The 144,179-nt window shown below is 40.0% G+C and overlaps 2 protein-coding genes and 1 long non-coding RNA gene across 5 annotated transcripts; 1 reads left to right on the top strand and 2 right to left on the bottom strand.

Moving 5' to 3' along the window:
- Positions 1-25,343: 25,343 nt before the first annotated feature.
- On the bottom strand, positions 25,344-112,128 carry DOCK8 (dedicator of cytokinesis 8). Its single transcript, XM_030466881.1, has 48 exons — positions 112,005-112,128; positions 94,476-94,578; positions 90,994-91,169; positions 87,780-87,851; positions 83,959-84,082; positions 83,524-83,736; positions 82,940-83,025; positions 82,308-82,374; positions 81,912-82,061; positions 81,293-81,373; positions 80,332-80,491; positions 78,885-79,024; positions 78,556-78,649; positions 77,287-77,449; positions 67,744-67,861; positions 66,628-66,698; positions 65,839-65,977; positions 64,456-64,557; positions 63,722-63,817; positions 62,416-62,650; positions 61,283-61,447; positions 59,339-59,514; positions 57,681-57,776; positions 56,327-56,422; positions 55,395-55,544; positions 52,898-53,011; positions 51,770-51,925; positions 49,765-49,904; positions 49,014-49,183; positions 48,112-48,257; positions 47,235-47,417; positions 46,522-46,657; positions 45,847-45,934; positions 43,864-43,960; positions 42,472-42,606; positions 40,497-40,649; positions 39,225-39,383; positions 38,384-38,484; positions 37,933-38,125; positions 32,936-33,079; positions 31,891-32,022; positions 30,979-31,113; positions 30,380-30,469; positions 29,729-29,965; positions 28,920-29,063; positions 27,245-27,351; positions 26,260-26,427; positions 25,344-25,606 (listed from the first exon to the last, which is right to left on the bottom strand). Exons 1-48 carry the CDS (start codon positions 112,055-112,057, stop codon positions 25,543-25,545), a joined length of 6,318 nt encoding a protein of 2,105 aa, XP_030322741.1. The 5' UTR covers positions 112,058-112,128; the 3' UTR covers positions 25,344-25,542.
- Positions 112,129-115,773: 3,645 nt separating this feature from the next.
- On the bottom strand, positions 115,774-120,790 carry LOC115599932. The gene is made up of 3 exons (XR_003988694.1): positions 120,748-120,790; positions 120,513-120,632; positions 115,774-116,382 (listed from the first exon to the last, which is right to left on the bottom strand). It is a non-coding gene; the product is annotated as an uncharacterized LOC115599932 (long non-coding RNA).
- Positions 120,791-120,931: 141 nt separating this feature from the next.
- Positions 120,932-142,497, top strand: LOC103537264 (COBW domain-containing protein 1). Of its 3 annotated transcripts, XM_030467095.1 has the most exons (16): positions 120,932-120,957; positions 121,160-121,314; positions 122,463-122,549; positions 122,950-123,046; positions 124,626-124,717; positions 128,047-128,106; positions 129,157-129,194; positions 132,308-132,354; positions 133,125-133,211; positions 134,017-134,061; positions 135,699-135,755; positions 136,915-136,966; positions 139,198-139,266; positions 139,365-139,430; positions 141,161-141,290; positions 141,964-142,497. In XM_030467095.1, exons 2-16 carry the CDS (start codon positions 121,203-121,205, stop codon positions 142,035-142,037), a joined length of 1,113 nt encoding a protein of 370 aa, XP_030322955.1. In that variant the 5' UTR covers positions 120,932-120,957; positions 121,160-121,202; the 3' UTR covers positions 142,038-142,497. The 3 variants fall into 3 exon arrangements, with proteins under 3 accessions (XP_030322955.1, XP_030322954.1, XP_030322956.1); XM_030467094.1 differs by lacking the exon at positions 120,932-120,957 and having other exon boundaries at positions 121,052-121,314; XM_030467096.1 differs by lacking the exons at positions 120,932-120,957; positions 141,964-142,497 and having other exon boundaries at positions 121,052-121,314; positions 141,145-141,245.
- The last annotated feature ends 1,682 nt before the right edge of the window (positions 142,498-144,179 follow it).

Raw genomic sequence — 144,179 nt, 5'->3', positions numbered from 1 at the left:
AACATCTTGTAATACTGCAGTAGCCTGAAAAGACAGAGTAGTTGACCACTATGGGTTTTATTATTTTTCCCCCCACTTGCAGTGAGTAGAAAATTAATTGTATGGCTGGCTCATCACTTCTGCTCCTGCAATAGCCCCTTGAGACAACACTCAAAACTAGCAGAAATATCTTGACAGGCTACAGATGCAAAGGGAAGGGCAATTTTCTCAAAAACAAACAAAAACCAACCAGACAAACAAAAAAACAAAAACAAAAAAACCCAAACCCCAAAACATTTTATTTGCCAGATTACCGAGGAGCACAAATTCTGTCATGGACAGCTTTTTCATGTCTCCATTTTATTTCTTGCATTTTCTTCATTATCCCTCTTTCTGTATTGTCTTAGAGACTCTGAATAAACAGAGCAAGCATTCAGGGGCAGGGAGGAGCAGGCACGACTTGACAGGCAGTGAACACAGCGTGTACTAGATAGAAAAGTTACAGGAAATAAAAGGAGTCCAGAGAGCTGAGACAGAGGAATAGCAAAAGCATGAGAACAGCGAGATGTACGATGCTTCACAGACGTGTCTGGGCAAATGTTCAAGGCCACGAGGTAAAAATAGCAGAAGCCAAGACTTCTTCTCACTGAAATAAAAATTACCCTGAACATCTCCCAGGAGGGACCCACTGGGCCAATGCCACAACTTCCACTCCAGCAGCTTCTTAAGAGCTGGGAGAAGCCAGCTGTGTTAGGCATTCAAGCCTTCCCTAATCCCTCTTAATCAACAGGTGTCTGGTAATCAATTTGGCTTAAGTGGTCAAGATGAGGCAATGGCACAGATGGGAAGATGAACTCCCAAGCTTAGCCAGGAGTTTGGTTGGCCAGCATGGACCAGTCAGAGTTGAGCATTGACCATGTTTAACCTCCAGCATCAAAATCAGGGGTATTTTAAGAAATCTCGTTATCTGCACAGTGCAGTCAGAAACTTCCTGACAACTAATTCAGAAGTATTTTCCTAATTCTCCAAACAAGCAGGAAAATTATTTCAGTTTTTATCAGGACACTGTTCTGAAACCCACATCTCCTTGGTATGGTTCAGCCATCCACTGTGGACAAATAACTCCTGCTAAGCAGTTGGGGAGGGGAAGTACCATTTCACCTGACTTTTGTTTAGCTCTGTATGCAAGTCAAAAGCATCTCAACTAAGGCAAATCTCCTTCTAGGAAAGCTAGGATAATATGTTGTAGTTAAATCCTTACCTGCAAGCCACCATTGCTTTTAATTAGATTCAGTACAATCCGAGTCTTTGCAGTCTAGACATGGTTTAGCAAGTGCTTTTATGTGAGCAATTCACTGCGAGAGAACACAATTCTTTAAGGAATTAGAAAGATAACTTATCATGTAAAGTTTTATTTGGAGCTTACCTCAGTTTTGGCAAACAAAACCTTGCTCGATTTTGACAGGGCAGACAGCCTAACCTAAGTATTGAAGCATCAGTCCAAGTGAAGATTTTACTTGGGGAAGCAAAGAAAATAAAATATTCCTCTTTGAATTTAACACTTTTCAAAAGTTTAGCCAGCCAAAAAAGTCTGTTGGAAGCAAGAAAATAAACATCACAATTTTGCAACACTGCACAATAACATGAATCTTGAGGCAATATGGAATACTTCCATTCCTTACTCTGGCCTCTTCAGTAGGCCTCAGTAGCCTCTTCTGTAGCCTTTATACCACCTTGGGTTGTAGGCAAAGGTACAAATATTTATATACAGGAGAGAGAAAAGGCATATCCAGAGTATGCAGTGCTTCTGACCTACAGCACAGAGGCTCTGGTCACAATTTCAAGGACCTCTCATCCTCACACACTTATTTACAGAAATTTCTGTCAGGCATACCAGACCAGATTTGTAGCTTGACAACTTCTGCATTGAAATCAAAATTATGAGATGTTCCAGCTCTGCCACAGTCATTCTGGCTAGGTTTTAATATGTGTATATATATATATATATATACATACAAAGTGGCTGTTACACAGCAGAAAATCAGAAGTGCTAGCAATCTGTGCTCCTAGCTATTAAAAAATACATTGTTTTATTGATATCTTTTATTTCCTCAGAGAATCTCTGGCATAGTGTAAGACATGAGCAACATCAGCTTAATGTTTCTGAAACTGGATATGGAGTCCAGTCTTACACACTCAGTTAGTTCTATAGGGCAACACCAGTTACAACCATAGGCCAGCCACTCCTCCTCCCAGTAATGAAACTCTCAGGTCTGATACAAGGATGGCTGTAACTGGATTAACCAGTGGTAGAGGCAACCCATAAATTGCCCCATTTTTACTCAAAGAGTTGAATTTATCTTATTTTCTGCAGCTTGCTAAGGAGAGAACCCCGGCTCACTTTTGTGATGCAAATGAGTTTCAACTCAAATTACAATGAAGCTTCCTCCTTACACAATCATCACAGAAACACCAGCACCCACTGAGCCTCCTCCAGGACTCCATGGCTCCTTCAGACCCTGCACAGTCTAACCTTGATTATCCATTCTCCTCACTGCTGCGTGCCTCTGACGCCTCACTCACCTGCAGTCACCCAAAAGACCTTGGACCACTCATCAGAACCAGCATCAGACGCGTTAAACTGCGCTTGAAATCGCGGGGGGGTGGAGGAGGAGGGTGCGTAAATCACTGCCCTTTCATGAAGATGTACGAGGAAACTCCTTTATCAAGCAGCAACTGCCTCCGAAGCAAAACACCTCCTAAATGAAATGTGGCTCAGGAATGTGAACTATGCAGGCAGGGGGGCTCCGATGGATACTGAGGGAAGAGAGGAGCAGGCAGGCTGCTGTAGCACCCGGCTGTGGTTCCCTAGCCAGAGGAGAGGACCAGCTCATCCCCACGCGTGTGCACACGCGGGCACGCCGGCACACGCAGAGCCCAGGAATGTGAGAGATGCAGGCTGGGGGCCCGAGGGGGCTTCACTGCCCGCCAGAGGAAACAACACAAGACCAAGAGGCAGGTGAGGTTGCTGCAGAGTTGCAGGACTCCCATTCAGGGTGTGGAGCGAGTCTGCGGAGGGGCCACGAAGCTCCAGGGCAGACCGCAAACCAGTGAAGGGCCCCTTCTTGTCCCACTTGTGGAAACAACACTTTACACACAACTTTGTAATAAACTTGTCTGTCATTAATTTCTACCAGCTGAAACTAGCCTCTGCTTTTTGGCTAGCTGCTGACATGAAAAACATACCAACATTAGGAGTAATAAATACGTGCACTTAACACTTCCTGAGCCAGAGATTTGATATTCAGCTGTACAAGCACAAGCCTCTTCTCCCTCAGGCTAATAGAAGATGGAATTGCTACAGATAAAACAGACCTGAAAACTTCTCAAGCCTACTTCAGCCAAAACCAACAATTCCTTACAGCGTGAAGAACATACTCAGTCACCTGCTATTTTTGAGGTTCTTGAAGAACTCCCATTTTATTTCTACCATGTTTCTTTGGTCCACAGCTCTCGGTCCATCCAGAGAGCCAGTAAATGAGAGCTGTCGGCCCAGCGTGCGCTGCAGGCAGCCCGGAGGGGCTCAGGGCAGCGGCCCGCAGGCACCTCCCACCGCCGGCTCCGGCCGCACCTCCTGAGCACGCCTGCCACAAAAACCCGTGACAATCACGATGTCTGCGGGGACACAAAGAAGGGTTTGTTTTCTTTAAATTTCCCCAGCTCAGGAGGCTCCTGGCAGCCACTGGTATTGTGTCTGAAGTGTCTGACCTCGCACGTGGGTTAAGAAGATGACGGCGGTCACAAGCAGCCCCCCCAGTGACGGGGTGAGAAACTGCGAGAGAAGACCGATGAAGACCGAGTGATCAATCACAGATGGGATCAGGACTGACACTAAGGGGGCACCCGGCACACATCAGAGCCCTTGTCTACATGACAAAAACATGAGTAAAACAGCTCGCATCTCTGCAAGAACAAAGTAAGATGCATGCATGAAGTTTGTAAGCCCTGTAAAACGATGCTGACAGGATACATAAACTGCAGCTAATCCTAGCTACATCCTTTGCAGCACCTCTTGGTTTCAGAGATTCAATCCCACGGTCTTCTTGCAGGTGATTTGATTTAATCTGGGAAGGTTACCATGTAGAAAAGGATCCAAGCAGACTGATGGTAAAGCACTCATGTACTTTTCTATGCTCACTGGTGCCAGAATATGACTAGTAGTCATCTGAGAAAAGAAAACTCTTTATTAAAGAGTTTACCGTTAAAAAGGAGACAAATTAAAAGTTTAAGAAACAATTTAACACCAAATGTCAGGAAGGAATGGAATTTACACTAAATACCTCCTCTTGCTGCTTTTTCTAAGTCTTAAAACTAGTCTGGGATAAAGACTTGCTTTAAAAGCATAGCTGTTTACTAAAAAAAAAAATGTGAAATGTGATTTTGAAAAAATAACATGAAGCAGCTTAATTCTAATCCCACTCATAAAAATCCTCAGTAAACACCTGAAGAGTTTTAATACCTAAAAAAAACCCCAAACAAACAAAAACCCAAAAGTGACGCTACTGCTCAAGAACCCTAACATTTTACAGTTTGTTGTGTTATTGTGTTATGCTTTTTCTGTTTGTTTGTTTGTTTTGCTAGGGGTTTTTTTTTGCTTTTGGATGGTTTTCTTGTTGTTGGTTTTTAGATACCAAAACTGAATTTTTTCAGCAAAACTGTCCAGGGAGAAATTAAAGTAACAATGGAAACTTGCTGCTCTTTGCTTTGTTTGTGGAAAAAACAGAGATTATTAATACAGTTTAAAGCAACTGTAAAACTTACATTCGTATTAACTTCACATTCTGAAGTGGTTTCAAAACTGAGTGATAACTGCTAGCAAGGCCATTTTTGGATGCCTGTCTCTAGGAGGCAAGGTGTTACTGCCAGATGGACAGAAAGCTGGAAAACACAGAACAGATTTAAGAGAACAAGTCCTGGAAAAGCACATGAGCTATAGAAATGCTACTTGATACAGTTGTGAAGTCCCACCTTGATGTATCTCCATAATGTCCAAATGCAGTTTTGACAACTGTCCTCCACTTCGTTATGAACTCTACAGCCACTCTTCATCCATCTTTTAGTTCTTCTCTCCTATGCACTTACACTGAACAAAACAAAAAAGCTCAGCCTACCCTGCCAAATTGCTTCTGCTTCCTGTCCCCATTTGCCCCAGAAACCCAATTACAAAGTTAACTCATGCTAATGAAGCCTGAAGTGATGTGCACTCACACTCGGCTAGCTACAAGACAGGTCACAGTGAATGATTCTCACCCTGGTTTGGTATCTGAAAGGTAAACAATGAACATTGGAGTTATCTGTTACAGAACTGCAAATACATCTCAGTCTATCTGCGGGTAATTGGAGCCAGATTCCAGTAGATGAATCATTGCCCATTAATGTATTCTGCTCCAAACCACACCAAACCAACCAACCAACAAACAAAAAATAACAGCAAAATCAAACAAACAAAAATAAAGAGCGCCAAACAAAACCGCAAATGACCAAAAAAACAAACCGCAGTAAGATTGACCCCAGGACCCCAGCATCAGTTTCTAGTCTGAAGAAAGAGTCAGCTAAACTAAACATCTTATCTCAGCACATATTTTGCTGTATCTGTTGAGGTATGCCTGCTCAGAACAAGATCCAAGTTCTGCTCTAGTGCAGCACTGCCAAAGCTGGACTGCAGGGGGAAGTGGATTAAGCCTTAATATATCAATCTATGAACCTCAAAGAAGGAGCTGAAACAGAACAATTTGTCTAATAGCAGCTGGGTTAATAACAAAGCACCAGTGAGAAAATACTGAAAGACTTAAGCTGCCTTTGCCAAGCTGCAAAACAGAGAAAATCTAGCAGCTCTTTTACTGCAGTTTCTTCTCTGTCAGAAGTCTGGGAATCAGAGACAAATGCTGCAATATTATTTCATTTCATAATTATGCATGGGTCATGTCCCTTTACTTTGGGCACATAATCAACATCTTGACTATCCTTCGTTAATTTTTATACCCTGTTTTTTTAACACTGAAGAGCCAGTAATTGAGACAAAGCCTCTCTAGTCTGAATCCAAAGATTTTTTTTTTCCCCCTTCATTTACTGTACATCTTGACAAACTCTCTGGAGAAATACTGAAAAGTCACATAAAACACTTTCATGTGTTTCTCTGTCCAAACCAGACTAGTTGGGAATAACTTTTACTAGATCTTTTGCATCAAGATCATCTCAGCATACGCTGAGACAGGGATGAAAAGAGTAACATTTACACGGAGTTCACTATTGTCCGAGATCCTTTAGGTTTTATGACACAGCTGTTCCAAAACAGCTCAGGAATGAGCCCCATCCTTTCCTCATTTAACAGCTCACGAAGTAAATGAAAACGCTGTGAGAGAAGCCCCACCATGCACAGCCATGTTTATGCACCTAAACAAACACATTCAACCTCTGACATTGTCTCTCCCCAGGGGAGACTCCCAACTAGGAAAACAATTGCAGTTAAAAAAGAGGGCGGGAGGGAGGGCAAAAGAGTCATAACTCAGGGAAAGTATTTTTTTAAACTACTTTGCTATCTTTTAAAAATAAGTTGCAGGCCGATGGCATGCATAAACATGAAATGCAAGGCAAGTAGCCCTCCCAGTCCCACCCACAGAGCAAGAGGCTTCTGATCATCATCAGCCAAGATGGTCCTAATGGACCAAATTTTAGAAACAGGCACTTTTGGTTTCAAAAGTTCACAGGCTCGAGGGGGAATCATAGTACCATGATTTCATGCCGATTAATTTCTAACACAACGCCTTGCTGCCACTGAGACTTCCCATCCTCTCCCACTACAGTGCGTGGGATGTTGAGCACACAGAGAATAGCCTGGGGGGGTATTTCAGCAGGTTTGTTTCCAGCCAGATCAGTGCTCCGATCTGTTCCATTCCACAGCCGCATAAATATTAGCATCATCACAAAGAAAAGCTGGCAGCTAAAGTGCAAGAGGAGAGCTGGCTGCCTTCAGCCAAGCACAGATTTACTGCCTACCTGCAGCCCGTGGAAGGCCCCTATGGCACAGGCAGCTGCTGTCAACAAGAAAGCCAGGAGATTGTGCTGAGATTCGTATGGATGCTGAGTGAAACAGAAACAGTTCACACACTAATTTAGGAACACATGGTGCAAAATCATCTGGGTCAATCTGGGCAGCGTCCTCCTGGATAATGACATTGCAGAACTGGGAAGGGATCAGAAGTATGTAGAAATCATAAGGCTTTGAAAAACACTTGTTTTAAACAAGCAAAGCTAATGGTATTTGGAATGGACTGGGGAATTAGGTAAAATAATTAAAGGTGCATAAAAGAAATGTTTCTCCTTATATCAAGAATGAGGGATTTGAAGTTGTATAATTACGGGGATGAATGTGCATGTGCACACACATTACAGAAGTCACTATCACTGCACAGCAGCCTTCAAGGCTACCTGCTCAGTGGGACCAAAAGAATTGTATGGATAACAGCCATACATGGAGCTATACTTGTATGTATACTAATTGAATTCTTCAGGAAAAAATTAATTAAATCCAGAAACTTAGCTCTTAAAAGTCAGCATCCAATAATTACATACCCATATATGACACAAGACAGATTAGCCCTCAGTCCTAGGAGTAGAGAATCCATGTATTTTTCAAAACATCTGCTCCGAAACTCAGCACAAAGCATCTTCACCAAGGCTGGCATCTCACCCAGTAACCAACTTCTTGACTGTTTTCACCTTCCTGGAAAACACAGCATTGGCAAAATCTACTCCTGACAGGGCTCTACTGCTTCATGTAGCTGCTCTTGTCACTCTCTGGACAAAGAAGATCTTATACCATTAAAAAAAAACCCAAGCCCCTGGGATGAAGCACAGGTACAAGAGAAGAACTCAAAAGTAACACTGGCACTACAGCTCTGTGGAATCAGCTGCAGTAGCTCCTTTTGAAACTCCTCAGTCTTCCTCACCAATAGCTCAAGGCACCTAAACCCAGGAAGGGCATCCTCTACTTCAGAACACTGGCACACAAGGAAGCAGGTTAAAGAGATCACCAAGCCAGAGAAAACCACTGATCCATCCTGGGAAGTGTGATGCTACAAACATTTGCCCATGGGACCCAAAGTGTCCCTAGTGCCCTCCTGGACTTTAACCACCATCAACCACCAATGAAGTCAGAGATGCCTGTAGCTCATCTGCATACACAGATGCAGAGAAAAGAGAGAAACAGCACACATTTTGCATATAAAAAAGTCTTCTCTCAATGCCATTTCTATCTCCTGAGCTCCGTGTGCCCTGTGGCAGTACCCCAGCTCTTCAGGACAGCTCAGACACCTCCCTCTTTAAAAGGAATGAAGGAAGGCATCCTGAGCCCAGGAACAGGCTGGGACCCACCCCCACATCCCACCATCAACCTCACCAGAAGATCTGCTAGAGACATCTTCTTTGAGGGAAATATGGTTTCAAAGTCCAGCTCATCAAAGCAGATATCCCAGTCTAGTTTTGGCTCCTGTGTACCCTTAACAGGTATGTGAACAGCAGCTTGACTTATAAAAGGGCAGACTGACTTTGACAGATTTGCTTACCCACAATTAAGTTCCAACTGTTCTTGTCCGACTTCTCTGTCTCCAGTCTACTAATCTCTAAAGAATTAAAGGGACACTCAAAACACACATTTCATGATTCATGTTTAATTGCCAGCTGTCCTTCACCAGTACTGCTCTAATTAGAAATCAGAAATACATTTTTGAGCAGAGAAACACATAAAAAAATTGCATTAACTGCCAAGGAAAGCCTGTGGGAGCATTTAAAGCCTAACTGGATGCCTTCTTCTAGGTTGTGCTTTGGCTAAACTAGTTATTGTGCTTAATACAGGGGTAAGAGTTGAGGGCCCATGACAGACTGAAACTGAGATCAGACACTTTTGACATCCGTCCTGGATGACAGAAATATTTTCCTTACTTTTTACTTTCAGTATTCACAACAGCAGCTTAAAAATAATTTGCTCTTTTCCTTACTAAGACAAGTACATCCTTACTGCTGAAGAAGTTACTGTCACAATATACATCTTTCTGCTATTTTGCAGTTTGCAAGGGAACCTTGAGCAAAGTAAAAAATCTAAATACAGACTAAACCAGTATGTAGATTTAACTACAAGTCTCAACACTGCTGTCATGATTACAGACAAAGTTTCCCAAAGTAAAATAAATGGACATCATTCAGAGCTAGAGAAAGACCTAGACAGTAGAGTTTCATTCACAGTACAACACTAATAGGAGTAATCTGCATAAGGTACATAAAATGCAAAAAAAAAAAAGTTATTCATGCTGGCTGTTCATTCTGGACATTCATTGCATATTAATTTCTTCAATACAAAGCATCTATAATGAGAGCAAAAGTAAATTGTGAAGTTTCAGAGTTGACAAACCCAAGTGGTTTCCCAAACTTCGCTGTGAAATGCCTAAATGCCTTTTTACAACACAGCCAATTATTTAACCATGTAAACAGATACTGTTAGGACAATTAAAATGAATCATTTCCCACTAGAACAAAACATGTTATAAGTTTGATCATAAATCTCAATGTCTAGTAATGACAAAGTTATTACTTACATATGGTTTATAAAAAAATATTGAACATTTTATGTACTTTTATATAGCTATGACAAAAAATTTTCAAGTAAATCCTGTAGAAAAATTACAGCTGGTATTTCAAGCCACCTGTAAACTACGTCTGCATCCTTAGGAAGCCAGGTGGAATCCAAGCTTCTCACAGGCTGTTCATTGCTACCTCATGTTGCAATTGTACATTAACTTCCCACCATCATCATTAGGACAGGATAACAGTTGTTACCTTAACACTTGTCATTTTGGCACAACCCACAAAAATTCATATTCGTCCATAAACACTTCCAAGTCACTTTGCAAGTTCTGACCCTCTCCCCTTTCTAAAGAACAAAGGCAAATTCAGATGGATCAGAAAGTACCATCAGTAATGCCTCAAATTTCTCCCATGGCCCATTAGTCAATTTCATTAGCTAAATGATTAGGAAAACGCCTTCTTCTCCTCTGACCCACCACTACAAGAGGTGCTGACAACACAAGAAAATCTGCAGCTGTCCTAATTAACAACTAATGCTTTAGTAACTAAAAGCACCATCAGCTGCCCGTTTCTGACAGCTCCTCACGTGCCTTTGCATCATTTGCAAAAGAAACTTCATTTAGAGGTTTTCATTTCACTTTCAACATCAATTATTTAGATACACAGAGCACTGCAGAAACTGAGACTACAAACTGCACCAGTGGCTTGCAATTGTGCCTGCTAAAACTGCCAGAGTGGGAACAGGCAAACAGTGATATAGGGAACAACTATACAGACTCATCTCTTGCAAAAGCCATTTGTGGTATGAGAAATACATCCATTGCCAGTTCTCCCAAGGAGCCAGAATTTTCAGAGACCCACTAAATCCTTACCTAAAACCAATCCACATTTAGTTTTCAATTTAAGAACCCAGTTTTATTCTCAGTTTCTCCAGTGTAATTTTAAAATAAACCTCCTCTCAAAAGAAAGCAAGTGTTTAAAAATGAAAAGCTAGAGACTCTAGGGATTCCTGTATAGGCCAGAGTGCTCCAGAAGTTGTCACTGAATTACCTAGAGTGCTCATCAGTTATTTATTTAATGGCAGTATCATGTTTGCCACTAGAGAATCCTCCACCTCAGCTGATGAACTTCCATCTAGTTGGTGCTCTGGCAATAAAAAGGTAAAGACCTTACCATGACATCAGATAAATGAAACAGAGTTCAGCATAACATCAAATCCCACCAAACACCTGGTCAGCCAAGACACCAGTTTTGAGGTGCACAAGAGCATGAATCCACCTTCACTTCTTCCCAAGCTGTGCTGTGGCAGCTGGAGTTGTGCTGCTGCCCCCAGCATTGGTGTCACCCACATTACCCCACACAGTACTCGGTGGGAAGTTCATACAACAAGCTCCCACACCCAAACCTCCACACAACTCGTAGACCAGAGCTGCAATCTCTCACCATGGATGCAGATGTCCCTGGCTTCCCTGCCATAGGGACCTTCTGTTGTGGAGACAGTTTTGGGGTCACATCTCATTTTTGCTAATCACCAATATGAAGCAGGTATTCCCAGCCAGGACATAGATAAAGTTTCAAAGATGCAGCTTGTGGGCAGCCCCACTGTGCCCAGCTGGTACCCACTCGATGTAGAAAACTGACTCTAGACATAACAATACAAGCAGCACTTGCAAGGGTTTGAAATCCTACCTGAGCGAAAGTGTTAAGGCTTTCTTAGCACACCTTAGGCAATTACTCCAGTAGCACAGCCTTTCTAAAACCCACATAAGCCCAGTCAGCCTCCTCTTACTTACCTTTTCACAACATGTACTCACATAACCTTGATCAGATCCAGTCACCCTGCCAGAAGGGAAGAAATAAAAGGGTAAGATACATCTGATATCTTTAATCAGCAAATTCTCATGGTCACCTTTCTCGGCTAGCCAAGATGTAAGGTTGTCAACTAAGCTACAGAACTGCCAGATAGGCTTTGCTGTTAATTAAATGTCTGAAAGCTTTGTTTTAACAAAAAGCACACTGTGTCTGACCTTAACATCAGGATAAGAAAGTTAAAATTCTTTGGTCTTACATGAAGTCCAGGGCCAAAGAAATTACAAGAAAGTCAGAGTCATTACTAAGTCTTGTGATTATGCCCAAATCAGCTTCTACATTTAACTGAATCGAGCTATCAGGCCTTATATTCTTCCTTTCAGAAAGAATAAGATGGTTTTCTGATACTTCAGAATGTCTGCAAGAGCTTTTCAAGATCCAGGAAGAGCAGCCAAAGGTAAGGCATATTCATAAGCTGACCATCAAAGGCCAAACCACCCTCTCTGTTCCCCCCGCCCCAGCTCTAACACATTCTCCAGCCCTAACACATTTCTCCCGGCAACACATTCTCTACTGTCCTTTTAAAGTTCCATATCAAGTTAGATTATATCCAGAACAGTCCAAAGTACCGATGAACATAACTTAGGCTACGGCTGTGAGCCATGCCCCCACACTGTGGTCCCCACTCTCCCTCCTCTACCCCGTACAGATGCTCCCCACTCCGCCTGGCCACATTGCCATCCCCAGGCCCGCAAGAAAGCGGCAGCCAGCGCTCAAGACCATGGGGAGCTGCCGAATCCTCACGGTGGCTACTCCGAGGAGCTCACCGGCCAGCGGACCACCGTATAAAGGGCAGGGCGCGGATGCACTTTTGCTGCTCCGAAGTAGCGACAGGATGCAGCGATGCACAGAGTACGACTGTCCCTGGCCCCGAGGCAAAATCACGCGTTTTCACTGAGGCCAGGGAGCTGGTACCGGCACCAACAACTTTCCAATATACCCTCGCACACAACTCCAGCGAGGCACGGCGCTAGCCGACCGCCCGCTCCCGGGGGACTCCGGGGTTTCCCCCGGAGCGGGCTGCTCCGCCCGGCGAGAGTGGGACAGCGCCACAGCCCCCCGAGAGCTCCTGCCCCATCACCAGCCTCATCCCCCGCACACCGCTCACCTCCGGACTTCGCGCCCCGGCGGGGTCTCCGCCGCGGCCGCCGGCCGAGGGTGGGCAGGTGTTGGTGGTGATGGAGGTGTGCTTGGGAGTCTCGCAAAATGCCAGCCCGCAAACTCCTCTCGCAGCCGCTTTGTACCCGCCGGCGGCCCGCACTGCGGCTGCGCGGTGCCCAAAATCAACAAGGCGCGCATCCAGCCCCCCGCAGGCACCCTCGGATCGCTCGTTCCCCCACCCCCAGCAGGGCCGTCTCTCCGCCCAGGGCCGTCCCTCCTCCACACACCCACCGCGCAGGTCCTCCACTACCACCCTAACCTCCTTCCACCCCTCCGTACAGCAAGTCCTCCGAGCCCCGACAGCGGAAACTCCGCAGCTCCTCACTCTTACCCCCCTTCCAACAGCGTAAACGCTCCCGCACCTCCGGCCCAGCCTCTCCGAAATGCAGTCCATCCGCACCTCAATGAGTTCCCCTATTCAGCCCCTTTGGTTTACGGGATGGGGGGATCCGGAGAAGAGGATGGTTTCGAGCCGGTTTCAGGGGCTCACGGTGTGGTGTGGCGTGGGAGGAGGCAGCTCGGAGATGCGCTGGACGGCGAGGGGCAGCGGTGCTGCCCAAAGTTTTCTCGCCTCCATCTGACAGCCTGGGTCAGCGGGTCACCGGGATGCTGCCAGCCAGGGAATGCAAGGCTGCCGTCGAGGCTGCGACTGAAAACACAGCATCCTCGGGGACACATTGTCTGCAGCTAACCTAGCTGAAGATTCCCCCGTGCTGGGACTGGAGGGACAGAATCAAAGCCTGCAGAAGGAGTGCTGGCACCGGCAGCTTTGGGTCAGTTACAGGCACCTGGTCGAGGCTGGAGCTGCCCCGTGCCAAAGGATGGCGATTCCCCACGGGGTGGTGTTATAGGAAATGTTTTGGTTTTTTGTTTTTTTTTTTTTTTTTTCCGGTGTGAGAGGCTGGCCAGAATGTGTCCACCCGATGCCAGCTATTCTGCTAGGGAGGGCTGGACGGGGTCCTTAGCAAAGGCTTACAAATGAGAGCAAAGTGCGCATTAGCTCCCTCTGCGTTGAATTGCAAATCTCGGTTTAGAAGCAATTTTTTAAAGCTTGAGCTTTACTGGCCAGAACAGGCTGTCGCTGAAGTTTTTTAAGCTGTGAAAGGACAAAACAGCCCATTTTTTGTTTTGGATACAGCAGTCCCTGTTTTGTAGGCCTTGAGTTTTTTGCTTAACAATTTGAATATTAGGTATGGATTGATGTATGGTTTCTTACACTCCCCCAACTCTTATCTCAGGTTCTATTCTGATTGCCCCGGGTCTCTCAGATCGCCAGGAGCAAATGCTTCAGAGGCTTTTCAGAGGTGATTCTAGGAAAGGTTTCACAGCCCCAAGTCAGCCCCTCCTAAACACAGAGTTCAGCAAGTGAGTCCACAGGGAGGAGTATGCAAGACACAGGAGACTCAGCAAAGTCAGGAGTGTGACAGCACTTGATCTTCTTCAGATCTGGACGTGGGGCTGTGCAACAGAATTATTGTGAATTGCTTCATAGCACAAAAGGATCCATCTCTGGCACATGTCTGCTTCTTATTGTTTTCCCTGTAAGGTGTTTGTCAAAAGGTGGCATCTCCTCCCTTTCTCATTTGCTTCTTTCTGTGTCATTCTTCTGCCTTTCCCTGGGGAATCCTCCTGAAGCTCTGCATATTTGCAGATGTGTCTTTTTGCAGACATAGTCCTGAATCTCATCAATGGAAACAAGCAAAGATTAGCTTAATGAATACTGATCCCAGAATAGAGCATGGAGGATATTAATGAAAATTGAAAATATCTCTGTTTTTCCCAGGGGACTGCACTCAAGTAATGGCAGTCAATAAATGCTATGATTTTCTCATTCCATTAAAAGCTAACAGACTCAGTGTTGTTTCCATTTAAAGAATTTCCAGTATTTCTTTTGAAATCTCTGAAACCATTAAAACATGTTAGAGATTCAATCACATAAAATATTTTTTTAAATAAAGCTGCTATTATGTTTATATAAACCACCCTCAAACCACTAAGCCTTTATTTTAAAAAAGAATCTTTTATACACTTTATTCAAGAGAATTAGAAATCCTTGCAGTCCAAATCCATGGCCAGGTCCTGCAGCTCTTTAGGACACTGATAATTATTAATCCTGAGAATTCTAGCTTTACATGTAAGGGCTAATTTTAAGGCTGAGTTACCTACACTAGAAAAAAACCTGGGGACTGATGAAAGAAATAGCTGAGGCAACAGTGAGCACCACTTACCATTATTTATGTTAACGATGCAAAAGAAAGTATACTCAGACCAGCAAACAATTCCTTAGCATCAGCTTATTCATCTGAATGGTTGGGTCAGGACCATGTTGTACCAGAAACTGTACAAACACAGAATGAAAGCACTCCAGACTACATCAATGAATACAGCAAGCAGATAGAGCTCTTTTGACTTCTCCCACTTAATCCTTTCTTTCAGGACTTGCCAGCTCTTGACAGTTTAAACAAATGAAATTAAATAAATAAGTCAATTGTTGTGTTACCTGCATGAGAGTGACAGGAAAAGACATTCAGAGTGGTCACGAAGTAGATGGGGCTTTTTTTCTTTGACGGTGCAATTAAGACCTCCAAGGTCTTGGTTCACTCTTCAGCTCTCTGAGGCTTGTTGTGTACTGGCAAAGAGTGTGAAAAGAGCACTGAGCAGGAGCCTGGGGATATGCCAAATGGGTCAGGGAGTGAATATAAGGGAGCATGAAGTGGGGATGGCTGGTAAGTACCTGCTGATCTGCTCCATCTGCCCTGGCTTCCAGGGCACATACACATGAAGGAGGCTCAGAGAGGGGACATATGTTCTCCATAGGTTCCCTGTAAAGCACCAAAGAGAGGAAGTGGCTTTAGTCTATACTAAACCTGGCAAAGCCTCAAGGAAAGAGGGGGATGGAAGATATCAGTGTATTCCTCCTCCTCCACAGGTGGCAGTGCTGATGAGCAGTGTGCTGCTCCTTAGCTGGACATGCCCTGGCTGAGGCACTGCTGCTGGTCGTGTCACCCTCAGAAATGCCTGCACAGGACCCACCATCCACCCAGGGCTGTGGGAGTGAATGGTTGCCCTTATTAAACCAAGCATCACTGAGAAGCACAGAGAAGGGAATACATGTTTTTGCAGGGCCTTTCCAGCTCCCTTTCATTTGGGATCTTCTCTGGCAGGTAGGAAGGCCAGTCACTGATTTAACATTTTTCTATAAAGCTCTCAGCACTCCCCAGAAAAATCCCAACTCACCCATTTCCTCCAAACAGGCCAGATGCCTCATGTTTGTGAGTAGGTAATCCCAAGTGGCATATCCAGAGGTAAGTAAAGGTAACACTTGAAGAGAGAACATACTGTATTTTTCCAGGACCTGGATCTGGTCGAGGTAAACACTGTGTATGCTTTGGCAAAGATTTCTGTGAGATTTTAGGCTGCACACAGTACAGAAAAAGCCTGTGCACATGTAGCATGTCTAAAACCAAGAGGGACTTTAGAGAAATCATCCTGCCCAATGTCATATTCAGTGCATTGAGCAGCAGCTCGGGCAGAATGAGTTCCTGTGGACTCTCAGCCCCCATCCTCTGGGCTTTAACACTTACAGTGTCTGAAATATGTTTTGTGTTGAGTGTTCTGCACAGCTTATTTGGGAGCCATGGGGCTGCCAGGCTGGAAGTGCACCACAGTGCAGTTAGTGTCAGGGCTAAACTTAAAGGAAGGTTGCAAAAATCTGAATCCCAGGTGTGACCCATGGCTTGTTTTGACATGTGGAAGGGAGAAGGAACAGACATTCCCTGTGCTGTTGTATTTGACAGCAATTTTTCACTTGGTTGCAGCCACACAGGAGGTTAGATAAGTTGCCTTAGGTCTTCCACTAACTGGGATGGGCATCTATGGCCCCACAGCAAGCAGCTCCTCAGCAGAACCGTGGGTGGAAAAGGTGGAAGCTTGCTTAATTTTTGCACAATGCACTCCACTCTTGCCTCCCCCAAGCACCCCCAAAATCTAAGATGCTGCCAGCCCCATGATGCTCACAGGTCCAGGGCAACCCTTGAAGCCACAACAAAATTCCCCTTGTTCATTAGTGCAGTAGAAACAGCACTGCCCTGTGAAAAAAACAATCCTAATAAAATTTTATAAACAGAGCAATTCTGCATTTGCCAAAATAAACCAAACCAAACCAAACCAAAACAGAAAAAGGTGGGAATGTTCTTTCCATGGCAAACGGCAATACTTTCATGTCCCTAAATTTATCCATTCTAGAAATAGCACTCACCTGAGGAAACCCCATGTTTTTATCAAAATGATGATCACAGCACCTGCCTAAGCCTGACCAGAGCACTGCAAACATTGTGCCTCCCTTCCCCTCAGTTCCTCCCTGCCTTTCTGGGGTCTTACACAGCCAGGGGCTGCAAGTGGCAGGGCTGAGCTGCTGGTAGTGTCTCTGCTCAGGGGCCTGGGCTGCACTTCTGCCTGGAAAGGGCACTTTGAAGTGCTGACCACTGCCAAGAAGCTGCTGTTGCCAAAGCTGAATATCAATGTAAGGAAATAACTAAAAACCCCATTGTAAAAGCGCTGGACCTGTGCTGCCCTGAATATTCTGCAAACTGTTGTGAAAAGCAGGGGCAAGACATTGAACTGGTGTGAATGACCCCTCACAGAGGGCACAGCCATTAAGAGGTGGATTAGTCCTCTCTGCTGCCAAGACTGTAAAAGTCCAGCTCTCTAGGCAACTTCTGTTCTGACCTGCTTTTAGGGAAGCTGTGGCTTCAGTAGGTGTGCACACTGTTGCTCACATAAATGGCAGCCTGGAATTAGCATGACTGCTTGCCTGGCAGTCCAAAGTGAGATGAGGTGATGCAGTGTGCAGCCCAGTTTCCATCCCCCGAGTTTTCAGTGGAGGAGGGTATGTGTTGCTGTTTGCCACATGTTGTCTTGGATCTCACCATTAGGTTTACTGATATTTGACGCACAGCAGTGGTCTTGATTTGTGCATGAATGCACAGGAATGTAACTCCAGAAATCATTTACTAGATGAATGTAGCACTTCCCCTTACCTTTAAAGGAGCAGTGTCAAAAAGCTATTCTCCTCAAAGTTTGACCAGCTCTGATAAGATAGGAGAAAAGTTTCCATGACTTTGCCTTCTAGATTTTATCTACCTTTCATCACTGAAATACTTTAAAGAATACTTGGTACTCCAGAGCTCCCAGACCTTTTTACTTATGAACTGGGTAAAGAGACGGCTGCAATTTAACTTGAACCAACAGCCTTATGTAATTGAATGATCAAGCTTAGTCTCCACAAAGAGCTTTATTTGGACTTGACAACTTTCTGACCTGTCTGAGTTATTAATATAATTGTTTTCTTAATGATTATGCACATACAGCAATTGGGGCCTGGAACTATACTGGGGAATTATGCTAAAACTCAAAATTGTCACCAAAGGTCCATTCAGACATCTTCACTGGAGGTGATGAGCAGGTTCACAAGGCAGCTCATGAGAGGGAGAGGTGACTTGGATGAGTTCACAGGATACTTGTCTTACATGCCAGGGCAGGCAGAAAACATTCCACAGCACCCTGATAGCAAACTTGAGACCCATAGTGAAAGACAAAAGCAGCAACTGTAGCATGAAAGGTGGAGATAAAAAGCTTTGGCAAATTCTTGCTGGCACAAGGAATTTGTTAAATGAACTCCCAAAGTTAGAATCTGTTGACATGATGGCAGAATCAGGAAATCAATGACCCCAGTTTTCATTTTCCTGTTATCCATCTCTCTGGAGGAGTTCCTCCCCCATCACAGATTTTGGCATCATAGCAGGAGATAGATAGGACCTGAGGTACATTTTGAAGAAATAGACTTTAAAAATAGAGGTCCATGTGATGGCTAAAAATCAAATGAGCTGAACAGCATGCCAGGTCCAACACCATTATATGTTTCAGCTCATGACTACCAGTGGAAGTCTTCAGCTTTCAAATGGACCTCCTGACAGCACAGCCCTGCGCAGACAGTAAGCAAGCTGACATATCACTTTATTTTTGCCAGCTGGAGGCAAGCTTCATCTGGGATCTGTCAGTTCTTGTACAGACACTTGTAACCTCTCACTGTTTCAGACCATCCTGAAAAAATACAAGGAGTCCCTGTTTCTGATGCATGGTGTGCAGTTCTTCCTGGATGTTTTGGTATTTTGTGGATGCAGAGCACTCCTGAGGATTCAAAAAAAATGCAACAACCCCCAAAGCATTTCCGGGGTTTGGGCAGTTTTCTAGTCTCCATCCAGCAGTGGCGTTGAGCAGCCTACTCTGTGGCACTGCTGGTGTGTCCCAGCTCTTCTGTGCAGTCCCTGAAGTCCCTCCCTGCAGCTGCAGCTGTGCCTGCAGAGCTGTGAGCCTCACTGACACCTCTGTGGCTGCTCCCTCTTACACGGGACCATCCTGCTCAACCTACTCGTGGGGTCACAGCAGTCGGGTGCAGGGGTCTTGGGCAGGGGCTGAGTTCCTGCAGCATCATGGAGAGCAAAGATGGAAACTGTTTGGAAGCAAACTGCTGAAGTTAAACAGAAGATTAAATAAGCTCCAGCTTTGCAGCCACAAACACTGCATGGTAAATGCTTTTCCTTACCGGGCAGTAGGAATGATTATCAGAGAAGGGAGGCTTAGCTGGCCTTTCTAGAAAGATTGCTTCTGTCAGTGAAACACTCCTGAGTGCTCGACAGCAGCTGGTGCCACAGGATCAGTGCCCTGGTAATGGTGACTCTCTTGGGAGCAGGATCCCAGCAACCATTAATCCATTGGTGGGTGTATTTTGATGATTTCTACATTGGAAAGTAACAGAGATAAGCAATGAACCAAAATGAGCAGAAATAACAGACATTCTGACTTTGCCCTTTTTCCTCAAACTGTGTCTGTCTATGACTCTGTTTCCAAGCTGAATAATTTCTGTCCACAGCATCCCTGTTGCACGTAAGCTGTGGAACCACCAGCACCTGGTGCTGCAGGATGTTTGTGGGGCTGCAATGATGCTCATGGATGACCTGCATCCTGCACTGGAAGCAACAATCCCCACACTTCGCTTGCCTCCTCTAAAAGAGTAGTGAGAAAGAACATCGTGCCTTTTGTTCATTAGTTTTTGCAGTTCCCCAGATCTTGTCAGTAATGAGCAGAATCCAACCAGTCAGCAATTAAAAAAAAAAAAAAAGACAAAAAAGAAAAAAAAAAGAAGCCCACTGCTAAACCCCCTGAAATCTCCCCAAAACCCTAAAAATATTATAATTAGAAAAGAATTTTTTTTCCATTTTATTGTTATCGTTACCATTTTTTTACCTACTGTGATTATTTTTTGTCTGACAGCTTCCATTAAAGCACAGCAATTTGTTTGGTGCTCAGTGCCCTGTACTGCCTCAAAAATTAGATGCATTCAGCACCTTAACCTGCTCTTAATTCAGTTTCCATGGTACTACTCCCTTTGTTCCCCACAATGTGCTGGGGTTTTAGCATTTTGCTCTCTGATTACTTATTTATTTATGAACAGATTTTCTTCTGTCAGCTGCAGCCTATATCCTAGGCTGTAGCAGGCCTTGGGGACAACTGGGATTTCTGAAAACTGAGCTGAACAACCACTGCTGCAAAGTCACAGAGGACTGGTTTTATTTTCTTTAACTTTCCACAGATTACAAGTTTTGTTCTTCCTAATTTAATTCAGGGTTGAAGTTTGTTACAAAAAACAGCCTCTCTGAAATGTTTTGGAGCCTGTTGATTCAGTATTATTCTCCCAATGTTAAAAGCTGGCAGCATGATGTTACAGCAAAAATGGGTTCTATCCAGAATACTGAGAAATCTCCAACCTACGAGGCAAGCACTATCAACTTCATTTTTGTAAAAATGTTCTTGCTGACAGCTCCTTTCCTTCCCTTTTCCCTTCTCTTCCCTTCTCTCTTTCCTTCCCTTTTCCTTTCCTTTCCCCCTTTTCTCTTCCCTCTTCCCTTCCCTTCTTTCATACCCAAGACGTGATTGTTCATTTCTCTTGCTGCTGAGCTGCAAACAAAGGGAAGGATGTAGTTCGTGCCCACTTCCTTTCTTCACTGTTTATTAAGTCTAGAAACACTTGTTTGTTTGAGGTTTTATGATAGCTTTCTGAATGTTCTGGCATGTTCTGTTTCAAGCTGTGTGTCTATCAGCAATGGTAAGAAGGCTTTTTCTGGTTTGATTTTGTTTTTCCACAGAGCTCTTGTCAGGGAACAGAAATTAGTACAGATGTTCCACACAGGGAGAAGTCAGAAATGTGTGGCAGGAAACCTGCCTTTCCTGTTGTTTTGCAGGTGCTTATTGAGCAGTGAACAACTTAGTCCTTCTGCCATCAAGCTGAAATACCTTGTCCCCTTGGTTATTAATTATTTTTTTTGTAATTTAGGTTTTACCACTCATAGTAGGCTCTCTTTTTAGTGAGCAATACGGAGTGGCTACCTTGTTTGCAAAAAACTTCATCATGGTTAGTTTAATTTTTGAACACTTGGAAAACACAAACTTTTTAAAAATGAAAATGCTTAATTTAAACCTCACTGAAAACATAAGGAGTCACAGAAACATATTCAGTTCAGCATGTCAAGCACTCAATCAACACCAGATTTTACTGGTATAACCTTCCCAAATATTAATACCAAATAGTAGCTCTGATGAGAGTGTGCATTGCCCTTATTCATGTAATCAAAAAGGACTTTTTCCCCAGGGGCCCCTTCTCCTTTCAGTGCACTGATTAGTCTGGAGATGACCCAACCTGAGATGACTTATCAAGACCTGTTGATTATGCCCTAATCACTCCATTTAACTGGTGTAAAAGATGGTTAAAATATTGTCAGCTGAGCTTCTCCCCAGATTACCCCACTCCCAAACTCATCTAGAATGGAAACAACACCCTATTAACAATTCTTGTTCATATTCTTGCCTACCAGAAGGCATCAGCACTGTAGTGCAACTGCTACCATGCGCTTTATTTTTCTAACAAGCAGTGCTTTGAGAGATTACAGTACCTTAAAGAGTGGAAACTGGCTCTGTGTCAGGCTGTCTGCTAAGCTTTAATTCACCTTTCTGATATATTTGAGATGATGATACTTCAAACAAACAAAAAGGGAAAACAAAAACCCCAACAATAAAAGGAATTAAAGTGTTTGCTTTCATTGTTCCAAGACTTTGCACCAGTGGAAAACTTAATGAGGAAGCATTCAGCTTCCAGACAGAGATCATGTAACTCAGACCTGCCAATTTTAAGTGATAACACTGCATTTCTCATTACCTGGCAGAAGCATGGCTGCAGCTATTCATGGGCACCCTTGCCAAGTCCATCACCTGTACAACCCTTAAATGTGTAGTTTTTCATGCAGTGTGAAAAGTGTGCTACTTTTATGCCTGCTGTTCTCCAAATCAGGAAAGGTAGTGTTAGGGCTTCTTGGGCAGCACCAGCAGTGCTAAGTAAAAGCACTCACCTTGGCTGTTCAAAACATGCTGACAAATTTATACTTCTGGTTATTAATGATGGTCTTCTCCAGAATGCACTCCTTACATTTGTATGTTGTCTGCAGATGTGCAAGTGTATGGTGCTGAGTTACCCAGCTGGTGTGTCATTCCAGAATGAGGCATGTTTCTGCTCTGCACCTACACACCAGGAGGACAAAGGAGGAGACTACTGAGACCAACCTTTCTGCTGCCATTTTGCACAGGGGTAGAATGACAAAAGAAGTTAGGAAGGATTTTGTTGCCTGCTACCTCTGCAACAGACACCATTTATCCTAAAGACAAACTGACATTTCCTCTGCCCAGACCTTTGTATTTTCTGCTGAATGATTCTTCCACAAGGAAAGCTTGTTCCAAGTGAAATAGTCTTTCCACCTGGATTCTATTGAGGTATCAAGTAAAACACAAAGACTCTTCTGAACATCCTGTGAAACAAACTTTATTGCAAAATTAATATCACAACATAGAAATTTTACATTCCACATAGCTCAGCTCTTGAAAGAAATGTACAAACCATATATCATTTGCAGAAGTAACAACGTGAGCTACAAGCTGAGGGCAAGACTGGCCAACTAGTTAAGAGGTGCTCAGCTTCTAAAATATGAGTGAAGAGTCCTTCCTTCAGTACTCATGTTATCCTGAGTATAGTTTCAGTTCAAGGACCACAGCATTACTTTTACTTACTGTACACCTGTAGGGTTTTTTTGTTTACCTGAGGTTTCTGTTATTTAGGCCATAAAGGATAAGCATCTTGCAAATGGTGAAGCTGGATTATTTGGTTTATAGATAACAGTATTCTGACCTTCCTTCCCGAGGGGCTGTTAAAAACAACAGATAAGGGGATATGCTCTTCTAGGCAAAGATCTCATAGCTTCAAAGCTTTGGGAAATATATAATATTTTCAACTTAGAACTGTTTCAAAGCAACTTGAATACAAAAGAAGCCACTCCATGGAGGCATCTTTTGCTTTGAACTTTTTATACTACTTTCTTATATACTTTGGATATAAGCATTCACTTTGCATTCACTTCAAAATCACAGAGTACTTATTCCTTATTATTTTATTTAACAATACTATGAATGAGAAGGAAATGCCAAATGCTGTGCAAGTACAGGGCTTCTTTCAGCTATTTCCACATCTCATCTTGTTTCATCATCCCTGTGAACCTTCTACATAGTACATTAAAAATCTTACTTGATCAGATATCAGTGAAGTGCTGGGAAAATCCCAAGTTTCAAATGGCAAGACAATGACCATAAAAAGTCAAAACACTTCCACTAAAAGCAGAAGCCTTAATATCCCTTATGCTTTCCGAGCAAAGAGGTATTACATTTAGAAACATATGGTTACATAGAAACATCAGGTCTGACAAAGTTCATCGTATTTTTCTAAAATTAAGGTCAAAGGAAATATTAATCCCACGATTTAATTTAGCATTGAATTTTGTGTTTGGGCAAATGGGATTGGTTCCTTTAAGCTGCATTGAACTACAATTTCCAAAACACTGAAAAGGTTGTCCCCCAGCCAGGAGCAAGGTGTTCCTTTAGGAAGTGCACGGTCTGCAGTGCCCTTGCAGAACCGATATGGGGCTCTGGAGGAGGGCCTGGCATGAGCAAGTTGAGGGCTCACAAAGGTCAGAAGCATCACCAAGGTCAACTCGCCTCAGGCTGGCCATCAGAACTGACCCTGACAAGAAAATCGATGGGTCATTGTGGTAGGGGACTCCCTGCAGGGGTGCAGGCGACTGAATTATGTAGACTGTACCCACTTCATAGGGAAGTAAATTTCCCACCCTGCTGAGGCCTTCGGACTACTACCCACTTTTGGTCTTCCAGGTGGGTAGCAATGATGCGGTATCAAGATCAATAAAAGGAATCAAGAGAGATTTCAGGGCTCTGGAGAAACTAGTTAAGGGATCTGGTATGCAAGCTGTGTTCACTCTGCTGTCCCACTTGAGGTGAGAAATGGTGATACACATTGGAACAACAAAAATACAGAGCCCACTAATAGTTTAGTAGCCATGAAAGTGTCTGGGAATGGTCAAGTACCAAAAATGAAAACTAATTGCCTGACTCCCTCTCTGAAATGCTTATATACCAATGCAGAGTATGGGGAATAAGCAGGAGGAGTTAGAGATCTGCATTAAGTCGCATGGATATGATGTAATTGCAGTCACTGAAACGTGGTGGGACAGCTCCCATGACTGGAATGCTGTCATGGATGGCTATGCACTGTGGAGGGAAGGAAGTAATACCCAGAGATTCTTTCATGGATCTTTGTTTCAAAATGAAAATATTACATGGTAAGCATGGGCACAATACAAATTGTGGCTTTGCCATTGCCTCACCAAATGACTTCTGAAGTCCTAATATCTCTTCTGCTTTCTCTGAACATCCCCACCTGAGAAATGGTAATATATTTCCTGACTTCAGAGAAGTGCTGGAAAGATTATTTAGTAAAATATTTGCTCAGGGTTCAGAAAATACTAAGCATTAGGTATTATAAATTATGTGCTCATTTCTATTATGCTGCAGTAAAGCCTGAGTGAAGTGTTTTGTAGGAAATCCTCAATGCGTGCTTCTGCAGTTAATTTTGAATAAGGTTATCTACATAAGAGCACTGTATAGTAAAAGAATCACTCATAGTTTGGAATCTTTTTAAACTACTATGTATTAGCTCTGCTAAAAATCACGCTGATTATTAAGAAATTCAACTGCATATCAGGCATCAGTCCCTACACTTAGAAAATATTAAAAAAATCTATAAAATTATATATTGCTACTTCTTGCTTTTTAAGCTTTGGTTGAGAAGACTTGTGCAGAATGCTTCCTACACTTAAGGATCACGACAGAAACTGATGCCAGAAACTGACTGAGGAAGTTCTTCTTTCCGCCAGATCCGGTTCAGCAGACATAGAGCAGAGGACCATTTCCCTCCTCATTGTGACAGTATTTAAGCATGTCAACTTGCAGGAAGTGATCCACTGCCAAAAGCACATGGGTGAATGCTGTCTTTGGAAAAGGACCATAGATATAGTTTGTCAGTGTCCCTTACACACACGTATTATTTGGATTCACATAACACCTCAAACTAGCTACAGACACAGAGTCGTGTGTCTCTTAGCTACTGGTGACTTAGCTTATGCCACTGACCACTCTAATGGTCCATGCCCCTGCATGATGTGATTATTTTACAATATGTGCGAAAGTATCTAAAAAGTATCCCCTTTCTTCTCAATGTCCCATGAGAAGTGATCCCCCTGTAATCATTCAGTGATCTTTTTGCACACTGTCCAGAAAGAGCACATGCTGTCTTGTCAGAGATTTCTGAGTTCATAGGTGTTGAATACCACTTCACTTCTGGCTTGCAGCTTGAAGCTCTTCCTTGGCTGGAGCAGTTGGTCCCTAGGTGCTTTGTGAAGAAGTCTGAGCATCGTACCTCCTAAAACTGTGGTTACGAAAAGATTCCCTGCAGTGAAATAGATACATAAATAAAGTTGGCAAATGAAAAAGAATCCAAGAAATACCTGCCTTGTGAAAAGGAGAAGCTAGCAAATCACCAGCTAAATTGTGTTATGTCGTTAACAGGTCAGAGGCATATTTGTTCTTGCACTCCCATCCCACACTGGACACAATGGCTTTGTGAGCAAGCATATATTCACAATTAAACAACATCAGTTAAGACTTCTGTTTCAGTTACGGGAATTTACCGAATTATGTTACCTGAGAGTGAAAGGATCACTCTTACTTCATGCTGCCAAACACCACATGGTGCTAAGTGTTCAAACCAAACATGTACCTGTTCTATCTCCTTCCTGGCTTCAAATATTGAAGAAATGGCAAGATGTTTCCAACATCTTTTCACTGGTGCAAAGGGGAAGTCTTCTTTCAGAATTATATCATTAAAGTGTCAGAAACCCACTACCCCAAGAATGAGTAGCTTGTGATACTGATTTCAGTAGAAGTCAGCTCCAGTAGAAGTCAGCAGACTTCTTTAATCAGGTATGAAGTTGGCAGTGTATATTATTTCCTGTTTCTAGCTAAAAGTAGAAATAACTTCATTTCTTGCAAAAATGACATCTATTTGTATATCTACAATATATAACCCTGCCTTAACTGTACCTTGTGCTAGGCACTTTGACCACTGGTTTGTACAGCTCTGGGATCCTCCTCTCGATCATGGGCCTAAGGTTCTCCTTCAGTTTCCCATAGTTCTTTCTGAGCTCTTGCTGGTATTCCCGCTGGTCAGCAGTAATAAGGTGCTTGTTTTTCTCCACTGCTTCACCACACCTAGGTAGAAGAAAAAAAAGGCATGACATGTATCATCTACTTCTATGAAACTCATTAACTTGGTATTAGGTAATCTGAATGAATGGCTAAGCATCTAGCTTCTCTGGTCCAAAATTATAACGAATAATTATAATGAAACCTCCTTTCCAAGTACACAAATTGAGATGAAGGCATTAGGAATGGATAAAGGAGCTAATAAAAAAACCTATTTAATGACAGCAGAACACTGACCTACCTGTCTACTTGCTGTAAATAGATTCAGTGACAATAGCAGAGAGCGGGAGGTGTATAAGGCTAATTTTTATTTAACTCAAACTTTTATTTCGGCAATTACTCTTTGTTAGGACTAAGGAAATGAGTATCATACTATATGAGTATGCTTGTTAAGATTTACAAGCGTATCTAAAGCAAAGGCCATAGTTGTCTGCTACTACCAAGGTGCCTCCTTGGCTGATAGGATCAAATGTCTCCTTATGAACAACTTCCTACATAAAAATGTCATTTTAATAAAAATAAAACAAGGATATAGTCTGAAATGCTTGATTTATGTAAAATGTCAAAACAAATTAAATGAAAGATCTTAATTTCTACATAATTAGTTTGAAGTGTTAAAGTTTGGTCTGATTTGGGAACAGTGCCTACCAAAGCAGTGATCATGAAGTAGGTATAGGAAGTCTGGATCAAGTGTCTGAAGTGTGAGAAGCCAGGATTCATTATGTTAATTTGAATCATTAATTACACATTTATATTATCATTGCATTATTGCCATTATTGGCTTTATTGGTGCAATTCAGCATTTTAACTTTGTTTTACTGACCTCAGTATAAACTCTTTGAAGCACAACCTCAGCTTGTTGTGATGTCGATAAAGCTTGGGGTCTGTTGGAATCTCAGCCAAGAACACTTGTGCTACCTCTAGCGGTCCCTTAATGGAATAACACAGAAAAATGTCAAAAACACCTGCTAGAACTGAAAACGGACAACACCGAATCACAGAATCATCAGAGTTGGAAGGGACCTCAGGAGATCTTCTCGTCCAACTCTCCCACTAGAGCAGGATCACCTAGAGCACATTACCCAGGATTGCATCCAGGCGGGTTTTGAGTATCTACAGAGAAGGGGACTCCACAACCTTGCTGGGCATCTTGTTCCGCTGCCTTGTCACCCTCACAGCAGAAAAGTTTTTTCTTAAGCTTAAATGGAACTTCCTGTGCTCCAGCTTGTTCCTGTTGCCCCTCATCCTGTCACTGGGAATTACTGAGAAGAGTCTGGTTCCATATTGCTTGCACCCACCCTTTATATACCCGTAGACATCAACAAGGTCTCCCCTCATCTCCTCCCCAGGCTGAAGAGTCCCAGCTCTCTCAGCTTTTCCTCATAAGAGATGCTCCAATCCACCAGTCACCTCTGTTGCCCTCTGATGGTCTCTCTCCAGTAGTTCCCTGCCTCTCTTGAACTGGGGAGACCAGAACTGGACACAGTATTCCAGCTGTGGCCACCCCAGGGCAGAGTAGAGAGGGAAACACGAATACATTTGTTTAAGCTGTTTGTTATTTCATGAGTGGAATTCTGAAAAAAAAAAATGAAACTGTGCACAGTCACTATAACAGAATGGCTTTTTATCACCTTCCCAGCCACCTCTGTGATTTCCTCTTTGATAAGCAGAGTTTTTGCCCATCATATTTTATCCTCACCTGCCTTTATTTCCCTTTGAAAGACACATAAAAGCGAATAGATAAATTTTTCTCAGCACAGAAGAGCTGGGATATCTCTACTGCAAAACCTGAGTACACAGGAGAAACACCTCTTCCATCTGTGGCAATACAAGATCTGAGAGATTTTAGTAAGCCCAGCACAGAAAAGGATCACTTTTTCCAGAGCTTACAAGAATGTGCTACTTCAGATGAAAGGCTTTGGTTGATAAAGAAGCTGGAGAAACAGAGTATATGAGCTTCTAGCAAACAACCCAGGTTCTGTGAAATTATAGATAACGCCAAGTTTTCCCTCGGTTGTGTCTTCATTATTTTATTTTTTCAATTGCCTTTTTTTGTTAGCAGGCATATTTGTAATTATTGCATCTCAACTTTCTTTTGGAGCTCTCAGGTCTTGACTTCATGGATTTTCGACAATACTGTGAATTTGTGGTTGTGTCCCAGCAGAATTATTGTTATTATTGTTATTATTCCCATTCCCCAAGGATATACCTGGAGTGAACAAAATATCTGAGATGGCTATTGTTCTAAAAATGGAAAATCCATGAATGCATTCACAATGCTTCTGTAATTTTATGCATCTACAACCAAGACAGCGAGCATACTTAATGAAAAATATACAATAAAAAAAAAAAAAAAAAAAAAAAAAAAAAAAAAAAAAGCCCATTGTGACTAAATATGTCTGATGTGCTTCTTCCAGCACAAAAGGTAAGGGTGAGAAAGAAAGAGCAATGAGAAAAGCATGCAGAAAATCTGAATCTGACTTCTTTGAATCTCTTACCTGATTTACAGTGGCTCCAACTGAGCCCTGCAAAACCATCTGGAGCATTTTGGCATCTGGTGGTTCTTGGTTGGTGGCTGCAGTTAGTTCCTGTGTTTTTTTCTGCATATCTTCAATAGCAACTTCAATTGGGGTTAAAATAAACTAATGAAAATGAAGGAAAAGATGTGTCATTACCTGTATCCATGCATGCAGTTGACCTTTCTAAATCTGACAATACAACTATCTTTCTCCCATGCTAAAAGCAGTAGCTCTGAAACCCAGGAACACTGTTTAATCTAAATGTCACCTAGGTAGATACTGAATCTGATCCAAAGCTTTTCAACATCTTATAATTTTCAAGAATAGGATGGAACTGACAGGTGGAATCAACACCCTGCTTGCATAAATTCATAATTATTCTAAGTTACTGACCCTATGTCTGAAATGGTTTGGCACTTTCTACTTTATGAAACTTGCCTGCCTCTAAAACCATCGTTAAGCCCCATTTACTTCTTTGTCTGGACTTCATCATCTGGAAGCACATACTTAAATAGAGCTCCACATATCCTTACACATGCTCCACACAGCATTACAACCACGAGGTCAAAAGAAGAATATATACTTAAGAAAAATATATACTTGGTATCCTCTCTTTTCCCTGGTAAACACCCATCCTGCTTTTGTCTACTCATCCCTAATTACGAGAGCAACATATCTGAGAAATTAATCCTTATTTTATTTCTGTCAAGCACAGAATTTTAACATCTCCCCACCCAGAGATTCCTTTAGCCCCTGAGAAATTAGTTATGCCCTCAGAACTCAATTACCTCTTCTTTTTGGATGACATTGATTCTGGTTTTGATGTAGGGGAAAGCATGCATTGTGGTTAGGATGGTATTCCTTTTGTATTGCTCACTAAGCTCTCCTCTGGGGCGCCCATCCAGGGTGAAAGGCGTAGTGTACATGAACCGATTGAGGTTGAAGTTCTTCTCGTAATAAGTTACCCTGTCTTTCATCTCATAATCATCAAAATATGGCTCCACAAAAGTAATTTGTATGTATGCCTGACAAAAGAGGGAAGAAGCATTACATAACCTTACAACCCATTAAGTTTGAAAGGAATGGCATATGTGAAATATCCCATAGTTCACTTTGGCTAAGGATGGTCTTGAAGAGCCCAGAGCTGCTAATTCTTCAAGGTTCCTTCTTCAGAGCTGACAAAACTTGCCTCTGGGAAGGGCACAACTTAACCCTGGGCAACAGGGACCAGAGATCAGAACTTTTCATTTCCACACTCTGACAAGCCTACTAAACTAAGCATTTCACAGAGGCTTTGAAGACACTCCTAGGCAGAGACGTACAAGCAAGCTGGTGGGTTTTTTAGGTGGCTTAATGTTTGAGCATAAAGGTTTAAAGGGGAACCCCCTCTCTTCTGTTCTGTGCCAAAGAATCGACAGTCTCAGTAGTACTTTCCCTACCTTATTGGGATCCAGCTTTCTTTTATCTACAGGAGCAGAGTCCTTAATCACCTCCACAGCATCCTCTCCAAAACATTGGCCATAAAATACCTGGGAAGGGAACAGAATTACAAGAGAGTGTTTTTAGTCCTTAATACAGTGCTAATGATCTATATGCCTCTAGAAGAAAGGGATAACTGTGGCAGTTTCTGGGCTCTGTACTGCTTCATGAATGATAACTGGCCAAAGTAAGACATCTTCCAACAAAAATCAGTGTGAGTTACTCACTAAAAAAGCAGAACTTGATTTAAAGTGATACGAAGAGACCACTGCAGTTCTATGAAAAAGCTGAAAAGATGCCAAAGCAAATATCTGGCATGCTCAAATCAAATAATTCAATCCATTATAGGCTTTCCCATAAGAGACATGGCCCCAAAAGAATGGATCACTTTCATCATTATGCTGTAAAAAGGGCTACAATGCAAATTAAATTATCTATGGTACAAATCAGTTTGTTACTGATTTTCATAAAGCAGTGATACTATTAGAAGCATGTGGGTTCATTAAAAAGTTTAATATAATGTTGGAGATCATATTAATACATGTTGTTTTTTCTTTACCTCTAATCTGTGAGAAATCTCAGGAAGTTTGGTAATTGCAGGCTCCTTATAAACAAATTCCTGTTCATCCAGATCCCCAAATTTTGATCCATAGAAACCAACACGGAAGTAAGTTCCAAACATTCTCTTTTGACCCTAATTGATAAAAAGGAAGTGGAAATTTACCATTACTTATTTTTTTAAGTCAGAGTAGTAGTAGTACTTTTTTCCCTATTGATGTAAAAAAACCCACTCCTCCTACATTTGCCCTGTTTCACAGCCTTGTATGAACTATGTATCATGAGTGCTGATGGAATACAAGCATATATTTATATGTAAGCATACGAATTAAGGGGACACTTGATGGAAATCTAAGTTAAATTTAAAGCTAATCATGAGGCAGATTTTGCAAAAAACAAAACAAAACAAAACCAAAAAACCACCTTTTTTTAAATTCTACTGGATACACATTAACAAAACTAAAAATTTTCAATGAAATTGGTAAGAATTTGAAACTGACTAGACTCAGCAATAAGGGTCTCCTGAAGAAAAAGAAGGAAAGGGGCAGTTTTAATGCCCCTTTGCATTTGCATTTCTTCTGCTTTATAAGAGAAAATACTAGTTAATTGACAATAAACTTATTCTTAAATAGATGTGGCCAGGTGAAATAATCCATGTTCCTATTCTATGCTTGACTTGTTCAGCTATTCTTTAACTCTAAACTAGTTCTGTATTAATCTCTGCTTTTTCATACAGTGAGAACAAGGCCTTTTTTCACTTCCCTTTGAAGAAAGGTCAAAGCAGACGGGAGCTTTTGTTTGAAAAAGGGAACGGATCTACTTCACATAAACAGTTTCATTACCAACAGTCTTACACAAACAGTTCAACCCAGCACTGTGTTGGGTTGCTATCTGTGCCTTGACACTTGAGTACCTTATTAATAATGCTGTCAAAGGCCTTCTGTAGCTTGCTGTGTGTCAGGGTAAGCTTCCTAAAGTCTCGATGTGCTTCCAGTATGGGGATAACAATTTTGTACACCTCATTCACAGTTTCATACAACCCCGCCTTGGGAGAAAACAAACAAAAAGAAGTAAAAAGATAGAAGAAAAGAAATGAGTCCTCATACACTCTGAAAAGAAACTAGGTCTGCATTAATGGCCTGGATGAAAAGGGGATTTATGGGACTCATATTTTAATCCATTACGATCCTTTCTACAAACTAGTAATAGTAAATAGATAGTTTTGAGCTGCAAACAGCAAAATTAATCTCATTTGAATCTCTGATCTGCCGGACTCTCAAGCTCAAATTCCTGTATAAAGTACATGGTTTCTTCTTAGGGGCTAGAAGATCTAGAAATGCAGGTAAGCAGAAGTGAATGGATTTGTTTAGCACATGGTTCAGGGACACAGGAGCTGCATCTGGAGAAATGGAACTCAGATGGTATCTTCAGAGATGCTAAATCATATATTCTCTTTAGCCTCTACAGCTGTGTGATGAGCTACTTGAGTATTAACATCATGACTCTTTACCTTGCAGCTGTAGATTGTGAGGCTGCTGCTTGTTGTATGCAGTGTAAAAGCACAGGAATAGTTCTCACATTCTTCCTGAAGTCTATAGTTTAAGCAGATCTACTTCTTATATGTAGATGCAAATGCAGATGCAAATAAAAACAAAAAGACTTATCTAAGGTCTGAAACAATAATTTTCTGCTGATGCTGCTTGTAGTCTGCACAGGTAGAGATGGATATAGGGCTGAGCTAGGCTAACTGAGAAGCCTGGCTTAGCCAACCTGGCTGAAGCAGGGCTGGATCAGCCATAAGTCATGTCTCTGCCTCTTGCTGTTTGCAGTGGGACAGATCTGTGGAGTCTGGTTTAGCAGTAAGACTTTTTTTTTTTTCTCATGTGCTGGGAAAATAAACTACGGATCTGGCCCAGACATCCGCACTCCGTTTCTCAGTGATTTTGGTCCTCACTCACCGTGCTGAACAGCTCTACTGCTTGTTCCAGCAGCCCTACCAGGCCACTTTCAGAGAAATACCTCCCAGAACATATGCCATCTTCATCTGGGGACAAAACATCATCTGAAACAGCAGATTCCTCCAGCACATTGGGTGAAATGTTCTGAAATAAAGCAGAACAGAGAAATCAGAAACCTGTCAGCTGTCTATCATAAAGATAGAGGCAGAAGCAGTTTCAACAGATTTATATAATAGGGCTACACAAGTGTAGACAGTTAAATTCCATTTAGAAGTGAATGTAACATCATAAATCTCTGCAGACAGCAGATCGGGAGTTTTGCTACAAGAATCATAAACTTTCTTGCCTTAGGTTTAAAAGGCAGACTCCTGGGGGTCACAAAGCAGGCTGCCCAGCACCTGGATTTCCACGGAGCTGCAATGAGCTCAATCTCCCATGTCACAGGAGCCAACACCAAGGTGCCTTTCCTGCTGCTGGTGCCTGAAGGTGGGCAATTCTAAGCTGTGCCTCAGACCCCCTTCCACCTGCTTGAAGAAGCTGAACGTTCAAGTTTTTAATTTGACTTTTGCAAGCAGAGAAGTATGACACAGACATAAAACCTAAAAACCACAACAATTGAATTCTGCTTCTCATTCCAGCCTCTGCCATATTACACTTTGATCCCACAGAATTTACTAGGTTTCTTGTAAAAATATTATTGATCTTATTATTGATATTATTGATCTTAAATAAAAACAGATAAACAACACAGCGGCAGTCACTCCGAGATTCTACTGACATAAAATGTCTAGAATTCTTCAGGACCCCTTTCAATAAATGACACTGGTTGAAGTCAACATTAAAAAAATAAGATACATAGAAATACATGTAAATGAACATTATAATATGTGTACACAAAGTATGGAACTAGCATATGTAACTTTCAACAGCTGCAGAAATACAAAGCCTTGATTTGCTAGCAGTGGGAAGGAGTTAAATTAGTGTCATAGTGTGTCATATCAGCAGACACTGGCAATGACAGCTTGTCTGAGTTCAGGATAGATGCCAGTTGGCCAGCCTGTCTTAAAGACACCTTTATAAAATGGCAGAGACACTGAGGGCTGTTACTATTAATCATATTTCAGATAAAGAATTGGCAACACGTATCACTAGCACCATGGGACTTTCCTCCTTGGGTTTTGTGCATGTATTTATTTTCCATGAGTGAAATTTACTTTATGCTGACATCACAGTGCCTAGCATGCACATCACCTCAACACCAAGCACAAAGCTCAGGTCAGCATTCACAGAAGTTAAGAATATGTCTGAATTTCAGCCAGAGGGAAACTGCAGGTTGGCTTATCACATGCATGCCACTTTTTACCTCTCAGTCTCATGAAGATGGTGACTTCAAGCAGAGTTAGCCTCCCTGGTACGTACTTAGGACACCTCACACAACCCGAGCTGCAGCTCAGTTTCTGGTTTTCAATTTTCTATCAGTAGGACTGCTACCTCCAACACCCCCCCTCTCTTTTTTTTTTTTTTTTTTTTTTTAGAAAAAGGAAAAGAGTTCAGGGAGTGATTTATTTTTACAAAAGTAAAGTATTTAAACCTATAATAACTAATGTCAGGCATGTTTTTCCATGTTTTACAGACTACACAGTCCAGTACGAAAGAGCCTTCATGATGGATTCCTGGTGTTTGCATGATCTTTTGCAAAGTGGATGCACCTCACCCACCTTTTGACTTGATCTACCTTTTATACTGAAGACTTTCATATGTCCCTTATATAAAAAAGGCAATACACAAGTTAAACAAGTTACCATGTATATCATCAGCAATTATTTTGGATTTCACAAACCTCGTTTTCTTTTAAGGGGAAAAATATTTGTGTAAACTCAAGGAGCTTTACTTGATCCCCAGCCTTTACCATCACGTTAGATATGGCTAAGGTAGCCTGCAATCTAGATCCCTAATACAAGAGTGGCATTAGGCCATTCCTGAGCCCAGGCTTATTAGCTGTGTGTCTCAGCAGGTAGACACACACACACTAAGTCCTTGTCTGTGGTAACATAAAGTGGCTTTAAAGCCAGTCCATATGCTGCTCCTACTCTAAGCCTGTCTTATCACTTGCAAAGAGGATTTGGTGTAAACACAAATTAACTTCACAATTTTCACTGAAAGTGATCACATTCTAATTTTCAGTGATAGTTTTGATTGCACAGAGGGAAGCATATGCAGTCCTGTCTGGCACACTGTAACAAAACCTGTTACACTACTGAAAGTTAGTTTTCTGAATGCTATCAGCCACTACAGAAGACCTATGTCAACTGATTTAATCCTGTGCTGCCTAATTTTATTCCTCTGTAAAAAGAAGATAACACTTCTTATACCCACTATTATCACCCACAATTCTACAAGTAAAGGTGTATCACCAATATTAGTTTATTTCATATCTGAGATGAATATAGGACAAGATTTAGTGAATGAGATCGGGAACTCCAGGTAAGACTGAGGCAGTCTGAGTGGTGTTTCTGCCTTTTAACAAGCTCATCTGAAGAAGACCTTCACAGGTGTTATAAAATGTAAACCTGTTTGAATGGGAGCTCTTATCGTGAAAGACTTTGTAAAAATGCGAAGTTATTATTACAGTTAATTATTGTTATTGAGCAAACTGAAATTCAAAATTATGCTGTCAGATAAAGAGTTGTGCAACTGAGTTTCTGGTCATTAGGCATTTCATTACCTCTCTTCTATGGAGCAATTTTTCCTTTGGCAAACACAGGCATTTTGATGAGAGAGATTGATTCACTGCTTTTAAACTTAAGTTTTTGCTTGCCTAGTGCCTTCTAGAGTAGACTTCAGTTCTCTAAAATAACTGGAAACAAACCAAAAGTGGTTCAATTACATTCACATTTACTGTTCTGAAGCGAAAAAAAGCCACAGGAGGTATGATTATTTACTTTTCTGAACAGAAAATAAAAATTCTGGTGGAATGGTTATATAAAGACAGGATGAGTGTTGCACCTACTACTGTTAGCCATTTCAAAATCCCCTGGACCATAAAACGTGCTTCTCAATCCTGTAAAAGAGCTAAGCAAGTGGTATTCAGGTAGTGAATACTGAGTTGTTACACATTTTAGAAAACTGAGGAAGTTTCAGAGAAGGAAATATGCTTTGAGGCCCACATTTTTTTAAAAGTAAACAAGATGAGCAGATAGTAGTAGGTTTATCAGTCCACATCCGGGATAGAGTGGGGAAAATACAGATACAAAATTCTACTAAAGAAAAATTAAGGGTATTGTAATTAATCAGAATCAACACCAGATTATTGAAATTTGATACTTTAGAAGAGATTACAATTTCATAAAGGCAATAATACCTAAATAGTAGATGTCTATAAAACATCTGAGTTGAATCTGCAAAATATTTCCACTAATAAGTTGGATAGATTCATAATCATTGCATCAAACACTGTACATACACTATACTGGTCTTAGAGAATAATGATAAAGGAGGAATCATCAACTCATTGGAATATTTAAGTGGTCAGCCATTTCTAATTTTAATAATCTTTGAAAAAAAAAAACCAACAGTAAAATAACTTGATTTGCACAGAAAGCCAGATCAGATAAGGGTATCCAAAACTGCATAACTAAGTATAAATATTGGCATTCCAAAATGTTTAACACTAAAAACAAAGAGTTAAGCTTCCATCTACATGATGTAGAAAAAAATAGTGGAAAAAGAAACCCAAGTAAACCCTCTGGGAAAGATCAATGTATTACCGAGTAAAAAAGCACATCAATGCCAAAAGAATCAGCAGAATCTTTAGACAGAGAAACTGAGAGACACTTCCCAGGCTTAAAGAAGTTGACAAATTTTTACTTGACATTGATGTGACTGTATATAGACTATGGTGATGGTGTCATTCATAAACCAAAAGGGTGTTGGTTAGTAAATGGAGGACAGTCGAAGTATTGGAGAATACGCCCAAAATAACTGAGTAGCTCCAATTACCTAGATTATGAGAAGTAAGTTTGAAAGATCCATTTGTCACAGTTGATACGTGCCATGGTTTTAGAGAGTAGCTCTGTGACAGATGCTCTGTTATTCCACACTACCCTCCCCTCCCAAGTGAAGATGAAGAGGGGAACAAGAGGGAGAGACTTTAAGGATGGAATTAAAAACAGGGGTGGGTTTAGTAAGGTAGTAATAGCAAATTACAAATTTATATAAAAATATGAAGCTTGCCCTTCTCAGCTGATATTTACTTCTGAACCAGAAAAGTCAGCGCTGGACTGGGCATCAGATTGGGGTGCCTAAGTCCAAGGTCTCAGTGACAGATCACAACTGTCTTAGAGAAACCAAGCCAGTTCATCTTGATAGTCCATCTTGAGAAGATAGAAGGCAACTTGTCTTGGTGAATGATGTTCTCCAGTGAGGAAAGGGGGGGACAGCAGGAGCAGTAGCCAGGCCTTAACCCAGCTAACACACCAGCTAGAGAAGCCTCCAGTGGGCTCTCTTGGGACCCATTTTATACTGACCACCATGGGAAGGAATATTGTGATTGGTCCATTTGGGTCACCTGAGCCATCCTCTCCTCCCCATTTTAATGGGGAGCAGGGGCTCAGCTGCTTCCCACTATAACCCCACATCAACAGGCTGGCTGTTGCTGGTGGTGTCCCAGGCAGGTTTTTTTCTCTCCTGGTCCTCTCAGCCAGGACAATAAGCAATATAGCTCTAGGAAGAGGCATGTGATAATAGAGGGGTTCTACTTAGTAAACAAGAGATTACAGCATGCAGCTGCTGGAAATAGAAGCTAGAGACAGACAGGAACTAAAAGTACCAATTTTCATCAGTAAGAATAAATCATTGAACAAGAGTGATGATGGATACTCTACCATTTTAGCTTTTCTTTCCCATGCTTGCATTTCTACTCAACACAAGAAGAAATGCACACATGGGAACGGGCTGTCACAGCCTTATGCTGCCACATCTGGTGTGCCTCTTCTTACCTGAAAGGTGATACTGCCCACTGGGAGGTAGTTTCTATCTTCGAGCATGCTGAGGTACTCTGCCACCAGTGCTGCAGCATGGACCAGACACATGGCTGCTTCTGTGTAGCATTTCCTCTTGGTGTGCTTCTCTGCCATGTTCTGCAGCCAAGTCAGCCTCAAGTCAGGAGACGTCTGATATCCTTTGGCAATTCTAACAACACAGGGGAGAAAGAAGATGTAAACAATAACTCCTCAAATAACAGAAAGAATCTTTGTGACTCTCTGCTGGGCTGGATGGAAGGAGACATCCCTGTCTTTATTCTGTATAATCCACTAAGTGCAGTGCAAAATAAGCCAGTATACAGGTTTAGGCATGACACAGAGGGGCTATGAGGAGAGTATAACTGCTGAATGCAAGATTTTTTTGGGTTCTTCAGTACCATCCTTCCATCCAAGTCTATAGATTCACCTGTACATGAGATCCATTAGCATCTCCGGATCTTCCTGAAACTCCCTCATTTTCACAGTATCTGACAGAATGCTGTTCAGGTTGCACAGCAGCTCCTCTACCTGCAGTAACACAGAGATCAATATGCATTTCTCAGTTGTTTTTTTTTATTCTAGAAGAAGAACAGCATCTGCATCACATGATGTTCCTCTCTTTTAGTCCCTTTTACCCACAGAAAAGTCAGGATGATGAATTTTTACAAGATACATATTTCCATCTCTATTCAGTGCAGCAAAGATTGCTGACACAGCTAATCTTGTACACACAATTAATCAAACTGAGCTGTAATTCTTTTATCAGATTATCCCTGAATGAAAAAAAACCAAAAACCTATGTGACAATGCTCAGCTTTAATTAATCTGTGATCTGAAAACAAAGCAGATATTTTTGTAAGTCCTCAGCACAAGCTGAGATAGTGTAGGCATTATGGCAAAGTGTCTAGATGGTTTTCTGAAATGTATTTCATTATTGCTACTGCTGCCTTATGAACTGAAAAAGGGGGAGAAGTTTCCATCATGCTACTTGTCTGAAAATACAATGAATCAAAGTCCTTCTTGGAAAACTGTTGCAGGCTATAGCTCCTGCTGGTGTCTAGAAGAAAGTTATACACAAACATAATGGATAATTCTTCTGTAATGCACTTTAAGTGGAACTAGGGAATTATGTCCTACACTTCTGCCCTGCTTATTGTTGTGTTAGAAATAAACTCATGCAATAATCCCTGCATCCTTATTTTCATTGCTGTGGAAGATGAAGGACTTTCCTATGTAGAAGCTCCTGATAAAGTCATAAAAGATTTGACCTGAATAGGAAACAGAGTTGCCTGCATATCCACATCTTCTTCTGCATAGGCTAGAATGGTTCGTAAGGATCGTCGAAGGAATTCCTCATTAAACTCAGGTGATTTGCCAACCAGAGAGGCTAGTGACATGGTCACCTGCATCTTCACTCTTGCAAAATTCTTGAAGAAGAAAAAATAAAACATTAGACAATGACGGCTGCACTGCGCTGTACACATCAGTTCACACAGCTCTGTCTACTGTATAATCCAAGCCCACATCCTCCTGCCCACACTGAGTGCATTAGAGCCACGGCTCACATGGGTGGACTCTGGTGCACCAAAGCCAGTCCTCTTTTACTTAGTTAAGCCCAAGTTCCCTAATTCTGACATGCCTGTATTTTGGTGCAGAATGTACCTTGGAATGCATGTGCTTGCTTGAGACAAGGGGAAGTCAGAAGCACATCTTTCCAGCTCTGCACAGACCAGTGGGTGTGTAGATCACGCCACCCAGAGGAGAAGAAAAGGAAGCAGGACTGGGAAAATGTTTTGGGAACAGCTCTGGGAGGTCTAAAGCCTCCGAGGGTTTCACATGATGATAAACTACTCCTTGCTGATCATGGTGTCTCAGAGGCACACATTTTTCTCCTGCAAAGCCAACACTTCTTACATCTTTAAGGCTTTTAAAGTATCGATGAAGGAAGAAAGTTCTGTGTAAGATAAGATGCTGTCCAAAACGTTAATGCGTGTCCTTTCATGCTGGGACACTGTGAACCTATATGCATAGCATATGTATTTTGCTCCTTTTGTTTAATAAGAATCAGAGCCTAAACCTGAGAATTTTTAACCCATTCCAGAGAATCTACAGAATTCCCATCACTACAAGCATAGAGCAATTCTACCAAGGTTGTAACTGCATTAGAATAGAACTAGTCTAAGTTTAAGTAGTTGTGACACAGGAGTGAAAAAACCAACAAATGTAACAAAATTAATAGTATTGCTTATGCATTGCATAGTCCCTGCTATCAGAGACTGGTCCCCAGTCTCAGTGCTGGTCCATTTGAAGATGTATTCACAGATGCTGCAAGAAAAATCACATTCTCCTAAACAAAGTAATGAACAATAATTAAAATTACTCTACCTCTACACTTCTAGCACTTCTGTCTCAAATGTGCGAAAGAGCTGACATGTGACTATCAGTAGATGTATTCCACCTGCTACCACAACTTCAGTTTTAGTTTCAGTAAGTCACAAAAAAAGGTGGTACGAAACATATGGCAGTTCTCAAGGCCTTACACTGGTAGAGCTGAAGCTGTATCTCATGAGGAGATAAAGAGTGGCACAGGCTTGAGTCCGTGTGATATCTATGCTGCTGCTGCAGTGATGGAGAACTCTTTGACACAGGTCTGCACACTGTTCAACCTCCTCTTCAAAAAGGAAATCTCCAAACTGAGGGTGATAGAGAAGAAAAAGTTTATTGCTCTGGTTTCTGGCAGTTAGCTTAGCAAACAAAAATCACAGGATTGTGACAAAAAATAGTTTGCAAAACTATGTTTTGAGGTTTTGTTGGTTTTTTTGTTTTGTTGGGGGGTTTTTTGTTTGTTTTTTGGTTGGTTAGGCTGTTTTGTTTTTTCTGGATTTAAGATTCCTGTGATTCATAAGGTTCAATTTTAAAGCCTAAGAGAAGTCCTGTGTTAGAAAAAGAGCAGTAGAAAGAGAAGGAATAAAATAATTCCTGAGTCCCATGGTTCCAGGAGCTTTTGAAAACACCATTTACTGCAAATACTTAAAAGAGCTGCTATTTTGAGAATACATTGATAAAATATGCAAACACTTCCTTAAACAGAAGAGAAATTACTATCTTTTTACAACAATGCCCTACCCTTTCCCAGCTGTGTTCTTCCTCCTGTGGTGTGCCACAAAACTTGCAGTGCCCAGCATTCACTGCCCTCCTTTACAGTATCTCCACACTGCTTATAGTAGACAATAAACTCAGGGGCCAGGACAACCATCTTAAGAAACTCACCATAGACAGAGGCACCACCCCTGTATATACGTATATGGGACGTATATAAAGGTCCTGATAAAGGTGTGTGAACAGAACACAGGATACTATTTCTCATTTGCAGGCCCATTTCCCAGTTCTCAACCTTTCTTCACCTCAGTATCTCACTGTTTTATGTCTAACTTCTATTACAAGCCTGCTGGCAGAGAGTTCTATCATTTTTATTTGTAAAATAACATCTGTATACCTACACTGCAATAGAAACAATTGGAATTATTGCTTCATAAAATACAGAACCGAGTCAGCTTAACTAGAAGATCTATTTCAATGAGAATAACAATTGCTTCACAAAATTCATTACTGGAGTTGGAAGTTACCCTTTCAAACATAAAGGACAATGAAAACATAATTACGAGTTTCATAACTACTCAGATATTTACCCTGTAATACTACCCTGTTTTGCCAGCCAATCTGCATTTAACACCAGATAGGCATTAATTGGACAGGTCTATCCTGTTTGTTATTTGTGTTTTAAAATTGCTTAGGTGAAAAAATATTTAATGGATTTCTCCTTTATGAACCTGCTCTTATTTGCAGGAAAATAAATCTTAACCAGGTAATAGAGAGTCCTAATGAGACACTGACTCCATTATAACCCATTTGATAAAAATGTTGGCTTAAATTCTGTTTTCATATACATTTTGAAGATTATTTTTTATTATTGTGGATACAGAAATGAAAGAGAGATTAGGATTTGCCTTAGCTTAGGCAAAAGGAAGATGAGATCTACCAGCATCTTAGAATCTATCTAGAATTTTACAGCCTATCTTAGAAGTAGAAGCCTAGAATGACCCTCCTGATCTCTGATGAGTTCATTACCTTTCTCTGCTGCCCAGCTGGTGGGAAATTAGTCCTGATAAAATAATACAAATTTGACTTTAGGAAATCAGCCTAATTCCCAGCACAGAGATTCCTAATGTATTTGAAATATAATGAGTGGATTTTTTTACATTTTTGTTAGTAAATCTTCTGTATTCAAGAACACACTGCTAAAACGTCAAGATTATTCAGATTCAGTTATTCCATGTTGTCATCAATGAAATAACCTCTCAATTTACATATGCAAAGCATATTTAATGAACGCCAAGGGAATAGAGTTAAGTAAATTCACACAACTCTGCTCTAGAAATGCTCCTCCTGATTGGAAGCCTGAAATTGGAATAACTTGATTGGAAGCATGGAAACAGAAATATGTCAAGAGTGTACCTTAGCAATGAGTGCTCTGAGAGTTGCAAAGCAGTGAGTCAGGTAAGTGGTGCTCTGATCACAGCCAAGGGAATTTACCAGGACCTTCAAAACACCTCCCAAAAGATTGTCTCTGCACTCTGCTGCAAAACTTGCCTACACGTGGAGGAGAAAACCAACAATAATTGCGTGAGGTAATTAGCAATGAAGTGGCACATATGAACTGAAGTTCTGCTCTCCTGACAATGAGTCATATCCAGGAGTTTGGAGGTTGCAATTTTTTCATTTAACATCTACTTCAGAGGAATTTCAAAATATTTTTGTAGTGATCAGGAAAACAAAAGGAAATATGTCCCCAAAATATCTCAATATCTGTGGATCCTCCAAAGCATTTTAAGCTCAGCCAGCTTCTGCGGTGACTCTGGAAGCCTTGAAGCCTACACTTGTGCAATCCTTCATACACCTCAAGATCAGGGAGTGATCCTCTGGTTGGCAGGTACCATCCTTCTCCTTGCCTTCTCATGTTCTGATTTCCTAGGCTAAATAGGCATGCTGGTATGCTCTCATTAAACCCATAACCCAAACAGTGGAGAAACTAGATGCTATGAGTGGTGTCATGTGAAAATAATGAACAGTACTACAGGAGCATAATAGTTAATTCTTTTTCACTAACATTCATTCAAGAAAGAAGTTTTCTCTTTACTATGTATGAATATACATGTTGCTCCAACACTCGTATTCCCATACCCATGAATTTGGAGTGAACCTTTTAATGCAGGAGAACAAGTTAAGCAGAGTCAATGATCATGGTTCCACTGCTTTTAAAATACCTCTGAAATTTTATAATATCTGACCCCTAGAACATAAGGAAGTTGTGCTCATTACATTGTTCTAAGGAGTATATCTATTTTCAGAAAAGCTCCACGCAGGTGGAAGTTACTTTTCTGAACTGAGCACACTGTGGGAGTCAAAGTTAAATCCTTGTGTCTCAGTATCATACATGCAAGTATGCCTAATGGCCACCCAGCAGTCCAGTTCCAAATTACTGGTATCTAGCATAAATGAAGATTTTTCTTCCCTCATCCACTCCAAACTCCAGGATAATAGTAGACACAGTGGAACAGGCTTTCCACAGTATCTACTGAAGACAAAGCAGTGTATTTCTCTTTCATTCACAGTAGTGCAATGCTCTACAGTAGAAGGGGCCAGTGGCAGCAGCGTGAGGAAGGCAGCTGCCAATTAATCTTCGGATTAATTAATTATTTTTCTTCCCCCTTCCAGACTATACAAGTTTACAGATCTTTAATTAAAACATTTTGCACTGCCTGAGACACAAAAGGAAAAATTAATCTTGCTTCCACTGGCTTCTGAGGGAGCAGGGGTTGGTACAAAGCCAGCTCTGCTGTTTCCCACCTGGATAATGTTCTCTTGCATATCAAGAATAATCAGGTTAGCTTCAGTTGCCAGGTTTCCACTGATCAGAGCTTCTTGATCTAGCTCAGCTTTTGTCCTGAAAAAAAGAAGTTTTAATTAAGCATGCAGAAAGTACCCTAAGAATTAGACAGTCTGCTGTTTAAAGAAAGTCAAAATGCAAAAAATACCATTCTGAACAATTCCATAAGAGAAAATAATTAAATGTTTCTTCAGAACTAAAGAGTCAAATGAAGACAGCTGGAATTGCAGAAGTCCCAAAAGGGACACCTGAAAACTAGGCTTCTGGATGGTTCTGATAGATGTTTCTCCTTCCTTAATAGCAGTCTGTAATGGCCACTCTGCCCTCAGTATCATGGTTCATTTCAATAAGCTATGCAGTAATTTCATGATGCACTGCCTGTAGCAGGACACTAAAACTCAAATGAAATAAAGGCAACTCATCCAATTGTTCCAGAAAAAAAGCAAAAATAGCAGGCTTGGGCACAGGTGAAATTGCTTCATTGCCATAGCAATGTTTAATGTAGGTAGTGTTTAATGTAGGCAATTTAGAACATTGATTCTTGAGACTGTTGACAACCTAAGACAGTGTGTCCAACAGCTGCAGGGTCAATACAGTAGTGCCCCAGGGCATTTAAGAGAGGTCTGAAACATTTCTAAAAGACAGAAGGTGGTGGTAATGCAATGCATGATACCCTCCTGGTTGAGACATAAGGACAAGGCCTGGGACACATCTCATCTGCAGCTAAATGCTCTAACCATAGGTGCAGGTTCTAACAAAAGTGTGTTATCAGAGATCTCTTCTGTGCCAGAAACACAAAGAGGAGGTCTGCTCTGACTTGAGCCAAAGTTCCTAAGGGCCATTTCGGTAGCTGGACCAGCACCCTTACAATCACAGTTCTGAGAAACTACAAAATCTGTGGCTTTTCTGCTGTACCTTTGCTGCTCAGGAGAGTTTTACCCCAAAAGAAAAACAGAAAAGAGCCATCCTTTTGAGCCCAATCAGATAATTCTCAGGAGGGCTAAGGAAGGAATCTTTCAATCTAGCACAGAAGGTGGAAGGACTAGTTTTTAAAAGTATGGTTAAATTTCAAATTAACAATCTTATGTTTAACAGCAAATGTGATAATCATGGATGGGTACTAGGCTACAACAATGTAGCAGCTGCATAGCAGAAGCCAGTGTTATCAATTCCAGTTCACACATGGTGAAGGATATCATGGGAGCTCACACTGTCTCTGCTGGACAGTGGACTGCTTAGATACTTGAAATTCAAGCAGGCATCTATGGACAAACGACACACCTTCTTTAGGAAAACCAGAAGTTCCAGGATTATTGAAACTTAGCACGTACTATATGAAAATGCTGCTAGTAACACAAATGACTCCTGTTTACATTTTCTGTAAACATAGATGCTGACTTGTCTATTGCTCTACAGTGCTGGTAAGGTGAAACATCCTGAGACATCCTAACTTAAAATCTGCAATAAGAAAAATATTTGCTACAGAAATATTTTCCCTTACTCCTGCTGGTAACCATTCTCAATTTTAACATTGCATGTCAAACCCAGCTCAACTGATTTCATGTGTCAAAGCTCTTACCACAGTACTGTATATAGTGAGGAACAATACCAACACCAAAATAAATGTCACAGTTAGCCTCTGTGGAGTAATTGATAAAACTTGCATCAATAACCAGTGTTTAACACACTGTTAATAAGGAGGAAAAAATATGTAGATAGCCACATAAACTTCTTGTTCAAGTATTTGTGATCAATCTGTTGTGTCATAAAGACAGTTGGATACTTGTGCTACATAAATATTTTCTATTTCTTTCTTTTTGAAAGTGGGAAAAGATTGAAACTCCTGATTTTGTAATAGAACACCCTAGGATCAAGGACAAAACATTAAAGACCCATACAGTTTGGCTCTCATAAAAGCAATATGTATTTATTAAATTACTTACTTATCTTGTCTCTCATTTGCCTGCCGCCAGTGAGTCTGCTCCTTTCTCCAGCGCAGGTTTTCATTTATCCCTGCTGATCTGTCATTCCCTAAAAATGCAACATGCATCAGTGAGATTAAAGCAAAAGGGGACACCTGAAGTCTGATAGCTGACTGAAATAAGAAGATACATGTCTGTCAGGACTAAAACCATTGAACTTTACAGCCTCAGGGCTCTAATGAAATGATAGGATCCTATAATTTTTATTTTTTTTTGTCCGGGAATTTTAGAACATTAATTTGCTTAAAGTCTTCAAAGACCACAACACAAATTATTCCTTTTATAAAACGAATCAACATTCTTTATACGAGCAATGTGTTCTTACTGATAGTTTTGACACCATTTCTTGGCTCTTGATTAGACACTAACATAATTTCTCAGAATATCTTAAAACTTTTTAGTTGGCCTCATTTTCTGCACTTGAAAAGAGCTCAGTCCTAGCTTCATTCTGCGTAGTTAAAAGCTAATGATACTTTTATCAATAGCAAAACTAAGAAAGGTCTGCAAGGGAAAGGTCCGCGTGTGAAAAACATCAGGATGAAAATGGGGAGTATGCATAAACCCCAACAAACTCATTGATGCCCACAGCCTCTTGAGATCCTGCCAAAAGACATGGGGTGCAGGGCTATGAAGTACCAGCTGGTATTCTGCAGCGCTTCATCATGTCTCCTCTGGCTCCTTCACCTCTCAGCAAAGCTTCTTCTAGTCGGGCCTTAACATCTCGGGACTTCTGGAGCACTTGAGTGCTAACTTTATCTGAGCTTTGTTTGCCCTGAAAGTAAAGTTAAACCAATCAACCTCAATGCCTTCATCTTTGGACATCTCCACAACACAACATGAGAGACTGGTAAGAGGGGCAGTAGACAAGTCATATGATTGACAGTTGTATAAAGGCTGATTAAATGTTGCAGATGAGTAGTATGTGTATCACTTATAAACACAGTCAGTGCTACAGAGAGAGAAATTAATGTCAGAGAGAAGGTTTTTTGATTTGTTTCATAAATAATCTGTCAGAGAGGGGAATCCTGGTGCTCAGCCCTAGGTGTTTCTTAGTGTCTTGTCCAGAACCTACCTGAGTTGTCACTATACTGTCCACCAAAAATAGCCCTCAAGCCTCCAGGAAAGGGAAAATAATCAGTGTAAGCCAACTACATAGGACTTCCTCAAAGGTTTTGACTGAGTCTTGTTTGCTACATTATTTTGTGTTAACTAATTTGCCCATTTCTAGTACAGATTAGACAAGAGTTAATTTAAAAATTGTCAGTAACAGATTACCCCTGGATAGCAAGAATAGAAGGAAAAAAATTAAACCAAAACAGGACAACAACATCAGGCCATGTTTCACATACCTTGTATTCAAAGCATGAGACACAAATGAAGAGGAGGTCTAGAATCCTGTTCAGCATCATGGATGGAAGGTCTGCAATCCACTTCTGTATTAGATTCTGATCAGCATTTTTCATGATCCACAGGAAACAGATCAAAAGGTTGCGAGTAGTATCAGGCCCTAATGTAGCATTCTGTCTGTAGGGCTAGGAGAAGATAAAGTAAATGTCAGTTGAAAGCAAAAAAAAAAAAAAAAAAGAGGCAGGTAATTCAGGTAATGTTATTTAAATTGCAGTGAAATAAAATCTGGACTTCTGAAAGTTTAACCTCTTTAATCTAGGTTATACTGATTGATTTTTAAAATATATATGTGTATAACTAGTGACAGGACCAATTGCATGCATGTGAAAGAAAGAAGCACAAGAGCATTGCTTGCTAGATGCTTGTATGTTGATTGCCTTACAATAACATAGAAAAAATGCTCTGTAACTATTTGGTCCTTTCTTGCCATGCAGTTGTGTCAGCCAAATAAAAAAAATATGAAGAAAGAGAGAAAGAGAATAAAGGTTATTGTGTCCTAGGTTAAGCGATTCAGGTGAGATTGGGACTGGGAGGCAGTGGAAGAGTCATAGTGGCATTTGCTAATCTGGAAGTGAGACCAGTTTGGGTGTGGGTAGAGGCCTGTGGAAGACAAAGTGAAACTATGTATGGTAAGGAGTAATTAAAGGACTAGAAGAGGAGGACATGACAGGAGGAATATGGGGCATTATCTGGGACCAGAGGAAAGAGGAATGAAGTTTCTCATGGCTGTAGTTCTTAGTGGCAACAAAAGGAAAACACGGGTAAAAAAAAGAAAAAGGAAAACAGATGTAAGAAAGACTGGCAGAGTTGTGAACATACCAGGGACATCAGGGACAGTCCAGAGCTCCTGAGGTTGAATTGATTCCCTGCAATGGCAAGGGCCACATTTTGATTGATTGCACCTGCAGACTCTTGTTCTTCTTCAGGGTTTCCTGTGCGTCCCTTTCCACTGCGGGCATCTGAAACTAGATTTGAAATATCCCATTGGAACTTCAGGAGCAGTGAAACAACTGCATGAATGACATTCACAATGCCACAGCCTTCCACCAGTTTATAACCTAGCAAAATATTTGGCACCTTCATCCCTGAGGCTGTTGGTCTGGCTGATGTACCAAGCAGTGAAATAGGAGCAGCATTAGCAAGGCAGATTGTGGCCATCTGCAAAGGCTGCCAAATTGTTAAATAAACATAAGGGAAGGACACATGTCAAACAAACTCCAGGTGTTCAGAGAAGCTAAATTAAAAGCAAAGGCAACAGAAAACGTGATGTTGCCTTTGAAGTTCAAAGCTACATTAGAGCTTCTCAACACTGGAAAAAGCTAGTTTCTGTCAATTTCAGACAGAAGGGTCAATGTACACACCATCCATGGGCTTGGTGATATTCAAAATATTCAACAAATATCTTGCAGGTCTTGCAGTCTTTATTTGCAGTAAGCTAGTATCTACACTAAGAGACAGGCAAGAATACTTACATCTCTGGCCTATCATTTGCTGAATTTGAATCTGGCCTACTCACTTGATACTGAATTTTTTTCTGTCTTTAAAAATACAGTTTACATCTAAGTAAAGAAATATTTGACCTTACTAGACTGTGGAGCATTTCTGTACTTGGTGTGATCAATTTTTACATTTGACAGATTGTTTAGGCAAGACACTGTTAACAAGCTGAAAAAAACCCCAGCAAACCAACCAACCAAACAACAAAATGAAGAAGATCTTACTTGTAAAATCATGAAGTTGAGGCAGTGAATCCAAAATTATACCAACCAAAGGGAGGTAGAGAGCTGCGATTTTAATCTTCACCTCTTTTTTTGAGCAACATGGGTCTAGGTCATGGGAACTCAGCAGGCTAAGGATAGCACTGACGGCTTTTCTTTGGACCTTACTAATCCTGTTAACACAAAAAACATGCATGAGCTCCATTAATGGGTCATGAACAAATTAGTTACAAATCAAAGATTTAAGACACAGAGTGAAAGACAGAAATTAATACATAAATATTCATTAAATAATTTCTTCCATTGTGAATAGAGACTCACGTTCCCTGCAAAAGATATTGTATCTCCAAGCCACTTTATCACAATCAAAAAGCACCCAAGTCTTTCAAACTTTCCATAAAAATTCAATACGATCAAGAGAGGTGCTTAAAGAAAAGCATCAGACTCCAGCCAAAGTCCAGTTAAATTCTTAAACTCAGACAAAGGTAGAGGTGCTTACAGATAAGAGTAACTGAAGTTTTAAGCTGTGCTTTCAAATTGTGAATTAGTCAGCACTACTGCAACAAATAGTACATTTTTATTCACTGGGACCAGAATACTGCTGATGAAACAATGACTGGGTTATATGCTGCATTACAGTGACCCACAGAGAGGAGCAGGTGAAACAGGACTATGCTGGAACCAAACCACAACCTTGCCAAGAGTGATACCAAGACCAAATCTCATTCTAAAATCTGCAAATTGGAATACACACCCCTCACTGTCTGCATCCAACGCTGCTGCCAACTCAGTGAAAAGCAATCCGGTCAGAAAGTGCTGCTGACGGTATTCGGCCGAGAGGTCAAACATACCAGCGATTTTCTGGTCCTGGAAGCTGGAGCAGGAGCTAGAATTCTGCAGAAGTGTATCACAGGTGTTAAAGGATGATCACTGAAATCAAAGCTTCTTTGACATATTGTACTCACAGTCCATGTAGCTAATGGAAAATCTCTACCAGAGGGAAATCAAAGACAAAAAAAAATCAAAGAAGATGGGACATTTTGGAGGAAAACACCCAGGTGTGGAACAAAAAGCATTTTATTTCAAATGAGTTGCTTGCTAGGATGCAAACTAATCCTTTCCATTCTGTGTGAGAAGCTAATTAGACATTTTTTGAGATATAAAATTCCTACCCTATACTCATTAGTACGGACAACAGGACAAAAAGTCAGAATTTTCTCCATGTTTACAATTATTCTGTTGCAGAGCAGTCATTGGGCACCATACAGCAGGACGGTGCCCCTGCATTAGGAGGGAACTCATTGTCAGTTCTGCACTGTGCCTTCTTCAGCCTTCATGATCTCCAGCATAAAAATAAGGTCAGGAAAGATGTGCAAACAGTGTTTCCTTTCATCCTGAAAGTCTTTAGCTGAGCTTGCTAGCAGCTGGCATAATTCAAAGCAGCCTTCAGACTGCTGTAACTTATGGCTGTGACAGATATACTGCCAGTTCAGGAACGGAAAGTTGCTGCTATATATGTGCTGTGAACTTCTTAGCTTCTCCAATCATAGGGCTGTGCCACAGGTCACCTCAAATGGTTTTGTGCCCTGATCGGGTAAGCATAAGTCTTAGATTCTACTCCCCAGTGCAGCTACTAGGGCTTATGAGTCCAAATTTTGCTTTTAATTTATACTCTTCAAAATTGTCTCCCAATATTTCTGTCAGTCACCTGGGACCAGTCCCGGAAAATACACACATGAAGTAGCAGTATACCACACTGTGGCAGCTGTCTTCCAGCACATGGGGTCAAATGAAACTCCTGTCTCTGAGTAGCCCCATATTTTGAATTCACCTACTCAAGTCCACTCCCATTTCAACCTCAATCAGACAGGCACGGGCTGTACTGTGTTTGTGTGGAATAATGTTGAAGTGTAGAGCATCCAGTTAAATGAATTTGGTTTCTCTCCAAGAATTCCAAAAGATTTACTCATGAGGCCACATTTCTTACTGAAAACCTAACTCTAGTTGGGCAGTTCTCCTGCAAACAGATCAAAATTACTGCAAGGGTGGTCTGCTAATGTATTAAATCACTCAAGGGCCACAAAAGCCCTATTGATTTGCTCAGGTTGCGCTTCATAGTTTACTCCTAAAGGAAAAAAAGAGTTGATGATGTTGATTGAAAGAATGATTAAACAGGTGTCTGCTCAGCTTTGACTTGCTAGAATTAGTTGCAAGAGCTACACTGGCTTCTTTTTAATTCCACAAGCCAAAGAGTCCCATTTCTAGTTCTCTGATATCCAGGGTTAGCATTAAGTAAAACTATAGAGAAATTGTGACCCTAAGACCTCCATGCTTTGCTTTTAAGGCCAGTAAAAACTCCAGAAAAATATTATTTACTGTTACTGATCTGTCAGAAAGTTTGCTATGCCATAATTCTCCAAAACAGATATTGGAATAGTGATTGTATAAGGATGGGATATAGGTGTGCCTGCAAATGAGCCTTATGAGTCATGTTCCTTTCAGACCTTGTATGTCTACCTTAACAGTAGTTTTCTGTTTGCATGTTTCTAGAGATGCACAGATCTGCATCATGCTAAGTTTTAACTGATGTAGATGAAGTTTTGTTGTCTTTGTATTTTCCTCCTCTTCTTTCAAGAAGTTGTTCTCCCTGACCCAGTGACTAGTTTTAACCTAAGTGTTTGAATACAGGACTACAAAAGTCTTTCTCTATATGTGTGCTTCATATGACATTCATACAATTTTGTCTAATGGATACCTACCTGTGAGGATAGGGAGGGAGAAGGGGATGTTGGAGCAGATACAGAGGTCACGAAGAAGAAGTTCAGATTGAGGTAATGCTCATGGCTGCAAATGATTCTCAGGAATTCTAGCCTCATGGAAATCAGGGTGGAGAGTGAATTCAGCTTGTTTGAGAGCTAGGAAAGCAAACAAAAAAGGTGTCATGTGATAGGCATGCGCTATTTAAACTACCATGCTGTGAAATATCCTGCTTCCTGAAACAAAAATAGACAAATAGCCCAGCATTAAAATGCTTAATGGCTCCTGTACCTAATTAGTTTCCATCCATTAGCTGCTCTTCGTTTGGCTGTGGTTGTGTCTCTCTCCCTCCTCCCTGGCTGACTTACCAACTTCCCAAGAGACAATAAATTCTTTGGGTTTTTATCCTCCCAAAAGAAAAACATACAGTATTTTTTCCCTTTTGCATAACACGAAGATGAAACCAAACAAAACTCCGCTGAGTGTGTGGCAAGCTCATAAATAGTTCTGCTAGGCAACACAGAGCATCAGTAGTCTTGCCATTTCCTGTCATATCAACAATGACATCAGTGGAGTGTGACACACACTCTAGGAAAGCCAGTTTGTGACAGGGGCCTTCCTTTGGCAAAAGACAACAACAGATACATCAGGTAAAAAAACAGGAAAATTTTCCCCTCCAAATAAAACATCGTCATTTATTTTTAATTTTGGGAGGCTTGCAAAACAAGAAGAGAGATGGATTGAATCCATCCAAAATCTAAATCTAAATCTAAATCCATCCAAATCTAAATACTGTTGTCACAGCAGTGCACTAGAAGACCGAGTCCAAAAGCTCTGTATGGTTTGCAGACCCTGCTGCTAGGAAATGTGAACAGTAAAAGGAAGAAAAATGGCTCCCTGGATGCTCTTCAGCAGTGCAAGGTATGACATTTTTGAAAGCATCTTAACCTCCATTAATTTTTTTTTTCTGCAGACCACACATCAAAAGAGGTTTAAAGCGTCTGCATATGAAATAGGAAATTTACCTGGCCCTTTAACACAGCTCCAACGATCTTGATGGATAAATGAAACTAACAGAACATTGGACTAGTCATAAGCCAAATGCAGTCCTAATCATGCATGGTGCTTACCTGATTACAGTAATGTTTGATGAGATTAAACACAAATCCTCGGTCCATTAAAGAAAGGAGATCGTACAAGAAAAATGCCAGGCTGATATTAATTTTTTCAGCTTGATCACTTTCCTTAAAGAAAAACAACAAAATTTCAAGAGAATTGCAGTTATGATATATAAAATTTACATAAAGATCAAAGAATTTTCAGAATCGTTAAAAAGTAGTGGAAGCCACGGTTTCCAGAACCATCTCATGAAATGTACTGGACAAGTTTTTTCAGTTCTCCAGTTTAAGTTTTCAAAACTGTACAACATCATTTCTGTAAATTATTTACACTGCTATAGCTTTCACAGAGGAATATCACAGGATGAATGAACAACAGTTTACCCACGCAAACTTTTGGCTGACAACAATGAAAGAGAATTCCCTATGCGCTTCAAAGCTGCGTATGCCTTTTTTTTAATTTTCAATTGAACCTCTCATATTAGAGAATGTTGTTTCAGGTACTTAAAACATAAAATATTGTTTTAAAATATTAATAAAAACCTGCACTGGCTCTGCAGTTTTGTTTAGAATTTTTAAGTATAAATCTGATAATAAAAAAGTACTGATAAGATGAATCTGTGGGTTTCACTATTCAGCAGCTAAGCTCTCACATGCTTGAAACTGGACCCAGCCCCCAAATAAAAATCACAAAGATCTGCATATGTCCTTTAAAATAAGGCTACAGTTACTTCAAACACACCAATCTGAATAATAAAAACTCTGCAGCATATATAGTTCAAGATAAATTGTGGAAGTGCCTGTAGGATTTGCAAACATTTAATGCCCAGAGCCCTCAGGTAGGCTCACTCAAGACTGACAGGAGATGACTGAGAAAAATGTTGTTTCTACTTGAGTATCTGACTAGTGAGAACAGGTGTGCAGTGCCTCAGGGTGGATGTGATTTCATTTTTCATTTTTCAACCTTTTTGTTGCTGTTCAGCAACAATCTGGAATTTACACAGAAAAATGTTTTTTTTACTGCAAAGAAAAAATTAGTGTTCCACTACCTGACTGGGTAGGATAAAATATTCCAGACATATCACTGTAGAATCACAGGGCAATCTGACATGCTCAGCCATATATTAACACATGGAGTATTACTGCTTAGAGTTAAAAATCAGACACACATTAACTACTGCAATGGCCCTAATTCTGCAAACACTGCAGTAGGATTTTCACACGTAATCAGGTTTTATACACTCACTCTATCAAAATCAAATTGAGTTAACAGTCCATAAAACCCTATGTATTTCTTGTGAGGAAGCTATAAAAAAAACTCTTGGCAAAAGTTATAGTTCCATGAAAACATTTTTAATGTAACAAATTTCTACCCTGCAATGTATTAAAAAAAAAAAAAGAAGTCACTGCAATGTATTAAAAAAACCATCTATATGGAAACAATTTCACTGCACATGGCTATCATGGAAACACACCAGAGGATCAAATAAAAGGGCAAAGCTTCAGGAATAACTTCTTGGTGTACAGTGACAATCTCTTGGGCAGAGAATAGTCTTGACCCATTTCCAGTTTCTGCTCCTCAACCTGCTCTTCAACAACACGATGGGGCACACATGGAAAAGTAGATCAGGTAACTAAGCAGGTTTAAAAATGACCCAGCCTGGTCTGCCCTGTGGCAGAGCACACTGAGGGGCTAGTACAGTGCATTTGGCAGCTCCAGGGCATAAAAACAAATCTCTGGAAAAAACTGAACAGTCACTCAGTGCCTATTTGTGACCTTAACTTTGCCAACTGGCCAGTGCACAGTGACATCAGTGATATAAACTGACAGTATTAGTATCAATATAAAATAAAAATTATATTTTGTGATGATCCTTTCAACTTTATAAGTGGTTTTATCAGTGCAACTTGTTTAAACATATTGGGAGAAAAAATTTAATGGGACTAAGGGCTTATTTCTTGTCTTTAATTTTCATGTGGCCAGTGCCTCTTTAAAGAGATCTGTGGCAAAAGCACTTGTGGATGGATTTTGCAACCTTCAGGAGGAATACTCCCTTCATATTGCATAGTCCACTTCTATCAGGAAAGTCAACTGTGGATAAAAACATGATGCAGTAGGACGGAGGGTAACAGGAAAGGGGGAATAAAAGGAATAAGCCCTGTTTGGGCTCCAGTGTGATGCCCTACTAACCTAGCACAAAGCAGCATTGCCACTGAAAGTGGGTGTCCAGCCCTTCTCATCAGTGGAAAAGGAGATTTACCCCTTCATCCTGCATCCAAATCAAGAAGCAGGCTGGGTAACTGAGCTTCATAAAAACAAACTGTCTGCCAGGGGAGCAAAAGGCTGCCCTTTGCACAGCCACAGTTCTTGTTTAAGGTCCACACGAGGATACTGCCTTGGTTTTGTCTAATTCCAATGACACCACTGAAAGTGAAAAGGGATTAAGCATGGCTCAGTGTAAGACAGTGCAAGTAGCAAGGAGCCATGGCACTTATTTCATGCATGTACCTTCTGTGGCTTGACTATAAGTGCAGCAATCTCTGAAGTAACCACACTAACTATAGTGGTAATATCATCTTTGAAGCGACTGGAGAACCGGCTTCTTCGTGGATTGTCTTGCTTGTCTATGTTGTGAACATACTGAGCCATACTCTTGATCTGCAAAACAGAAGAAAAGATATCTAAAAAATGCCCAAGATGGAGGTAAAAATTCTTCAAATGAGTTGATGCGAGTTAGATTGCCTACTTGTTTTTCCCTGAATGTAATCACTCTCACTTTCTCAGGGCTGCTGTGATAAATCCCACATGTACTGGCAATGATAACAAGAGAGCCATACTCAAATATAGACACTGATTCTTATTCATGTTCATGCAGTTGTCTACTCTCAGCACCTGAAATTAGAATCCCTTCCCAGTCCTTTGCATCTCCTCTGGAATACTGCTGTTCACAACTACTGGCTTTCATGATGACAGACAGAGAGTGACACTTTGAGAGTGAATTCTTATTTCTTGACCTGCTGTTGGGTTACCTATACATTGCCAGTGGAAATCAGTATGCTTTTCCACTCACAACCATCTCCTCTGTGAAACTGTAGGCATGGGGAGCCTTGTCACTGTCCCCTTGTTGTTAGCAAAGTGGAAAACACAGGGACAGGTTCACAGACAAGGAAGGCTCAGTTTGATGTCCGTCTTCCTTTCAGCCTTCTGCAAGTTGTGCACCACTGTGCACGTACTTCATGCAGTATGTTGCCATTATCAGCTGTCAGTGGGGAATTGGGTTGCATATGGAAAATACTTTAGTTGTACTTCCATTAACTGGGGCCTCTCCTTTTCACAGAGGATGGATAGCTAAATGGGTAACCACTTGATTAAATCTGTGTCTGGAGTACCTCCCGAATCTTACCATTAACTTTCTTTAAAATATTGCCATCAAATCTTACCAGGAGCTCAAAGAAGAACCAGGCATATCTGAAGACAGATTCTCTCACTATACCCGTGCTGACCACCATCTGCAGTGCCAGCTCCTCGTGGAAATGCTGGATAATAAACAGAGACAGTTGGGAAATGGCTTTTCAATAAACTAATCTTTCAGTTTCAACAACACCTTTCTTCCCTGTGGGAAATTTCTACATAGTGGAGAGTCATGATCAAAGTGATATCTGAGGAAGGTTGGTGACAAAGTGACACGGGGACCCATTTACCTGTGGGATCCATTTTTCTGTAGATCCAGAACTGGGAAATGCCTTTTGCCTATCCTCAAGTGTTTGGCTGAATGCATGACAAGGACCAGTCATATTCTCCCCTCCCCCCTAAGCCTTTTCCTTTAGCACATCCTTGATTTTTGAGAGAATGTCCTTCTCTCCCACCACAGAGAGAGAAAGACACAGCAACAACCACAGCAAACCCTGTATGGAGATTTGTAGCTGAAGACAATACTCTTTAAGCAGTGAGATCTGATCAGAAGATGTCCAATTCAACTGCTCTGAAGTCTTAGAAAACTAAAAGCAGGACTAAAAATTAATTGTAATGTCTATTTTTTTTTTTTTATTCCTGACACAAGCAATAAAGCTAACGAGATTGCTAAGCACATTTACATTGAACAGCATACATTAATCCATCTAATATTTAAATTGGTATAAACATCTCTGCTTTTTGGCAGAAATTGAACCAATAAACAGGAGTAAAAGAGTAAAATTTATTATCTGTAACTGAGATTCCAAACTGCTCATGGCAGGTTTTTTCCCTGGCTGTTGATCAATGGCAAATACAAGATACAGCTCTGAAAAAATTATCTATGTGATATGGGATTTTCTATGTTGTTAAAAAGCTGTTTGCGGATATCTGCTCAAGATAGGAAAGAATTTCTTGGTTCTGAAAGCTACATATACAGGAAAAGAAAAACATAATTTACAGAAGAAAGAGATGGCAAACATTTCTGAATACAGCTTACTGTAACATGTAAAGGCAGGTATCCAAGGGTAAACAGGAATAGAAAAAGACAGGGGCCCTAACACCTTGAGAAAAAAAGCAAACAGAGGATCTAGGCAGGCTGCTACTTGTCTAAATCTGTCCTGAAAAAGGAATCTAAAGACTGTAGAGCAAAAGCAGGTATGTTTGGGTAATATTTAGTCGCTGATTCAGTATTCCATCACAAAGTCATTATTCACTAAAACTAGCTGTTGTTTTGGTTTTTTTCTCTCTACTCTTCTCATTTAGAAGAGCTAGTTGCCAGAACTCCCTCAGGAGGCTCCAGGCTCTGTTAATGTGCACCCGCATGCTTAATTCATAGGCTACCTTTTTATTGGATGGTCTTGGGCTTGCACAAACACTTTGCATGTCATTTGTTCCTTCAACATAGAAAGACATCCGACTGGAGCCGTGGTCCACAGGCTGGAGGGCACATCCAGAGGGAATTCGTTAATAATAAGTTAATAAATAACATCAGGTTATAACAGAGACTAAATCAGCAGCCGTGGTGCTTTTTTGGAAGGTATGCAACCGATGTTCACCCAAAGAGCTCTTCTCTTTCCTCCTCCCCACTCCCGTTCACAGTGGAAGCCAAAGATCACCAGAATACAGCAGGCACAGGAACATGCAAATGCCAACACTGACATCATGTGCCCAATTTCAGCACTGCAGCTGTATTTTAGAAGCTTTACAATTCTGGGAGTCTTCCTTCAGGTAAAAGGAGGCCAATTTAAAAAGCAGTGAAAAGGAGGTAGTCAACGATTTATCAGTGTGTTGAAACTGTAATAAACATTTAAATTTTGTATTAATTTGAAGAAAAAAAAATACCCCAGGATTTGTTTTTCTTTAGGACACTGTACATTGGAGTAAAATATATAAAGTTATTAAGCTCTGATATTAAGAATTGCTATGGGTGAATACATATGCCCATATAAACATATCAAACAGGTTGACAAAGCCTGTAAATTTTACTAGTTCCAGTTTACTTTAATGAACACTTTAACTGGAGAGACGTGATCATTCAATGGAGAAATCAAAAGGTTTCTGAAAATAATCTGCTTGCAATGTTTTACATCTGTAACACTCAAAAGACAAAACAAGGGGAATATATGGTTCAAAGCTCAGTAGACATGCTGTTGCAGAGCTGCAGCTACCAGAAAGCTCCTTGTACAAGGGAAAAATACTGCTTTTGTTAGAGGCACAGCTTGCCAGCTCCTGCTGCATGAGGAAGTCTGGATTTTGGTTTCCCCAGAGAGCTGAGACCAGATGTCCCCATAAAGCTCTGAGATTTGCCTGGGATGCTGTAGACCAGGAGGTACCAGATGCCAAGCAGGAAAGGAAAGCAAAATCCTGCTTCTCATCTGGCATTGTCCTTTCTGTCCTGCTATCTGTTGGTGGCATTTCAGTTGTGGATCAGAAAGACATTGGAAGTTTGTGTTTTACTCTGTGGTTAAATTAAGTATTTGGAAAGATCCAGTTACAAAATATGTGCATGGAATCCATACTACAGCTGATATAAAATCAAATCATGGGGCTGCTGATATATTAATTGCCTTTTTTTTTTTTTTTTTTAAACAGGAAATTATTCAGCACCAGTAAATTACCCATTCCCAGTGTAATCAATAGTAGTCTTCTCACACTAAATCTTGGAAGGCAGACCAGCCCATGTCACCAGATGTGAACATGAACTAAATATCAGGAAGAATAGGACAGAGAGGCACATCAGAAAGCAAATCCATCAACGTAGCATCTAAGCCAGAAACAAGAGACAGAGGTATTGCATCTTGCTCTTTTCTCTAGTAAGACATCAGAATTTAGCTGTGGGATTTAACATGTGCCTATGCCAAACCAGAAAAACAGCAAATGCTTCTGGTGATACATACAGTGCAAAGTAACAAGAAGCAAATACGACCCTCAAAGAAGAGGTCTAGGTCACTAGGTTTTGACCCACATGATTCTGGAGATATTTGACTTTGCTCTCTTACCTTAGATGACATGATATTTGTGATCTCGTCATCAGTAGCAGTTTGTGTAACAGTGATGTCAGGATTGCTGCAGCTGATCACTCGGCTCTGCAGGAGTTTGCTTCCGACAGACGCTGCGGAAGTGCGTCCAAAGGTGTTGTACCGAGACTCTGCCAGAACAGCACTGCTGCCTGCACCTGCCCACAGGGAGATGTTTGAGCTGAGACTAAAGAACATATATATATATACACCTATATATATATATATATATGCATATATATCTATGACACAAACATGAGATTCAAGGCAGCTTTGCTCAGTGCTGTTATAGGATCAGCATTTTGAATAGTGTAAGGCTCCGGAAAATATCTCACCACCAACTACTTTATTAACAAATTACATAGGCTTTGTATGGCAAGGATACTGGTGTTTTCCAAGTCAGTGTCTCACAGGCTGATTGCACAAGCGGTAACAAAAGATTAAAGGGGCAGTGGCACCATTACAGTATCTTCTTTCTTCTTCAGGTTTTTAAAATTTGCTCCAGATTAAGACAAAATTCACAGGCCGAAACACAAAATATCACCTTCAACATGTAACATTTAACACCAGATTCAATGTACCCAAGGAAGCAAGGAGCCCTGTCTGCAGGAATTTCACTAAATGATTATCTAATTTTCAGCTTGGACCTCAGTTTTCCAGGATAAAGAATTTCAAAATGTAGGCAAGCTCAGAGATTTTAGCACATTCTAACATCAGCCTAAACATTCCTTGAGGGGTATTTCAATAAACATTTGAAAGAGAAAAGGGCTTTCATATCTTTAGCTCCCACAGCCCAGCTGCTTGGTGGGATTAACAGTTAATACACAGGAACTGACCAAGTGAATCCTGAAAGCTTTAGGTCAATGGACTGCAGAAGAACAAAAGAATGCTTGAGGTTTGAAGGGGTCTCTGGAGGTAGCATGGTCCAACTCTCCTGCTCAAGCAGGGCCACCTAGAGTCAATTGCCCGGGATCATATCCAAATGGCTTTAAATATCTCTACAGATTGAGAGAATCCACCATCCCTCTGTGCAGCCTCTGACAGTGATCTGTCACTTTCAGAAGAGAAAAGTGTTTCTTGATGGTCAGAGGGAACCTCCCTTGTTTCCATTTGTACTCACTGTCTCTGGTCCTGTCACTGGGAACCACTGCAAACAATAATGGCTCTGTCTTCTTGCACCTTCTTTTCAGGGCTCTGTATACCTTGAAGACTCCCCCTGACACTTCCTTCTCCAGGGCAGACTCAGCTCTCTCAGCCTCTCCTCACAGGAGAGATGCTCCTGGCCTTTCATCACTTTTGTCACCCTTGACTTTTTCTTTCTACTATGTTCAGATCTCTCATACTGAGGAGCCCACAACTGGACACTGTAGTACAGGTGTGGCCTCACCAGCATGAGGAGAGAAGGATTCCCTCCCTCAGCTTGGTGGCCAACAAACAGGATTTGATTCTCTGGCAGAGCTCGGCCCTATGCAACTTGGCAGAAAGTTAGTTTGCACTGAAATTATTTACTGATGCACAGGCCAGTAAGAAATTTGCATCTTAAGCTGATTTTAATTTCTGGAAGAAATTCCTGTAAGCAAAGCCTCATTTCTGGAGATGTCTCTTACTTTCATCTTCATGAAGTGGTTGCATATAGCTCTGGAGTTCTCTCACACCAACCCTGCATCTTAATTGAAAGAGAGACAGAGATTATGGGGGGCAAATCCATTGTGCTTTTTGAAGCACGGAGATCCCTGACCTGCCTCTGTGACAAATGTTATATCTGAACAGTGTTGTGCTTCAATGGTATGCAGCCTGGGACTGAGAAGTTGTTTTCTGTTTTAGAGGCCAGTTCACTAAGTTCTTCTCTAGCAAGTATTGAAGACATGCTGAAATAACACATAACAAGAAAAAAGAACACTTTTGTAACCCTTGCACCAGTATTACCTGGTTTGACTACTTCTCTTTGAGGGTCTGGCAGACGAAATACATAGTAGACGTAAGATGCCAGAAGGCAGTTTCTCCCATGCTGGTCTTTGCTCAGCTCTTTGGTGTTGTGCAGACTGTTCACTATTGCAGCCACAGATTCAAAGGCAAGTTGTGAGAAGTTGGCTGTGAAACAAAGGCAAGAATTAGTTTTAGCATGGAAAGGTAAAATATAATTAGGTGAGGGTATTTTTTTGTACCAATAACAACTAATCCTATATGCTTTAATTTAGTCCTTAGAAAATGAGACGTCTGGACAGCCATTGCTGTAGCTGACCAGACCCAAAGTCTATGCAGGCAAAACAACACTTTTCAGCAGAACCATTAACTTTGAACACAACCACTGCTGCTTCACCACTTCATGCGACATAAAAGCAGACTGTAACTGTTAATTACCATTTCTAGCAGCCTTCACACATTCCCTATAAATACCTACCTAAGAACACCGAGACTCATTATTCTCCAGCTGACAGGTAAATACAAACCAGCAGGTTTTCCATAAATATTATAGTGGATGACAGATGTTGATTAGCAAAATGAGACGGGAAATAAACTACACCACTGTTTCCAAGTATGTCTTCCCTTCAGAGTTAACATATGTAGTGGGCAACTGGCAGCCTCAGTAATAGAAAGATCTGTGTACATTACTATATCCTCTCTTTTTGAGTTCACCCAATTCTGTTTAAAAATATTTCGGCAGAGGATATGGCAGAGTCAGAAATGTCAGCTGTAGCATAAGTGACTTTTCTGGTGTTTACCTTGCAAAAAAACTGAATTACAAACAGAATTAATCCACAACCCACTTTCTGAACTATGTTTCCAAATAAGTAAACTACTACAATTTAACATACCTCCCAACTAGAGTCTGAGAATCTCCTATCTAGGGGGAAAAAGACAGAAGGCAGGAACTCAGTTAAACCTGATTGAATTCTGCAGTTTGATCAGGTGTATGAGGTGTGATCTGTGTCTTGAGAAGCACAATTCTTTCTGAAATGGAATACCCCAAATACTGTATCTGAGTCTAGGTATTTATCAGTCATTTACTCTACAATTCTAAGTTTCTTGCACTACCACTCCAAGGTCATGCACCATACCTGTCTGGCCAGCTATGACCATGGGCTGTACAGCCAGCTGAAAAAGTTTATCTAGCACCAAATGTAAAAACAAGATAAGAGGTTCAAGGCGTGAAGAATTCAAACACATAATGCTGAATTTCAATTCATGTTCCAGTGCAGCCTCGGTAATCTTCTGGTCTACCAGTCGAATGGGAAATGTCACTTGACTTTCCAGGGAATGGCAGAGAGTGAAGAATCTCTCCAGGTGATTGTCCTGCAAATAGAGTGCACTCACAGTTAAGAAAGCTGATACAGTTCAGGCTGCTAGTGAAGCAAAGCCTCATTGTCCCATCTGGTGGGATGAGAAAATATTTTCACTGTTACGGCTTGCAGTGCTGGCTAGGCCTAGAGAACAATTTGTAAAACAGCTGTTACAGCCTTTAGTTTGTTCCTTTTCTTCTGTCTCAAATTTAGTTTGTGCTTAAATCAGATAAAAACCAGAAAAGTTAAAGTCCTAACTAAAACTATTGCTTCATTTAATGAAAATGTTGTTCCTGGTCTCTGATAAAACTCTGTCTATAGACCCCCTGTCACCCACGCCTACATTCTAGCCTTATGAGTATGGCCTACTTGTATTTAAAAAGCATGCTGCAAGGGGGTGATGGACTTGCTTCAGACAGAGTGCTTCCAGTTGTTAGGACCTCACTACCAGAGTTAACTGGAATGGGTTGATGGGTAGGAGACACTGTGAAGCATCAGAAACAAAATAAAGGTGCTCTGCCTCAAACCAGTATTCCAGTAAGACAGCCAAAGCTTTGATTTCCTATCACATTTAAATAATGAGACTAGAAGGGTTCTCATTCAATGCTAAGCTTGTGTCCTCTCACCACGTGGCACTAATAGCTGACCTTGCCTAAAGCACTCTGGCAGTATTACCTGTCCCCAGAGGTGGAGGTGCAAGAGGTCTCTGCAAATGTGGACACATTGTCTGAACTAGCCCTGCAGAACAGACGATGCAGGGTGCAGAAACTGGCACTGTGCCCTGCCCGTAGTGTCTTTCAGACACAAACTAAGTACACCCTTGCTGAGATAAGAGGAGACCAGGATCCCTATTGCTTGATGTGGCTTGCTGCTGACACTGCTCACTTGTTCACTTGTACCAATACATCTCATTTCACCAGAGGATTAAATTCACTGGGGATATCAGGCCATTTCCTTGATGTCAGTTGTTTTTAAACATCTGTGTGGGTAAACATCTTTGCTTCCTAGACATCCTAAGTCAGCCTGGACACCTGAATTCTCTTGGAAATGAAACTACAGCTTTGTATTGCTTCTGATGCATTACCTGAGTGTGAACAGATGAAACAGCTTGCACTTCAATATTGAAAACACCTTTGTGACCTTCAACCCACTTAATAGGTGGTGTCTGAGATGGAACTTTCTGTGATATAAAAGAAATATGAGAATCATCATCTTCCTTTTATTTATCAAACAAAAAGTCTGTTTAAGCTGAGGTCTACAAGGTATTTGTGCTGTTCACTTCATTGTAGATATATGAATACTGTGCCATAGAGAGGGCTACGGCTAGGCATCTTTCTGTTCTCCTGAGACTAAATGCAAAAAAGTTAATGCTTTGAGCAGGGAAATTTGGAGCACTTCAGCACAGAGAAGCTGAACATATATCTTTTGATAGGGTAACTTTTAAGGCTAGAAGCTTCCAGTTAAACAACTGCCAAAGGCACTCCATGCTGATGTGGTGGAGTTTTAACCCTCTGGACAGTTTCCTATTTGCCATATTTACTCAGAGAGAACATGAACATTTCTTTGTATCCTTGATTAGACAATTTATATGTGTTTGCTTAGATATCTTAGATATCTAACTTTAAAAAACACAATATAACAATATAAAATAATAGTAACACCAGTGACAATAATAGTAAGAACATTTTTCTCTGGAGCTTTCCCCTTCTCAAGCATAAAAAGGAGGAATGTCCACAAGGAGACAGTAATGTTAGTTTGTAAACACTTCTGATGTTTTACATTAAGAAAATATTATCTTGTCATCATTTTCTTTGTTACCTCAGGGGAGTGAATTGAATAGTGGAAAGGCAGCTTATCCAATGCAACAGGAAGACAATAATGCCCAGTTTGAAGACGATCATTTATTAGAATCGGCAGCCACTAAAACAAATGAAAACAAAGCACTATTAATGATTCTACGTGATTAGGGCAGTTTATCTAATTTGCTGTGGAGAGTCAAGAAAACAACAAATGAGATATTGACCCAGCCTTCTCTGCTCTAACCTATTCAACATTAATTTCTTTGCATTTTAAAATCACTCATCGCTACTGTAGAAAAAGGTACAAGACTGCTTTATAAACCATCCATTTTGAAGAAAACAAACCGAGCTTTTCACCTGTGACATATATTTCTCTAACAAATGCTACCAGAAGGACTTAATACAGTCCAAGTTTTTCTTTAAAAAATAATTTATCTTGATTAGACTGATCCTTCTCTTTGAAGCAAATCAACAAAGTTAAAATTCTGCTAGGGATAAATCGAACATCTTGGTTGTTGCTACCATGACAGTGCCAGAATAACTCATCAGAACTCCGCACTGATATTTGAATATTCTTAATTTTTCTCTTATTCATGTCTGAAAGAGGCTGTGCATTTGAGAATCACAGGGCAGAAAAATTTTATATTTAGGTGATGAGAACACTTGGACAGCACTTCCCTGGCCCCACAGCTCAATTGCTGGTCATAGTATTAGTACATTTTCAAATCTTAGATTTTTATCATCTATGCTTTCCTCTTATTTTTAAAATCTTTCCAGTTAAAAATATCAATTTATAAAGAAAAAGGTCAAAGAAATTATGCTACAATATGTATTTCTTTAACTAAAACATACTAGTCTCAACATGAGGATAATGATTGCAAGAGAATTACATTTTATCTTCTAGGTTCTTTCTGGTTTTTAATTTTGATGGGGGTAAAAGACATCTTAGAAAATAAACAATATGCCATACAAAATGGAGAATATTATACAATTTGCTACCTCGTGTGTGAACATGTTAGATAATAGTAAATAATTGTAATTGCTGATGTTTTAGAGGTGTTGGGTTTTTTTGCTTGTTTTTTCAATAAGTAGAATCTAACACAATTTGGCAATATGCTATTGCTGTTGCAAATATTTAAGTGAAAACTTAGGTTGAGTCAGGTGAATTAATCAACTGGAAAGACACTCAACAATGTATACACATAGGATGAGGACACACCACAGGCTGCATCTGGTTTCAGTGAATTAACATTAAGACCTTCCACTGGATTTGCTAAATTACCAGAACCAGAAAGGAATATATGACAAAATTCTTGACAAGCAAAGTGAGCTTGCATGGAATGTGGATACACGTAAACACACACACACACACACACACGCTCACGTATCACGTGGAACTTACTGAATACCCAATGAGGGTTTCAACAGATGCTCCCTGCTTTTGCTGGCAGCTAATGTGATAGAACGTGAACAATAGATGATGTTTCTCTGTGAGTTTTGCTGGCAGCTTAATTTTCACTTCTTCATAAAAGTCAGGAGACCTGTTTAAAAAAGATGTCAAGCACATTTTCCATGCTAACATGGGATTAAGACAACCTTGAGAGTAGGCTTTCAGATATTACAGTTATAAAAACTGTATACATCCTCAAAACAGCCCTCAGATCAGGTTAAATTAAATACATATATATATATATACACAGCTATATTTAGTAACTATCTACAGCTCTGAATCAGGAAGAGGATAAATGGTAATATCTGTAATGATTCAGCTTTCACATTTCTATACTTTCAAAAACATTCTATCTTAATTTTGGGTTCCAGCATATTTATTGTGTAAATCCCAAATCCTGAGTCCACATTCACAAGCATGAAAGTGTCCCTTCAGCTCTGAATCTGTGAATTCACTGAAGTGAATGCTGTGACAAATTTTTTGTTGCTGCTTCCTGCTTCTGCTGCCTAATCTTCAGATTAGGAGTATTTTCCACTAACCTTTGAAAAGTTCCAATCAAGAAAAAGCATGGCCACATATGCAGTATTGACTTATGCAAATGCATGTAGCAATCCAAATTAGGTAGGAAAAAGCCACAAAAAAAAAATAATTTTGAAGCTGATTAGTACTAGCATTGCTTGATTAACTATGTACACTAAGAATTATGGAAAGAGGTCATGATTAATACTTCCCAATACTTACTTATTATGGTATGTGATAGCTGTGTATATTTCTTGCACAAATTCTGGACCTGAAGATTTCCCAAAAATTACCTGCATTAAGAATAAAAGGAAGTAACAACAGGCAGGTCTAAAGCACATTGTCAGAGATGTCTTGTTATTAAGCATCTTTTCCACACATCATTCAGGGTAAAACACCAGAAAAATGGAGTATACATGGAGTGTAAGGAAACCAACAATGCAGTATTGTGTAAAAGATCACGTTACATTCATATAGCACAGCACCAGTTCTGGAAGAAACATGGTTTGAGAAAACACTGCGCTGATGCCCTGATTTCAATTCCAGAGCCCACGTGGCTGTGAAGTAGGCAGGGTAAGCACATTGATAAAAGCTCATTGGGTACCAATCCTTTCTCCAACATATTTCTGTTCCTCAAAGTTCCTCAAAGTAATTATTGCACTTATTTATTCCTCTTCTAACATATAAAATCACATAATGATTTATCCTAATGTCATTCTTAAGCAGCCAGTTACACTGTTTGAAGAATTCCCAACAATTCAGGCTGAAGCAGATATCTGGATTAGAACACTTTAAATTGAACATCTGAAGCCTTGGTAAAGCTGAAGCGAGTATCTTATAATGAGAAATGCTGAATAACCTGAGCACAGACAGTGCTGCTTGCTCTGCTAGTAGTGCACATGTAAGCTCTAATAAGCAGTGTGTTTCAAACAGAGAAAACTCCACCTCCACACTGTATGATTGTGCACCCATTCAGATTCAGGCATTGAAGATCCCAGCTCCTACCTTCCAGTGCTATACCTCAGCATTTGTGTACACACAGCGCACACAGAAAAGTTACACTGGAAAACTGACTATGTCATTCTTAAAAGGCACCTAAAGTTCTGTGAATTTTATCTCCTCAGTTTCCAACATAGCACTGCTTTAGTACGATGTTACTCTTCTGAAAATAAGGTAGGAAGATTTAGATAAGTCTAGAGAATATGACTGCTTTGCTTAAGTGATAAGGCTTTCACAAGAAACTGTAGTGATGGGAAGTGAACAATAAGTTCTCTCTTCAGAGGTTCCTCAGGAATACACATAAGCAAAAGTCTGCCAAGAAATGTCAGCACTTATTACCGGCATTGCACAGGATGGGTCCTCACCACACATAAACTGGATCTTGATGGTAATGTTTCTTGCAGAAGCTGGTCGGTTAGCAAAATTCAGCCTCTGAGGGTAAACATAGAGGAGATTTCTAGAAGAAAGAAAAGGAAAAGATTAAATGAGTAAATATCAAGCATTTGGATTTCAAAATGAAGTGAACAAACTAGCATTTTGTTGATTCTCTCCCTGTCCTTCAGTTCCACCTAGATAGTGAAAGTTTTGTAAGAATTCCATTTCACAAGTTCTCATGGAAGAGGCAAGTTCTTGCTGTGACACACTGAATATCTTATGTATGTATGTGTGTATGTATGTTTCTCATAAAGTAAGCTATGCCTTTGAGAAGGTAGTCTTTCTATCTTTCTTTTTTTTTTTGGAAATACCTAATTCCCAGTTACAAATTAATAAATATATTTTCTTTGGTGTAATGAACAGCAGGAATCTCTCAGCAAAGCATCTCCTTTCTCAGCTGAGAAGAAGCAGATTTTGGAAGGTGTAAAGAATCACTCAGATGTGATAAAAACAAGCAAACCAGCAAATAAATCCAAAAACTGACATTCATGCATTCCTAGCTTATGGCGACAGATGGCATATATGTCTAGATTATACAAATCAAAAAGCAGTATCAGTGATCATAGTGCTTACAAACAAGATATTTCAAACTAGGCTCTGGCATCTTTTGGTAATGAATGTAAATAATGCTTTAAAATATGGCATACTTTGCTGTTTATTACCTTCTGTATATGGACAGATCACTAAACTTAAAAAACACTTTTCATTACTCTGGGGAATTTAGCAGCATAGATGGTCTTCCAAGTTCAAAACTCAACAATTCTGGTAGAAGAGTCACATTGCTAAAAGTAAGACTTCCCTGGTGAAATCTATGTCAAGTCTGAGATTTCAGCTTGATCTGGATCACACAAAAATGCATCAGACTATTTAATGTCTGTCTCATTTTTCCAGTCTGATACAGGATTCTCACCCTTTGTCCTCTGAGTGCAAGGAATAAGACTAGTGTTGGTAGAAAGAAGCATGCTGGCTTCCCATGAGAAATAATAAGAAATACTCATGGGTTTCCATGCTTTCTCTTTGTTTGTGATAATCAGATGATAAACACAAAATTGCCCTGTCCTTGTCACAGATACCGCCTCAGCACCACTGAAAGCTGAAAACGAGGAGCAGCTTTGGAGAATGCTGTCATCAAGTTAGACAGCCCAGATGCCAATTGTTGTATCCCAAGACCTGGAATATTGTGATTGATTCTCCTAATTTCCACTTGTCACAGTCTTAAAATACTCTTTAACTACACAGTCCCAGCTTCTTTGCTAACTAATACATGCTACATGGGCCAAGGCATGCCTTAACCAAACTGGCAAGTAACTTTCCTTTTGTTCAGAAGTGCACTCCTTCCTGCCTGACACAGTAATGCACTTCCTTCCTTTCCTTCATAAATGCAATTTCTGGTCTGCCAAATTCTTTCCAAGATGATATTAGGAAAAGCTGAGTGAAAGAGGGAAATATACTGGTAACCTCCACTGAATTATGCTTGGGGAAATGACATATTAAATGAAGGATATTATCAATATTACATCTGCCAGAGGTGAAGAAATACATGGAAGGGAGGCTGCATAATCCAGCCATTGCTTCATCAATCTGCACCCCAGCAGGGGATGTCACAAATCCATATAATGTCCCTCAGCACTGGATTTTACATTCTGATGTGACTTGAGGTGAAAGATATGTAAAATCACAGAGCTCTCTGCTGACTACACAACACAGGAAGCATTATTCCAGCAAGTACTGTACCAAAGAGCTAAAGATTGATCCATTTATGCTCAAGCAGTTCTAGGGATCTTGCTTACATGTGTATTGAACCCATAAGCACTGAGAAAGAACAGAGGCAAATGCTGACTCTGGATATCCTGCAGAGATGTGGTGACTGATTTTTTAAAGCAGGAAGGTGGGGAGATCATCAAAGGAGGTTCCTTCACAGGGGCATGAACTGTGCCCTTCTGATGTAAGCTGAAGAAGTCACCTCTTCTTACCAAAAGGGAAGCCACCTACTACTAGCAGTAATACAGCACTATTAACAATTCTTGGATAAAGTTACCGGGGCATTTGCATTCCAGTGAAATGCAGACAAAGGGTCTGAAGGATCGAGCACAGTGCCTGTGACTAGCAAAAAGATTTCCAGGCTTAGAAAAGAATGTTTTTATTTCTAGGAGTTGGGAGCTGTTTAAAAAAAAGATAATATTCAGCACCCTACTACCTAGCCAGGACACTATCAGTGATCAGAGTAGCTTCATTTTCCTTAAGACATTTATACAAGAGAAAGCATAAACCACTGCCTGCTGAAATGAAGCCGCAGCAAAATCAAATCTGTAAAGAAGATACTTTAATCCAAAACCATCTGGAAAAGTAGGCTCCTACTTATGAGTTCCGTGTCCAGTTATAGCTTCTTTTCTTGGGAGGAAGATGAGCATTGAGTAGTACACTAACTGCTAATGATAATGATTAATGAGTAGTCCAGTTTTTCTGGGAAGACACTGCTAGATAATGAAGTGGGTTTATTTCTGCATCCTTGAGGAGAAGCAACAGCGATACCCTTTACAAGACAGGGAAAAAGAAGTGGTAAAAAATGAACTCAAGAGCGGGAAACTAAACAACAACAAAAACGCCCAGCACTGTTTGAACAAAGTGTTTAACATTAATATAAAACTTCTAACACTCCTGCATGGTAGGTATTTTACTGTGGATATGAACATGCAGTTGGAGAATATAAGAAACATCCAATAACCCAAGGCTTTGCAGGAAGCCAGCAGCAGAACTGAAACCAAGTTTAAGAACTGCAATTCAGTCTCACATTCCTTATACCTGAAGAAGCTGCTTGAACTGAGACACCTACATGTTATTTTTAATCTCAAGTTTCTACAGGTGTCTGAAAGACTCAATTTAGCTTCCTGCAAGAGGAAAGAGCACTGGCTTCACTAGTTTATTTGGTATATTGCTATCTGCAACCACCTGAAGAGAAGTTGTAGCAAGGAGCACTTCCCCTATCAGAGATAGGGCTTTCTCTGGCTGGTTGAGTTACTGCTAAAGAGATGGGTGAAATCTCTCTTCCTCAGCTCCAACATTTCATAGGGGCACTAAGCAGCATAATTTCCATTTATATTTAATGAGAAAATAAAATTATAAACAAACTTTAAATTATATTAGTTTTTTCTTATTAAATATAGAAGGGTATTGAAAGAAATAAATCTAGAATTGTTTTGACATTTTCAGGGAACTATTTTTATTAAAGAAATGTAGGTACACAACAAAAAGAAGTGCTCAATTTCACAGCACACAGATATAGTGGGCTGGCTGATCTCTCTGGAATAAATCAGAAATAGCATTATTTAAAATAATGGCATTACACCAGTATAAAAACTAGCAAGAACTAAGTTCAGAGACTATCACAGAAGACTTTACTCCTCCTGCCACAAAGGAAGAAGCTATTATTTAGCAAAATAAGACTATTTTACTCTGAAAAATTTTCCATTGACACATCTCCTCCTCCCCAAATAAGCAAAACATAGAGATAGAGATATTATTGTGCCAGTAGGAGCTTACCAGACTGTATTTTTATAAGTTTTAATTTATTTGTTTTTCAAATACATTTCTATATACTATCCTACATTCATGGAAACATTAATAGAAAACAGGTAATTATTTTAATAATTTTTCAATCTCCTAATATTTAGATCTATAGCACTGATACAAAACAAAAACAAAAACCCACTGGTTTGCAGACTTCCATTTAAAAATTAGGAAATAATTGATCACCTGCAACACATTAGCAGACCATGACATTCAGTTATGACTGAAAACTAGCACCTTACTTAAGACAGGACAGTTCTACTTTTCAGATTAGAGAAAATGGATTAAAATAACATGAAACAATATCTGACCCTACACAAATTCAGTTACTTTGTATAGGCTAGTTTAATCTCAGGCTTGAAAAAATATTCACCATGCAGAGAGAGCTAACCAAGGAGAAATGCAGGAAAATTAAATTAAGCAGAGGATAGAAAGGCTCTGCAGAGAGATGTGAACAGTCTGGATCAATGGATGCCAGGCAATTATGTGAGATTCAACAGGGCCAAGTTTCAGGCCCTGCACTTGGGTAACACCAACCCCATGCAATTCTACAGGCTGGGGGAGTAGCTGAAAAGCTGCCCAGAAGAGACAGACCTGGGGGTGTTGATTGACACTTAGCTGAATATGAGCCAGCAGTGTGCCCAGGTGGCCAAGGAGGCCAATGGCATCCTGGTTTGTATCAGGAATAGTGTGGCCAGCAGGAGGAGGGAAGTGATGGTGCCCCTGTGCTCTGCACTGGTGAGGCTGCACCTCTAGTGCTGTGTTCAGTTCTGGGCCCCACACTACAAGAAAGACACTGAGGTGCTGGAGTGTGTCCAGAGAAGGGTAATGAAGCTGGTGGAGAGTCTAGAACACAAGTCTTATGAGGAGCATCTGAGGGAACTTGGGATATTTAGTCTGGAGAAAAGGAGACTGTGGGGAGACCTTATTGCTCTCTACAACCACGTGAAGAGAGGCTGTAGCAAGGAAGGAGTTGGTCTTTCCTTTCAGGCAAGAAGTGACTGGATAAGAGGAAATGGCTACAAGTTGTGCCAGGAGAGGTTTAGATTGGATTTGAGGAAAAAATTCTTCACTAAGAGAGTTGTCAGGCACTGGAACAGGCTGCCCAGGAAAGTGGTTGAGTTACTACACCTGGTGGTATTTGAAAGACACATAGATATGGTATTGAGGGATACAGTTTAGGGTTGGGCTTGGCTGTATTAGGGTTGTGGTTGGACTCAACCTTGAAGATCTTTTCCAAACAACAGGATTCTATAATTCTGTAAATACAATGGCTTACATTTCCTAACTACACTTTATCTCATCAAATGGCAAAAATGTATGGCAGAAAGTATTGCAAAAGCACGAGATATGGCTAGGTGATACTGACTAGCTGGAAAAGGAGGTGCTTTCACTGGCACTACGCAAATACAAAATATACTCTTGGACTCCACCAAGTTCCTGGCTCTGCTGTGTCATAAAGTTTACAACACTGCCTTGTCTTACTCTCTGGGGAGCTACTGCTGAAGCTCATTATTTGCAATTTCAGTTGGCAACTCCCCTTTCTCTCTCCAAACATGTTTCTTACCATTTGGCAGCCATTTCTGCATTTTTTCACCATTTCCTCAGTGTACCTAACTGTCTTTAGGATTTGATTTGGGTATTAACTGATTGAGTTTCCAATTTACAGCATAACACTAGTTACAGCATACCAGTTGTGTTATCACCACTGAGTAATTAATTGAAGATTAATGAAGACAACTGTTCTTTACAGATACTCTTTTCGTTACTACAAGTTATGCTGGACAGATCCTACTTTGTTTTGTTATCATGATTTTTACTTAAGTGAAAATCAAAACAGCCCAAAAAGCCTGAAGAGATAACGCATGCTGGGCATGAACTCTGACTCAAAGTGCAGCTGTTGGGAAAGTGCATTTATTCTGATGGAGGTGTTGTGTATTTAATACACTTTAGCAACTGAAGGATAGAGTGGAGCACCCTAACTTGGTTCTGGAAATGCTCAAATTAATTTTCAGCATAGTGGCTTTGATACCCATGATGTCTGGATGGTGATAATTAAAGAGAGAATACTCTGAGCAGAAATGTTCTCAATTCTCTTTCTAGCTCAGCAACAGTGGTTGCTACTGCCTTTAATTTTCAGAAATCTTTGAGGCTGCATACTGGAGTTAACACATGGTACTCCTATTGCCTATTTGGAATAGGCAATGAACAAGAAATTTAAAACTCTATCTTAACTTTCCTTTTTTAAAAAAGACATCATTACTCAAGTTCATTCATGACTGCACTTTTGCTCATGTAAGAAATAGTTCTCCTATAGAAATATCTGCATGAAACTCTAAAAACATTAAAAAAACCCAAAAGACACCACATTTACTTTTGATACACAGAGAACAGAAATACCATATCATTCTGCATTTTAGCATCCTGGTGCTGAGAGTGCAGAGAAACTATACTCAGGAGTTTGAGTGTCACAGATTCACAGCACAGCCAATAATAACTCCTCCAGAACTTCCAATGAGGTGCTATCCAAACTGGCCTGCTTACTCTTTTCCCTCCCAACACCACATTGCAAGTTGTTTGTAAGGTAAGATACCACTTCCTCTTTCTACTTTCCTTAAAAGCTGAGTTCCAAAACCAGGTATCACCAACAGTGACTCCAACATACCATAAAGTTGTGAAGCATCTCCCAATGATAAAATAATATTCAGCCTTTTATTTCTGATTTGTACTGAACCAGAAGTCTTGGCCTTACATTCTTCCCTCTTTTCTGGGGTCAGGTGAGTGGGAGGGAAAGATGGCTCTTTGATAACCTCTGCTGCAAGATGTGAACAAGCTTTACCTTTTTTCAGCTTCTGCATTCTGTTATTCTTTACTGACAGTCACATCTTTACCACTCGTGCAGTTCAGTACTTAGTTGCTCTTCTAGGGATCTGCTACTGTTGTAAGAGTCACCTTCCCTGGAGCTGTTTAAGGAAAGGCTGGATGTGGCACTTGGTGCCATGGTCTGTCTGAAATGGTAGTGTTAGGTCACAGGCTGGACTTGATGATCTCAGATGTCTTTTCCAGCCTTGGTAATTCTGTGACTGTGTGTGATTCTGTATGAAGCTTTCTGCTTTACTTCTGTGCCGTCACTACTACAATAGTCACACGAAAGCTGGTGTTTCTGTATCTATACTACTGTCATACACCCATTTTGAATTTTTGCTAGTCAGCTGTTACCAATATCACTGCTCACTACCACTATGATCATAGAATCATAGAATCATAGAATCCTAGGGGTTAGAAGGGACCTCGAAAGATCATCTAGTCCAACCCCCCCTGCCAGAGCAGGGCCACCTAGAGTACATCGTGCAGGAACGTGTCCAAGCGGGTTTTGAATGTCTCCAGTGAAGGAGACTCCACGACCCCCCTGGGCAGCCTGTTCCAGGGCTCTGTCACCCTTACAGTAAAAAAATTTTTTCGAATATTCAACTTGAACCTCCTGTGCTCCAATTTACATCCATTACCCCTTGTCCTATCACTGGTCATCACTGAGAAAAGCCTAACTCCATCTCCCTGACACTCACTCCTTACATATTTGAAAACATTGATGAGGTCACCCCTCAGTCTCCTTTTCTCCAAACTAAAGAGACCCAGCTCCCTCAGCCTTTCCTCATAAGGGAGATGTTCCACTCCCTTAATCATCTTAGTAGCTCTGCGCTGGACTCTTTCAAGCACTTCCCTGTCCTTCTTGAACTGAGGGGCCCAGAACTGGACACAATATTCCAGGTGCGGCCTCACCAATGCAGAATAGAGGGGGAGGAGAACCTCTCTTGACCTACTAACCACACCCTTTCTAATGCACCCCAGGATGCCATTGGCCTTCTTGGCCACAAGGGCACATTGCTGGCTCATGGTCATCCTCTTGTCTACCAGGACCCCCAGGTCTCTTTCACCTACACTGCTCTCCAGCAGGTCAGCCCCCAACCTATACTGGGACATTGTGTTGTTCTTCCCCAAATGCAAAACTCTACACTTCTCCTTGTTGAACTTCATCATGTTTCTCTCTGCCCAACTCTCCAGCCTGTCTAAGTCTCTCTGAATGGCAGCACGGCCTTCCGGTGTGTCAGCCACTCCTCCCAGCTTAGTGTCATCAGCAAACTTGCTGAGGGTACACTCTATACCCTCATCCAAGTCGTTGATGAAGATATTGAACAACACCGGTCCCAGTACCGACCCCTGAGGGACTCCACTAGTCACACACCTCCAACCAGATTCTGCCCCATTGACTACAACTCTGACTCCTTCCTTTCAACCAGTTCCTGATCCACCTCACTACCTGATCATCAAACCCATACTTGGTCAACTTATCTACAAGGATGCTGTGAGAGACGGTGTCAAATGCTTTACTGAAATCAAGATAAACCACATCTACCGCTCTTCCATCATCTATCCACCTAGTAATTTCCTCATAGAAGGCTATGAGGTTAGTCAAACATGATTTACCCTTGATAAAACCATGCTGACTGCTCTTGATGACCCCCATGTCCTTGATATGCCTGGAGATAGTGACAAGAACAAGTTGTTCCATCACCTTTCCAGGGATGGAGGTGAGGCTGACCGGTCTATAGTTACCCGGGTCCTCCTTCTTGCCCTTCTTGTGGACTGGAGTGACATTTGCTATTCTCCAGTCCTCAGGCACCTCTCCTGTTACCCATGACTTACTGAAGATGATGGAGAGTGGCCCAGCAATGACCTCCGCCAGCTCCCTCAGCACCCTTGGATGCATTCCATCTGGACCCATCGACTTATGGATGTCCAGATTACTCAGCTGATCCCTAACCCAATCCTCATCTACTATGTCAAATTCCTTATCTATCTTGACTACTTCTGGGGCTAAATGAATCTGGGGCTCATGTGGAAACCCTGCAGGAGTAAAGACAGAGGCAAAGAAGGCGTTCAGCACCTCTGCCTTCTTTATATCCTCTGTCACCAGGGCTCCCATCTCATCCCTTAGTGGGCCAATATTGCCTCTAGCATTAGTTTTACTAGCTATGTATTTGAAAAAGCCCTTTCTATTATCCTTAACCTGACTTGCAAGGTTAAGTTCCAAGGAGGCCTTAGCTTTCCTAATTGCCTCCCTACATCCTCTGACGACAGTCCTGTATTCCTCCCAAGTGACCAGCCCCCCCTTCCATGATCTGTAGATTTTCCTTTTCCACTTAAGTTTTCCCAGCAGTTCCTTTTTTAACCATGCTGGTCTCCTAGCTCCCTTACTAGATTTCCTAACCATAGGGATGCTCTGATCCATGATGCTGCACAAACATGGTGAAACACATTATGCTGCTTTCTCCTTGGACATTTAGACATATATCACTAAAACCTGATGGGAATTGTTCAGTTGCATGCTACTGAACACTGTGGTCTAATTGAAAAAAACGAGACAGAATGGATTTACAGAAAAAATTTACACAGCCTAAAGTACTTGTTTGTGGTGAAAAAATACACAAAGCAATGCATTACTTCCTGAGATGCTCAGATGACTCAAATCAACAGTAGAAACCACCTAGCATAAACAGTTATCAAAATTATTAAAATTGTAATCAGACTGAGTGGGCAAAAACCATGCCAAGTGAATGAGAGCAGAGAGAGGTTTCTTTTTTTGTCATTTTAGAAAATTTTTCAAAGGACAACATAACTGCATTACTAAAAGCACTACAGATTATCCTGCTGGCTTTTTATCTTCTAACGGCTAATAAGATCAAATCATCAACCCAAGGCTGTGTCTTTAACATTTAAAAAGTATTTTTGTTTCTATTTCAGAAAAAAAAAATTAATTCACAATTATTTTTGAAAATGGATCTTAAGAAATTAAAAAAAAAAAAAAAAGTTGTTTCTTACCTATAAATGGTATGGGGAATGAACACTTCTTTAATGGGGAATTCCAAAATCTCTTTGTGAGGACGACTACGGTTGTCTGGAAATGGCTTCACTGGTAATAATTCTGGTGTCAGACAAAACCCAAGGTTTTCTGGAGCTGGGGAAATCTCCAGTTTAAGTGTTCCTTTAGTAAACAATGACAAAATCTCAGTAAAAATTTAAGAAATAGCCAAAACAAAAAATAAAACAGTATGTGAGGTAACAGTAACTGTGCCTAACTAGGAACTTGCTCTTCATCTTGCAAGGCTGCATGAGAATGAAAGCATAGTGTAGGAATTAACATACACACATCCCTACACACAGGCCAATATACAGCTTTTTATGTCTTCCCTATACAGTTACAAAGAAATAGGGCAGAGAGAAGGGACATGATATGGCAGCTTGATGTTCTAATATCTTTCACACACAAATAATATAAAATTCATCTGGGAAACAAATAAAAGATAAAGGGGCTGCTGTCTAATACAGCTCTCACTCACCCCACTCAGATTCTGCTCTGATTAATCTCTGTCAAAACAGAAACCACCCAGCCAGAGAGCCATGCTTGCTGCAGCGAGCAGTTATACAGTTAATACTGATAACATGTGCACAAGTATAACCAGAGTTTCAGTTTAAATTCTCTGTTGTGATATGTGAGAAACCGTTGGGGAACTCAGACTTGTTATTTCTTGAAACCTCTAAGAAGTCAAAACCACTTTGCATCTAGTTCCTATTTTTAAGGTTCCTCTACAAACCAGAAGAGCTAGAGTTACTATTTATGAAAAAAAAAAAATCTAGTTGAGTTTTTGATAGTTACCAAGCACTATATCTGCTTCTCTACTTTGTTAACTAACACTGATCCAAATACCCAACCAGATGAAATGTGCACACATTTTAACCTCACTCTGTTAAATAAAACCCATTTAAAAACTTTTCAGGGAAAGAGCAAGGATCTAAGAAATTTGCTTTAAAGCACTATCTTCAAACACTTTGAATAATAATGAAACACATCCATTGGACACATGGTAAATTAGGGAATAAAGTAAATAATTTCAGAATAAAAGCTAAATATGAATACTCCTTCACAGGAAATTCCATACTCATTCATACAGAAAAAACCTAAAAAGCATCTGTGCTCAAATAGGGAATATTATAAACCTAAAACACAAGTTAATAATATTTTGGGCTTGGAATTTACATAGCAGAGAGAAAAATACATATATTCTTTTCCCTCCAAAATGAATTATGTACCTGGTAAAGTCTTAGTTCTTCTCTGCAAGGACGATGACCTTTTGAAATCAGCTAAAAATTTGAACAGATCTTCATCACTGAGCCTGTCTCCTTCCTACCAGGAGAAAGGCAAAAATCAGTAGCTTTGTAACATTTCTCCACACTTAGAAAAACATCTGAGTGAACCATGTCCTTGAGGCCTGCAAAGCAAGGAAGTTACTGCCTTCCTAACTCTGCTTGAGTCCTCTGCTCCTACACAGACATAAATAACTGGTCACTTCTCCCAACAAAGTCCACTTTACACAGAGGAAAAATGTTTTAGGCAATCATAAATAAAGAATACCCAGTACCTGTTTAAAGAAGGTGCTGAGGGTTAGAGAGATTGTTTTGAAGTTTGATACTGCATAGCTGTCCTCTGAGCTGAGACTTCTGTCAGGAAATCTTCTCGCCTGCGACAGTGTTGTCCTCTTGTCACTAGTGGATCCTTTCCCTTCAAATAAAAATGAAATTAAACACCAACTTCCTTTGTGTTGCTTCAGTAAAAAAACATCAGAATACAGTTGAAAACTACAACTTCCCAGCAACATCAGGGAACAGAGTACTTTAAACATTCCACTACTTTTGTTTCAGACTCTGCAAAACAATGGAATTCCAGGACACACCTAGCAAAGCACAATACAGGTTGAGATGAGAATGCATTGAGGGCAACTCTGAGGAGAAGGATTGGGAGGTGCTGGCTGATGAGAAGCAATGTGCACTTGTAGCCGAGAAACCCAAACAGTATCCTGGGCTGTATCAAAAGAAGTGGGGCCAGCAGGTCAAGGGAGGGGATTCTTCCTCTCTACTCTGCTCTCATGAGACCCCACTTGGAGTTCTGTGTCCAGTTCTGGAGCCCTCAACATAAGAAGCATATGGAGCTCTTGGTGAGTGGCCAGAGGAGGACCATGAAGAAAGTCAGGGCTGGAACAGAACTCCTATGAAGACAGTCTAAGAGGGTTTGGTTTGTTCAGCCTGAAGAAAAGAAAGCTCTGGGGACATGGTATAGCAGCTTGTCAGTACCTGAATGTGGCCTACAGGAAAGCTGGGCAGAATTTTTTTATAAGGGCATGCAGTAACAGGGGAAGGGGTAATGGTTTTTAAGTTGGAAAAGTGTAGATTTGGGTTAGACATTAGGGAGAAATTCTTTAGTGTGAGGGTGGTGAGACACTGGAGGAGATTGCCCAGGGAGGTTGTGGAAGTGTTCAAGGTTAAGTTAGATGGGGCTTTGAGCAACTCAGCCCAGTGGAAGGTGTCCCTGATCATGCAGGGGGTTTAGAACTAGACAATCCTTAAATTTCCTTCCAGTCTAAATTATTTTATGCTTCTATGACATCAGGTGACATTCCTGCTGCCACAGAATACAAGCTTATTCAAAGTTTTATTTCATGGGTTATAAAGCACATTCGTCACTACTGTTGACAAATCATCCTGTTTAGTATAAAAACTAAATGATACATATTTTTGTTGCCCTGCATTGCAAATGAACTCCTTATGTTAAAGGGAGTTTTACTTCCACAATGCCAACATCAAACAAAAATTGGACACAAATCATGGAATAATATTTAGCATGCAAGAAACTTAATTTGCAGAGATGAACAGTGAAACAGTGAGTCTATTAAGTTGTAAATGTTTGTTGCACTGAAGAGACAAATCTTCAAATCCACTGTTCACCCCTGATACCAGTGTGAATTACATTGTTTCCTATGCACGCATTTACCAAAGAGTAGTTTGTATTAATTAGAAAAGTTAGAACATTACCATTTAAGCCTTCGGCCTCAGCTATTTCTCGTTCAATTGTTGAAAGGTTGAAGAAATTAGTTAGGCTTATGGGAATCCAGGCGAATGGCATTCTGTATTTCCCCAACCGCTGACAAAAGGATTCAGCTTGGGCTTTCAGTTTTTCAATCTTTTCTTTTGTCTAAATCAAGGAAAATAATGACTGTTTAAAAAGCAGTTATTTTAATGCTACAGTAGATTAAAAAAAAACATATTTACAGTTCAGTAAATAATTTACATTCTTACATATTTGCGGGGTTTTTTGCTACACTACTATCAGGATCGTAGCCTTTTTGATTTGACAGTCACTTCTCATTGCTTTCAATAATTTAATTTTCATTATAGAAAAGTACAATTCAGATCTTTCTGCAGTGACCCTCAAGCCCAGCATGAACAGTCACCATGAAATGTCAGCAGGTTCTACTTCCTTCTTCAGATACAGAAAAAGCACTCTGCTGCAAGCAATATTCAAAAACTGAGAAACATCTGGAAGGCCAGCAAACATTGTCACCCTGATCCAGGGAGGTAAATGACTCCCTTGAATGGAGCTCATGCTATCCATGGATGGCAGCTCTTAATTCACCATGTACACACTAGAGCAGGTTCCTTGCCCATCCAAATCAATAATACGCCCCTGCAGTACAAATATTTCTGCTAACTCCACATTGCATTGTCATCATCTTTGCTCACCCCTATCTACTTTGGGATTCAACACTTCAATATTGATTTTGAGAGGGGTCAGTAAAGATAGTGCACCTTGCCTCTTCATGACATCTCACTGTTCAAACACCAGAATGCTTGCACCAGGGATGCACCAACTGGCTTCATGCCCAATACTTTTGGGATTCTGCTCTGTTCCAAAGGGTCTGCTCTTTCTCTGTGTTTTTTTTCCTGCACATGCATTTATTGACCTGAACATTCATATCGTTATTAGTTTAGTTACCTTGCCAGCCTCACTTTCTTTAAGAACCGTGTAGGGTTCTGCACAGTCTCCTATTTCTCCTTGCTGAAGCACTTTTTCTATCTGCAAAAAAGGAGTAAAAGCAGGCACAAATTAAAAATATCACCCAAGTAGTAAGATGTTGCTTCTCTAGCAATATAAAAGCCCTTGTCTAAATGCACAATACTTAATTGTGCATTCTTAATTCTTAAAACTGTTTTTACAGGTTGACTGATGGAAAACCTTCTCCTAGTTTTCCATCTCATTAGTTGGAAAGCAGAAAATACACACATGACAAAATTATGCCAATTGCTCTAAACTAAGGCTAAAACATCTCCACACAATGTAATTACAAGTTTTTAAAATATCTGATTTCACTTTAAATTTCTCTTAGGGAGAGATAGGAAATTCTAAGTACTTGTTAGAAATAGAGCACAGGGTATCAATACAGTTTCTTACTTTGGGACTGACATATACCAATGGACACTTTCACATGTACTATCAAAAACTAACAGAACTCATCTCAGCTACAGGAAACTTGTGTTTGTAAGCTTCACGAACCCAGACTACAGGCAGAGCTGGGGACAGAGCATTCAATGCTGAGGTAACACTGTTATCATACCTTTATTACTAGGTATATGTCTGATGATGGATAAGTGACAGAAAATACTGCTGATCTTGCCTGGGTAGACAAGTCAATGGAGGGTATATGAGAACGCAAGAATCCTCTGAGTGAATCAGGGTTGAGGTCACAGTGAAAATTTTCCGAGATCTGGAAAAGAAAAAGAATTAATATGTAGTGCAAAGCAAAAATACCCCAAATTTTATTTTAAAGTAAAAGTGGACTAGGCAACAAAATAAACTAGACTGCAAGCATGTGACGTGGACTGAATAAAAAGAATCCTGGATCAGCCTGCACGTATGAAAAAGTGGCATGTTTTTTGTAAGGTTTCCTGAATTATTACTCTAGAGATGAAAACTCAAGGCAACTGAACAAATATACTCTATGCACACTTACCTTTTTTCTTTCTTTTATATCATAGAGGGCTATGCACGCAAACAAAGGTTCAATCTCTATATCAAATCTGTTAAGGAAAGACACATAGGTAACTGATTAATACTGCACTCTTACGACTCTGTAAAACAAAAACATGAATGGGCTATATTTCGACTAGTACCTCCATTAGAAAATAAGAAGAAATATTTAGCTTCAGAGCTCAGCTTTCCCAAAGCCTGGAGGTTTTTTTTCCTATTAGTGCATTTTATTAGATGAACTCAAGAAAAAAGAAGGGAAATAAACTGCATGGAATGTATCTTATAAATCTGTCAGAAAGGTGATCTCACATATCAGTTAAAAATGATCATACCTTTCTTGATTTTTTTTTTTCTGTTTATCAGCTGTAGAGCATATGGAGACCAGCCTGGTCTATTACAAGTTCCTAGCTGGGGTTATTTCCCAACACCTTTTCACCTGACAAGTTAAAGACTTCTGTAATAGTGGATGGAACTGGTTCTCTGCTACACTAAGAACAAACAAGCAAGGATGCAAATAGTTTCTGGGTAGGACACCTGCAGTGTTGCAGCAGGGCTGGCAGCCATACACTGGTATGAACTGAGGAATGGTGAGTGAGGTCTGTGAAGGATACTTACTTCAGAGTCTGCAACTTCACCAAAATCCTGTTGCCCAGATGTTCCTTTGGGCGATCTGGCACTGGCCGTATCTCCACTGCATCTTCCTATCATTAAACAGATATTCTAGTCATACTCAACTAAAAGAACTACATTTACATACTTGCAAAAAAAGCTTTGTGTGACATTAACAGGGACTAACACCTTTCCCCACTCATGGGCATTTCATCTCTTCAGAGATGAAAGAAAATTGATTTATTTTTCTGAATATTTGCACCCTTGGCCCGTACGCAGCACTAGCTGAATACTCACACTTTTGAATCCCAGGCAAGACTTGCAGTTAAGGTTAACACCCTGACACAACCATGGCTTGTCCTTCACCCAGGACAGTATAATTCAGCCATGAGTCCACATGCAACCCCCTGAATGCTGACAGGACAGCTGACAGAAGCCCAAGGTGACATTATGCCTTCGTTATGCAAGGGAGACAGCTATCCAGGCCATAAGCATTAATTTTTAATCTCAGTGGGGGTTTCACTTCAAATGTGCTGGACAGCCAGTTCGGGAAGGCTGATGGGGGCCAGTCAGCCCCCACGCTCACCCACCTCATCCAGAGAGGGGTAGAGGGCCAGGAGCTCAGCGTGCCTGTTGCTGCGCCGTGCCGCCTCGTTCTGCCTCTCGAAGTCCCCAGTGCTGAGATGCTGCAGCAGGTTCTCCAGGAGGGGGTCCGGAGTCAGACCACGCAGGTCAAAATCAGAGGAGGGGAGGGTTGTCTTTGAGGCCTCCTCGGGGAGTGCATGGATGTGCTGGGGCCCCACCTGTTGGAAAAACAATAAAATGGTGATGTGCCTGTGGCTTGAACACCGGAGCGTCATGAAGCATCTTGTGCTTGTCTGGCGGAGCCAGAGTGCCTTAATGCTGCCTCTCCCATGAGGTGCATAATGGAAAGTGTGGGTCCCCGCTTGAAGCCATTACAGAGATCCTTGGATGCTTCCTTTGAGGAAAGCTGCTGTATTTTTCCCAGAGCAAAGAAAACGTACCTGAAAGCTGGCATCACCAGACTCCAATGTTTCTGATTCAAATGTTTGTTTTTGCAGCGTCTTGTGAAAATCTTTTCGGGATCCCTTGTTTTTCAGTCTGGAAGTATCTGAATTCCTTTGTTTCCTTTCACAGAGAAGCCCAAGCAAGTCAGAATTACACGAGGAAGAGTTAAGGGACAATAAAATAGAAAAGACCAATTTTAAAAAATATTAAACTGTTGGAAACGTTAGGATGCAAAACAGCAAAGCAATGCAGCTTTTGTGCAAAAATTTGACATTTTACAAAGTTAAGTGTTTTATCACTTTTATCACTTCACTCTTATGTAAACTAAGAATGGTTTTTCAAAGGAAAGAAGTTCATTCAGGTCATTCTGCACAGACTTTCAGGCTGAGACAGCAGCGAAGTCTGATCTAGGTAAAAATTCAGCTTTGAGCTCCTCATCAGACACAGTGATCATTCCAGTGATCTTTAGAACACAGCTTATGCCTTGGCTGGTTCTTTGCTCCTGCAATTATACATCAAAGAGCTTACTGCTCTTATCTTGGACCTAGCTGATATCCCAAGTTAATCACATAAAGCAAGGTGAGGTATCTATTTTTGAAGAGAGCGATTGCTATGACACAAGGTAACACTCTCTGCTAGCAACTTCCCAAAATTTTGCAGCAAGGTATCAATTTCAAGTCAAATTTTGTGGCAGGTGGAAAAAGTCGGCAAGTAGGCTCAAAAAAGTTACCAAATACATCCAAAACTTGATTTCTTCAAACTTATTACATCAACTTATTATTAATACTTCAACATATTATGAAAGTTGCTAAATGCTGTGATAGTCTTTTTGCAATCAGCCTCCTTATTTGCTCCTTTTAGCATATTGTAGCCCTTCCAAAGCAATGTCTGAACATGAGTACTTTCCTAGAGATTCCACGGTAAGCAATTATTGATCAGGGAGACCCCTTTTTATTACTTTTGGGAGTAACTGAATTTTAATTTTAATTGTTTGCATTTTAATTGTTTACTAGTTCACTGCAAAAGAATACTGAACTTGTAAAAGAAACAATCCCAGATCTCCTTGGATGTGACTTTGTTTTGGAGGTGCCTTAATCATTCAGAACAAAATACAGAAATTCTGCACTGAGTTTACTTTAAGATATTTCAGCCTCCAAAAGAAGATCTGTTGAATATTTTTTCACTATCTTCAGTGTTAAAAATTATTAATGAAGAGATTATTAATAAGCTATTAATAAGAAGAGATTACTAAAAAGAAGGACAATTATATGAGATTCCACAAGGCCCTGCACTTGGGTAAAAAAAAACCTCATGCAATGCTACAGGCTTGGGGAGGAGTGGCTGGAAACCTGCCTGGAGGAAAAGGACCAGGAGGTGTGGTTTACACCCAGCTGAATAAAAGCCAGCAGTGTGCCCAGCTCGTCAAGAAGGCCAACAGCATCCTGGCTTGTATCTGGAATAGCGTGGCCAGCAGGAGAAGGGAAGTGATGGTGCCCCTGTACCCATCACTGGTGAGGCTGCACCCTGAGTGCTGTGCCCAATTCTGGGCCTCACAGCTACAAGACAGACATTGACCTCAATGGAGGTCTCTGGATAGAGTCCAGAGAAGTGAAACCAGGCTGGTGAAGGGTCTAGAGCACAAGACTTATGAGGATCATCTGAGAGAACTGAAACTGTTTAGCCTGGAGAAAAGGAGGCTGAGGGGAGACCTCATTGTTCCCTACAAGAATGTGAAAGGAGGTTGTACTGAGGTGGAGATTGGTCTCTTCTCCCTACTAACAAGTAAAAATACAAGAGGAAATGGACTAAGGTTGTGCCAGGGCAGGTTTAGATTAGATATTAGAATTAACTTATTCACTGAAAGGGTTATTAAACCCTGGACAGGCTGCCCAGGTTGGTGGCTGAATCACCATCCCTGGAAGTGTTTAAAGGATGTACAGATGTGGTGCTCAGCAACATGTTTTATGCACTGATGTTTGTAGAGTTATTTTATGGTTGGACTTGATGATCTTAAAGGTCTTTTCCAACCAGAACGATTCTATGAGTCTCTGGGTCATCTGAGATCATGCTTGTGTGTGATGTACAAGCTACAGTAGAGATGGCTTCCCCCAGAGTATTCCTGAAAAATTACTTATATTGTTTATTCAGTTTGAAAAGCATGGTAGCAATTAAAACTCATCAAGAGGCAAACCAAAATTTGACAAACATGTCTAATTAATGTCCATACACTGAATTAAGAAAATGGGTTGACAAAAAGGAACAAGGGACAAGTAAAAGGAGAAACTGATAGAAACAAGCCTCCCATTCTGCCTCTGGCATAAGCACATGGACACCTCAGCTATGTCCAGTCAGACTGTCACATCTGTCTCTGTCCTGTAGAATGAGGATCACCTCTGCTCACACCACCCACTGAATACTCTGTAGTCTCCAGTTCTGAATCTTCACATCCATGAGTGGATGAATGTCACACTCTTCTGATCCACAGATCACCAGATCATGTATCTAGTAAACTCTCCAATGAATCTTTATCACCCAAGTAGGCAAAAACAGCTTTCCCAGCCTTTAGTAAAACAATAGAGAGCTTTCTACAATGACTTTTTCTCAGTTCTCTCTTGATATCTTTTCTTCCTCTTGTACATATTTTGAGAATAGTGTCCAGGCTTAACATGAGACTCCCAATAACAATCTATCACTGGTTTATGTGGCACTGATGTATCTTTTATTGTCTTGTTCTTTGCAGTTTTTAATAACTTCCTTGCTTTGTTAGCTACAGCCATCAAAGCTCAGCTCTCGGGCAAAGCCCTTCATCATATTTACTGCAGACTTAACTGCTCAGTAAAGTTTCTGAATGCAAATTTGCCTTAGCTGAATGAACAAAATATTAAAATACACAACAAATGTTTCACGCATGTGTATTTCTACCACTCTGATCACATCTCTACCAGCACATGGAAGTACAAAAGAGCCATGTTCTATTTTTCACCTCACCTACTTTACTTCTGGCCCCCTGCTCATGTACAAAAAGCTCTGCACCAACTCTTTACATCTCTCAGAACCACACTGGGTGAAAGACCCAGCACCTGTGCTCTGAGCACTGCAGGTGGAGAGCCTACAAAACCTGCTAGCTTGTTTTTAGTGACTCACAATGGAACAGTTCTCAGAACTTAATCAGTTTCATCAGCAGCCCCAGAGGAAGTCTCTTGATAACCATCAGCAGCTCCTTCATCCCTTTGCAAGCTGCACAATTAAACAATGCCATCCCTTTACAATCAACAGGAGTCACTCTGTAAGGCAGTGGCTGCTGATGTACATCAGGTCAGAAAAACAGAAAGTAGCAAGGGAAGGTGTAGGGGCACAGCAAAATGGCAGAAAGTGCAAGCACTGTATCACTGGCTGCTGCTCAAGAATATGCTTAATATATGAAATGAAATTATAAAATAAAATAAACAAAATGAAATTAAATCACTTGTAATGACTACAGGTCCAATTCTATATGCTGAATTACACTGACCACAATTGCAGAAATCACTTACTAATGTAAAATAGTAAAGTTGTATGTTACAGTAATAATCCTATGAATACAATCAGTCACTGCTGGGAAAGCCCATACCTTGTCTATTTTGCTACTAGCATTCTGTTTCATTTTCTGACACCACTAGAACTCAGAACATGCTGAATTTTGGGGGCAAGGAGGGGAAAATTAAGATCATAGAAATGTAGTCTTTATCCCTATTATATCAGCATGCATCTCCACTCTGACAAATAGGATGCAGGCTATTTTCTATTTCATATAGTTTATCATTAGTACGTAGCTTACTTTCGATTCACAATCAGCCACTCCCGAATATATGTCTGAACACAGTCTCTCACGTGCGAGTCCAGTTCAACCCTGGGGAAAAAGCAATATATTATAAATATTTTACTTCCTAGGACTACTACTAGACCTTAAGGACAAAGAAATTTACATTAACATGCTGTTTGGATGAAAGCCTCTCTATTAGTTATTTCTACACTTATTTCACCCCTGAACCTTTGTTTGAGGTTTAGAGAATTCTATGTACTGCATGAATCCCCTGATGCAGGTTTTTGTTGCTATGTTTTATTAAATTAACAAACATACATTTAACACAGGTAACCATTTGCCACACTATGTAATTCATGAACATAAGAGCAATGTTGCTGCAAAATGCAGCAAAGTAAAAGAAATCAGACCAGATACCCATTGCTGTGATTTTCAAAATGATAACAAGTCTCAACATATGTTATCTTATATCAATGTAGAGATATTTTTCTAGAGGCCTTGGCTCTGGGACTCCTGCAAAAATACAGCCCTTTTTATGTTTTTGATGTAATATTCTTTCTCACAGAAATGGTGAGAAAGAATATTACATCAAAAACATAAAAATCTCTGTACAAGAGATTTCTAAAAGGGGACACTAAGCTTTTAGTCAGATAGCATAATAAAACTTCAAAATCTAAGAATACGTTATAATTTATGACTTTCAAACAAACCTCACTTAAGGTAGAGGATTATCAGTGCTGCCTGACAGACTGGGTACCAATGGTAATGGAAATATTGTAAGAGAAAATCGATACCTATGAATTTGCTGTCAGTACGTTGTAGCATAATTTCCCTACCCCTGTTCCAAAAAATGTTAGCCACCTGTATCAGAATCTCTTGTAACATCTCCAATCCAAGCGAGAAAAAGAGCAGGATAGGACACACATTCAATACAGGAACTGCTGAAATGTTTTGGTATTTTCTATCACTTTCCACTCAGAACATTTAACAGATTTGCAGCTAATTACCAATATCAGGTAACAACGGAGGAGGACAGAGCCTTGGCTGATACCAGGCTGCCATGTGCCTCTGCCACTGGTGGACTGAAAGAGCACATGTTCACTTCCTGCATCTGGTTTGGGTGGGACATGTATTTGCAAGCAGGCAGCACACTAACCCAGTTTGGATGGTGGTATCTGTTTCCTGCTCTTGGTGTAGAAAGACACCACAGACTGCATCTGTGGTGTGTTCCCCTCCTGTGCTTTCATCTTCATTTAACACTCCTTGGCACCCTTGATCAGGATTTTCAGCAGCACTAATATAGATAGCTAAGCGTGAAGCTGCTGTTTAAAAATTGTGCTGAAAACTATTTGTTATTGACCACCTGAGCTTTGCCACAGACTCTTTACAAAATGCCTCATGTCACTGTGGTGCAAATCAGGCCTAGACCTGACTGTACAGGATTAGTATAAACATTTATGTACAGGAAAAACAGACAGATAGCTGCTGCTTTAAACAGCAGACAGGCTGGGAAGCAACCTGGGAAAGGGAAGAGAAACATTTGTCTTATTTTATAAATCTCATTCAGACAATGGATCTTTTTTAATTATTTTTGTCCATCGTTTAAATAAATGGCAACTTCAAGCACCAAAATATTCACTGTCTCCCACACCCATTCTCTCTTCCCAGTCCACAGAAAAAACAGGAATTACTGAAAAAGTCTGGAACATTTTCTATGAGTAATTTCATTTCCTATGAGTAACTTCAAGTGAAAATCAGCTTTTGTACAAATGTTACAAAAATCCCCTAGGAGCATTATGATTCAGAGAGCTCTCGGGTGACACAACATGGCAGCTTGTCTTTACTGCTTTTGGTCTCCTGAGATTCCCAAGAAATGCACTGGGCAGGATGAGACCCTGCTTAGAGAGGGGTTCTCAGCTCACCCACAGCTGACAGAAATCCGACAAAACCAAGGTTCCTGCTTAGCTTCATTGCATTTGGCACATTGGACAGAAAACACTGGAAAAATGCCTCTGTTGTACAGGTCTCTAGTTTATATAGTCAGCTGTTATACATTAAACTATAATAACTTTTGCAGGATTAGAGGGGGATGCAGGTCTTCCCTGTGAACAGGACACCATAAGCCAAGCCTGTTTTTCCCTTCAGTGTTCAGGTTCATCACAGTAGAGAAAGTGGGCTGTGCCCTTCATTTCCTGACTCTACTGGAAGGAGCCCCCCCACCCAATCCCAGACACACTGCATGGTTGGCTACCTTTGCAGACACGGCAGCTTGAGGCTAAACTGGTCCTGACTTCACTTTATCTGGCTGTAACTGTTTGCAAAACTCAACTGGCCTTTGTGGTTCTACTCAAAGGTACCATTTACAGTAAAACAATCCCTGAAACATATTTTGTATACAATGCATAGGATTCTGTCCTGGTTTGAGCCAGGATAGAATTAATTTTCTGTCTTGTAATTTTGCTCTCAGCTAAGTCTCTCCTAAGCAGCTGTACTTGCTGAACTTAACAGCAAGTTTCTCAGTCAGTGTCTGCTTCTAAGACTGATTTGGTTAATTGCAGGCACAGTGTTAAGCCGTGACAGACTCTCCTAAACCACATCAGAATACTATCCAATATATCCTTTTTTTCTCATTCTGAAAAATAATGTGTTTGCCTGTTTATCAAACCAGTTTAAATGTTTCCATGATAGCAAAGCACCAGTATCCACACATGCTAAGGATTTTAATTTAAAAGCTGTTGAAAATAGTAGAATCATTCCATTAACGTCAGCCTGAAACCAAAAGTGCCTCCTACACTGGAAATTAACACTTTTTCTTACACCCAAACATTGTTAAGTATGAACTATTTCCCCTCATTTAAACAACAAAGGTACTGAGAAAGAGATATTGTTAAAACCCCTCAATCCTACGCTTACTACATGATCAGCACCAACTTCCACCTCTGGGATCACAGCTACAAATCTATTTTACAGGCTGCTCTTCAGCCCTTCTTTACCCTTCTGGTTTAGGCCTACCTCACTTGTGCTACTACCAGCTGGCTCAGCAAGTCATGTAAACACTTGAATGATTTTAAGTGTGCAAAGAGGCCTAAAAGAATCAATGACAAAGTTCAAATGTTTAAAAGCCCAGCAAGTGTCTAATGGATGGATCGATGGAAGAGTGATGTGTTTGGACCAACTTATTAGAAACTATTTTTAAACCTGCAGCATTTTAGAGGTAAATTCTCCTTACCCATCTTCTGGCATAGAGGGTTGCAAAGTCCTGCATTCTTTGGGCGTAAAGACAACATCCAAGTCATCTTCAGGAAAGTCACCAAGTTCTTGTGCTAGTTCTGAGTCCAAGTTGTTCAGCTGCGTCATTAGGAAGCCTTCAAAATCTACTGGATCTACTGCGTCATAAAATGAAGGCTAATGGAAGAAATAAAGATGTGTTTATTTTAGCAACAGAAGCTTTTTCTTCATTGTATAATCTACACTTATTTATTCTTATAATTGTCAGATTATTTACTAAACACTAGAAACAGACTTCCAACCTTATATACAGTACCACTGCACTAATGATCGTTTAATGAAAAGTTGCTTAAAGAACATTCACCTGAAAAAAAAAAGTGAACAAAGAGAAGAGTTGTAAAATATAAATAAAAACCAGAAGGCACCACACCAAAATCCAAATTTGCACCTATTTTCTCGGTTGAGATTTACTAGGTGCTGGTAGAAAGTGGGCTGACTGAGGCATGTACTGGATGCCCTCAGATGTATTTGACTGGTTGCCCAAGAAATGCACTCAGGTATCCCTTGTCCAATTCAGTGGTAGTAATCAGAGTTATAAAACAGGCAGCAGTGAGCAGGAGCAGCAGAGAAAAAGGGACATTATAGAGGAAGGCAGCACCAGCTGGCAGAGAGCTGCCAATGGACCCTACACAGCACATGTGACAAAAGGCACTGGTAAGGAGACAAGAGCAAGACCAAGACAGTATCTTAAGTTACATGGAGCTAAGAGCCAAATATAGGCACCAGGGCTGTCATCATGAATGCTCATTTGAGGTGCTGTGCCTGAAAAATATTATCAGAAATGCTTTCTGTTTTAAACCCAGTTGTATTGGGTTGCATTTAATCAGCCACTCTAACACCGAATGTATAATTGGAACAAAATTAAACAAGTACAACCTCTGCGACTCATACACACTCTGAAGCTGTCTGGCTCTTCTTATCTTAGTCTCAAAAAGGGAAGCAGAAAATCTTGTTTGACATGGTATCTAGAAATGTTCCACATACACACAAATGTGACTTATGTAAAAAGTGTATGTTACTCTATGTATACATAAAACTGAAAATTATCTTACTTACTATATGGAAAACAAAAATTGCCTGTTTAGGTTTAGAAAATAAAACTACTGACCATCTAAATGTCGAGATCAGCATCTCATATTGTTTATTTTCTTAACAAGGAACAATTAGACCTAAAAGCTACAGCTTTATAAAATCTATAATTCATGTTTTTTGAGCTCCAGAAAGGCCAAGGGTACCTTAGCACAGCTGTTACACCGACAGCATTGAAATTTTGGCTCAACAGGACAATGAGGAATTCCACAAATTATGAAACATGCAAAAGTGCTCAGTAGTGGCAAAGCTTTGGGTAACACTGGACTGGCTTGCACAGAATATAACACATCAGTCACTGCAGTTAGGAAGATTAGTTAAAACTAGTTAGTTGCAAAACAAGTTTTGGAGCCCTTTTAGTATTCTGGAAATGTAAGCTAGGAAGTTACTCATCCAATAAAACCCAAAAAACCCATCTTGCATAAAGCTAAGCATGTTTAGAAGAAATGTGCTAAATACATCCAGGAGAAGCAAACCCATTTAAACCCTTTTTTAAAAATAGGCTTGTTAAATACTCCCACAAAAGATGCAGTAGAAACGTCTAACACAAACAACCCCCCCTCACCACAGGTTCCCTTTTTCTAGAGAAACTGTGTTGGTCTCTGCATAAATAAAGTCTCTGCACATACCCCTCTGCACATACATTTAAGGGATCAATTGAATTCTCAGAAAACACCTTTAGGGAAAATGTCTCTCTTTGCTCTATTTAACTGCAAAGAAAACCTAAAATTTACTGGAAGTTCAGCAAAACATGAGGCAGCCAGCTGAAGAAATAGATTGTGATGAGAATAATTTTTTAGTGCTTAACCTATCTCTGTACCTAGTGTACTCCTTTGCATATGACACTAAAGGTATGAGTAAACAGTGATCTTCATTAGCTACTGATTTTTATTAATTGTGAGCTTAGTATCCTAACATTTATTTAAAAAAAGTCACAAAATATTGAAGTCTAACACAAAGTACACAAAAGCATGTTACATCATAATTTTTGATTAAGCATTGTGCTTCCTCTCAGAAGGCACACTTAAACATTCTCACAAGTCAAATCAACCTTGTTTCATTACTTCTTTTAATTTTCTCTAGTTGAAGTCTTAAAGCAATCCTTAATCATTAAAAATGTGTGCTTTTGATTATCGTAAATTAGACACAAACGTAAAAAGGACGCTGAAAAAGGTAACTACAAATGGAGGGTAGTGGTCTCCCTAAGGATTGGTGCAAAGTATCGAAGGACACAGAGACTCGGTTTCAGCTGAGAAGCCAACACTCCTTTTCACACACCAGACCAAAAGTGTACAAAGTTATTCTACAGAAAATGGCATGAACCATTAGTGCAAACATACCTTTGTAAGGATGGTGGATTAGAGGCATGTAGATTGTGAGAGCACACAAAATGGCAGCTACGGCGTAATGCGTGGTAAATGAAATGTTATCAAGTTTCTTAAGAGCAAAAGCTGTTGTTTGCAAGTAGAAGAAGGGACAAATAACCGCAAAGCACAAGTTAAAACACCACAGTGCTTCAGATAAAGGAAGTGAGTAGTGGTGGGAGGCCCTGGCACACAGGAAGTAACTGCTTACTACTAGTGTTTCACGTTTTTCACAATCACTGGTGCACCAAGACTGTTCTTGCTTCTACTTATCACAAAAAGAAGAAAAAAATTTAAAAGGGTAATTAAAAAGGAGAGTACAAAAATCTTAGCCAGTTTTATTTACAACATGGTATGTTTACAGAATACCTACCCTCCTGGAAGTTAATAAAAAAGGATCTGGCATTTTTTCCCTTTGTTGTAAGGACTGTATTGTATGGTCTGACTGAGGGGGATTACATCTAGAACATGATTCTGAGACACATAAGAGTTGACTCAATTACATCTATGCCACTCAGGGCGTACTTTGGCATTTCTCACCTAATGCACTTACCCTACAGCACTGACAAACAGGTCAGTGTGCTCTTTCTGCTGTTAGCACTGGAAATTGTAGTAAGCCAAGCTAGCTCTACCTTTTTTCCTCTTAATTCACTAACCTTCTTTTGCAAATCATCTGTGATCACCATACAATGCATTTATTTGTTGGAGCTGAATGTTTCCAGCAAGGAAAGGATGTGATACATTCCAACACTTACTAATTAACTTTAATAAATAGTAGTATGCAGAAAAATTATGTCAGGTTCCAAGGACCATTCTTAATTTTTTTCAAATGCTCAGCTGATCAGAGAGTATTTTTAAAAGCTTCAAGCAAAAGCCAGTGGAAAGCAAGACAACTTCACCTAGCTTATCCCAAAAACATTAAGCAATGTGGATGCCAAACCTGTATAAAGAAGATAAGCCCAAAACTTACCAGCTGAGGAGCAGAAAAGCCAGGGGTACTTAAGCTTCGTTGACAGACCTGTGCATGGCCTGGCTGGAGAGTAAATTGCTTTCTTATTTCTGCAGAGGAGTGCCTTTAATTAAGCAGAGAAAATCCATTATAATTAAAAATATCCCCATACAAATTCTAAATTCCAGACTTCAGCTGATTTAGCCTCCTGTCTCACTGCTTAGAAATGTATTTTGACTTCTAGACTTGTTTTGCAGTTGATGCAAACCTCAAAACCCATTTGCAGTCATGGGTAATTAAGATTCTGACACTCTCTTCTAACAGATTTCTATTATGCTACAGCCCTCATAGCCAGGAAAAGTTATCATAGAATGGTCTGGGTTGGGGACCTTAAAAATCACCTAGCTCCACCCCCACTGCAGAGACACCTGGGCAGAGACACCTCCCACTGATCAGGTTGCTCAAGGATCCATCCAGCTGGCCTTAAAGACTTCCAGGGAGGGGGCAGCCACAGCTTCCCTGGGCAGCCTGTGTCAGCATTTTACCCACCTCACACTGAAGAATTTCTTCCTAATGTCTAGCCCAAATCTTCAAAAGTTTTAAACCATTTCCCCTCGTCCTCTCACTACACACTGTTACCTTAACTACCACACACACCAATGTAAAAAGCCCTAACCCAGCTTTCTTGTGGGCCCCCTTCTGATATATGAAGTTTGATATAAGATCACCCCAGAGCCTCCTTTTCTCCAGGCTGAACAACCCCAACTTCTTTATCCTGTCTTCACAGGGGAGGTGCTCCAGCCCTCTGATCATTTTAGTGGCTCTCCTCTGGATGTGTTCCAGGAGCTCTATGTCCCCAGCTTCTTATTCCTGGGACTCCAGAACTGGACACAATACTCCAGATGGGGTCTCACAGGAGCAGAGTAGAGGGGGAGAATCACCTCCCTTGACCAGCTGTCTGTGCTTCTTTTGATGAGGCCCAGTATATGGTTGGCTTTCTGGGCTGCAAGTGCACATTGATGGCTCCTGTGAAGCTTCTGGTCCACCCCCCTACTCCCCCAAGTCCTTCTCGTCAGGGCTGTCCCCAATCCTTTCTCCTCCCAACCTGTATTCATGCATAGGATTGCCTTGACCCAGGTGCAGAACCTTGCACTTGGCCTTGTTGAACTTCATGTGGTTTGCATGAGTCCACTTCTGAGCCTGACAAGGTCCCTCTGGATGGCAATACCTGTGCCCTTAACTGAAGTGTGACCACAACCAACACAACAATACTTGAGGATTCACTTTTGCAAAGAAAAGGCACAGGATAATAGAGCAGAGAAAGACAAGCAAATAAGTTAATGAACCAGTAACTGGCCAATGGATAAAAACAAGAGAGGACCACTCACTGAAGAGGGTAAGCATAGAGTTTTGTTAATAATGCAGTCTGATGAGAAAAGCACAAGACAAACCAAAGCATGAATTAAAAAATAAGCATATTAATATTTTAAACAGCCACATGTCAGCTGAATGTTTGAGGAAAAAAGAAAATTAAGTACTAATTAATTTATTGCAATGGAAGCAGAAAGAGGCCAGTAGTGAACTCTTCAGAAATTCCACAGTGACGATACAGTTACATGTGCCCAATCTGAAAATTCAGCAATCACAGTAGCTTGGTCATTTTTCATGGAAACAAAAAAAAATTAATGTTCAGAACAGCTTAAGAATAATCAGCCATGAAATGGTAACAAAATGTCTACAATGTCTTTCACCATGGATGTTCAGAGCAAGATTTTTAATGGAATAATATCACAGATTCAGAGAGTAAGAGAATGGTAGAGGCTGGAAGGGACCTGTGGAAATCCTTTAGTCCAACTTCTAAGCTAAAGCAGGTTCACCTAGAGCATGCACTTATAAGGCTCATTCACAGAGGTATACCTGAGCAGATTCCAAGGGAAAAAAACCTAAAACAACCCTGCAGCCCCAGGGCACCCAGCTGGGATAAAGGAAAATGCAGAAGGAGTAAGATTTTTCCTTGCATATGAGACACTCTTCCAACTCCAGTGAGAACTAGTGGGCATCTTAGAAATTACCAGATGCCACAGGACAGTAAGCCTGTTTGGTTTCACATTCTCTCCTTGGTGACCACGTCATTTCTATGACTACTACACATGTTCTGTTATATGTTATCTCTTATTACTGCTTTTCTTAACAAGCATGACAAAACTCTAAACTCTGCTAAGTGTAGTTCTGCTCATGCTAAGAGACAGGCTTCTCACAGAAAGTAATAAAGTTATTAGGCCAGATTTCTAAATAAAAGATGCATAAATAAAAGTAGCTGCTTATAGTTCAGAAGGCCACACCAGAGATGAGTGGGACACAGCTTCAATCTGAAGGCAGCAGCATTTGCAGACAGAGTGAAGTCAGAGTTACAAAAAGAAAATATATCTATTTGAATGATAAATCCCTATTCATATTTCTGCTTTATTTTAAGAAGAAAAGCCATTTGTATAACAGAGTTATTGTTACTCATCTTACCACTGCAAATAAACTCTGGTCTTTAATGTATGTAGCAAGGCATAAAACAAAATTCAGTTTAGTCAGAATTATTATTTTCCTTTAAACAAAGTAATTTTCCACTCTGTGCAGAGGTATTTATTTTTGATATAAATAGTAGATGTATCAGCAGATGTTGGCTTAATACATGTAAACAATTGCATTATAGTGTATTGCAGAAGTTGGTCCTGTAAACAATGTTATAACTGATCTCTGAACTAGACCAGATATGGGGTCATCAGACTGTCTGAAGAGGAAATGGTGTGGATTTTCATCTGCAAAAGAGGAATTGTGCATATGGGTGATCAAATTTGTTGTCTGGTAAAACAAATCTTGTGCAAGCCCAGACAGTATGAGGATACACATTCCAAGAGCATGGACATTAGTTCCAGAATCTCCCTAGTATACAAGGAGTGGACCTGCAGATGGTGTAAGAGTAGTTCAATTGACTGACTTCATGGTTTTCATATCACTGAAGGAAGAAAGGAAGAAGAAATATAGCAAGAATAACAGAAGACAGCAAAGTTGGATTGAACCCACTCAGAAATTATTGGCAGGATCTGCTAGGCACAGGTAAAGGAAAGACACTAAACGAAAAGCACGGCAGATACCCCCAGCACTGAGAGAAGGTGTCTTTTACAGTCAGAGATCAGACAGAAAGGTTTGAAAACCTAAGAACCCAGGTGGAAACAGAGGTCATTCTAGCTGGCTCTTCAGGAGTGCCAGAATGGTCTGTGAGATGCCTGTTTTCCAATCAAACAGCCACCTCAAACACTGCCTGGGTATGGGTACCAGCAGGAAAATGGTGGTCCATGTTAACCCAGAACATGTGGTGTCTCAGCTTTTATATGGTCTGCAGTCCAGCATGCCACAGACACACTTTTACCCTCCAGCAGCCCTGTCTGATCCTGAGGAGAGCTTTACAGACACAACTAGCAGCAAGGACAGTCTATCTGTGTGCTAAAAAACAGTGAGGAAAGAAGGCAAGTGATTAAGGATCAACACAAAACAGTCACTGAAAAATCTGAGAAAAAAAGGTAGCTATACCTCTAGAAAGGAGGACGTAAATTATGGTGGACCAATGAGCTGCTCTGATACTCAAAGGGTTATAGCTGGGACATCAGGTCCTGAACTGTGGTCTCCAGTTGAAGCAAGCGGGACATTAAATCATACTTAACCTTAAAATATACATCATCTTGGTAATGTTTGTTTTTATGAAGAGTCTGATGCTGAAGTGTATGGTGGGAAACTAGAAAGTGTGGACTATAGTAAGCTATGGCCAAAAAAGTTTCAGTTATTGGTATACACACCCTTGGCAATTATTAGGTAATGATGAACAGCCAGTAAGGATTTTTCAAAGTGCAGTTATGTAAAACCAATGTAATAGTTTTCTCTGATAGTTTAATTAGCTTCAGTCAAGCTCTTCATTCAATCCCTCATGACATTCCTAACGGCATAATTAAGATATACTGGCTAGAAAGAATCATCACAGCTGGTTCCAAAGCTGCATAAATAAAAATATTCAAGGTATAGTCATCAGCGTTTCAAAAGAAGATTGTAAAGAGGTTTTGAACAATGTTCTGTTGTGAGATACAAGTTAAATTTTTCTCAGCGTAGTTCCAGTTTGCCTTGTATTTTACGATACTGATGATGGTATAGGTAACAGTAATAAATTTGTAGATAAGAGTGGAAGAAGTTGTGAGTGCTCTGATAAGCAGGACTAGAACTCAAAATTATCTCATACTTTAGAAACTGTATGAAAACAACACAGTTAGATTCAAGAAAAAGAAATGTAAATCCCTAGATTTGGGAAAAAATTGCAGAAATACAAAAAGGGAAATGAAATCTAAAGAAATAGCAATGCCACAGAAGACGTTCTGAGTGAGTGTGTTGGGATCCTTACCAACAAATCACCATAAGACAAGAAAAAGACAATTGATTTCTGTTCATTTAAACCATTGAGACAGTGCTAAGGATGATGTACACAATTAAAACATCACACAGTAAGAAGCAATCAAATTTAAAGGTGTTCAAAAAGAGTAGTCAGAATGCTAAAAATTTTGGGAAGGAAGATCCATGTGTAAAGATTGAAAAAACAGATGTGTAACAAAATTTCACCAGTAGTCTCTAATGCAAAGTGTACAGTTTGCATAACATATTCAAACAAGAGTGTAACTGAAGTAATAGCTATACATGGAGGGTTTTAAAATTAAATTTAATTGGTAGGTCAAATTCAGATAATTTTCTCAAGGCAGAGCTCATTGAAGGATTTGGAACTCGCAGATTTGGGTTATTGGCTGGGCCTACATGAGGTATCAGGAAAGGATGAAAAAATAGCTATTTGTTTTCTCTAATGTGATCTGTGGCTGAATGCTGCCAGGCTCCATAATAAAAATTTTATGAATGCTCATAACATATAAAGCTGGTCCTGTAGTTTCATCATAAATACCACTCAACAATGTATATCTCTGAAATATGAAGTTTAAAAGCATGCACAATGTATATTTTACTAGTATGTAAATAATACAAAATCTTAGGCAGGAATTTGGAGATAAAAGAAAACAGAACAGAATAGCTTTCAAGTTAACCATATTCTGTTAACCAAAAATCAAAGACTTCCTAAGAAAAAAAATATTTTGAAAGTATGCCTACTGGATTAAGTTATCCAAAGTAAGCCACTATTAAAGGTTACCTACGAGAAAAAGGCAGGAAGAGAAATACTTAACACCCTTGCAAACTCTTCCAGCAGACTGAGGAACAAGTATTGCCTTCTGCAATATCTGCATACACAAGCAAGTAAAGATTTTAAAAAATTAAATAAAAAGAAACTATATAAAAAATAAAAAGAAGAAACCTAAGAAGAAAAATCTACCCCAAGGGATGGAGAAACATTCACATCTAAATGTATATAGATGGTGGAACCATAAAGTAAAATACTGGAAACTTTTGCTTGACATGTAAACCATTTAGACTTGGCTACCCTGAGGAGTAATCCCTTTCATCTGACTCAGGCACAGAAAATTCTGCACCAGCTTTTGTTCTTTTTCTGAACCTAACATGAAACTTCTCTGGTTACAACTAAAAACAAACAACAAAAAACTCCGGAAGAAAAAAAGGTAACAACTACCTATCCCTCTCCTCTACTCCCAGACACAGACACAAAGTTTTGGGCAACAATCCAGATTTCTAAGCAAATCTTGCTTATAAGTCCTTTTCTTAGTGCCAGTGGAACTGCCTGTTTTTCTTCTAATTAGTCCTTATGGAGCCAGAGCTCTGCTTTGTATTACTGTTTACAGCAGTGGTCGATCTGAATTACCTGCCATGTCCTTGTTGGCTCATGTATGCTAAGCACTCTCTGGCACACTCCTACTTTGGGGTCTACCACATTAAGACTGTACCAGCTAAGGCAATAAAGATCCTATTCAATACGTTTGAAATGTAATGACAATCTTCGCAAAAGAGATGGTGCAGGAAGAAAGAAAGAAGTCTTGGAGAGGAAATTGTCCACTTCATTATTCTGGCAGCTTGTAGCAAAGCAAAAAAGGCAATAGGTCAATTTTACTTTTGTCCCAGGCCACCTATGCCATTCCTTTAGTGAAGATTTTTCACTGCTGCTCATTTTTTTTATTTCTCATTCAGCCATTACTTTTCTAATCTAGGGAGTGGATGAAAAGTACTTTCATGCTACTTACTTTCATGCTACACCAAGAAAGTGAAGACGTAGGATATGCTCCTGATGAACCATGATTTCATGTGGTTTTAAATCACTGTACTCTATGGATAATATGGAAAAGCTGTGACAGTGTTTGAAGAGACATTGTGCCTGCATTGTTGACTGGTTTGTTCTTGCAATGAAAGTGGTTTTGTATGTAATGTTTCATATGATATTTAGTGGTAGAGAGTAGAAAGTAGAGAGTACTGGAAAGTAGAGAGTATAAACCAATCTTATCTGTCCTGTTATAGATGTAAACTGATCATGGCAGTTTATATATCCACTACAAAGTTTCTAATGAGTATTTCACATTACACTAGTTAATGATACCAACAGAAGATGAATTTATTGAAAACAGCGGAATTCTATTCTTGTCCCAATTACCTTAAATCTATCAGTGTACAGCAACATATACACAAATCTTTCATACTGAAGAAATTCACCTCAGTTTATTTAAGGATAATGTTCTGTGGCTGGCTCAGAGAGCTCTCCAGTTGAAGTACTAAAGCTTACAACGAAGCCTCATTAAAGCGTTCATTTTAAATCAGATAGATGAAAAAAAGCTTCAAATGTCTATAATCTCCAGAATGCTCTACAGGTCTGTTTTCCATGGCAAACCTTTGTTGTTAGGGCCAAACTCTTGTTTGTTGTTTTTTTTTCCATTCTGGCTTGTTCATTGTTGACTTGCATGTATGTCTTAAAAAATCTCAGATCCTCTGACACAACAGTAAGGACAATTTCAAGAGCATTAATGATCATACATGCTATCTTCCCTTTAATACTGTGATTTGAAATAAAACAGAACCATACCAGCATGTGATTTTTGTTTTGTCTGCACTATCATACCAATCCACAACCAGGTGAACTGAGGTGTCCCTGCCCATGGCAATGGGGTGAACTACATGATCTTAAAGGTTCTTTCCAACCCTGAAAATTCTATGATTCTATATTCCAACTTACATGTATTATCTGAACTTTAGAGAGACTTTGATAAGAAAATGTGATACCATAATGCTTTATCAGGGTCATGGCTGGTATTTTTATCAACAAGGAAAAAAAAGTATATTTTTTCTCTTTCATAACTAACAGATTCAAAGAAATTCACAATATATTAAGATGAGTCTAATACTGTGAGTACTTCAAAAGTCAGAGGAGGATACAATGCAAATGGCAAAAAAACTGGAAAAGTAATTTGTGTTAATATTGTGGCCCCTCATTTCCTTAGAACACAGATTTCTGGAGTTTCAATATGGCCTCTCTATGGTAGGAAAATCATTACTTGCTTTTTTCCAGTTACTTTTTATAATAACATTTTTTCTTTAGAGCTCTAAGTTTAACTATAAAAAGAAGGATCTTTTATTAGGCCAGTATACTTGAAAAACAAAACAAAACTGGCCCAATTCCAACTATATAAAGAAGTACTGCCATTTTTAGAACAAAGAATTTTGATTCAACATCAGAGGGAGCCAGAACCATAACCAAAATACATTTGAAACCTGGATCTTCCACTTTTAAAAATAAGAATATCCACAGGATTTGGCATATGTTGACAACTACGTTGTTAAAATTTTGTATCTTCTGGCTGTCACTACAGGTACAAATTTCATGGAAATTATATTATACACCCTCACAAACACATTTGGATGATGCAAGATATTTACATCATAAGTTACAAACTGAGTTTCACTTAGTGATTGGGGAAAGGTCAAATTTTACTCTAACTATGTTCTAAACACGAAGTTTTCTTATTGTAATGATTGTAAAGCTCATATCATGTGACAACTGAAATAAAATATACCCTCACCTAATCCAGTTTGCTTGACTTTAGGGAAACATACTAATATTGAGCCCAGGTATTCTGACTCCTTTGTAAAGTCTCCATTATTACTGAAGCTCAGGGAACTGTATGATTCATCATGTGCAAGCACTATTCTACAGAAGTTACAAGGAAAAATACTGTGTACTTTTTATATTAACTTGACCCAAAAGCAGGTCTAGGCCTGGACCTGTTTTTTTGTAACTGTATTCATGATGGCCTTCATTTAGTGTGAGCATTTATCAGGTAAGGACAGGATACACTTTTTCATACTGCTACAAACTACAATGTAGTCTCATGTGTGTTTTCCAAATGAAATTTAAAAAAAAAACCAAAAAAGCCCCCCAAAAAAACCTGTGGAAAAGAATGTTTGAATAGAAAAAAAGGACAGCTATATGAACTGTTCTCATGACATACAATTTTTAATGCCCATAACACTGAAAAGTGGTATACAGTTTAAAATACAGCATTAAATATTCTTTCCTTGCTGGATTCTGTTTCAGATCTGAAAATGAAAACTGTCTGGAAAGATAAATAAGAAAAGTTTGTAAGTGGGACCTGGAGGACATGAGGGTGTTTCTCATTTGTAACTACATTTTTCTTGGGTAAGCTTAGGATTTCCTGTAGTATAAAAAATAACCTTGACTTGGTTCTAGGTTGACAGCCTAAGTTTCACAATGCACTTATATGTCTGAAGTCTAAGACAGACCTAAGATCTTAAAAAAGAGTTTTAAAATGCAGCTTTTCAGCTCAGAGTCCACTTCATGCTCACCAGCCACCTTCCAGAGACAAAGCAAAAATCTCAGTTCTCTAATCATGTAGCAGGGATTACTATGCCTGATTTCAGTGATAGCACAGATATTTAAGTAGAGTATAATGCCAGTCTTCAGCAACTATAATAGCAAATAGATGGTTATACTATAAATACAATTCAAGTATGCAGTCAGATGAAAATATTAGTTTCCTGCTATCCATACCTGTCAATAACATCTGTCTCAATCGTAACAACAGAATTATGCTTGCATCACCAGCTATAAGGGCTTTGTTTTAGACATACCTACCTGCTGATAGCGTACACTTGTATTATGGCATTATCCTTCATGTACCTGTACCTGTAATTTTTCATAGAGATTCGACTGGATGTGCTTGTGTTTGTCATCAGTCCCCTACTGAAGCAGCTACTATCACCTTGCTTGCATAGCAGTCAGACCACTCCAGAAAAGGTAATCATAAAGTTTGGGGCAAAGACTTTTTCTAAGAGGGTGTTTTTCTTAACTCCTTCTTTCCTACTTCCTGAAAGTTTTAGGCAGGAAATGTAATTTGACCCATAGTGTACCAGATGAAAGATCTGTGAGTATGGTCTTTGTAATAGACAATAGGATGTTAAATCTAGTAAAAGCTCTCTGAGTATTTGAAAAAAGAGCAGATACATACAGGAATCTGTATTAGCACCATGAATTAATACCCTATGGCATAATCTTGTTATATACTTTTGCCTTCCTCCTCAGTTTATTCCTGAACTGCTTTAGAATCCACCTCTGTTAGAGAGGGAAGGGATGTTAACACAGTTTTCCATCAGAATTGGAGACATCTTAAGGACACACACAGTTTTGCACTGAGAAACATGGCTTTGCACATTGTTTGCTTTTCCTTTCCTTGTAAGCACAGCTTACTTCCAGATACAGTTCAACAGGTTGTGTGGATGCAGACAGGGTTTGATATAGTTCATCTTAAAACCAGTAACTTTTAGTGCCAGAATGTGAGATGCAAATCAATTGATATTGGTTTGAATTACACACAGTGACCAGCCAAACTACAAATACAGTTCAAATTTGTCCTTACTCAAGTGTGGTTGTAAAACACGTTTAAAAGCACTGCACTGACATATATTTAGTCTAATTTGACTGCTCACTGGAAAAACCCTTGGAAAGGCAAATGAATTATCTTCAGGGCTGATGAAAAGATAACCTCACAGGGATTAGGAAGTTCCCTCTATTATCTTTAGAGCTATTTACAATAGATACACTCCATCCCTAGACTGCTTTAATATTCTTGACTTTGCAGTAGACTATTTCTACAGGTTACATCTCTCCTTTGGAGTAGAGACGTACCTGTAAAAATGTCCCAAAAGAAGACAGGTTAATATAACTAAGGAAGCAACCACCCCAGGCATTTAATGACTGTTTAAGTCATTCACATGCAGTGATAAGTCATAATTAATAGAAAAGGGATACACAGTCTCAATTTTTTCTGCTCAGATTGCCTTGAATCCAAACAGCAGTGCAATGGGAGGTAAAGCATCTATGTGCAAAGGCTGCACTGGGGACTGGCCTTTATGAGTAGCATATGAAGGACTGGAGCTCCCTGTCTTCTCTCCCTCTGCTGCACCTGTACCATCTATTCCTTATACTGAACACAAATCCAGAAGACACCAAGTCAGTGACACCTAAAAGAGATAGAAGAAACCAGCTTGCAGTAAGTCAGGAAGGCAGAAGTGATTTTTTCTGGAAAGAAGAAACTTTTAGGAGAGTGTATTCTTCATATGTCTAAAGGAAACCTATGCTAAAGCTGGTGAAGCATGAGCTGGATGAGCAGAAAACGAGTTGAACTCAAAACTGGCTGAACAGCCAGACCAGAGGGTAGTGATCAATGGCATGGAGCCACATGGTTTCATGCTGCCCTTCAGAGGGAACTCAGTTGGATGGAGGAATGTGCTGACAGTAACTTCATGAAGTCCAACAAGAACTGCAAAGCCCTGCACCTGGAACATCCTCATGCACAATATATGTTGGAGACTACCCAGCTGGAAAGCACCTCTGCAGGTAAGGACTCAGATGTCCTAGAGGACCATGATGACATTGGTTGTAGGAGACCATGACTTCAACAAAGTCTAACATGAGCCAGCAATGTGCCCTAACAGCAAAGAAGACTAAAAGCTAAACTGGGGTGCATTAGGCATAGTATTGCCAGCAGGTTGAAGGAGAAGAACCTTCCTCTGTGCGCAGTGACATTGATACAAGCCTGGGTTTTGTGTCTAAGTCTTGGCTCCCCAGTACAAGAGAGACATGGACATACTGGAGTGAGACCAGCCAAGATCACAAAAGTGATGAAGGGACTGAAGCAGCTCTGAAGGAGAGGGGAGACTGTTCAGGCCAAAGAAGGGAAGGCTTGGGGGTGATCTTGTCAATGTATGCAAAGACCTGAAGGGAGAGATAGGCTCTTTCCATTGGTACCCAGAGACCAGACCACAACCTGAAACACAGGAGGTTCCACCAGAAACACATTACTATGGGGAAGACTTAGCCCTGGAACAATGTGCCCAGATAGGTCGTGGAGTCGACCTCCTTGGAGACCTTCAAAAGACATCTGCACGTAGTCCTGGGCAGCCAGCTCTTGGTGGCCCTGCTTAACAGAGTGGTTGAATAAGGTTGTTCAGCCTGGAGAAGAGAAGACTCTCAGAAGACCTTGTAGCAGCCTTTCAATATCTGTAGGGGACCTACAGGAAAGCTGTGGAGGGACATTTTACACGTGTGTGTAGTGACAGGACCAGAAGTAATGGTTTTAAGCTGAAAGAGGGTAGAGTTAGGTTAGACATTAGGAAGAAATTCCTTGATATGAGGGTGGTGAGAGACTGGAGCAGGTTGCTAGGGAGGTTGTGAATGCCTGGGTCAGGGCAGCTCCCAAGAACTGTACAGACCTGGGAGATAAAGAGATTGAGAGTAGCTCTCCAGGGAAGGACCTAGGGGTACTAAGGGATGAAAAATTGGACATGAACTGGCCATGTGCACTTGCAGCTCAGAAAGCTGATGGTATCCTGGGCTGTATCAAAAGGAGCATGCCCAGTATATCAAGGGGGATTGTTCTGCCCCTTTGCTCTTCTCTCATGAGACATGACTTGGACAGTTGTGTCCCTCAGTACAAGAAATATGTGAGCCTGCTGAAGTGAGACAAGAGAAGGGCCACAAAAATGATCAGAGGGCTGGAGCACCTCTCCTGTGAAGAAAGGCTGAGAGCGTAGGGGTTGTTCAGGCTGGAGAAGAGAAGGCTCCAGAAAGACATTACTGTGGCCTTTCAAGACTTTAAGGGGGGGGGTTATAAGAAAGATGGAGACTTTTTAGCAGGACCTTAGCAGGACCTATATGAATAGGACAAGGTGTAATGGTTTTAAGCTAAAAGAGAGCATATTCATACTATAAAAAGGAGAATTTTTTCACAATGAGGGTGGTGAAACACTGGAATAGGTTGCCCAGAGACACTGTGGATGCCCCATCCCTGGAAGCATTCAAGGGCAGCTTAGATGGGGTTTTGATCAACTCAGTCTGGTGGGAGGTTTCATCTCATGGCAGAGGAGTTGGACTATGTGCTCTTTGAAGGTCCCTTCTGACCCAAACCTTTCTATGGTGAAGATGGTTTCTAAGATCAGGTGAAAACCTGATCTTCATACTCTCTATGCATGCAAATAATATTCTCCAGTGATATTCTCCAAGTAACGTTCTCCAGAGGATTCACTCAAGTGAGTTTCTCATTTATTTTTATGGAAGCCTAAGAAATCTTACTATAAACTTTCTAACAAATTGTTATACATAACATATGAAACTTTTATACATACTGCTTTTAATCTTTAATCTATTATTAGTGCTTAATATTCTAAGTACCAAATAAAAACCCACTAGTGTTTTACGCATTTAGTATATAACAAAGAGTGATTTCCCATAGCAATTCCAAGTTGGAATTCCTGAACTTCTCTTAAAAGCCACAGTGCACTGCACATTTATGGTATGGATTTTAGATGCATTTAAATGGGTTATTATTTGATTGTTTGAAAATATTTTCTTGAATATAAACCTGCAAAGGTTTATTAACTTGAGTTATCCTTACTTATAAAGATCCCCAGAGTGAGGTTCATTAGACTAAGTCAGGATTCAACCCTTTCATCAAGTGTGTTCTACTCTGTGACTTTTTTTCCTGAATTAGGTGGACTCAGTAAAAATGAACACAGGATTTTCCATACTATCACTTACATATTTATACCATCACTTTACATATTATAAAGCTATGGATCCATGGTCATACTTGATAAGAAGGATGCATCTACAAGTACCTTTTAAAAGTTAGTGAAACATTAATGTGCATTTTAGGTATGCAGCAAACATGTGGAGAATGCCTTTGTCATTATCAGACTGGTAACTTTATTAAGGTTTTTACAATTTATCACTTTATCTAAAACACTGACTATGAGAATTTACCACAACTTTTAAATATGCCCTAGATATTCACGCTCTACATACATAAATCTGTTGTACATACAAAGGACTGAGGTTCTTGCTGCAGCTGTACTACATTTAATGTTTAAAAAGAAAAAATAATCTAAAAAAATAGTTTGACCTATACAAACATGCCTGGTCAGTGCTTTTAAGTAACCAACATTTTATTATATCGATATAACAAGAAGTTTATTGAAATTCAATGAAAAGATTGGCCTCAGTCCCACCAAGGAGCTGCAATGAACAGAGATCTGCTATTAGAGTGCATAGGAAATGGCCTGTTCTGCCACTGGAACAATTTTGCACTGTACCTGACCCCTCTGCAACAGCCTTTGCCATTTAGGGTAATTTCTTTTGAACCTACAGAACCAAGAGTTTGTACAACATAGTACTTAAGCTGACATTTTTATATCAGGTAGAAATAATTTAAATGTGTTGCCATCTTTAATTAAAGTAGAATTCATGGTAAAATTTGGGAATTAGGTAGGGGGTTGACTTTTATTGTAGGCTTCTAAAAATTGGAAATTTTCAGCTAAATGTTTGCTTTAATAGTGTTAGTGTGGTTTGTTTGGTTTTCTTATTATAAATCTGTGCATGTGAACTCATCCTTAAGCACGCATCTTAAACTAGAACTGGGAAAGAAAATTTTGTTTGGCAGCTGGATGATTTCAGGAACAAGGAAATGAAATTATAGAAATAAATGTTAAAAAATTGTTTTATGACACTTGTAAATTCAGGCATTGGTTGTCTGTAGAGACAGTTGAGAAGTATGTCTACTGACAGGGTTTTTAATTGCATGAGTCACATGATTGAAAGTTACATTTTATGTTAAAGAGCTTCATTGCTGCTCTTGATAGTTTTCTGGTTTGCAATTTATGTCTTGAAACATTTTGAACATATTGGTCACCAGGGACCCAGGTAAGTGCCTAAAGCACAATTTTTTTCATATTAAGTCAAAGCAAATAGTTACTACTGTAAAATCTATGTGAAAAATAAAACAGTGAATTACAGTAGATAAATAAAAGGAATAGAAATAAAAAATCTCTTGAATGGTGTGCTTATCCTAACACACTGCTGAGGCACAGTGATTAAAAGTCAGCTTTTATCATCTCTCAAACAAGTAGAGCTCAGCTGCTAAATATTAGAGCACAAACTTTTAGCAGAGATGAGGGGGGTTTTTTCTCAGCAGTCTGCAAAATTATTTTTCAGTTTTCTTGGCTTCTGGATATAAATACTGTGATTGGAAGGAAGACACATTTACAGCACATAGTCTAGGTATCTTCTAATTACTGTCTAGCAGTCAATTCAGCAAGAATGATGTGCTTTTTCCATGTCCCGTGCTGGCTTCCAGCCACCACAGACACCTAAGGCTCTCAGAGAGCACCATAAAGGTCTCTTAGTGATGCACACTAGTGCAGGTTTTCTTCCCCCTTTGCCCAGAGCAAGAGGCAATTTGGAAAACCAGCTACAGCTTATTTTAAGTGATATTTCACGCTTAATTTCAAATAATATATAAAGCTGGACAGAAATCTAACTTCTCACATAATTAAAAAAAGTTATTTGAAGAGGATGTTTTCTGAGGTATAGCTCTGTTTTCAGCAGCTTACCTGAGTAATACAGCAGTAAGCAGTCAGAATGCTGCACAACACAAGGGATGCTAAAGCTTTGCTCCTTCACTTATGAGATGAACATCATTATACATAGAAGTTACCTGTGCACATATGTGCATCAAAAACTTATATGCAAGTCTTTGCAGGATTTAAAAAAGGCAGGAGGCAACAGGTTGAGGCAACAGACATCAGATGGGTGGTAGGAAGAATAAAGTGGTAGGAAGACAGGTTTATGTGGGCAGGCTGCATAAACCGCTTACAAGTTTGAAGGCATTTGAAGGTCTGATTTTAAAGTTTGACCTTGTTTTGAACAAATGTTATGTTTATCATGTAAAAGCTGTTCCTGAAGCATCTGCAGCTCCAGTGCTGAAGATACATAATTCACGTTAACTCTTACTCATGATGAGAGCACTAACACAACATTCCAGATCATGTCCTCTAATTTTTTTACAGAACAGTGTTTAGCATAGCTCATAAGGTGGTCAAGTATCAATTATAGTTCACTAAACACACTGGGTTACACATTATTTAATTAGCTCATGTCATACTGAGGGGTAAGAACAGAGCCTAAAATTCTGCTCGTTCTTGTAATAATGGTATAAAGCTTAGTCAAGTCACTGACAAGAGAAAGAGTGGGAAAGAGAAGACCTTGCACGCAAATTTGTAGTGAATGGAGAGTAATGACAGGCAATGTCATTACTTCTGTAAATGATGTCTTGACAGTAACGTATAAGTTGCATTTTGAAGAAGTTAACACAGGAACTCCAAAGAAAGAGGAACAAAATTTTACAGCTGTAAAGTAGCCTTTTGTGTACAGGCACAAAAGCTGAGACACTGACATAATATTCCCCTTACTTTAAAAAATTCCATTTAAAAAGACCAAAGTACAAAGATCAAAAACACGTCTTGTGAAGACACATCACTCTACTATCAGTAGAACAAGCTGCACTCAAGTGATGTAAAAATGACCTCCTCCTTTTGAGGGAAGGGAAACATAATGTTCTGTTAGCAAAGGTATATAATTTCTACCATGCTGAATAAAAGAGAATATTCTTACTTGCAAAATAAATATGCAGATTTTAAAAATTGGAATAAAATTCAGAACACGATGTCTAGCATATTAGAGCATTTCATTTGCTACAAAAATTACTGTATCACTGTTGAATCGGAAGAAAAAGAAATTCAAACCAAATACATAATTGTTTAATTTTACAGCAGTTCTTACTAGCAAAACTTCTGTGAAAAGAATCCAGATTAGTTGTTACAATTGCACTACTGTAAAATGCTTTAGTCATACAGATGAACAGCAACTACCACCACAGCTGGGAAAAGCTGCCAGAAGGCTGGCCCTAAGAATAGGAAGAAAGAAAACAACCCAAACACTCTAAATACCAGACTGTTATGCTTTTTATTGAAGCAATTTGCAAATCATCAAGAACTGTGTCAGGATCCCGTAGTGAATTGCTTATCTGACAGGCTCTCAATATGATGTCTCAGTCTTTTGAATATTCCACCATAAATTTAAAATGCATTCCCAAAGGATACAGAAAGGTACACTTATGTGTATTCTGCCATGGGAAAGGCACATCATAGTGAAGCTAATTTTATCCTCTGCAACTGCAAACCCCATGTCTTCCAATAAATTGCTGAGGAGGTGGAGTTTCCCTGCATACTTTTCTCTCTGGCACAGAGATTTATCCTCAGTTTATTTAACCATTATGCTATTTGCTCTTTTATGTGTCAGCAAACTCGCTTACCTTATACTTACATCAACCCCCTGGAAACTTAGTTTTTGCCTCAGATGACAAGACTCTTGAAAAAGAAGCCTGTGTTTTCCTTTCACCCAACAATATAAAAATAATTGTCTTGGTTTGTTACTGCTACCACAGTAAGAAACAGACTAGCTGAGAGTCAGCACTTCCCTGAAAATAGACGCTTACAAAGCCTAGCAGACTATGGTGTTCCAAGAGATGAACTCTTAATTCATTGGTTTACGGAGACAACGGGGGAGAAAGATTTATCTTCAGTCATCAGAAGGATTTTTTTTCTTCTACAGATGAAAGGCCGAAAATAAAAAATAAAATAACCGAGGGATATATGTTATTGCGATACCAATGCTCTACATAGACACCACCCCCATCTCCCAGAAGTGCTAATTTAGACACCGGGACAGTTCGCAGCTTCGTGCGGAGGGAGAGGCAGCGCAGCCCCTCCGCCCGGCGAGGGGTTGGTGGGACAGAACAGACGGGGAACAAACTCCTGGGGTGAGACTGTTCCCTCCCGGAGGACTTCAGACCACAACCGGCTTCGCCTGTGTACACTTCGTCAGAGCAAACCGTACTGCAGCAGCACAACCTGGAGCTGCGCCTCCCGGAGGGGCCCGGCGGGGCGGGCCTGGTGTGTCCGTACCGGGCGGGGGGTGCCCGCCCGAGGTGAGCCCGAGGTGGCGGCAGCAGGGACAGCCCGGCTGGAGCGGGCAAATGGCTCCTCTCCCAGGGGTTTTCCAGGAAGAAGCCGTTCCGCCCCAGCTCCCGCTCCCCGAGCGCCTGCTTTGGCTGGGTCTCAGGCTAAGACTGGCGAGGGGTAGTTGCGAGGTACGAGGAAGCCCCTTACCTGTTGATTTTCAGTGCGAAAGCCCTCCTGTCTGCGGCGGGTAAAGTCGCCATACGGGAGAGCAGCCGCCGGTGCCGGCTGCCGAGGAGCACCGACACCGGCTGTTAGCACGAAAGGCGGCTTTTATTTTATTTATTTATTTTTCTTAATTGCATGCTCCGGGCTAAAAAGCCGACGGTCTTCTGACAGTTCTGGGTGGCGACTTCCGCATTTCACCTTCCTCACCGAAATCAGCGGCAGTGGGAGGGATCTGCCCCTGTGTACAGATGGCTTCTCACCCCCGCCGGCCAGCTGCACCCAACCCCGCTCCCCTGGGCGCCCTGTGCCTTTCCCTGGTGTCTCCCGGAGGCTTCCCGCTCTGGCTCTGGCGCACCTGGGCACGGGGAGGGGGCAGGAATTTCCTCCATGTTTAACGCAGGCGACCTCCGAACCGCCCGTGGAAGCTCCAGAGGGGAGCAGCGGGGACAGCAAAGCGCTGAGTCAAGTGCAGCAAGAAGCGAAGGCGCTTTGTACCTGTGACCACGCACGGCTGAGGAAATCTTTGCGCACCTTCCCCGAACCCTCTATATTTTTTTAAAACCTCGGTGCGGGTGTTTGACACCCCCACCCGAGGGACCAGCGCTGCTCTGTGAGGGGCGGGTGAGGAGGCAGTGGGCACCGCCGGGCACTGCTGGGCTCTAGCCCGACTCCTCATGGCCTCGGGCCCCGCCGACCCAGCCCAGCCCAGCCCGGCGGGCAGGGCCGGGCCGGGCTGGGCCGGGCAGGCCCGGGCAGAGCTGCTTAGGGCAGGGCAGACCGGCGACCACCGCCCTTCAGGTAGGAGGAAAGTAGCCACGGTCCTTCCAGCTGCCTCATTGGCACAGCAATGGAGCTGTTGGGGCAGGCAGAGGCTGTTAAGGTGTCAGATGTAAATAGATTCCAGCTCTTTACCTAGAATAATATTTGCATCTTACATGCACCCAGGACGTGCATTTCTCTTACCCCTAAACTTGTAGAGTGTGTAAGACCAGCACCAGACACCATCTCAGCCTGGCCCAGTTGGCCCCACTGCTGTTCTCTTCACCTGCACTTACAGCCCAACTTCTTTAAAAGGCAGTTTTAGTAAGTGTGGTGTGGTTGTGTTGCAAAGTTGTGTTTCCTGACCAGCATTTTCCCCTTGGTGCAGATTTCATTGCTTCTGCAGATATGCAGAACTAATACTTAGTTTGAAAGAGGAAACTGAAGCCAAATACAGTTTCTACGGATGAATTCTGTTGTAGTGGAGGCAATTCAGTCTGGGGTTGTCTTGCTTTTATTAAATTCATTCCTTGGTGGTAATTAAATTAGGATTCAGTCACTGAAAGGCAGTCACACCTTATCTCTCCATTCCCAGTGAATTCGAGGATAACAATCCTTTCAGAAAGATTCACCACTCTTTAGGATTCACTGTTGAGTGGTCTCAAATATGAATGTTAACCCGTGTGTCTTTGAAGAGCAGTAGCTAGATGCCTTCAGAGTAGTCCATGAAGGCTGAAGACGTGGAAGATGCAATAAAATCCAAAATAAGTTGACAGGGGAAAAAACCCAACACAAAACAAATATGGATATATCCTGGGGAGAAAACACCCACAAGGATTTGCAGCAGAATAAGATCTCATATCTGAAAACTTCAGAAAGAAAATATTAAAATCTACTGTTAATAGAATGGCATTAATGAACAAACACTGGCTTTGGGTAGAACAGACACTGTGTCAGGGTACTTACCCACTACACCCATCCTTTATGTTGCCAAGATAAAGCTACTACTTATCTGTAACTTGAACTCAAAATATTACTTAGCAACAAAGCACTGATATGTAGCTATGATCTATCATGTGTGTTGGTAAGAAGAAAACGTAGGTATCAGAGATGCTGGCCATAGCAAAACATCACTTCAAACCACCTTTCTCCTTGTCTGCACTTGTATGTGCATGTTGAAAGACTGTGACTGCCTTCATGACTCTTTCAGTGCATGAACTGGCTGTGGTTTTCATAGATGTGTTACTGCTCTGCAAGAAATTGAAGTGTGCAGTCTGCCTTCTGACTGCCAACTACAATAACAGTGTCAGCAGTGGAAAGAAACAAGGAAAACGTAACCTTTTAAAAATTGTAATGACCTATCTAATTTTAAATGGACACATCCATTTTTGAGAACCTAATTTTAGGAAATCAATGTTTGGGTTTTTTTGCTGGATAAATGGTATGCATTTCTCACCTACCCTACCTGGACTTGAGGGCCTCACACCACAGGAAGGTATGCATCCGAATTCCAATTAAATATTTATTTGTACATTTTGGGCTTTCTAGTATACTTACTCTCTTTGCTCGCACAGGAAACTGGTGGACAGCAGAGCTTCTTCTCTCCTGTTTCTTCATTATGAGTGTGGTGATACACTGCAACAGGTTCCCCGGGAAAGTTGTGGATGCCCTGTTCCTGGAGGTGTTCAAGGCCAGGTTGGGTGGAGCTTTAAGCAACTTGGTCTGTTGGGAGGTGCCCAGGTTCATGCAGGGGTGTTGGAAGTAGATGAGCTTTAAAGTCCCTTACAAAAGCATTGTATGATTCTATGATCTGCTTTTCAGAATTTTAACTTGGAGATTAAAATAAACACTGTTCTCTTTAAATGCCATGAAACAGCCTTAAAATAAACACCAGTTCAACAGTTTTCTATGCTGTCTACATGACTGCAGGACTCGTAAAAAACACTTCTTATGTACGGATTACACACATTGAAGTGAACTCTTTTGCTTCCACCTCATTATATCTCCTCTATAAAAGAAGCCAGGAAAAAATTTACACAGTTCTCTACTAGACAGTAAGTCCTTGCTAGCAAATGCAATTGCTTTCTGATAGTTCAAGCATACATTACAGATAACATGTCACTAGAAGAGCTGCTCGTTATTTCTTATCTGTTTTTTGAAATACTGCTTTTAGAAGCCATAACCATCCTTTTTATTTTTTTATTTTAAAAGCTTCCATGAAGTGCTATGCTCCTATTTAGAATTCTGTACTCTGTCTAGTTGTAAAGATAATAACAGTTTTGGCATTAGATAGTTGTTATCCCTGTCCTTCAGTTCATGGCAGATCCTACAAAAGGAGCTTTGGGATAGTAGTTTTTGTTTGTTTATTAAGAGAGAAAGATGGTACTTCCTCCAGCTCGATCTCCAGAACTGCTAACTACTCTAGAAGAAACCACTACCCCATGTTTTATTGAAGCTATAAAAGAAGAGTCCAAACATAATCTTAATAGCTGATGTGGCTACTTGATTGCCAAATGGAGCTAGCAACAATATTGGTAACATCCCCTCTTGCACAAATATTTCCACATAGGAATGATACAACTATTTATTTTGCAGTTTCATACATTCTTGGTAAAAAAAAGATTACTAAGAAATTAAGGAAAAAATGCCTAAAGATTAAGCTTTCCAAAACTGTCTTACAGAACAAATGCTTAGATCACTGCACATTTTTCTCTTTTTGGATTGACTAAATTATCAGCAGCCTACTTCAGCATATGAGCAGCGAAGCTGATCAAATATTCCTTTTAATCTATTATACTACATATTCAATTGCTTTTTCTTTAGGGGGAGAAAGGAAAGAAAATGGAAAAAAAGGAACTTACTCAAGAAAGTTTACACAGTTTTAACTCATTTGAGAATGACCAGATGAGATGCTGATAAACTGCTCTTTTAAGCGATCTTATTCAATTAAGACTCCATTAGTACTGCTCTAGCTTATTGTTATTGTTAAACACTATTGTTTGAATTTCTGCAACAAACAAACCTGCTATATGCAAGGTCATGAAGTCTAGTCACATCTTTAGAAACAGAAGTAGAACAAGATCTTTCCAATCTGAATACTGAATAATTATACCAAACCAACTGTCAGTGAAGGCAGCAAAAAACAAAAGTGAAGATAATAAGGCAATTCCGAACAGAAAAACATGATTGTCCAAACCCAGCTTGCTTCAATGGCAGCAAGGGTGGTGGGTCTTGTATCTGATGCAGTAGGAAGCATGCTTACATTTCCTGTTCCCTCATCTCCCTCCTTCCGTTGCACACACATGCATTCCAAGTGGCAGTCCTAAAGGCTGTGTCACCCCAACCATATAGTCACTCATAAAGCCACGCTTCCTTCTCATTCCACTTGGTCTGCAAATGCTCTCACCATGCTTTGATCGTCCTCCTGTAACCAGACCTGGAGGTAGAGGGTCCATGGCAGGTTGCTTGCTGTACCTGCATGCCCAGCCACAAAGAACAGCTGAGCGCTGGTAAGGACAGGACAGCTTGGGCTGTTTCTGGGCAGGAGAGCTACTGCTGCATGCTGTTTTGAAGGAGTTTGCAAATTGGGGTTGGAGAAACGCTGGAAGAGACAATAATCGGCATGTCTATATGTCAGCAACCAGAATGTTTTTTTCATTTATTCATTAATGTTTTCACTTTTATCTCCAAACATCTTTTTTTAAAAGAGTAAATAAGCAGTCACTTCACTGGAAGTGGCATTCCTGCAAAGAATGCCACTGCATGCTAGAGCCATAGAGCATCAGGCCTATCATTAAACACAACTTTGTGGACCAGAATAATCATGGATGACAAAGTCCTGATGAAACTTTAAGTTCATTTGTAGAGAGTGCACCTCTGATGCTCAAACAGCAGCTGAGCTAAGTCCACGGGAGTTTTCTCAATATCTTGTATAATGGCAAGTTTGCAATATTGGCAAAGTACACAAGCTGTATATAATTTCTTTAATGAACAATTTATCAGGTTATCTCCTGAGAATATCTGAAGGTTCACACCAACAGAAAAACTGTGATGATCTCAGTACCAGCCAGTAACACACAATGCCTGCTAATATTTTCTCATATTCCACCTTCCTACATCACTAGTTAGAATATTACAATATAGCCAGTGTGACTAGACACTCTCTCCTTAAAGGAAGCTGACATGCCGCCAAGTTCAGTGGTCTCACTGGCATAGATCTTGACTGTATCCAAGATATTTTAAGTGATTCGTTCAAGATTGTTTTAAACCAAATCACTGTATGAATTTTAGTAGGTTAAATCTCAGAAAAATAAATGTAATTTTCTATTACTTCTACAAGTTTATTAAATATTATTGTATTAAATTAAATATTAAACTTATGCTTTCATTTATAAATAACAGTGAATAAAATGTAAATGTACATATTAAATTGTATATATGTAATATAAAAATGGTTGATGGCAAACTAAAGATGAGCCACCAGTGTGCTCTGGCAGCCAGGAAGGTCAACCGTGTCCTGGGGTGCATCAATCACAGCACTGCCAGAGGGTCAAGGGAGGTGGTTGTCCCACTCTACTCTGCTTTGGTGCAGCCTCACCTCAAGCACTGTGTGCAGTTTTTGGTACCCCAGCACAGAAAAGACATCAAGCTCTTGAAGAACATCCAAAGGAGAGCAACAAGGATGGTGGAGGGTCTGGAGGGGATGACTTCTGAGGAGGAGCTGAGGTCAGTTGGACTGTTCAGTTTGTAGAAAAGGAGGCTGAGGGGTGACCTCACTGCAGTATATGGCTTCCTCACAAGGGAAAGAGATGGGACTGGTACCGATTTCTTCATTCCTTTGACTGAAGACACAGGGGAATAGGTAGGAAGCTGAATCAGGGGAGGCTTAGGTTAGATATCAGGAAAAGGTTTTTCACCCAGAGGGCAGCTGAGCACTGGAACAGGCTCCCCAGGGAAGTGGTCACGGCACCAAGCCCGCCTGAGTTCAAGAAGTGTCTGGATGATGCTCTCAGGCACATGGTGTGATTCTGGGGGTGCCCTACACAGGGACAGGAGTTGGACTTGATGATCCTTCTGGGTCCCTTCCTACTCAGCATATTCCACGATTCTATTAAATAGATTGGCAATGAAATACTGAACCTTCTTTTAAAAAAACAAAAACTTGTTAGATCACTTTGCAGCTTTTCTGTTTGTTTGAATAAAACACTTGAAGGCATATCTTCTTTTCATATTTCTGTGTGTGAATTCTTCTGGAGAAATAAAAATGTTACTGGACAGATTCTTTGGCCACCCTTCCAGTAAACAGAATGTAAGCAGAGACAACACTGACAGAATTTTCCCTTACTGCCACCATATTCTTACACACAATTAGGCAGCCTGCAAGATGATGTACATTGATATTTAAATCCAGGCTGTAAGCCATACCCTTAATCTAACGTTCTCAATTTCTCTCAGTTTCACACTATAAACAGCATACTGAGCACATAAAACATGAAAACAGCAGTGTTAAAAAGCAGGTGTGCTGACTGATGTAATGTTGGTATTTTTAAAAGATTTTCCCTCTCTTAGACAACGTGAATAATCTTTGCTCTTAAAGGGAAAGTTCGGAGTTGTCAGTAGAAGATGCCAGTCCAAGTACAGATAAGACAATTGAGATGGTTTAATATAGAAGTAGTAAAACACAGGTAACAGGCAAGAAAGAAGTGGATGAAGTCAGAGGAGTATGCAAATCATACTGAAGTCACACTTCTGCTTCCCAGCTGGCTTTTTGAGATATGCATGGGCCTGCTCAGCATCTACTGAGCTATCACAAAACTGAACTTAATTTTCATTTCCACTTATTTCTGTTTCCATATTGTATTGCAAGCTAATTACCATTCAAAAATCTGTCGTCGTATGAATTTGCAAGAACTTTATCTGTAATGCTGAACTATATTGTATTATACATACTAATAGTACCATACAGGAACCTCCTTCTCCAGCAGCTGTGATGTTTTAAGACTGTTATCTTCCATGTGATGGTGGAATAACAATGATTTTTTTTTCCTGTTGCTTCAATCAGATCATGCTCCCCTTGCCAAGATGTCAGAAAGAAGTACATTGCAATGTTCTTCAGTGCATCCTCTTCCTTTTTTCATGGCTCTTACAGTCTCCTTCCCCAATTCTCAAAGAGACTTCAGCACTTTTGTCCATCATCCATTAGTCGGAAGCAAACAGCTTTTCTTGCACTGAGATTGTCAGTACTTGGAAAGGGACTGTTTTATTTGTGTTGCAGCCACCTAAAATACACTAAATACAGCTTCCTGGCAGCCATCAACACTTCACTGCTTCCTGTTATATGTCTGGTCTACAAATATCTTAGAATAAAACCCCCCAACTGTGCCACCCAGATTTCAGTTTGTTCTTATAATTTTATCTGCCACTACAATAACATCTGCGGGTTTTACATTTATCTTTACCAAGTACGCTTTAGTACACAGTTCAGTAGAAATGTAAGGACAGTTAATACTTAGAGCAAAATTCTCATGTTTGAATCTAAACTTTAAAGAAACCAAAAGGAAAGTAGAAAACACAGTATTTATTTTAGGTAATTTTGTTCAAAAGAAATTAATGAGCAGTGTCACACGAATTGATGAAAAGTGTAACAGCTTAAAGAATCAGGACACTGTTTTCAACCGCTTCTTCCCCAATACCAGATGTTTCACTGACATGTAAATGAAATTTCTGTATTACAACTAGTTTCATTTTGAAAGACAGCTCAGAGCCTCTTATATACTTTGTGATCCTAAGCTGCTAGTTCCCAGCACTTTTGTTTCTTCCTTTACCCCACAGCTTTCTTGCAAGGAAAATCTTAAAAGTTTTCTTAGTCAATCTCTGAATAACAGAGCTACATAAACTTGAGAAGTATTAGGACAACAAGAACACATACCATTGGTCAGTGTTCTAACAGACATAGTTTTAAAAATAGCCTGGGTTTTTCTTTAAAACAGGATGTGTCTTGCAAGGGGATAGACCAAGTGGCTGAAGCAAGAACACTAAAAGATGCATTTCACCACATATTGGTCCTAAAGCTTTAAAAATCATCAGTCTATAGATTTATACCCTGTTATTAATGGATGGGATTTATAGTTTCCCACAGTTAAGGAAACAGAGACTTCACGACTGAGTCTTGGCATGTACCCTTATTTACTAAAGAATCGTAGGCCTGTCACCTTGATAAACTCAAAAGTTTCACACTTGTGCCAATGCTGACATTCCACAAAGCTGTAAAAAGATCTATGGTGTATGACAATATGAGTTATTTTAACTGCAACCACACTTCTCTCACTATTCAGGATTTTAATGATTCGCCTCTGAATTTAGGATCTGGTAAATCACATAGCTGTAGGTACTTCTGTTGGAATAAGTACAGTTATATCCCCACAGACAAGCTGAATTAATAGGTTATATAAGCTTTTTGATAACTTCTTAGACCAGACTTTCACATCTGTGCTATAATCAGAATGACTGAAGTAAAATCAAACTATTTAGTGTGAAATATCATCAGTATTAAGAGAATGTTTTAATCCACACAAATATAAGGAGGTTCAAGAGCAAGTGTATTTACTACCTTACAAGCCAACGAGCAAACACGATGAAGTACAACGTATTTTATCAGTTTATATTCTGTTACGGGGCCTGATACTGAGAGCAGAGAACCGTACCTAGAGTTTGCGGAGTGTACATACATACCTAAGTATGCATCAGGCAAATTTTCCCCATTACCAATCTGCTAAACCTATGCGGCTCCCCAAAAAGCTGGGGAGTTCACTACAGGTTTGTTTTATACACGTACATGTCAGCTCACAGCACCTAATGGGAAAAAGAGAAAGCTCACGCTCAGCTTTTACTATGAATAAAACACAACTCATCCACCCCGCACAAGGCCTGCTGACGTCTCCAGCGTCCCCCGTGGGTGACAACTCACATTTATCTCTCCCGCAGAGATGGGACCGAGCAGGACCAGGAGCTGCTCCATACCCCACTACACGCCCCGCCAGCCGCCGTTCGTTAACGGACACCGCCCCGCCCCCTCCCCGCCTCCCCTCCTGCTGCGCCTGCGCGGAGGGAGGCGGCCGCGAGGAAAGTGGGGGCGGGGCGGGGCGGGGCTCTGGCGCGTGACGTTGGGACGGCGCGTGTGTGTGGGGAGGGGGAGAAGAGAGACGGGGGGGCGGCGGGGGGGGCGGCGGCGGCGGCGGCGGCGGCGGCGGCGGCGGCGGCGGGACGGCAGCTATGGCGACTTGAGGCGGCAGCGCGGCGACTTGAGAGGGCTCTCCCCCTCTCCCCCCGCCGGCACCGCTGCCTCGCCCCGACTACAACTCTTCCTCGCCTCTGAGCAGGGGCGGGCTGGGGCTGCCTCCGGCTGCTGGGGTCAGCGCTCCCATGGAGGACGAGGACTGCCCCGAGCTGGTGCCGATAGACGCCGTCGGCGCGGAGCAGACTGTGCCCGGCCCCAGCGAGAAGATCCCGGTGACGATCATCACGGGATACCTGGGTGAGGAGCGGCCTGGCAGCGGCGTGCCCCGGCGGTGCGGCCGGCCTGCGGGCCGCCGGTTGCTGGCGTCGGGAAAGCCGCTGAGCCACAGGCCGGGCTGCGGAGGGGCTCTGGGCTGCCGGGCGGCCCGCACACCGCCGGGCGGGCAGAGGTACCCAGCAGCCCTGGGAGCAGCCTCTGCCCGGGCGGTGTGACAGAAAGCCATAGTCCGATGTCGGAGCTGAAAGGCTGCCTCAGCGCTACTCGCTCAGCGCTTCAGCGCCGTGTCCCCATGCCGATCCAGGGGAATGCTGTTCCGGTGGGATTTCCAGAAGGGTCTTGAACAGCCGTACGAGATCCTGGTGCTGCTATTCCCGGCCTGTTCTCAGTGTCTGATTTGTTCTAGTCGTGTTTGACGAATCTCTTTTTTCCTCTTAATGCCAGCACAGCGTAAGGTATTTGCCTTAGTTAAATGATGATGATGGTAAGTGCAGACTGAGTTGCAGTCTACAAATGTGGTGTTGGCTTCCGTGTCTTAACGCAATTACCGGGAGCCTTACATGTAGTTTCATACCGTGAAGGTAAGGCTGAATTTAGGGATACTGACACTGTTCTAAAAGTTGTGACTTTGTGCTGCAGCATACTCTTTTCAGAAAACTCTTAAGGGTACAAAAATCCTCTAGTTATGATCTTGTAAGTGGCATGAAACTTAGTACTGGAATACTACAGAGCTCTGAACATGTCACAGTGCTTCCTCTGATGGCAATTAGTAGCACATCAATGATTGATGACAACGGAAGAGCAGGTCAAGAAAGATCTTGAGAAGTGTAAGTGCATTTCTGTGTAAGTTTTGTTAATCATAAAACTGAGTTTTCTAGGAAAAGACTGCCAATTGGTAGGGGATTTGTAAGTTTGTCAAGCACTGACACTTTGTCAGTGGAAAACTGAGTCTTTTAAAACTGCAATTTAATGTGGTAGTTCCATACCTCTACAAATTAATTTTTTGCAGTGTTGAAATAGAATGCAGGATACAGAAGTTAAAACTATATCAGAAGAGATCAGATTTCTCTGAAGTGTGCACATGCACAACAGTACTTACTTTTTATTTGAGAATGTAAGCCTGTTTTTTTTTTTTTCACATCTTAATAGAAATGTGGTCTGTGTTCCAGGAGCTGGGAAAACAACTCTTCTAAATTACATACTGATGGAACAGCATAATAAAAGAATAGCAGTTATTCTGAATGAGTTTGGAGAAGGTATGTAAACATGCAGAAGCATTTTTTTATAGTAATAAAGTGACATATTCAGATTTTTTAAAATTTTTTTGAAAACATGGTAATTTTAAGTATCAACAGGGTCTTTATTTGAGATGGAAGCAGAAGCGAAATTCACTTTCCTTTAGCAAAGTTTGTGCCACTTCTGCTGCACTTTCTTTGAGTTTTGGTCTTAGTATTGCCAATTTGACTTTGGCTTTTAAATTTCTCATAAAATGAAAAATACTTATTTCTAAAGAATGTGGCAGAAACATCATCTCAGAATACAAAAATACCCAAGAGTAAAAATACACATATACCAACTCGAATGTTTTGTATCTCTTTTGCAGGTAATGTCACGCAAATTTTTAGATTAAAGTTATAGTGCTGCTTTTATTTCTAGGAAGTGCCTTGGAGAAATCCCTAGCAATCAGCCAAGGGGGAGAACTCTATGAAGAATGGCTGGAGCTCAGAAATGGCTGCCTATGCTGTTCAGTCAAGTAAGGAAGGACTGTTGTAGAAGTTGTTACAGTGGGATCTGGGGGAGGACTGAGAAAGGGAGAAGACATACAATCATAGAATGACAGAAGTGCTCAGGCTGGAAAAGATCAGAAGTCCAACACTCTACTTCTGATAACCCACTACTAAACCATGTCCCCAAGCACCACATCCAGATGATTTTTAAGCACATGAAGGGATGGAGACTCAACCACCTCCCTGGGAAGCCTGTTCCAGTGCTTAACAACCATTTCTATAAAGAGGTTTCTCCTGATATCCAACCTAAACCTCCCCTGATGCAACTTAAAGCCATTTCTCCTTGTCCTGTCATCTGTCACATGTGAGAATAGACCATCCCCACTCTCACTACAACCTCCTTTCAGGTATTTTTAAAGAGTGATAAGGTCTCCCTTCAGCCTCCTTTTCCCCATACTAAACAGCCCCAACATCCAGGATTTGATTCCTAAAATTTGTAGTAATACTGATTGATGCTTCTTTTGTGAGCTAAACCAAGACCTGGAATTTAGGAGATAGATGTTTGTTTACTGGATTTTGAGTTTATGTCTTCTTAAATGCCAACGAATCAACATTGGAGTACTGTAGAGTAGAGTGCACTTCTGTTCTGTTAGTATTCTATATTCCTATACAGAGAGCTAAAGATTTATGGAGGCTGGAACTAGGACTCAGGTTTGCTGATTACCACATTAAATAGTTACTCTATGTGTCTTTATATGTTGATTAATGCTTGAATACCTCAGAAAGGGTGGAGGGAGAATCTTGTGGTGATCTAATGAAACACAGTGTTCCAAATTGCAACCAGATGATCATCACATTAAAAAGAAGGAGTGTATTTGTCTCAGGCATTTTAACCGTGATTGTTTGAATGCTGGGTTGCTTGTACTAAGTGTGTAATAAGGAAGATGGCCTGTTTGTCCTAAAAAATGGGAACAACTGGTCTTAATTACTATGCCTTAAATTGGCATAATAAGTGGAAAACAAAAGACACTATTACCTTGTATTCTACTGAGATGTAATGAATGCTGTAATTGCTGCTATGCTGTATTATATAAGTTGGTTTCTTATATAGAATCCCATATATACCTGCTTCAGGCTGGCTTCATCAGCTGAGATTTTAGTAAATGACATACCTTGATTTTGCTGCAGGTGATGTGGAAAGGCAGGAGAACGTGGTTCAGTATTTCCAGCCTCCTCCACACCCCTGTTTCTTTTTTGATATCCGCTGCTAAACCAAATAGTTACATATTTACACAGTCATTCTGCTCTTTAGAAGGTTTTCAGTGTTTGAAAACAAGTCTTCATTTAAATCAACTTTATTATGCCTGCTGGGAGTAGGCCAATTCTATTTCAGACTAAAATGAAACATCAAATTACAGTTTGCCTAATAGAGAACAGGCATTGGTGCTGAGGGCTGATGACTGAATTTTCATTGTAGACTTGGAAGTCCTGACTCAGGTCTTTGCTTTGATGGTACTGTTCAGTATGTTTTATGCCAGAAGATACATGTTTACGTGTTTTAGCTTGCTTTTTCTATTCCCAAGTTTAATTTTTTTCTTCTTACAGGGACAATGGTGTGAAGGCTATTGAGAACCTGATGCAAAGGAGAGGAAAATTTGACTATATATTATTAGAAACAACGGGTTTGGCAGATCCTGGTAGTTAACATTTATGTTTTTTGTAACCATGACAATTACTATGTTCTTATTACATGCTTGTTTGCTCACTAGTCAGTTTGCTGTGCAGAATGTATTATAAAGTGGTGAGTTGTCAGGCACATGGCTTTATTGCTTGACTGAAACTGAATTGGATAAGGTACAGAAGCAGGGTTGTGGGTGGGGCTACTTGCTTGGGTGTTTTTGTTTTTTTGAACTTGCTCTAAATTGACTCTAAAGCTTAACAGAGCTCTGATTAAGCTATATCTCTATAAAGAGAAGAAACAGCTTGGTGAAAAGCAGAACACTCTGGAAGCAGTAGTTTTCAGTAGGCTTCTGTTGGCCTTCCAAAGTATAAATTATTAGCCTCTGATACATTGTTACCTTGTCTGTGATAGGCTATATATTTTATGACAATATGAAATGCCCTGCAGAATAGACAAATACATTCTTTTGGTAGGTAGAGAACAATAATAGATCTCAAAAATTTCTTTCTTGCTCTTTAATGATAGTTTTTATTAAAAGGTGTTTAAACTTGAGCTCACGCTAGTGATAGCTATATAAAACAACTTTATCTGAACCATCTCAATTAAAAAATGTGTGGTTGATTGAGAGGGAGCAGGAGGGAGTGAATTCAGAGTTTCCCATTTAGGAGACTGACGCTTCCCAGCACAAAGCTAAAGAGTTGTAATGGTAAAGTGATTTTGTTCAAAAGAAAGGACATTGATTTAGCCTCTGTTACACAGAAATTCTTTTTGGGTCAAATTGGAAAACTATTAAGCTTTTTTTTTAAAAAATCAATAAGATACCAGAAAACCAGTAGATTTTGTGACCCTTGCTATATCTTGCATGAGTAAGCACTGTCAACAACTGATGGGTATTTGGTGTTGATACAGTGTGGTGTTTGGAAGACTGCATCTAGTCATTTCAGGTGGACAGTTTTAGGTGTTAGAATGAATTTAGTTAGTGATCTTTTTTTCTGATGTGCTTAATACTTGTAGCCTGCCAGTGATTAAGGATCTGATAATTGAAAAAGACAAAAACTGTTCTTGTTGTTAGCTCCTCCTGTCCTTCATGTTGTGGCAATAATATATGTTAAATTCAGTTGTTTCATAATAAGTTATAGTTGGTTTTTTGTGGTTTATTTTGTTCTTTTAAGTCTATAGCACATCCAACAGATGCTAGAATCTAATTTACAAGGCCATTTTAGCAGAAAACAGGAGTAGCATACTTGTAGGCCATGTCTAATGTACGTGTATCAGGTCACAAATTCCAAGCCCTTGTTGGAAGCCCTTGATAGACAACATTCCAGTTGTCCCAGTACTTGCAGGTTCTTTTTGCTCAAGGCTCATCAGTTTAGTATGTTCCGTTTTACATTCTGAAGAAAAACAGATGACTGTACAAAGAAGAGAAAGTCTTACGCGTTTCATTATTGCAGAAAGACCTAATCTGGATGGATATTTAGTGTATGATGAGGCCTGGTGTGTAAAAATTACTGGAATCATATAATCATAGAATAATTCAAATTGGAGAGGATGTTGGGAGACTTTTGGTCCAACCTCCTGCCCAGAGCAGGGTCAGCTGTAAGACAAGACCAGGTTGCTTGGAACACCAAGTCATATATCTCTGTCCTCTGATAATAAACATGACAGAATCTTTCCAGGCAAACTGTTATGTGCTCGTCTTTTCATGGTGGAAAAAAGATTTTTCTGATGCGTTTGATCTTAACCTCTCTTCCTTTAGTTTACTATGGTTGTCTCTCATCCGTCTGCCATGGTCTCAGTGTCTTCTCAGTGACTCACCAGGGAGGCTGCTGCTTCCCCAGAGGCTGTCCCTTCTCCAGGCTAAGTGAGCCCAGTTCCACACTGCACCTTGTAGGGCTTGTGCCCTGGTCTCAACTGTCTTGGTGTTCCTAAGGGTGAATTCACTCCAGTTTATTGATGACTTTCCTGTATGGGGAATCCCTATACTGGAAGTGCTAGCCAGACGTGGGCTTTATAGTGCTAAAGAATAACCTCCCTTCAACTGTGCTACTGTTCCAGTAGCCTGGGTACATTTGTCCTTCACAAATGTAGAGGGCACACTGCTTGCTCAGCTTGGTGCCTGTCACGACCTCCAGTGACTTTTCTTCAGCCAAGCTGTCCCTAGCCTGTGTCATTGCTCTTTTTTCCTAAGTGTGTTAACCTTTTTCCATACTGAAATACATCAGGTTCTCGTTTGCCTTTCCTTCCTGCTTTGCTAGGTCCCTCTGAAACATCTCTGCCTTTAGGTATGTCAGCTATTCCTTTCCAAGTCTGGTGTTCTCTGCAAACAGGACAGGCCTGTCTTCCATTCTTTTCTTGGTTCCTGGTGGAGTTGTTGAACAGGACAGGTCCCAAGATCAGTGTTTAGTACACCAGTTAATACTGGCTTTCAGACATGGTATACTCCATTAACCGCATCCTTTAGAGATTAACTATCCAATCACTTCCATGTAGTTATCTTTCCATTCATACTGTTAATGTCCTATGTTGGTTACTAGAATATCTCCAAGGATAGTGTTGAAAAATGTGCTAGAGGTGATGTAAATGGTATGCAGTCCTCTCCCCTTGCCAATAGATACGATTTTTTTTTCATCAGAAGGCCATGTATGACATTAACAGATTGATCTGGCATGATTTATCTGTGTACAGTACCTGTTTGCAAATGCATGTGCATGAGACATATCTTAATTGGATCCATTTTAAAATTACCTGAAGACAGAAAATTTACTGTGGAGTCCACAATATTTTCTGTATCTGGTTTTTTTTCATCCTGTTGGTTTATGATTTATGGAACTGCATATGAGAAGACATTCTAGAAGAGAGTTTAGAAGAGAAGTTCCCTAAGAGGGAGCTGATTTCTCCCAAATGTGCCAGTTCTGTTTTCTTTAACTGTTTTGTCTCATTTTTGTCTGTATTTTCGGTGTGTGGCATGACCTAGAAACAGTGGCTGAAAGATGATGACAGGTAGTACAGATTTATTATAGAAATGAGTGGGCCTTTTGAATATAGTAATGACAGATAATTGGTATGACTGAGTAGAGGTAGTTTGGACAACTCAAAAGCATCTGGACTTCCAAGTTTTTTAAAGCTTTTTGTAGTCATAGGTGCTTATGTTACACACAAGTATAATGCTTTAGTAGCTGTTGTTAAATGTGTGATTGGGTATTTGACACCTGCGATGCTTTCTGTGTTTGGGAGAGTGGAGTTTCAAGTACAGCTCTACAAATAAAGTTTTTCTTTGAAATATTTGAATATTGACAGTTTACTGAAAAATGTAAATTTTGCACCTAAATGTACTCCCTCCCTTAGGTGCTGTGGCCTCCATGTTCTGGGTTGATTCTGAGCTGGGAAGTGACATCTATCTTGATGGTAAGAAGTGCAGGCTTGTGTTCCAATGCATTAGTGTTACATATCTGGATTTAATGTAATGAATCCCTATCATTTAAGGCAAGTTTACAAAAAATGTTTGGAATGCTTTATTCTTGTTTTCATGTCCCCAGATTTGACCACAGATCATCTGCTTGCTTATTCTGATCCTTTTCTCTATCTGTTTAGTGAGCTGTCTCTTTTTGCTAAATCCAGCAGAAGTTTTGTAATGTTTTGCTAAGGAATCAGATTTAGAGACATCTTGCTTGAGGTACAAGGAGGATGTGAGAGAACTCATTAGTTAGGTGTTCTAAAACATTATTTAGGAGTAGTATTACAGCTCTCATTATTTTTTTCCAATATAGTATTTCCTGACTTGCTTCCTTTTTTTCTGAACTCTTATAAACGTCTGGACTCTCACGCCTTTTGTTTTCTTCTTTCTTTGCCTACTGTGCTCTTGTTATCTCTAGTATTTGCTATGTTCCATTACAAATCTGACAATTTATATACATTGTCAATATGTGGACTTAATAAATCAACATTCAGTGTGCTCTTCATTTTTTAAAATGTACATAAAAAACTTAACTTTTAGGCTTAAAGCAGTCCTGCTGGCACTGTAAAATACCCATCTAGCCAAGGAAACATTCAGTTGAATAGGGAAGAGCTTCTTCAGTTTCTGCAGGGGAATTGCAGATTCCTGGTTACTTACAATCAGAATAACTATACCTGAGTCAGCCCCTTTAATTTGTTTCTATAACCTGTAAAAGCATACCTCTGCCACTTTGCTGTTGTGGAGGGTGGAGAGGCATCCATCTTGTGAGAACTTTTCTCACCTGCTCTTAAAGACATTTTTTATCATAGTTTCAGGTAACAGATAGGAAACTGACCAGGTGAGAAGTCCAACGTTCAGATGCACTGGAAACATTGGAAGTGTTATAAGCAGATGTAAATGTGATTATAATAATATTTCAGTACTTATACATGAAGTTTCAAGTTGTTAAATTACTGGCTGCTTTCATCACATTTCTGTTTTATTTTAATATTCTCTTTCAGGTATTGTTTCTGTTGTTGATGCAAAGCATGGATTACAGGTAATTTACTGGATTTGTTACATGATTTAAAGCTGTAACATTAGAACATGTGTTACAATAAAGTTCGTTTGGACGACTTACAGATTTACAGCTGCTTTAATTCTTAACAGTGGTTGAGGGTGTATATTAATTGCTGTGGTACATTAGTACTGTATTTTGAATGAGAACAAGGAAGTACTCATATTCACAGGAATTCAGATTCTTAACAGCACAGCAGCATGTCTGCTGAGAGTTGTTAGGTTGCTAGATACTTAATTCCTTCTAATGCTATCGCTTCACTTGGGAATCTCGCTCATATGCCAAATAGATATTTGGATTACTGTAAAACAGAGTCTTCTGTGCATGTTACTTCAAAGAACATAGTAAGAACAGACCTCTTATACTAGTGTGGTGATAGCTAAATTGAGGCTTGGATCTGGAAAGGTGCTACTGTAATGGCAGCTCTGGTGAGGGGAGATGAGAGGCAGGTGTCCAGGTACCATTTCAGATTATGAGATTATTTCATTACATAGAAACAGACAAAATGAGCAGGTATTAAAGTAATCTATAGAAAGTGTAATTTATAGGAACAAAACTATAGAACGGTGAGGTTGGGTAACAGCAGAAATTAAATAATTCAACATCTTTTGTAATAGCAAGTCATCAGAATTATTATTAGCAATGTAATAAACTAGGAATTGAGTACTTTGATTAAGTATTGACTTTGCAGGATTCAAAATAAAAGTGGCAATGGGAAGAGATGCCTCCATGGCATCTTGCTGTGAAAATATTTTTAATATCTCTATTTTATAATGGCTGTAAAAAGTTGAGAGAACTGAGGCATAATGGTTAAAAAAATAAGGAAATGATCCCTCCTTTTTAAGATTTTATTTTTATTGGAATGTGGGTTTCTCGTATGAGTTGAGCTTGTCTTAACAACTCATGTAGTGAAAGGGGGCAGTCTTGTCCTCAATTTGTGTTGCACCAAGGCTGAACTAATCTAACCCAACCCCACAGCAAACCAGTTTGGCAAGTTAGGCTATGGTGTTTTGCATGGACATTGTAGGAGAAGAGCAAAAGGAAGGGGCTCAGAGCTAGTTTGCTTCTTCAAACAGGAGCCAACTTTTAAACCAGCTCCATTAACAAAAGAAAGCACAGTGTGTTTAATGTCAGCCTTGTTTTCAGCCAACTGCCCCCGTACTAATTCAGATGTGTTTTGTTGCTTGCAAAAATGTTGTTCTGTCTTCATACCCTGCTGATTTATTGTCTTGAATCAAGGATGTGTTGCACACAGCAACACAGACTTGTTTAAACAATAAAATTTTTTAATATTTAAACTCCTGGGTCATATGTCAGAAGCAGCACAAATGTTCAGACACATTCAGCTTTTTTATGTGTTACTGACTTTGACAGCGTATGGAAAACTCAATGTTCAGTCAGTAAGGCTGACATCCACCCAGAATAATATAAACTTAAGGCTTTCTCCATTACATGCCAGGTAAATAGTGTTTGTTTTGTATAAAGGACTTGCTAAGCTGTGTGATTCCTCTGATTGCAAAGTTTAACCTCAGCAACTGTTTGTGATTCAATGAATTCTGAAATCCATACAGGTAATGACATTGAGATAATGGGTAGCAATTTCAGGGAGTCATGCTTCGAAGATCCAACCCATCACAAGAAGAGCTGACAAATAGTGTCCTGTGACCAGTCAGCCAAATTGAAACTGAAGTGGTAATTGATAACATGGGTTATCACTAGAATGGATTTGTCAGCCAGCAATCTGAAATAGTCCTTTTTTAATTATGGGCAAACAGTTGGACAACTTGAAGTGGCAGTTGTCTACTTTCAGGACTTGACATCTGTCCTGTTGGCATTTTCCATTTCAGGGTAACAAATCTTAGAGTTTTCAATCCAATACAGTCAGTACACAGAGGATTACAAAGAAAAAGTCAAGAAGAGAGGGAGGACAGGTTCCCTCCCAGTCATCCTGTTGTTATGCTTTTTTTGGCAGGTTTTTTGGTTTTTGTTTTTTGTTGTTTTGTTTGCTTGTATTGTTTCTTTGCTTGTTTACCCCATGACCACTTCCATTCAGTATTCTTGTGTCTTTAAAACTAAATTTTAAAACGGTATTACTGGTGCATTTAGAGCTAGTGAATGAATGCACAGGACTCTTAATTTTCCTAGATACATCAGGCATAAGATGTGATATCATAATATCACAGCACCAGTTTAAAGTTTTCTTGCCCCCAGATGTCTGTGATGCTACTTTCCTAGAGTCTGCTACCTCTGTTGCAGAGCAAGTGGAAAACAATGCATAGCTTAATCTTTCCTGCTTCATTCTGAAGTCTGTTGCTTTGCCTAGGTTATTGATGAAAGTAAGGCTTTACATTGCTAAACCCCACACTGGAGCTTGAGATGCAGGGTTTGTTTTGTTTTTGTTTTTTTTTCTTTTCACTTTCAGTACTTCTTCTGCAGGGACATAAAGGTGAAGCACAATGCTGCAGGCATTTAAGATCTTAAATTCCTGCAGGATTACCAGAAGCTGCTGTGTTAGTCCGTATTGTCTGACTCTTCTGCCCAGCTGCTGCTTGAATAGGCTGCAAGCACTGATGATGGGCAGACTTGCTGAGGAGTAGTGGATTATTTGTAGAAACCCAGAACAAGAGTCATGAATTTTTATTGTAAAAGTAGTTTGTAAAATTTTTCAGAGGAAATGAGTGTGCAATAGTACAGGATTCCCTAATCCTGTACTGCAAGCCTATCTCATCTTTAACTTAGTAGAAAAATTACTATACCTTAATTTTTTTAGCTACTGCTTTCCATGGTTACCATATGCCATGGAGACTTCTTCCCTTTGTCAGATATCTGAACAGTAATTAAAACCAAGTGTTGTTACACACGTTTTTAACTCTGTAGCATTCTAGTCATAAAATTGGGAGTTTTCATAAAAGAAACTATAAGCTTCTGAAATGGTGAATGTGGAAAAGTACTTTGTCATGATAATTTTATAGAAAAATTCTAGATGCCATCTTCCTCAATAGGTTGTTGAAAAATATATGTCAGCTGAGTTGGTTTTAACATTTTAACTGCAAATGAATTTAAATGTCATTTGAATCTGCTTAATTTTTTCCCAGCACCTGACAGAGGAAAAGCCAGAAGGCCTTGTCAATGAAGCATGTCGGTATGGATATAAATTAATTTCATATATCAGAGGAACTGTGCTGTATAGAATTTCGTTTGACAAATTTGTGTTTTTTCTTTTATAAGGCTTTTGTCTCCTCCTCTGCTTTTAAACCAAGGTAGATTGGTGTAATGAAATAGAAAAGTGCATGGTCCATTTGTTTTTTTGCCAAGATCTTACTCTTTTAATACATATTTTTAGAGAGATTTGGTTTTATGTAAGTGGAGGAAAACTACCTCTGCTGGGGAAAAGCAAGAATTGCAGTCTTGAATCTTCCAGGTGCTCCCAGTAGAACCGGGGTAATAGCCTTTACTGAATGCAGAGCTGTAGTGATAAAGTGCAGTTGTCACAAAAAAGACTTCAGGTATGACTTTGTGAAGAAAGAGTACATGCAAGAAAAGTAGGGATCTGAGAGGTTCATAAATTACAAAGCTCTGCAGATTAGTTGACTTCTTTTTTAAAATAAAATAATCAAAGAAAAAACAAACAGAAACCTAACAAGCCTTTTCAGCTGAACAGACTCTTCTTGTGATGCAGAACAGCACCTCAAGAGGAAACACTGTAGTTATATTTCCTGATGTTCTAGTTAGATCAATGCTTGCCTTTCTGTTCTAACAATGTTCCTACTATTTTTCTGATGCTATGGGAGAGAGATGGTTTTTCTGCCTTACAGAAAAATGAGCTCATACAGAATTTTTGTTTGTGTTGGGGTTTTTTTGGTTTTATTTGTTTGTTTGTTTTGTATTTTTTCTTTTTTCCCTAATGCATAGGCAAGTTGCATTGGCTGATCTTGTAATCATCAATAAAACAGATTTGGTTTCAGGAGAAGAATTGGATAAAGTCAGAACAACTGTCAGGTATGAAACTTTTGGCATAACTGAAACTTTACTGGCTTAAAGTTTATTTCAGCATAGTTACTTCCTTCTTGCTGTTAATACAGAAATTAGGTCTCATGATTACACATAAATCATTAGCACATCAGGGAAAAAGAGACTTCCCATTTCTAAAGGCATTTCAATACTTGTATGTGCTTACAGAAGGTTGGCAGTTTGCCTCTTTATTCAGTGTTACTTACTAAGGCTTTTGTCTTAAGTGTCCATGTTCTTACATTTTTTGGCATCTGTTCCTATTTTTCTGAATTAACTTCAGGGAAAAAAAGTCATCTAGTAGATATGAGTTCACTAGTGAATACAAAGTTGTATGGAGGAAATACCAAAAATCATACTGCCTGTGGTCTTGGCTGTAAAAGAACCAATGATCTGAATCAAATTAATGATCAAAGTCTTGATGAAAATCTTTTTGCCTCAGTACCATGATAACCAAAATGAAACACTAACATTTTGAAACTCTTTGAAACATTATTGGTGATTTATATTCTAAAAGTAAAAATGCTGACACCCACCAGAGTATAACATGAGGAACCTTGCATAGGAAAACACTGTTCTTACTTGGTACTATTTTGTTGTCAGAACTTGTGAAGTTCCCCTTACTTTGAGTATGAAAAAGTAATAAAAATGTAGTGTTGTTGGAGTGTCTCTTGCTTTGTTCAGGCTGGTACCAGAGTTGGGGTTATAGTGGTGCCATGATGATTTTGATGGTTAAAGTGCTCAAGCAATGTATTATGGTTGCATTTTTATCTAACTTTTGGTTTCTCTATTTTAGGTCAATAAATGGACTTGTAAAAATTCTAGAGACACAAAGATCAAGGTATTAAATGGCCACTATTACTAGGTACCAGATCCTTCTTTTCTGACAGATTAAGTATGCTATTAGATCAGTTTGGTTAAAGGAAAGCTATTGAATTAGAAATATTTAACTCAGTATTTATTTCACTAATAAGCATTTAGGTAAAGGAATTTTTTTAAAAGAAGTAAAAATGTATTTTTCTTTGTTACTGTTCACACCCTGTACTTTAGTGCATAACTAATTAAAAACAAACAACTATTAAGATGTAGCTTATCTTACAGAGCTTATCACTAGTGGGATTTCTTGGACTTTGCAATAAAAACATAAATATTTCTTGTTTACCTGACAGGTAGATTTTACAAAAGTTTGTGCATTACTTTTTCCAAACCCTACATTTTGTTCTAAGTTTAATATGAATACAGCTTTTAATTAACAAAGCATTTGCATTTCATGTTGCCATTTATGGAGTTACAGCATTCTGAAAGTTGTTGAAAAATACTGCTGTAGAGGTAGTTTTATTGACTTCAGGGTATTAAACAATGTTGCAGATTTTTAAAGGTAGTGTCCTAGGTAGAAATTCAGAATTTTCTTGTAACTTGTTAACCAGATTTTGTAACAGGAAGGGCAGCTGATAAGGCTGAGTTGTATCTGAGCTGATTACGGATCATGTGCACCAGATGTTTTTTTCCCTGCTGTGTCAATGTGAAGATACTTCTCCCATAGGATGGCTGCTGCAGACAAGTTGTTACTGTAAAATTACCTTTAAAGCAGTACCAGGTAGTTAGTAAAAATCATAAGGAGGGAAAAATAAGGAGGAAAAGTAATAGCATTGGTTTTGATATTTTTCATTGGGATACTGACTCAGATTTTATCTTAAATAAGGAATTAAATGGAAATGGTATTTCAGGGACATCAGTCCCTGTACAGTTACATGATGAAAAGCATTCTCTGTAGTGACTGTCATCTTGGTTTATAAGGATTATTTTGTTCAAGGAGGAAAGAGAAAGATCAAGAGCAGATTGAGTGAGGCTTTGACCAGTCTGGTCTATTGGGAAATGTCCCTGCCCATGGTGGGCAGGTTGGAACTAGATAATCTCTATTAATATGATCTGAGTAATAATAATAGGAAGAATTTCTCATTTAGTGAAAATCAGGTATTATGCAGGCATCCAATATGAAGAATTAATTTTTTTTCTTGGAAATATTTTGTGTTTTACTGTGCTTTTTAAAATTATGTTTCTGTGCTTACATATTACTGTGTAAATAAAAACTGCATTTCCTTGTAGCAGACAATACCAACCACCATCATCTAAAACTAAGGCTAAGGTTTGATGCCATTAGCATAATAACACACAAAAACAAGCATAAGAACCATTAAAAATGTTTAAGTATACACAATAATTTAATATAACAAAAATAACAAGCTTTCTTTTTTCTTCTCTTTCCTCTTTCCTCTTTCCTCTTTCCTCTTTCCTCTTTCCTCTTTCCTCTTTCCTCTTTCCTCTTTCCTCTTTCCTCTTTCCTCTTTCCTCTTTCCTCTTTCCTCTTTCCTCTTTCCTCTTTCCTCTTTCCTCTTTCCTCTTTCCTCTTTCCTCTTTCCTCTTTCCTCTTTCCTCTTTCCTTTTCCATTTTCTCCTTCTTTTTCTTTCTCTTTTTAGAGTTGATCTCTCCAGTGTCCTGGACCTGCATGCTTTTGACAGTTTATCTGGAATAAGGTATGGTAACAATTTCACTGTCTTTTGTTAAAAGTAATATCCATTGTATAAACACATGGATGAAATACACACATGTGAATTCGGGCTCAAAATTGCATCTGAATTTCTGTTAGAAATTCTTGTTTACTCACTTAAAATTCTCATAAGTGGTAATCTGAGACTGAGAGTTTTGCCAATTTCAAATATGTACAAAAAAAGCTTTTTGACTTTGCGAAGTGAAATGAACCAGAGTGTGCATGGTTGGTTGTTTTTTTCCCAAAGTACAAGTTTTGCTTTCATAGTAGGAGTAGAGCAAATGTGTACACTCTTCTGATTCTCTTAAAATTTAAAGGATTTCAAAATTTTTCTTATTTCACATCACGTTGAACTGGAGGCTGCCTTAGTTTTTACAGAAAACAATGAGGGACTGAGGTTCCACAAAAACACAGACACTGAAAATTCTGGTTGCTGTGTTCCATATATGTGTGTAGTTCCATATTTGTGTGTGGTTTGTTTTGTTTTGTATTGTTGTGTTCTGTATTTTTTTTTAATGCCCAATGTGAACTAAGTGTGCTGGGTGACTGGAAAAGTAAGATTGGAGGCAAGGGGAGAAAGACTTTCTGTTCACATGCTGAATCTGTTCAGCAAAGAGATCAAGGACTGCTGGGGTAATTGTAAAGAAAAGGAGAGAATAAACAGTTGGGAAAAGCAACAGCTTTATAAGTTTGGGGTTTTTTTTTTTTCTTGTTTTTCAAAACATCCTTCTAAAATATTTTCAGAAAATCAATTCCTAATAAAGAGATTCTAGTGATTTTTTTCTATGTGCTTTAATGATTTAGTTTGCCTTTTGTCCTTACGCAAAGGAATATCAAGGATGTTGTACTTCTTGAAGTATAAATACTTAAAATTCCAGGGATACTGCAGATTGTTATTATAATTGCTTTTATATTTTAAAAATGTAATGTTCTAACTCAAGTCATTAACTAGATAAAGTCAAATAATAAAGCATATCTATTTTGAGAATAAAAATTACTTATTAGTTGAAGCTCATTCTGACTATACAGTCTGTCTTTGATATTTTAGTTTTGACCTGCAATACTAAAGAGTTTATTCAAATTTGGAAATAATGACATTTGGTCCATACTACTCAAACGTGACATTTAACTTCACCTATTTTCAGTCTGCAGAAAAAGCTTGAGCATGTAAGGACAACACAAGCGCATCTAGATAAGGTAACTGCCAAAATTATTGCTTAAGTGTTTTTTTTTTTTTTTACAAGGTCCTTCAGGGTTATAAACTAAGTATCAATCATGTAAGTATCCGTTGTAAGCACATGTATGCCAAAAAAAAAAAAAAAAATTCAGTTGAATGGTTTCAAACTGGAAGTAGGTAGATTTAGGTTAGGCATTAAGAAGAAATTCTTCAGTGTAAGGGTGATGAGACACTGGCACAGGTTGCCTAGGGAAGTTTTGGATGCCCCTTACCTGGAAGTGTTCAAGGCCAGGTTGGATGGAGCCTTGAGAAATTTGGTCTAGTGGGAGGTGTCCCTGCCCATGGCAGTGGTGTTGGAACTAGGTGGTCCTTACAGTCCCTTCCAATCTAAACCATTCTATTATTCTGTGATTCTGTGATCCCTAAAGTAGAAAAGAAGTTAATAGAAGCCTTCCTGAGTGTTATGAGAGTGTTATGAGACAGCATACTTGTACTGTTAAGGAAAGTGTTGTTGTAGTTCTAGTATGGAGCCGTTTGACCAGTAGGAAACAGTAAGGATTCATTTTTGTTGTTTAGTTCAACACCCGTAATTCTAAGATGGCTGTTGAGACAACTGAGACATAAATGAGAGCAGAACACTTCTCTTGCAGTAGGCTACAAGTTCTTGTTGGAGCATTTGGCAATGGTTTAATCTTTAACAAGTCCAAATGCCAGATTCTGTACCTGGCACAAGTATGAACTGGGAAAGGAATGGCAGGAGCATGGCCCTGCAGAAAGGGACCTGGGGCTGCTGGTCAACAACAGGCTTACTGTGAGTCATTAGCCAAGAGGGCAACTCTTGGATGTGCAGCCTGGGGTGCATCAAACACAGCATCAGCAGCCGGTCCAAAGAGGTGATTATCCCACTGTATTGAGTGTTGGTGCAGCTACACCTTGAAAACTGGTGTGCAGTTCTGGGCCCCACAGTTTAAATAGAAGAATGTGGAGGTCTTTGAATGCATCTAGAGGACAGCAAAGCTGGTGGAAGGGATGGGAGGCGTGTCCTATGAGAAGCAGCTAAGGACTCTGTCTAGTTTGGAGAAAAGGAGGCTGAGGGGCAGCCTCATTGCTATCTACAGCTTCCTGAGGTGGGAATGTGGAGAAGGAGTTGTTGATCTCTTCTCCCTGGTATTCAGTGATCTGAATAATTCAGATCTGCTCCATGGGAGGTTTAGACTGCACATGAGGAAGTGTTTCTTTACTGATGGGGTGGGACACAGGAAGAGGCTTCCTGGAGGGGTGGTCAATACCCCAAGTCTGTCAGTGTTTGAGAGGCATTTGGACAGTGCCCCCAACAAAATGCTTTGGCTTTTGTTCATCCCTGGATTGGTCTGGCAGTTGGGATAGATGATTGTTGTAGTAGTTCCTTTCCAACTGAAATGGTTGGTATATGCTTTGCTGTAAGTTAGACTAGTCATCTGAAAGCAGTCACAATTTGAAAGAATTTTAGGTCATACAAAAATTAATTCTCTGTATCTGCTATTCCATTGAGATGCTGGAATGACAAAAATAAGTTTAAGACACATTATTCCCTTTATTTAATAACAATAATAACAACAACAACAACAACAATAATAACAATAACAACAACAACAACAATAATAATTTCCAACCCATATTTTTACAAATAGTAGTAGTATTATTACCACCACCATCATCAATTTATTACTATAATGATGATAGAATTAAACATCACTTCAGATATCTTTATTTTCAGAATCTATTCCTACCCAGTCTATTCATAAAAAGCTTTTTGTAGCAGGAGAGTACAGGTAGATGAAAAATAGATTGTTTAATTTTTGTCTGGAAGAATTGTGGTGAAGATCGGAAATTGTGACAAACATCAGTATGCCAAGAAAGCAGCATTCCTAAACATATTTGAAAGATTGATCTTACTAGCCTATGAGAACTGAAATTCTTAAGCCTTCTTTGAAAGAAATGTCAGCCATATCAGCAAAGAATTGCAGGGTAGAAGCTGATGGCATTAAGCTATCACTTGTGCCCCTTAAGTGCACACACAGACAATAAGAAAGTATACTGTAATATTGCAAACTGGAGCAGAACTGAAATGGAGAAAAATTTTTTTTCCTAATGTGACATTGGTATGTCATTGCTTTTCTATCAAGTTAAGGTATAAAGAACACTTTTGGAAAGTAATGTAATTAAATGCTTATTCAGTTTGATAAAAGTAAGTGGATCTTTCTAATTTCAGGGCATAATTACAGTAACATTTGAAGTTCCAGGAAATGTAAAAGAAGAAAACTTGAATCTCTTCATTCAGGTAAGTAATACACTCCTGTCAACGGAAAAATCATGATGGTACTTTATAGAAAATTGTCCCATGCCATTCTGTTTATGGATTTATTTTTCTTTTCATAGAATCTTCTGTGGGAGAAGAATGTGAAGGATAAAACTGGACACACCATGGATGTTATAAGATTGAAGGTTAGTCAGAAGTTACCAAATTCTTTGTTCTGTGCTTTTCCTCTTTTACAGCTAAAAACCAGGAATATCTGTCAGTTACAGACCTATCAAAGGTGCTACTGGATCTCTGTGGAGCAGACAAAATGGAGACAAGCATTTTGTCATTGTTGTGTGTAGAGACAAGTTGGTAGCTGCTGGCTGTTGGAATAACTCAGAAGGAGGCAGCTGACAGAAGCAAACATTGTTCCAACTTGTTTTTAATTGAGAGGGAATGTGTACGATTCCATACATCAGTGTCAGAGCTAATAATTGGGACATTAAATTACTTTGTCATTTTTCACCTCCACTGCTTTGGAAGTTTCCATCTATATCACATATGTATCTCCTTATCTGGGTTGTAACTATAGATTGCTATCCATAATTAGAATTGTTAGCATAATAAGCAGAGGCTGTCAGACTGCAGCTTAAAATATGCAGCCTGAAAGGATTTGTCTTAGTGGGCACTTCATGTGTTTTCAGTTGCGTGGTATTGAGAGGAGTGTAGGTGACAGTTTAGGATTTATTTTTATTTTTCATACACCAGGCAGCCAAGTAAATAATTTAAAAATTAGAATCAAGTCTGTTCTTTGTTAGGCTGTAAGAAACACAAGAAAATTTGCTCTGGTTTGTTTTCTGAGGACAGTTGTGTGTCGAGGATAGCAGCATGATTATTTTCATCTCATTGGAAGAAAGGTAATATTCTTGCCCTTTCAGTTACAAAATGAGAGTATCCTTCACTTTCTCTTTCTGACAAACCAAATAAAATAGCCACTGATGCATGTTAAACTGTCTGGAAACAGTACTGCTATCCACATTTCTGTTGTATTGACCATTGGAATCAGAGTAGTTCTTTAGGAGGTATAAGGCCTCTGATAATCTGTGGCTTTCTCAGTCACAAATATACCAAAGCAAATGAACACAGCTAATTAAAGAGTGGTTTCCAAATTATATTGCTTTTAGCTTTATGTTTTACCTGAACTTGTAATCCTTTTAGCAGTGGTAGTCATAGAATTCTAACTAACGTGTCAAATACAGACCTTCTTACATGAAATATTTTAAATTCTTTATTTTTCCCGTTGGAGAAGCATGGCATGTTTTACAGAATGTGATTCATTAGAATATTTTACAAAGTTTTACATGAAGTGATGAAATTTCTTTTAATATAACATTTGCCGAGTGGGTCAGTGGGTTTGCTGTGACAGTAATTCTGTTGCTATTCATTTTACCTTGCAAGTGTTTGTTCTTTTTTGAGTATTCAAAGATTCTGTTTCAGAATAGTGAAAATACTGAGCATGAGAGGGTAATCAGAGTAATCTGAAATAAAACATATTATTGTACTTCACCTTTGATATCCAGTCTTTCATAGACACATAAATTATACACCATAGAAATATTTGAAGTGGCATAGTAGCATAGACATTGTATTTTTGCTCAGACATGCTAGTTACTGACCAAACCGTAGGTTTGTAGGAACTGAATACACAATATGGTAAAGTCTAATGATGAGTCTGTAAAAAAATAGATGTGTAAATGGATGTTGTGAGTAGAAGTGATCATACTACATGGTTATTTTGACGAACTGGTGCATAGTTGCCAGGAATACTTTTCCCTACTTGAGATAGTTTCAAAGGTTGTTTTCCCTTTCACTTACATATTTCATTTTTTAAGGTTTGTTTCTATATCTATATCCTAACAGTTATTTTTCTGAAAAGGGACTGGTATCTATTCAAGGCAAATCTCATCAGGTGATAGTCCAAGGTGTCCATGAACTCTATGATCTGGAAGAGACCGCGGTAGCCTGGAAAGAAGATGAAAAGAGAACAAATAGAGTGGTCTTAATAGGTAAGAAGAAAAAACATACCTCCTTGTTTGGCATTAAGGAGGTGTTCTTTCATCATGTAGTTCCGTGGCTTATCCAGTGAGAAGAAACCAGCCTAAACTGCTCGGAGTAAGGGCAGAGAGTATGTTCACTGTAACCTTCAGTCAAAGGTTTATCCATCCAGACCTCTGTCAGTTCTATATGATGGAGGAATATTAGGTTGGAATAGGTTGGAAATACTTAATTTAGGTAGGCTGGAATATTTAATGTTATTTTAAAAAATCCATAATTAGGAATATAGGTATGGGAATTATTTGAATGTTTGATTAAAGTATTCAGTAACTGTACAGAAGGTAGTGATAGCCATTAAAATGTATAAAATCAGTTTTTTATTACTGTAAAGCTTGTAATGCTGAGGCTGTACATTTCTTACTTCCTTTGCATTACTCTCTCCTTTGCAAACTGTTTTTGTTACAAAAAAAAACCCTGTTTTTCCTCCTTTCCCTTACTTGTAGAGGTTGAAGTCCGTTGTAGCATATAAAATCTACAGTTACTTGCAGCTTAACTTTAGTACTGCTCTGTTTTCACTGATCAGTATAATAAATATTTTCTTTGAGAAGATTTTCAGGTTTCTACTTGCATGCATTTTTGTACTGCACTGTAAAATAAAATTAACCAATTTATTTCTCTCCAAAGGCAGAAACTTGGATAAGGAGACCATCAAAGAAGTATTCATAGCCACTATGAGAGAGAAACAAGGGAACAGTTGACATCAGCTACAGAAAACACGAAGTATCTGCTTAACCCTGCAAGCTTTGTATGAGAGAAAATACAAATACTGAATGACATGCGATATATGCAGTATATTACTTGTTTTTTTGTCTTGCAGTGTACACAGCAGTTAAACTCTGAAGTCCTTATAAGGATGCCAACTGACCTACTGTTTAGAGATTAACTCCTACAGTCTAGAACCAAACACAAAGAGTTTCACTATTTTGTATTTGGTTTATGTCAGTTATGCTAGTAACATCGTTTACATGTGCAGAAATGGAGACAGACAAAAGAGGCAAAATTCCTACCCTGTGCAGTAGGAATATGGTAAATATGTTCAAAGCCTAGTGCTTCCTTCAACTGACTGTGTTTTACTACTGCAAATAACAGCAATTACTCCCTGTGATGTAAGCACATGGAAAATTATTTACTCTCTACTATTAAAATGTCTTCCATCTCTTTCCACTTGTTCTGTAATTTTCTTTCGTTTTGTATGCATACATCCTTCACAGGTATTGATAAACCTGTTGTATAAATGAAACTAAAGAGACGTGGATAGCAGAGGCTTAAGATGCTGGGACAGAGGGAGTCCCAAGCAGGGTGAGGTTATGTTCTTCTGCAGTCTGGTTGTCAGGACCCCTCTCTGCCTCATCCACCTCTTACCCTGTTAACGTATCATGACACTGCTAACATAGCCAAGGGCTATATCCCCCTCTTTGAAGAAGGTTGCTGGTTTGGCTTTCTTTGATATTTATTTAACTGATTTTTGATATTTATTTAACTGACTTTTTATGGTCTATTCTTACGTGTCACGCCTGGGGTACCAAGTCTCATTCTTGTGTCATGCCAAAATGAAAAGAGTGGGATTAGTGACAGAGCTCCAGTAAGAGCTGCCTGTAGTTAACTGATTGCTTGGGTGCTTCTGGTATTTATGTTGCTGGAAGTTATATCAAGGATGCCCTTCTTCAAGGAACTGGAACTAGGTTACAGTGATTTGCAGGAGGCCAGGGGGAGCAGGTGGGGACCAGTCAGCCTTGTCCTGGCTGGTGGTGGCTAAGGGATGCTTGGGGGGTGGGATGGGGTGGGAGCAGGCTAGTCAGGAGGGTGGTGAGAGCTTAAAATAAATGCTGGGTTTGCTTGCAGCTAGACATTTAGAGCTTGGTCATGCTAGGCCCTAGGTATTGTTGAACTCTAATTAACTTGTTACTTGGAAAAGTACTAAGGATAGTGTAATACAGTAGAAGCACTGAAGCAATACCCCCCCATGACAGTAAGTCAGGACCAGATGACAGGGAGGGGGCCAATTGAAACCAGAATTCAAGACGGTGGAGAAAGGAACCATTCTACCTGGAGAACAACAGAAGAGCAGTGAATTTCAGTGCAGTTGAAACAAAAGATGAAGTTGAAAGCACATGCGGAAGAGTCTTGCAGGAGACCAATGATCTTTGAGAGATGTACCTTGAACAGACTGATGGTGTCACAGATTGTCTTCTCAGATGGTCGTCAACTGCTATCAAAATTCTATAATTTTCTATTATATGCAAGTTCAGGAATGGTAATATTGTGCTTGATGCTTGCTACAACACTTTAGAGGTTATTATTAACTTTAAGAGCTTTAGATGAACTACTGTGATTGACCTTTAGTTGAATTTTTACTTTGTCACCTATAAGAATACTGAAACAAATGTACACAATGGGATAATTACACAAAATGATCTTACAAAATGGTAAGATGGAGTGACTGAAACAAGTTGGAAAAATTGGGTTGTTGAAGAACTATCCTGATGTGAATTGACTGATGGTGACCAGGGACCCTCAGAGAAGGATAGAACCAATCAGAAAGGAAAGATGTAATTGCTGTAGAAGATAACGGGATGAATGGTTGTATGCACATTGCCTCAACAAGTGCAGGTACATGTTAGAATCATAGAATCATAGAATTGGCTGGGTCGGAAGGGACCTCAGAGATCATCAAGTCCAACCCTTGGTCCACTACCGCTGCAGTTACCAGACCATGGCACTGAGTGCCACATCCAGTCTCTTTTTAAATATCTCCAGGGATGGAGAATCCACTACTTCCCTGGGCAGCCCATTCCAATGCTTGATCACCCTCTCCATAAAGAAATTCTTCCTAATCTCCA

This window comes from Calypte anna, chromosome Z, assembly GCF_003957555.1.
Source record: "Calypte anna isolate BGI_N300 chromosome Z, bCalAnn1_v1.p, whole genome shotgun sequence".
Taxonomy (NCBI): Eukaryota; Metazoa; Chordata; class Aves; order Apodiformes; family Trochilidae; genus Calypte; species Calypte anna.
The sequence above is the reverse complement of the archived record's forward strand: the minus strand, read 5'-3'. Positions and strand labels throughout refer to the sequence as shown.

Bases quoted from the DNA above. Each gene is read 5' to 3' on its own strand.
- DOCK8 (XM_030466881.1), bottom strand. From the start codon at position 112,057: ATGGCGACTTTACCCGCCGCAGACAGGAGGGCTTTCGCACTGAAAATC. The intron at 84,083-87,779 runs GTAAGCTACGTA...TCTCTGTGAAAG, and splicing joins TGGCTGATTGTGAATCGAAA to GAAACAAAGGAATTCAGATA. The intron at 82,062-82,307 runs GTAAGTGTGCAT...TTTCTTTTCCAG, and splicing joins ATATAAAAGAAAGAAAAAAG to ATCTCGGAAAATTTTCACTG.
- LOC103537264 (XM_030467095.1), top strand. From the start codon at position 121,203: ATGGAGGACGAGGACTGCCCCGAGCTGGTGCCGATAGACGCCGTCGGC. The intron at 132,355-133,124 runs GTATGGATATAA...CCTAATGCATAG, and splicing joins CTTGTCAATGAAGCATGTCG to GCAAGTTGCATTGGCTGATC. The intron at 133,212-134,016 runs GTATGAAACTTT...TCTCTATTTTAG, and splicing joins AAAGTCAGAACAACTGTCAG to GTCAATAAATGGACTTGTAA.